The sequence below is a fragment of the Myxocyprinus asiaticus genome, chromosome 11 (genome assembly GCF_019703515.2).
Source record: "Myxocyprinus asiaticus isolate MX2 ecotype Aquarium Trade chromosome 11, UBuf_Myxa_2, whole genome shotgun sequence".
NCBI classification, from domain to species: domain Eukaryota; kingdom Metazoa; phylum Chordata; class Actinopteri; order Cypriniformes; family Catostomidae; genus Myxocyprinus; species Myxocyprinus asiaticus.
Genome location: NC_059354.1, coordinates 29679126 through 29823304, shown reverse-complemented (window position 1 = coordinate 29823304; position 144179 = coordinate 29679126). Strand labels below are relative to the sequence as shown.

The 144179-nt window shown below is 40.8% G+C and overlaps 1 protein-coding gene across 1 annotated transcript; it reads left to right on the top strand.

Moving 5' to 3' along the window:
- The first annotated feature begins 82225 nt into the window (after nucleotides 1-82225).
- Nucleotides 82226-143559, top strand: LOC127448104 (Krueppel-like factor 7). Its single transcript, XM_051710399.1, has 4 exons — nucleotides 82226-82780; nucleotides 116968-117577; nucleotides 130791-130914; nucleotides 139132-143559. The coding sequence occupies exons 1-4, from the start codon at nucleotides 82679-82681 to the stop codon at nucleotides 139181-139183; spliced, it is 888 nt and encodes a 295-aa protein (XP_051566359.1). The 5' UTR covers nucleotides 82226-82678; the 3' UTR covers nucleotides 139184-143559.
- The last annotated feature ends 620 nt before the right edge of the window (nucleotides 143560-144179 follow it).

Sequence of the window (144179 nt, the reverse complement as noted above, 5' to 3'; positions counted from 1 at the left end):
TTTCTTTTTTTTTTTTTTTACTTACGTCCTTTCTTTTGTTTTTGTCTCCAGACAAGTAACTTTTTACATTTAAGTGAATGACCAATTTACTTGTCTATAGGACAAGCACATGACAATGCTTTGTCAAGCACTGATTTCATATGTTTATCATATGATTAAAAAGAAAAGGCTCATGAGAGTTTGGGAATCAAACTACACTGGTCGCGCTGTGTGTTTTACGCTTTAGATTAGGTAGCGGCGCCGTGTAGCTACTGAGCTGCGCTGAAGGAAACACTGACAGAGTATATAGTATGGTGTTTTGTTTGCATCAGCAGAATATTGCATGTTCAAAAACCGCTAACAGAATCAAAAGTCATGAATATGCTGTGGCGCTGGTATTCTTTTTTTAAATGGAACTGGTTCTAGAAACAAGAACCGATTCTAGAAACAAGAACCGTTTGGAGCAAGTCTCAGACGAGTCAATTGCAACAGAGGAAATGTGTTGCAATTTTAATACCCATCAAACTTTCTTCACCAATTTTGTAAGATAATGAGCCTGAAAGGTAAAAATAAAAAGCCATGCACCACAGGAATGTTACAGTACATAGACAAAAAGTGTATCCATTATGCAATCACTGTATACTTAAGTTTTATCACCCCACCATTAAGAGGCCACCAAAAGCCAGCTTAAATGAAAGGCATGGTTAGTGCCAGCAATATGCCTTTGTTACTAACATCCTATACAGTAACAGTACACCCTTTGATCCTGACACCTCAATAGATTCCCAGCACTTCACAATCCTTGACCAAAACTCCCCACAGATATAAGGTACACGCATACACACAATTCAAGTTTCTGGCCAAAGAGCAAGACTGATGGTAATTGTGTTCAGTACAGTGATGTGCAAGGGAAGTAGCCAAACACAAACAAACACAACACAATAAAGTAAACTATTTAAACAGTAATGGCTACAGTAGAACCTACAGTTGAAGTCAGAAGTTTACATACACCTTAGCCAAATACATTTAAACTCAGTTTTTCACAATTCCAAACATTTAATCATAGAAAACTTTCCTTGTCTTAGGTCAGTTAGGATCACTACTTTATTTTAAGAATGTGAAATGTCAGAATAATAATAGAGAGAATGATTTATTTCAGCTTTTATTTCTTTCATTACATTCCCAGTGGGTCAGAAGTTTGCATACAGTTTAATAGTATTTGGTAGCATTGCCTTTAAATTGTTTAACTTGGGTCAAATATTTTGGGTAGCCTTCCACAAGCTTCTCAAAATAAGTTGCTGGAATTTTGGCCCATTCCTCCAGACAGAACTGGTGTAACTGAGTCAGGTTTGTAGGCATCCTTGCTTGCACATGCTTTTTCAGTTCTGCCCACACATCGGATTGAGGTCAGGGCTTAGTGATGGCCACTCCAATACCTTGACTTTGCTGTCCTTAAGCCAATTTGCCACAACTTTGGAGGTATGCTTTGGGTCATTGTCCATTTGGACAATGCTTTAAGTTCCTGGCTGATGTCTTGAGATGTTGCTTCAATATATCCACATAATTTTCTTTCCTCATGATGCAATCTATTTTGTGAAGTGCACCAGTCCCTCATGCAGCAAAGCACCCCCACAACATGATGCTGCCACACCCATGCTTCACGGTTGGGATGGTGTTCTTCGGCTTGCAAGCCTCACCCTTTTTCCTCCAAACATAGCGATGGTCATTATGGCCAAACAGGTCAATTTTGTTTCATTAGACCAGAGGACATTTCTCCAAAAAGTAAGATCTTTGTCCCTATGTGCACTTGCTAACTGTAGTCTGGCTTTTTTATGGTGGTTTTGGAGAAGTGGCTTCTTCCTTGCTGAGCGATATAGGACCTGTTTTACTGTGGATATAGATACTTTTCTGCCTGTTTCCTCCAGCATCTTAGGTCCTTAGACATAATGTGTCTCCTTCCTGAGCGGTATGATGGCTGCGTGGTCCCATGGTTTTTATACTTGCATGCTATTTTTTGTACAGATAAACTTGGTACCTTCAGGCATTTGGAAATTGCTCCCAAGGATAAACCAGACTTGTGGAGGTCCACAATTTTTTTTTTTCTGAGGTCTTGGCTGATTTATTTTGATTTCCCCATGATGTAAAGCAAAGAGGCACTGAGTTTGAAGGTAGGCCATAAAATACATCCACAGGTACACCTCCTATCAGAAGCTAATTGGCTAATTGTCTAAAGGCTTGACATCATTTTCTGGAATTTTCCAAGCTGCTTAGAGGCACAGTTAACTTAGTGTATGTAAACTTCTGACCCACTGGAATTGTGATATAGTCAATTAAATGTGAAACAATCTGTCTGTAAACAATTGATGGAAAAATTACTTGTGTCATGCACAAAGTATATGTCCTAAACGACTTGCCAAAACTATAGTTTGCTAATAATAAATCTGTGGAGTGGTTCAAATTGTTTGTTTTAATGACCTAAGTGTATGTAAATTTCTGACTTCAACTGTATACTGTAAAAAGCAGAATAATAAATATGTAGTGTATTATGTGACACTGAATAGTCCATTGTTGTCTACTAACAGTATTTACAGTCTTCCGGAAGACTCCAAATGCAGCACAGTATTGTAAAGTTATTCAGTAGAATGTCATTACCATGAACAGAGGAGATTAAAACTAGTAGCATACAGTGTGTGTATATATATATATATATATAATATATATATATTTATCAACATATATATCTTTATATACAGTGTAAGTATTTGCCCCTTCCTAATTTCTTCTATTTTTGTGTATTTTTCATACCAAATAGTTTTAGATCTTCAAACGAGATATAACACAAAACAAAGGACACCTGAGTAAACACAAAATACAGTTTTCATAATATATATATATATATATATATATATATATATATATATATATATATTATTGAAGCAAAAAAGTTATCCAACACCAGTATCACCCATGTGAAAAAACTGCCCCCTTAAACTTAATAGCTGGTTGTGCCACCTTTAGCAGCAACAACTGCAGGTCACTCCAAAACTTTCATTTTGCTTATTTTGAGCCATTCAGAGGTGGATTTACTCCTATGCTTTGGATCATTGTCTTGCTGCATAATCCAGTTGCGCTTGAGCTTCAACTCACGGACTGATGACCGGACGTTCTCCTTTAGGATCTCCTGGTAGAGAGCAGAATTCATGTTTCCCTCTATTATTGCAAGTCGCCCTGGCCCTGAAGCAGCAAAGCATTCCCACACCATCACACTACCACCACCATGCTTGACAGTAGGATAGATGTTCTTTTTGTGGAATTATGTGGTTGATTTACGCCAGATGTAACGGGACCCCTATCTTTCAAAACAGTTCCACTTTCGACTCATCAGTCCACAGAACATTCTCTCAAAAGGTTTTAGGATCATCAAGGTGTGTTTTGGCAAAATTTATGTTCTTCTGGGTTAGCAGTGGTTTTCACCTCGCCACTCTTACATGGATGGCATTCTTGGCTAATGTCTTTTTGATAGTGGAGTCATGAACAGTGACCTTTATTGATGCAAGAGAGGCCTGCACTTCCTTGGATGTTGTCCTTGGATTTTTGTGGCTTCCTGGATGAGTCGTCGCTGTACTTTTGGAGGAATTTTGGAAGGTCGGCCACTTCTGGGAAGGTTCAATACTGTGCCAAGTTTTCTCCATTTGGAGATAATGGCTCTCTCTGTGGTTCTGTGGAGTCCCAGAGCCTTTGAAATAGCTTTGTAACCCTTCCCAGACTGATGTATTTCACTCACCTTTTTTTCCCCCACTTCATTTCTGGAATTTCTTTCGACCTTGGCATAGTGTGCTACTGGGTGAGATCTTTTAGCCAACTTCATGCTGCTGAAAGAATTATATTTAGGTATTGATTTGACTGAACAGGACTGGCAGTAATCAGGCCTGGGTGTGTCTTGTCCAGCTGAACCCCATTATGAATGCAGTTTCATAGATTTGGGGATTTAATAACTAATGGGCAAATACTAATTCACACAGGCCCAGTTGGTATTGGATAACTTTTTTGCCTCAATAAATAACATTATCATTTAAAAACTGTATTTTGTGTTTACTCAGATTGCCATTGTTTTATGTTAGATTTTGTTAGAATTTTTGAAACAATTTAGTATGAGATATATACAAAAACAGAAGAAATCAGGATGGGGTGAATACTTTTTCAGAGCACTGTGTGTGTGTGTGTGTGTGTGTGTGTGTGTAATAAATGATATATACACTATATTGCCAAAAGTATTCGCTCATCTGCCTTTAGATGCATATGAACTTAAGTGACATCCCATTCTTAATCCATAGGGTTTAATATGACGTCGGCCCACCCTTTGCAGCTATAACAGCTTCAACTCTTCTGGGAAGGCTTTCCACAAGGTTTAGGAGTGTGTTTATGGGAATTTGTGACCATTCTTCCAGAAGCGCATTTGTGAGGTCAGACACTGATGTTGAACGAGAAGGCCTGGCTCGCAGTCTTCGCTCTAATTCATCCCAAAAGTGCTCTATCGGGTTGAGATCAGGAATCTGTGCAGGCCAGTCAAGTTCTTCCACACCAAACTCGCTCATCCATGTCTTTATGGACCTTGCTTTGTGCACTGGTGCGCAGTCATGTTGGAACAGGAAGGGGCCATCCCCAAACTGTTCCCACAAAGTTGGGAGCATGGAATTGTCCAAAATCTCTTGGTATGCTGAAGCATTCAGAGTTCCTTTCACTGGAACTAAGGGGCCAAGCCCAGCTCCTGAAAAACAACCCCACACCATAATCCCCCCTCCACCTTCACAGTTGGCACAATGCAGTCAGACAAGTACCGTTCTCCTGGCAACCGCCAAACCCAGACTCGTCCATCAGATTGCCAGATGGAGAAGCTTGATTCGTCACTCCAGAGAACGTGTCTCCACTGCTCTAGAGTCCAGTGGCGGCGTGCTTTACACCACTGCATCCGACGCTTTGCATTGCACTTGGTGATGTATAGCTTGGATGCAGCTGCTCGGCCATGGAAACCCATTCCATGAAGCTCTCTACACACTGTTCTTGAGCTAATCTGAAGGCCACATGAACTTTGGAGGTCTGTAGTGATTGACTCTGCAGAAAGTTGGCGACCTCTGCGCACTATGCGCCACAGCATCCGCTGACCCCGCTCTGTCATTTTACGTGGCCTACCACTTCGTGGCTGAGTTGCTGTCATTCCCAATCGCTTCCACTTTGTTATAATACTACTGACAGTTGACTGTGGAATATTTAGTAGCGAGGAAATTTCACGACTGGACTTGTTGCACAGGTGGCATCCTATCACAGTACCACGCTGGAATTCACTGAGCTCCTGAGAGTGGCCCATTCTTTCACAAATGTTTGTAGAAGCAGTCTGCATGCCTAGGTGCTTCATTTTATACACCTGTGGCCATGGAAGTGATTGGAACACCTGAATTCAATTATTTGGATGGGTGAGCGAATACTTTTGGCAATATAGTGTATATATACACTGTATATTTTATAGTGTGTTTGCAAATGAAAGTAAAATTATAATTAAAACTGCAAAATGAATGAACATAATGAAGAATTGACTTATTGAAAAAGTTTAGTTTTATGTGTTTTCAGTCAATGAAGGATGGTTTCATTTAAAGGGTTAGTTCACCCAAATATGAAAATTCTCATGATTTACTCACCCTCATGATATCCCAGGTGTGTATGATGTTCTTTCTTCAGCACAACACATTTGAAGAAAAATAGAAAAATATCTTAGCTCAGTAAGTAAAATGCAAGTGGATGGTGATCAGACTTTTGAAGCTCCAAAAAGAACAGATAGTCAGCATAAACATCATCCATACGACTCCAGTGGTTAAATTAATGTTTTCTAAAGTGACACAATTAATTTTGGTATGAACAAGATAAATATTTAAGTACTTTTTAACTCTAAATCATTGCTTCTGGTCGGCAGCGGTATGCACGTGTGACATCATTGCATTGGCAAGGGAGACACAAGAACTGACGAACGTGCAACACACCCGGAAGAGCAGCGCTGTTTACAACTGAGTAGGAGGAACACTGCACAGAAGCTAAGTTGGTTTTGGTTTAGATCTGTTTTTTCTATCTGTTTCTTTGCTCACAATGGTGCATTTGTGTGCTTATTCTGGATGTCTCAACCGAGAGAAAAACGTGAGATTACGTCGGTAACATGCCAACACGAATGCATCACATGAGAGGCTGTATGATCTCCGCCCTCTCGTGAAGCTTACTGGAAGCTATGGTTTATAGTTTAAAAGTATTTCAATATTTATCTTTTTCACACCAAAAGTGATCGTATTGCTTTAGAAGACATTCATTTAACCACTGGAATATTATGTATGACATTTATGCTGACTGTCTGTGATTTTTGGAGCTTTAAAAGTCTGATCACCATCCACTTACATTTTAAGGACCTACTGAGCTAAGATATGTTATTATCTTTCTTCAAATACATTCTGCTGAATAAATAAAGTCATAAACACCTGGGAAATCATGAGGGTGGGTAAATGAGGAGAGAATTTTAAATACATTTCGAAGCCAGATATTTGACTTTTGGTATGGTCTATTTTGGCTAGAACAAGGACCCACTTAAACAGGATTGGGCCATCTGAGTAACATCTAAAATGACACACCAAAGGCTTTTTCATGAACGTGATGTTAAAAAGTCAATCAATTGTGGTAGTTAATGCTACCATGAACCTCACAAACAAACAGCAACACCTGTTAAAGCAATTCCAGACACCTAAACAAACTGATGACAAAGGCAAGTTCTGTTCCACCTCATTGTACCATGAAACAACTTACAGTATTTCTGCTTACTGCTATCTTGTTTCTAAATATGGACTTTAATTCTGTCCGTTCCCTTTTGTCAAAGCTGATTTTCAGTCTCAAATGTAACAGTCTCAGTACATTTCACCTCCTGAAAACCATTGAGATATGACTACAAACTCTTATCTAAACTCTTCTGCCAAGATTACAGACCTTCTGACAACAAACGTGTTGCAGCTCAGGGCCCTGTGCTTCATATGTCACATGACATACACTACCAGTCAAAAGTTTTGAAACACTCATTCTTTATTATAATTGTTTTTCACATTTTAGAATAATAGTAAAGCCATTAAAACTATGGAATAACATAAATGGAACTATGGGAATTATGTTGTGACTAAACAAAATCCAAAATAAATCAAAACTGTGTTATATTTTAGCATCTTCAAATTAGTCACCCTTTGCCTAGAATTTTCAGAAATGTACTCTTGACATTTTCTCAACCAACTTCTTGAGGTATCACCCTGGGATGCTTTTTAAACAGTATTGAAGGAGTTCCCATCTATATTTGGCTGCTTATTCTTTATTATTTGGTCCAAGTCATCAATTTCAAAAACTTTTTTTATTTTTTTATTACATTTTAGATTTATAATGAAATAAATTAATATGATTGCACAATTATATTTTTGTCTACAAAACTAATTTCAAACATTTAAGCATACACCTTCAGATCAAAAGATTTTTAAGATCATGGGAAACATTTCAGCCAAGTGTTTCAAAACTTTTGACCAGTAGTATATACCAGATCTTAATTGTTCTAATTCTTCTCTGGCTAATTCAGTTCATCAAACGCATACATAGCAGTGGGTACGTGGTTTTATATGGGAGGTGCTGAAGGGACAGCAACCTTACAGTATGTTGATTGATACAAAGGTCTTTTTGAGCTCAGGATTGTCACTGATGTATTAAGTAGTCGATTAAGCATCGACAAATAAAAACTGTAATTTAATGCACAAATAAATGCAATTCTTTTGCATTTTTCAAAAAAATATGTACAAAAGCAAAATGGCATATATTGTCCTGAAAGAGTCCAAATGCAAAAAAAAATCAGGATTTATTTGTGCATTAAATTACATAAACAAAATTAAATGTATCTCATATATCTGTGAATCTCTGAATCTTTGTCTTACCAGTCGCTAAATAACTTTAAAGTCCATGACACTGAGTGTTATCCGTCCCTCTAGTTTGTGACAGACCCTGGCATAGGTCAGGTGACATAAGCATTTGCTTAGACTGCAGTACTCTAAAAGAATGTTTAAAGCAAGTTTTGATCACATGAGCTCTCCCATTTAAAACAAGAAGCATACCTCTGTAGCATGTTTCTTCTCGACACCACAAAGAAGTCACCGACACAACTGTCTTTGTTGGACCATGTCTGTAGTTTATTAAAGAACAGGAAAGGAATTAGACACACACACACCATCTTGAGCACTGTGTTGTGTGAAACAGAACTGCCTGTCTTATGTTATTTCAATCCTGCATTTGGATATTTACACAATTGCACACATTTGGAAAGACAAACCTGTCTCGCTCAAGTCTCAGGCCGTTCTCATTGACATTTATCATTAAAACAAGTTTCCCATAAACAGTGTCTCTTTTCAGTTATTTTATACAAAATGAATAATCACATATTTATACATTCATCCACACAAAGACAATATTATATATATATATATATATATACACACACACACACACACACACACACACACAGGGTTGGGAGGGTTACTTCTGAAATGTATTCCACTACAGATTACAGAATACATGCTGTAAAATGTCATTTGTAATGTATTTCGTTAGATTACTCAAGGTCAGTAACATATTCTAAATACTTTGGATTACTTCTTCAGCACTGGTAGATTTTTTCACTTGTTTTGACTATAAAAACTCTGCCAGTACAATAAGACAAAATACACATGTTAAAAATAAATTCTCTGAAAAACCTAAATATCTTATGCAGTGTTGTTTCTAAAACAAGATAAATCAAATTGATCTTGTTTTAAGGATTTTTAGATATTTTTGCAGGAAAACATTACAAAAATTATTATCAAGAATATGATTTTTGCCCTAATATCAAAGGTCTTACTATAAAAAAAGAAATTATGATCCAACGTAAATTTTCTTGATTAAAAAAAATATGATCGTATCTGGTAACTTATGTTGTAAAATGGGTAGAAATAGCATTTTAGCTTAGTGTAAAGCTGACAATTTACACAAGGTTTATTTCTATTTCTTCTGCTCCAAACTTACTTCAAACTTACTTCTCTGTCTGCTCGTATGAATGTAACACATCATAAGAAAGTGTTTCACCGCTGTTCAAATGCACTTTGGATCGCATCTTTTATATGTATAAATATTTTCCAACTGAAAGGACTAAATATTAATCAAATACTTTCTGAATGTAACTGTATTCTTATTACCAATTATTTAAATTGTAACTGTAGTGGAATACAGTTACTTATATTATGTATTTTAAATACATATTCCCATTATATGTATTCCGTTACACCCCAACCCTGTATGTGTGTGTGTGTGTGTATATATATATATATATATATATATATATATATATATATATATATATATATATATATATATACACACATATATACAGTTTGGGGAGTAATGGAATACATGTAACGGGATTACATTTTTAAAATACTAAATATTAGTAGCTGTATTCCACTACAGTTACAATTTAAATTGTTGGTAATCAGAATACAGTTACATACAAAAAGTATTTTTATTACTGAAGAGATTACTTTGTATTTTAATGTAATTTGTTTAATTTAATATTTAGCCTATTCAGTTGGAAAACATTTATTAATATAAATGATGTGATCCAAGGAATGTTTGAACAGCGGTGAAACACTTTCTTATGAGGTGTTTCATTCATAAAAGTTCACAATGTTGTGAGTGCAAAGGTGGATATTACGTCATTGAGGAACTTTCCCTTGGGAGCTTAATAGAGGAGCTACAACGTGTTTCTACAGCTTAACAAAAAACACTTAGAAACACTTTGACAATTTAATACACGATTACATGCCTTGTCAATGTTTTTAATGCAGTTAGGGTATTTTTACAAGAAATACTTATCAATGTAGCCTTTAACATCGTATAGAAAGCTACAAATAATATATTTTCTGCCTCATTCTCTGAACAGAATCCACATACGATCAGAAAAGGATGTGGTTATTTTCACTCTGTGGGGTTTTGAAGTTTGGAGCAGCAGAAATAGTTAATTTTGTGTAAAATGTCATGTGAACATTTAGCTTTATGCTAAGCTAAAATGCTATTTCTTGCCTTTACATGCATCTGTTACCAGATGTGATTATATTTTATAATGAATTCTATAAAGAAAATTCACGTTACAGCAAGTCCTCTTCTCTAGTAAGACCTTTGATATTAGAGCAAAAATATTATTCTTCATGAGAATTTAAATGTTGTTTTCCTGTAAAAATATCTAAAAATCCTTAAAACAAGATAAATTTACAAGTGCATAAAATATTTAGTTTTTTTTTTTTTTCAGAGAATGTATTTTTACAGTGAAGTGTATTTTCTTACTTTATTTACTTGTTTATAGTCAAAACAAGTGAAAAAATCTGCCAGTGCTGAAGAAGTAATCCAAAGTATTTAGATCACGTTACTGATCTTGAGTAATCTAACGGAATACGTTACAAATGATATTTTACAGCATGTATTCTGTAATCTGTAGCGGAAAACCTTCCCCACCCTGCATATATATATATACATACATACATATATATATATATATTTGTGTGTGTGTGTGTGTGTGTGTGTATATATATATATATTTAAGCAATATCACACGAGCAAGAGTGCGATATGGCCATACATCAGCACTGCTGTGATTCTGCCGCTGGCAAGTGGTATGCAAATACAACTCGCCAATTTTCATTGGCCTTTTATCAAAGACCAGAGGTGTTTCGGGCTCCAAAGAGTGACCCCTAGTGTCACTACATTGACACAATGTCGAATGAGTGACAGATAGGGAACTACTTATGCGACGGATCAGAATCTGCCTTTGCTGGTTCAAACCAAATGATGCGTCCAAGCCTTCGTTAGTAATTCAAAAATGTCAATTCAGAAATAGTATCATGGCTTGTGCTGTTTCTAATAAGTTATTGGATAAACAAGTGTGTGTGTGTGTGTGTGTGTGTGTGTGTGTGTGTCTTCTCCGCCATTTTGAACAGTACTTTCTCTCCAGTGTGGAAACTCCGGTAAGAGGTAAGTACCTTGAGTTCTGTAATTAATCAATCAATATCTGAATTAATCTGTAATTAATCAATCAATATCTGAATTAATCAATAATCATTCTGTTGTGTCTCTCAGCTGTGATGAGCCTTAATGCTGAAGTTGTTTGTTTAAAGCTATTTTCTAGCTTTAGTAGTGTAGTAGTAATACGAGTGATCATGAGCGCTGTTGTATGTAAACACTGGCTGACACGGATTCACTTCTCGTCATCTAACTGGCTCATATTACACACAAAAATGATCTTTTGCCACCACCTTCTGGCTAACATATGTAATGTAAAAAAATAAAAATAAAAATACATGTAAGAGACACACACAGTAGCTCTTAACACATATTCACTGCTCTTACACTTTAGTTTAGAACAGCACAAACACAAGCGGAGTGATACACACAGTGGAGCGTCCGAGTGCTGGTGGTGTGAGACCATCAGTGCTCATGGAACGTCTCTCGTCCAAACAGATTCGAGGACCGGAACTAACTGTTGTGTGTGTGTATATATATATATATAGGTGAATTTGTAGGCTATATTAACTGTGGAATATGTAATGGTTTCTCCTGGTATTTCAGATATTAATATCTGCATGAAACAGAATTTTCGTTTGTCTGCGCATGTATAACAACATTATTCTGGATGCAAGGGCTGTCAAGCAAAATGTGAAATGTCAAGCACACATTTTTGCATTGAATATTAAATACAAATTCAAACATTAAAATAAAATCAAGATAGCCTGCAAACACGTGAAAGTCCCATAAGTTTATCAGGATTTTTTTACGATAGGACACCATTATTTAGTTAAATAATAATAATAATGTTACATTTATATAGTGCCTTACCAGAGTTCAAGAACACTTACCATTTTCAAATTTAGCACAGTTTAAAGAAGAAGAAGAAAAACATGTTTCAGTTTCTTTGTTTTACATAAGGAGGAATATTCCAAATAGATGAATACTCTATGGAGCATTTAAACTTTTATGGAGCGTTTGAAGTGTTTTCGGAATAAAGTCATAACCAGTTAATAACCTTAATCGCTGATGTGAATATAAATGTGGTCAAATTTAAGAGACAGCTAGATGAGCTCCGACGTGAAATCATCACTTCAGGTCAGGAATTTAACATTGCAAGAAGTGGAAAGTATACATGATGTCGTATCTTAGTTAATGCTTCACTTGATAAGCTCCAGATGCACACAATTAACAGAGACCGCAAACAGAGTCGAGATCATTGCCATCCAATCTGAAATCACGATGTGTGCATTTTCAGTCATAAGGTTTACACTGTAGAAATATTGGCTGCACAGATTCATAAATCTGTTGTAATTTTGGATATGTTTATTTAAAATGTCACTTTATCCTTCTGCTTTTTGGATAATCAGTCAAACTAATATTTTTTATATTATTCGGATGAATCCGTTATTCATTTTGAAATCATTAGCCGTGCCTTCCGAATAAGGTATTCGGCTTTGGGCACATCACTACTTTCCATATCTGCTGCTGCCTAAGAAAAAAAGAAAAAAAGAATTAAAAATTCTTCTTAAAGGAATAGTTCACACCAAAATTATAATTCGCTCACTATTTACCCTTATGTCATCTCAAACTTGCATGGCTTTCCTCTGCAGAACACGACAATATTTTAATGGAGATATGATGTCTGTTTATCCATACTATGCAAGTGAATAGTGACCAAGTATTCAAGATCCAAAAAGGAAATAAAAGAAGCATAAAAGCAATCCATAGTAATCCAGTGGTTTAATCGAATAATGTCGTCTTAAGCAAAAATAATAAAAACATAGCCGCAAGTGGCAATTATTGGGATCCTGTGGAACCCTAAACCTAGCCCTACCCTAACCCTAACCCTAACCCTAACTGCCTTCAGAGGGTTGATGGCATATTCACTGTTCTCTTACAAAGTCATTCATATTTTATTGTAGGTCAATTTAATATTTAAACCACCTCAGCTACAAGTTTAAAGTTAATCCATAACTGAGATTTAAATCAGAGTTTAAAGTAATGGAGCAACAGGGTTAAATTTAATTCAGATTTAATGTGAAATTTAAACCAAAACGATGATTGATTAGTAACCCTGATTATTTTTAAACAAAGTTTAATGTTTGGTGCAACAGAATTATCAGATAAACCTTGATTTAATCTAAATTTAAGATTTATCCTGGTTGGTGCAACCCACCCTTAGTCTACCTTTAATTACTTTTTGAAGACCCTTTGAATGATTTATAGTTATGTGGCTCCCTCTGGTGGACAAACAGTACTACCTTTTATGCCTATTAAGGCCTTAAATACAGTTGAGAAATTAGGTATTTATAATGTTACAGCCATGCCAAATTGATGAAATGTTGCATGTTACCTCAGAATGTTCTTTTGTGCATGTACACTAAGTTTTGTTAAGTTTAGAATATGTGCTCACAAGATATGGGTCAATTAGTCATAATAGGCCATACCCAAAAACCTATCGGCTATTATCTTCTGAACAATTTACCATATCAAAATTCTTTTGATAACTTTTTGACAGGAATGTCTGTAGATAATGTATACAAAGTTTCATGCGTATCGGGCAAACAGCCTAGGACGAGTTTAAAAAAGTAGGTTTTTCAATAAAATCAAAATGGTAGAAAAGTTTTTTGCGGAAACGGAAATTAATGTGACCACATGATTTGGAGGCACTGATGGATTCACAGAAATAAAAAAATATATTTTTGTCCTGTATGGTTCTGGAGTTATTTAAACTGCTTTGAGCACAGTTGCACAATTAGGATTTTCTTAAGTTATAGCGCCCCTAGTATCAAAAATGAACAAAACTCGGCATGTTACCTCAGAGTGTTCTCTTGTCTATGTGTACAAAGTTTTGTTAAGTTTGAAAATTGCACTCACAAGATACAGGCTAATTAGTCATTATAGGCCATACCCCAAAACATATTTGCTTATATCTTCAGAATGATATGATGTATCAAAATTCTTTTGATAAATTTTTGTCAGGTGGGTCTGTAAATTATGTATTTCAAGTTTCATGAGAATCAGGCAAACGGCCTAGGACAAGTTAGAAAAAGTAGGTTTTTTGAATAAATCGAAATTTGTGGAAATGGAAATTCAAGTGACTATATGATTTGGTGGATTCAGAGAAGCTACACATTTTTATTGTAGCCTATATGGTTCTGGAGTTATTAGCAAAAACACAAATTAGCTAATAATAGCGCTACCGTGTGGCCGATTGTCACAAAATGTTATATGCGGCTCCGTGTAGATACCCTGCTTGTGTATAGTAATTTAAATAACCCTCGGACATTCCCAATACGAGTTATAAGGTGCTGAAATTTGACTGGCCGTTGGTGGCCATTTTGGTACATTTTTCAAATCGACTTTTTTGATCATGTTAGCATTTAAACCAAAGAAGATGCATATTTAATTTCAACTTTGTCACTCAAACGGCTGTAAAGTTATCACATTTTTTTTTTTTGTTTTAGCGCCCACTAGGGGTGGAATACTGCTACTGTGGAATTAGTGGAATTACTAATACTGTGGAGGGTGTAGTAAAGGACCCTCTGAAAAGACCACACATTGTGCTGAAACTGTGGATTTTTTTTTTTTTTTTTAAACAGAAATTTAAATATAATTGTTCAATAAGATGTTAAAAATTAAACAGATCCAACAATTTATGAATACTATTACTGAGTCATGAAGACAAGAAGTACAGGTGAAGGAAAAAAATTACAATGAAATAAAAAATCGTGAAAAAAAAACATCATGGATGTATACATAAATAAGATAAATAATCAAAGAAATAAAATAATTATATTTTTTATAAGTCATGGGTCAGGAAAGTTCTCAGCATATAAGAAAGGATATACACATTTTATTATTAATGACTTCAAAAAGCATTTATTGCTAGAACTGTGAAAGATGTGGTAAGGGACCATCTGAATACATATCTTGGTATTATTCATCATCAATGTAGTATTACCAGTACTGCCGCTCCCTATATGCATATTACACAGTCTGTGTAGTAGGGGGGCACCAGAAACTCTACCGGCTGCCGTTCCTCGCACATACAAACAATGTACCCATGCCCCCCCAAAATCACATAAAGGAAACATAAAAGTCATTTGTATGACTCCAGTTTTTAAATCCATATCTTCAGAAGCAATATAATAGGTGTGGGTGAGAAACAGAACAATATTTAAGTCCTTTTTTACTCTAAATCTCAGCTTTAACTTTAACTTTCAAATGTGAAAGTGAAACTAAACAGTTACCACATGTGACTTTCAGATGTAAAAGTGGAGATTTAGAGCAAAAAAAGGACTTAAATTTACGGATTTAACCACTGGAGTCTTATGGATTACGTTTATGTTTCCTTTATGTGATTTTTGGAGCTACAAAGGTCTGATCACCATTCACTTGCATTATATGGACCTACCTCAGTATGTCTGTGTATGTTCTAGCAGTAGCAAGTCTCCGTACTTGCTCTACAGCAGCTGCTGCGTAGCAGATCTAGTCTGCCAAGACAAAAACCTATCAATAGGTCATACCCTCATTAACATGCTAAATCTTTCTGTCATGACTGAACCAACCTTTCTGCAAATATACGCTCCTTTAAAGGTCAGTTTATAGTTTATAGTTGCATATATTTATATTTATATATATATATCCTTTTGTTTCTGTTTTCAGTTTTGCACATAGTTCTACCCTATTTGTTGTTTAAATATATAGTTTGCACTTAGCATTTTTATACTGTATATTTCATTTACAGTGACATAAGTGTCCTGCAGTATGACATGCTATACTTCATTTTATAATTTTATATATTATAAAATTATTTATAACTATTTTATAATTATTATACATTTAGTTTTTATAACCACATACTAATTTAGAGACTACATGGAATATTTGTACTTTAAAAAAAAAAAAAAAAAAAAAAATCAAAGGGGATTGAAAATAAATAAATAAATAGTGACCAGTTACAGAATCTTAAAACATAAACCTCTCCTTATACTGTACATACGTAACAAATTTTAACCTAACTTTATGTTTAAAAAAAACGAAGCAGCATGTGCAGGTATATATGAAATCTGACCACAAGTGGCCTCAGTATTGTGCATATGCTATGAAAAACAGGTGATGCTCGATGTGTATTGAATTCTGAAGTTGGAAGCAACACAAACAAGGTAGAGGTATCATGGCGAGCGCTAGGAACGTACATTTTTACTACCAATTTGTTCCAAAATAAAGCTGCAGAGTTTTCCATGCTGTGCTGGTTATGTGAGTCTAGAAAGCTGTCTTCTTTTGGTTTTGCACACTAATATGACACAAAACGTCAACTGGAAATCATCTGCGTCACTTCCTGAGCTGACATCCTTTCTTCAAATATTCGATTATGCATTGTGTCATGAATATTTGGGCAGACAGATTATGACTGTAGCACGACTATGCAAAAACCTGCTGTAGCTCGATTATAACTGAACATGTACTGTAAATGTACTGTGTGTGAACAGACCATGCACAGACACCAACAAATTAAACATACAGCTGTGTTTATCAGGGATTTCAGGGCTGCCAAGTTCATGATTTTTTATGCATTGCAGGCATTAATTTACGGCACAGTCATCAGAGGTAATCAGGCCTTATTACAGCTGGAAAGGGGTTTATCTTCTCAGCCCTTAATCCTGATTCACTTCAGCTGCTGTCACAATTCTTAGTTTTTATAATAAAGGAATTCATTTTACCCTATTTAAAAATCTTCCTCAAATTTCTATACACTCATATACCCTTTTTAGTGTTTTGAAGCTGCATCGCATGCTGTCACAGCCTTCAAAAAGGCCAGTGAAGAGGCCATTATGATGAAATGCAAGGGTGGATAGCCGAGTTGCTTGATTTGATTTTGGGAGCTGATACTACACCTAGGACATATACAGGGGTAGGGTTAAATCGATATGCATGTAGTAATTAGGCCACATTAAAAAAAAAGAACTTCAGAGAGAGGAAGTTTATAGAATCTTAATGAGACTTCAACCCCAGCTCTCTCCGAGCATGTGCATCTATGTATGTGCATAGCATCCGGGTCAGTCAAAATCTAGTAAGCAATGCATGTCACACCCTATAGATATGTACACAAGACTTACAAACGTACTGATCTTAGATTATTTCGGAAGCATTTTTAACACAACTTGATCTGAACTGGATTTTAGAGTTTCTGCAGCAGGTGAAATTGTTTAGTGTGCATGTATCATGTGGTGCTCTGATATACTGTTCTTGTGGCAGGCCCTGTTTGGTAATTTATTGGCAGTGATAGCTCCCTACAGACAGTCTACCTTCTTCAGGGGGCAGGCAGGGGCACTAATGGAGGCGGGTGCTGTCCCGATCAATATGAGAATGGCAAACAGCCCAGCTTCACAGCTGTTGCCAGGTGAAAAGACTCCAGTAATGGAACTCTGTTAGACAATGCAGATGGAAGGTATGGACTCATCTTCATATCCTGATGCTCTCAGCTGTCCCACTTCATGATCTAAAACCAAGGAATCTGGAACAACGAACAAAACAGCTCCGCACAGGCTTGCATCAAATGCCATTACACCCCGCTGCTTCTGCCATGAGTGTCTGCGTAAAGTGGGACACACACCGGATGAGAAGCGGGTTGTGTCACAGGTATGACAAAGCACAGGTTTTACACATAGAACATGTTGGTGCGGAACAATGGGGTCACAGTCCAGAACAATTGGACAAAGATGTCAATGAGTTTGCAGTTTGGTGTACAAAGAAAACAAAAAACAGTGCAACTGAAAAATTCGAAAGGGTGAGGTTTATTATGCAATTAATTTATATGTAGCCTAGGCTTTATTCAAGCTGTCAAAACATAAAAAGACAAACCTTTTACTAATTAATTACACAATGTATCTTCTAGCCTAGGCTAAAGTTAATAATGTATGACCCTTTATCTGCATCGGATTAAATATATTTGGATGGGAAAACTACAGTATGTAAGTGGCACAGAAGAATTTCTTGCAGCCTCCTTGTAGCAGGGCCCCAAAAACTATAGTTTCAAATTTTAGGATGCTATATGCAGTCAGTCTGCCACGTCCGGTGTACTACCCCCTTAAGTCCACCCAGGCCAAGGCAGCCTCATACTAATAACTCTAATGCTTCTCCTGTCTATAGTTCTGGAAAAGTTATGCCACAGTGTACTTATGTTATGACCTTTTGTACTTGAGGCCCGGTGCTCTCCATGATGGATCAGTATATATGTGTGTGTGTGTCTCTACAGAAGTAATCAGTGAAACAGGATGAGTAGTGGACTCTAGTGAGCCTGTCGTATGATCAAACCACCCCACCCTCCATCCGTGCAAATGAATGGCTGCCACACTCCACCAGAAATTGGATTATTTGGAGAGCTTTCTCCTCAGTGACTGCTTTGGTAATGCAATCTGCCCACACTGCCCACTGCAAAGATGAGCAGAGCGAGCGAAACGCTGTGGCACCGAGCATACACCTCTCAGCGAGGTGACTGATGACTTTGATAGCATAGTGCCTTTGGAGACAGGCACTCCCTCCCATGACAGCGGCGTAAGTGATATAGAATGGCATGTATATTTTCTCAAGCACTGACACGTCTTCTTACCACATTACGGTTTGAATTCTATAAACCCTAGAGATCTGTCTCTCGCCTGAAAACTGCCCATTTATTACGTTGCTGTATCGTTATGTTATGCAAGTGATTTATGGCTCCAATTTATCATGAATCTACATGGGCAAATAGGTAGTCAAAATGCTCTCAGGTATTTAACAAGAGATAAATTGGACCTTAGCAATGGGGGTAAATAGCCAATAAGTTTTCTTATAAAGTGTCTATCTCCTTACCTGAGAGTTGGGATTTGCCATCACATGCAACTGCCACCTCAAAGAGACTTTGCCGTTATCATGCTGAAGTTTCTAACTGTATTCTCTGCAAGAATTTACCCTGTCCAATATATTGTCCTGCATTATATTTTTTGTCACTTTAAAAAAACATTCAAAGCTTCAGTTCTTCTCTATACCTAATGCGGGTGGATATCGACTGTGTTCAGGATTTCCCTATATCCAGATGTAACAAGCACTTGCTATTTCAGAGACCTAGCTCTGACAACAAAGAGAAATAAACAGCTGCCCTCAAGGAATTTGTGGGCAAACTTTTAGACACAAGCCTGGCCATTTGTGGTCCTCACAAAACTCTTTAATTAAGGCATGATGCCATGAACCTCACAAACTTTAGCTATTTTATTTATTTATTTTTCTGCATCAGCACTCAATTTAACAGCCTGCTAACTTTTAAACAAAATGTAAAAAGTGTATCATATTTCAAAATTACAACAAAAGATGTTGTATTGACACATACACAGATGTCTGGGCTAAAACCCGGTTTTCCACTGACCCTAGAACTGCCCCTGGTTTTCTTTTCCTTTCCCTGCAACGGTCTGATGTGCAAAAATGATTATTGAGTCTGATTTACCAGGCCATTAAATAGTCAAACAGACACTGTCATTGGACCTCAAAGATGAGACGGGAGACAGGAGACAGATGTCTATAGTCATGACCTCAAGTTCCATACTTGTCCACGCTTCTCTCTGTGGCATTAGGACCAGCCTGCCCTCGCATGGCCATTTTCCCATTAATGTAGCAGACATCCTGACATCCTAGGTAGAATACAGAAAAACTGAAGGCTTTAGTGAATAAGCACTTATTCATTCTCCTTACAAACTCTGGCTCATCTCCTCTACGACAGCAGTAGATAATATGCCACATCTCATTTTGCATCAAATCCCTGTATGTCTCAAAACTACACTCATTAATGGATTCTCCTAGCAAATCATCATCTCTATAAGGTTTTTTTTCCCCATATCTCAAAATGAATATAATTTGAACATACAGATGTCTGACAGCATTGTTACAAGTCTTCTTCAAGGAAGAGAAGTAGAATGACGTGGCCTGATTACTATCTGCATCTGGCACCCAGCTGTGTGGTGGGAAGGTAGAGACCTTTTATCACCCAGTGGGAGGTCAAAGTTGACCTTGATTTCTCTGCAGAGTGACAGGAGGGTGCTGTGCAGCTTCAAGGATTGAAATAAATGCCTAATGGTTCTAGAATTTGTTTATATGCCCTATATTAAGGTACTGGTAGAAAGACATAACCAAAATACACAATATACTTTCTCAAACATCTACTTTGTGCCAATCCAGTGGGTTATTCTGTGTGGAATAGTTAGAAAGAAGCTGGTACTGCCCTAACTCTGTTGTCCTCTTTCTGCCTGGCTACACATTAGCAGCCATGCACAGAAATGGAATAAATTATTGTTTTCAAAAGTTCACACCTTTGCATGCAGGTCAGTAGGACAAATAAAGCTGGCGTCACACTAGCAGACTCAAAACAACTCGATTTTGGCCGAGGATGTCACACATGCAGACAAGTTTTGCTGAAATCTTACTCTCTTCAGTCAGAGGTATGACACACTTGCTGATTAAGAATGGTGGAGGGGTGACAGACATCCCGACTCACCGCCACTCTCTCACTCTCTGATTCCTTGTCCCGAGCTTGCTGAAATGGTAAAAGAATGATTTAAGATGTGATCCATGGAGTAACTTTACCTTGTGAGTGGTTGTGTATTTATCCCCTCGAGGCTTGCCGTAGAACATGTATGTTCATTTGCAGCTTTCAGTGAGTAAAAAAATTACGTTTAATATAAACAGACTGTTTTGCCTCTGCTTTTTATTTTATTAGTAATTTTAGTGTAGGAGGAAAATGTAGTAAAAACGCTTGGTGACAGAATCACAATGGATTACAATCAGCGTTTAAGATGATATGCAGCTGAGTGAAAACGTTCATTTTAGCTTGACATCTTGTTAGTTCTTCAGTAAAAGAAGTAGTTCATTGGTCACTTGACGAGAGCGCAAAGCCAGTCCCACCAACAGACATTTTTTTTCCGTCATGTTGGATCCTTTTCTTAACATTGCTGGAACCATTAACTCCGCAAGGAATCCTGGCAATCAAGGGATTAACGACATCCTGCTGGCAGACGCTAATGCGTGCTTCTTCTCCCTCCATCTGGCTGGCGATTATGTAAATTAAGCTCACACCTGAAAATCACTGGAAAAATCGGCTAGTGTGGTGCCGGCTTTAGAGGTTATTTGTGAAAAAACTTTTATGACCAGGGGCTTTTGACTGAGTTTGACTGCCATGCAAATAGGAAAAAATTTAGCTGGTCACAAAAAAATATGACTTTAAAAGGATAGTTAACCCAAAAATAAAAATTCTGCCATCATTTAATCCCCCTAATGTTGTTTTAAACCCATATGACTTACTTTCTTCTATGGAACAAAAAAGTAGACGTTTAGGCAAACCTCACTTTTTCATTGCCTCTTTTTTCAATACAATGAAAGTGAAAATTCTGCTTGATTTATCCATTTGTTTTACACATAAGAAAGAAAGTAATTCAGGTTTTAACAAAATAGGGTGAGTAAATTATGAAAGAATTGTCATTTTTGTGGGGGAACTATCCCTTTAAGACCAAACAGATATTCTGACAACCATTTGCTTTGACAGTGGATTGATCAAACTTGAATGGTAAGCAGTAATCTAATATAGCTAACACCTACTTACAGTAACTGCCTTTAAACAAAGGTCTACTGGGCAGAAGTTATATTCATGAGCCAAACTCATAAGATTTATAATTTGTCCCTAACTACTTTTCAGATTGTTTCTACTCTTCTGTTTATATTGATTCTTCTTCCTTTCTGCATCTCCCTCTACTTCTTTTTGTATTTGTCACCCCCTCACTTTTAACTCTGATTGTCCCTAGTGGGGCCTCTGTCACCAGAGAATCCCTATTATTTTGGTGTAAAATGTCCCCTTAAGTGAGATTTTGCAGACTGTCCCTGAGTATCGACAGCAGACTTCTTGCCCGAATGACACGCTGCAGGTAATCCTACAAATTTTCTAATCTGATCTAAAAGAACACGGATGCTTAAAAAAATAAAAAATAATAATAATAATAATATATATATATATATATATATATATATATATATATATATATATATAAAATAACAATAAAAACCTGAAGATTGTGCGCAATTAACGTATGTGATTTCCCCCATTTGTAAATTATAATCACCCTTTGCTAAAATGAAAGCTCTACAACTACACATTATATGATGTTATACCCTGTGAATTTAATTTAATTAAATTTTTTTAAATGTACTGTCATTTCAAATGATTGCAACACGCTCCAAAAAAGTTGGGACAGTCGAGTATTTACCACTGTGAAACATCACCATTTCTTCTAATAACACTTATTAAGAATTTGGGCACCGAAGACACAAGTTTAAGTTTAGAAAGTGGAATTTTTCCCCCATTCATCTATTATGTAGGTCTTTAGCTGCACAATTGCACGGGGTCTTCATTGCTGGATGGTGTGCTTAATAATGTGCCACACATTCTCAATTGGAGACAGGTCAGGACTGCAGGCAGGCCAATCTAGCACCCACACTCTCTGCTTACACAGCCATGCACTTGTAATCAGGACAGTATGTGGTTTGAAGCTGTCCTGCTGGAAAATGCAGGGACATCCCTGAAAAAAATGGTGCTGGATGGCAGTATATGTTGCTCCAAAATTTGTACATATCTGTGTGCATTCATGGTGTTCTCACAGATGTGTGAGTTACCCATGCCATGGGCACTGACACACCCCTGGCCCATACAGACACTGGCTTTTGGACCTGACGCTAATAACAGCTTGGATGGTCCTTTTCCTTTTTGGCCCGGATAACACGATGGCTGTGTTTTTCAAAAACGTTTTGAAATGTGGACTCTTCAGACCAAAAAACACAGTTCCACTGTTCTACTTTCCATCTAAGATGAGACCGAGCCCAGAGAAGTCGGCAGCACTTCTGGACAGTGTTGATGTACGGCTTGTGCTTTGCATAGTAATTCTTAACTTGCATCTGTGGATGCAGCGGCGAGTGGTGTTGACTAACAAAGGTTTACTAAAGTTATCCCAAGCCCATGTTCATGATATCCATTACAGATGAATTACATTTTTTAAGACAGTGACGTCTGAGGGATCAGAGATCATGCACATTCAGAAGTGGTTTTCGTCTTGCCCTTTACGCACCGAGATTTGACCAGATTCACAGAATCTTTTAACTATATTGTACACTGTAGAGGGTGAAATGCCCAAAATCCTTCCAATTTGTCTTTGGGGAACATTTTTCTCAAAGTTTTGGATTATTTGCTGAAGCATCTGTTGGCAAATTGACAAGTCTTGAACAATCCTTGCTCTTGAAGGACTAGGCTATTTTTGGAATCTCCTTATACAGTATATAGTATTGTGACGAGGAGGAGGGCATGGTCGGGCCGTAAGCATGCATGCCCTCCTCCTCATCACGAGTAATATGACACAATTGCCTCACCTGTTTAACATCTCCTGTTTCACATCGCCTTGTTATTTCAACTCGTCAAATTGTTATTAGTCTTAAATTGCCCATGTCTCAACATTTTTGGAGCGTGTTGCAATCATCTGATTTGAAATGACTGTACATTTTCAAAAAACAAAATCTACAAGGTAAAACATCATATTATTTGTAGTTGTGGTGCTTTCAATATAGCAAAGGATGAATATAATTTACAAATCACACCTATTTGTTTTTATTAGCATTTTTCATACTGTCCCAACTTTTTCGGAATTGGGGTTGTACATTAAAAAATAAAGGCTCATTTTTCTTCAGTACTATTGACATTAATATTTTGTTAACATCATATTCCTTGTCTTTTTGAAAAAGAGTCTCATAATTTAACCTTGAAAATTGCAATAAGAGTGTTCAAATAATCAGAGAGCTACAGAGTAAAGCAACAGTAGCATGTAACATACATAATGCCACCTCTATTTAAAGCTAGGAAAAAACATGCCTTTTAACATCTCATGGAAAACTATAAATTACTAATGGACAAATAGCTAATTGTTAAATGCTCGTCTAATACAAGTCGTAACAGTGTCGATTTGAGAGTGATAGCAAAAGTGAGATGGGTTGTTCTTCAGGTTTGATGGTCTTATCACATTGTCACTAGGCAGGTAAACACAGACAGGATGGTGGATTAGACCCTCCAACTCTGTGATAACACTTCTCATTCTCTGGTCCAGTCCCAGATCTAATTTTCCTTGACAGAACTAAGGTTCAGTCATTCACTCAAACAAGGCACACAGGAAGCGATAGAATCTGAGAGGCTTCACCTTCCTACCTGGATGTATATCACACTGAGGTGATAAGAGAAAATCCAGCTGAAAGATGTAGAAACTGGACTACATGTACAGACAGGAGACAGTCTTGGCTGGTGTGAATTGTGGGTTGCAGGGTAAAATATGTGATAGGAACATTTTGTGAGAGTCACAGGATTTCGTGAATGAGCAGGACAAGTAATCCCTCTGCCCTAACAAAACAGTACGGTGGTGGCACCTTGGTTAATCAACGGTATCGGATGGAAATATCATTGTACTCTTTTATTATCATATATATACTATGATATTTAAGCATGCTGTAAGGTACTTCAAAGGAAACCATGGGCTTACCATCATGGTATAGTCAAATAATGAAAAATTGCATGTTACTTTTGAAAGGGTGTAATATCAGTAGTGGTGCATGATAAACAATACAAAGAAACAGGCTGCTATCAAGGTGCAATGACTCAGAATTAAGTGTTTTGATGGTTGTAACAACATTGCTAATGATCAGTCTAATGTTATTTATTATCAACTTGTTTACTATGGATTCAATGTACACATAAAGTGACTGAATCTATTTGCCTCTGTTTCTGCTTAAAACACAGTCTTGCTCTAAAGTTGTGTATCCACTGATTGAATTTGACGGAGCTGTCTGCATAATAGCATTAGCATTATGTTCATCATCATAATGCAATTTGTAACATATTTTCTCCAACACTGCTGGATTTCCAGCGGGATCAATAGATAAGCTGCTCACAGCAGTAAACCTCTGCCACAACTTGAGTTAAGGGCACAGAAGTAGACAAGGTGACAGAGCCCAGGGGAGGTGAGGGATAAAAGGGCTGTGTAATACACAGAGAAACAATGAGTTTGCAGTAGCACAGATCTGGGCACTTTTACACAGTAAACTGGTGACACGGTACTACCGCGACAACAAATTTCAAAATACCAGCAGTAACCCAGTGTTTTTCAAATGGCATGACCATATTTGTGGTAATACCATATTCATCGTTTTATTTGCGGTAGTTAATTTTCCCACATAATGTAGTGGTATAAACTAGTGATGTTTTGTTCATGAATGAATTTTTCTTATTGAAAGTGAATGTCAGGTGTATTTTGTTGATTCATGTCTTTTATTTTGAAAAGTTTAGTTCCTGTTCCCTAGTCATGTGATGTCTTGTTTTCCCTCCATGTTCATGTGTCATGTTTTCATTGGTTTATTGTTTAATTATCTTGTTATCAGTTCTGTTTGTTCATTGGTTTATGTTCTCCCATGTCTTGTATTTAAGCCCTCATGTTTTCATTGTCTACTTGTCAAGTATTGGATGTGATTGTAGATGTTTAAGTCAAGCCATGTTTAAATCAAGTCAAGCCATGTTCAAGTTTATGTTTAGTTTAGTTCACGTGTAGTCAGGGTTATTGGTTCTCACTTTGTAAATAAACTGCACTTGGGTTCTTCATCTCATCATCGTCTTCATCATAGCCATCATTGTCAGCAGCCAACATCGTTACAGAATACTTGACCCAACCATGAACCCAGCAGTTCGGCTTCTGCACCTACGTCAGGGGAATCGTTCCCTGGAGGACTATGTGGAGGACTTTTGCGATCTGGCTTTCCAGGTGGACTTTAATGAGGTTGCCCTCAAAGACTGTTTTAGATTTGGACTGAATGAGTCCATTTATTTTTTGATGCCTGACGGTCACAGTTCCCTCAGCCTGGCTCAATATATTGACCTCGCCCTACGGTTCATTGGTTCCCCGTTCACTGTGGGGGAGGCGGATGCCGAGCCAGAGTGCCACGCCGTGGCCGCCGCCGAGCCAGAGTGCCACGCCGTGGCCGCCGCCGCCGAGCCAGAGTGCCACGCCGTGGCCGCCGCCGAGCCAGAGTGCCACGCCGTGGCCGCCGCCGCCGAGCCAGAGTGCCACGCCGTGGCCGCCGCCGCCGAGCCAGAGTGCCACGCCGTGGCCGCCGCCGCCGAGCCAGAGTGCCACGCCGTGGCCGCCGCCGCCGAGCCAGAGTGCCACGCCGTGGCCGCCGCCGCCGAGCCAGAGTGCCACGCCGTGGCCGCCGCCGCCGAGCCAGAGTGCCACGCCGTGGCCGCCGCCGCCGAGCCAGAGTGCCACGCCGTGGCCGCCGCCGAGCCAGAGGTCCACGCCGTGGCCGCCGCCGAGCCAGAGGTCCACGTCGTGGCCGCCGCCGAGCCAGAGGTCCACGACGTGGCCGCCGCCGAGCCAGAGGTCCACGACGTGGCCGCCAAGCCAGAGTTTCTAGTCATGGTCGCTGAGCTAGCGCCATCTTTTGCTCCATGCCACGTCACAGCAGCGCCTCAGCCTGCTCCATGCCACGTCACAGCAGCGCCTCAGCCTGCTCCATGCCACGTCACAGCAACGCCTCAGCCCGCTCCATGCCACGTCACAGCAACGCCTCAGCCCGCTCCATGCCACATCACAGCCACACCTGAGCAGTTGGACCTGGAGATGGTTCCCACCCTTATACCCACCCTTCGTTCTCCTGAGCAGGCAAGGGGAACTTTCGGCCCTCCGACCCCGCCTGGACCCTCGGAGCCCTGGACTTCGCCTTGGCCTGTCAGTCCCTCGACATTGCTTCAGCTTTGCGTTCCCTCAGCTCCACTGCGGTCCTTCAGCCTGTCGGCTTTGCCGGGGTCTCTCGTCCCTCCGGCTCCTACTTGGTCTGTTGGTCACCTGGCTCCGCTTTGGCTCTCCGATCCTCTGGCTGCGCCTCGTCCCTCCGATCTGTCAGCTTCACCGGGGACCTCCTTCCCTACGGCTCCACCGTGGTCCTCAGTCCCACCGGCTCCACCTCAGTCTTCCGATCCCCCAGCTCTGCCTTGCTCCTCCGAGCCTCCAGCACCGCCTTGGTCCTCCCTGCCATCGGCTCCACCCTGGCCCTTCGAGTCTTCGGCTACTCTCCGGGCACCAAGTTCCATGGCTCCGCCCCTCGAGCCTCTCACGGCTCCGCCTTCCATGGCTCCGCCCCTCGAAACTCTCATGGCTCCACCCCCCACGGACTTTGCCTTGGTCCCATGCCCCTCGCCCTTTCTCGCCATGCCACGCCCCACACCTCAAGACACCCCCCCCCAGCTCCCTACAGAACTTTGAATTTATGTCATGTTTTACGTGTTTTGTTTATGTGTTGGGGTGTCAGGAGCCACCCCTTAGTGGGGGGGATATGTCAGGTGTATTTTGTTGATTCATGTCTTTTATTTTGAAAAGTTTAGTTCCTGTTCCCTAGTCATGTGATGTCTTGTTTTCCCTCCATGTTCATGTGTCATGTTTTCATTGGTTTATTGTTTAATTATCTTGTTATCAGTTCTGTTTATTCATTGGTTTATGTTCTCCCATGTCTTGTATTTAAGCCCTCATGTTTTCATTGTCTACTTGTCAAGTATTGGATGTGATCGTAGATGTTTAAGTCAAGCCACGTTTATGTCAAGCCATGTTTAAATCAAGTCAAGCCATGTTCATATTTATGTTTAGTTTAGTTCACATGTAGTCAGGGTTATTGGTTCTCACTTTGTAAATAAACTGCACTTGGGTTCTTCATCTCATCATCGTCTTCGTCATTGCCATCATTGTCAGCAGCCAACACGTTACAGTGAACAAATCATTCTCGTTCACCTTCATACACTGACTCATATTTCTTGTTTACTGACGTCTCTCCCTTACTAAGCCAATGAGCACTAGTTTGAATCGTGAGACTGCTATAGTGGCTTTTCATGCCTGTAAAGACTGGCACGAGCCAATAGCATTTGAGTGAGGTCTGTGAAGGAGTATATCTTGGTTTGACCAACTGAATGAATACATCCCTTCACTGAACCAGTCGAGATGGTCGTTTGAGTCTAAATGAGATGAAAAGTCGGAATGGACTGAATGTACTGGTATACTAATTCACAAATGAAGTGAATGAATCACACCTTGTCTTGAATGAGGATCTGCTGACTGACTGAACAAGGCATGTTGTTCATTCAGATTGGCATGTGAGTCAATCATGTTCAACAAGGAGAGAAAGGGGTAAAATGCACTAAGACAAGTTTATAGGTATGCACACAATATGATCCACAAATTATGAATGTGTAAAAATGACTGAAAAACTTAACGTGAATTACGAATGGAAATATTTTAGGTAAGATGTAAGATATGTAGGCTTTTCTTGAACTTTTTCTATGTCTTGGTAAAAGTGAAGCCTAGCATTTCACAAAATAAAGGAAAAATATGACCTGCTTCCTTGTCCTTTGAGGCGAAAACAGTTGTGGTGGTAAAACTATTTTTAAAATGTATTTGTAATGGGGTTCAGGAAAGGAGGACGTGGTTACCGGATTAACACTCAACAAGACTTGAATTATAACATAACATCAGACTGGAACATAATAACAGACGTCGACCACGAACACACACACAGCTCCGTGTGTGTCTCTCTCTCTCTCACTGGCATCTTCAACTCCGTGTGTATCTCTCTCCCACTTATTGAGCCACTCAGCACCAGGCGTGCACCCTCATGGCCCAGTCATGCCCTCCTCCTCATCACAGTATTCTTACATTTGTAGACATGCAAATTCCATTGCGGGCCAATAGCATTCAAATGCGAGCTGTGAAGGTGTATATCATTGGTTTGACCCACTGTACGAATACACCCTTCACTGTCATTTGAATCTGAACGGAATGAGACATCTTGATCATGAACAAACTAAAGTTACTGGTGCACTTATTCACGAATGAAATGAATGAATCAGTCAGCTCGTTCATGAACAAGGATCTGCTGACTGGCTGAAAAAGAGGATCAGGTCGTTCATTAAATTCGGCAATCTTGTTCAATCTTGAAACTCTTTTTTTAGGCTAGTAATGCTGTCTTCTTTTGTATAGCTTGGTTAAATGTCTTACTCAGCAGTTCACAGCATGATAGATATGCTTTGTTGTCAGTTGTGGGGAAACGCTTATGATGCTTAAACACTCTGCGGTGCTGAAGTCTTTTAGTAGAATTGTGGAAACGCACATTTTAATAAAGGATAATTGGACTTGTTCTGGTTGTGAATGACTGTTTTGATTCCAAAAATTACTTGTTTAAAATGTAAAAGAAGGTCATTTGGTGCCATCAACTGGCGTAAAGTCGTAATTTGTAGAAATGGCCAATGAACAAATCAATAAACAAATCTTAACGAATCTTTCTGGTGAAAAGATTCTCGAGTCACTGGGATGAATCAAAATCCCCACTACTAGTATGAACTTGGTTGTGGAGTGGCATTTGTGGCTCTAAGTATAAACAGACTCTTCCTTACAGTGGAAATGGCTTCTATTTGAGCACAGTGCTCAATAGAGGCTGTTCGAGCATGATGCTAGATGGAGTGCAACAGAATGGAACAGAATGCAGGGATCTCGAGATGCACTTTCAAAACTGAACTCCTTTCAACATAAAACAGCATTTTAAGTTGAAAGGAGTTCAACTTAAAGGAGTTAAGCAATTCTTATGGTGCAAAATGCTGATACAAGGGCAAGACGCAAGGCCGACATCCACTATCCCACACATGTGAACATAGAGCAACAAAATTTCATGAAATGCTGCACGAAAGTGAATTAAGTCAGAGTTCAGAACATATGATCATAAATGTGTTATCTTTACATATTAATATTATAATATTTCAACCAAAATAATAATAGAAACAATGTTTTATGAAACTGTAAGTAATTCATATAACAACAGACTAGCTATGTCCTTAAGCATGTTATTTAAGCAAAATGTATTGTGATACTTTAGCTGGTATCTTACCATGAGACATTAAGGTATCGTCACAACACTCCTTCAAACTGATTGACAAGTAAGTCAGTATTTTCCTGCTTAGCTCAGACAGGGATGCAGATGTAGTGGAGTTTGAGCTCTCTCCTCTTTTCTTAGTGCGTAGTAAAACCGTTCCCTCTGGAGGCTGACTAACAAGAGCGTGAGAGTGGACGACACAAATTCATCCTATTCTTAGATGGATAACATGGCTATGACAGAGTTCTGTCGATTTTGTTCTGCCAGTCACTGAGGGCAAAACTATGCTTCTCTTCCACTCTTTTCCTGTCTCATTTGTTCTCTCCATTGCTCTTCACAACCCAGATCTCTCCTCCTCCTCCTCCTCCCTTGCCCAAAAATCCTCTGCCAGCCGTCCAGGGAGCAGCTGAGCCCCTCTCTATAGCTCCCTCAATCTCTGCCATCTCCCATCTCTACAGGCTTCAAAACAACTCTCAGCTCCCCTTTTATCTCTTCATTCTGCAAGGCCAATCGGGAGTTTTTTTTATAAATTCAAGCTCTCAGAAGACATGCGTGAAACATCAGCGCTGCACAGAGCTGGGTGGGAGATGGGGGTGGTGGGTTGGGGAGGTGTTAGGGATCATTGGAAGACCGGCAGTGCAAAAAGACATGAGCTGTGGAGGCGGAATGCAGTTTGGAAGCTTTCTGCTGATAATCAGTGAGTAAAGTTGCAGTGGCTGTGCGTAGTTTGCTGCATTTGTTTTCTCACTGAATGTGTGTGTGTGTGTGTGTGTGTGTGTGTGTTGCACGCATTCAGCTCTCAGCTATTTTAACTAACCAAACTACACCAATACTAAGTGAAATACAGTGAATTTATCTGACACATCGAGTCTGTTATTACACCTATAGCCCTTTCCCACCAAAATGGCGATGTTTCTCGTGCTGAGCCTGTGCGCCGCTGGTTCACGGCTGGGCAATCTGGAGCCTGGCTGCACTTTTCCATTGACTCCAGAACCGAACGGTGAAGAAACAGGTTCCCTATCTGTCACTCACTCGACGTTGTGTCGATGTAGTGAGACTAGGGGTCACCCTTGGGAGCCTGAGACACCTCTGGTCTTTGATAAAAGGCCAATGAAAATTGGCGAGTGGTATTTGCATACCACTCCCCCGGACATACGGTTATAAAAGGAGCTGGTATGCAACCAATTATTCAGATTTTCTCTTCGGAGCCGAACGGTCATGCTCACTGAGCTGAATTCCCACGACTGTTCATTCACCTCTGCTGGATCTGATGGCGCATTTCAGCGGCTTCTCCCCCCTCTGCACTGGTGCACTGCAGATAATGCCCCTGGGTGCTTTGGCAGAAATAAAAGAGTATATTTCTCTAAAAGAGTATATATCTCTAAAAGAGCGGCACACACGGAATGTCTTTTTAAAGATGCCTTTCCGTTTGTGTGTTATTCCTGGTTGCGCTCGTTATCTCTCGCTTCTGACGGTCGCGATCACTGTCTTTTATGTCTGGGCACTGCTCACGCAGAGACAGCGTTCGTGGATGGGTTATGTACTCATTGCGAGAACATGTCCATGGCAACAATGCGGTTGCGGCTTACGTTTGTAAGAAAGCAAACCACCCCAGAGGCTCCCCGCCTCGGTCCTTCTACCCACGGGTATGAGGCCAGCGTGGCTAGCACTGGAGACGATTTGGGGACCCCAATGGGACCACCTCCGCTGGGTATCCCCCCACGGACCTCCCATTCCCCAGCACGCTCATCTGCCCCAATCAGGCTTCCGGATGAGTCCGCCGGCTCATCTCACGGCGAGTTCGACCTCTTATGTGGAACCCGCGAAGGTGAAGAACTCTCAAGCGCAGCATCGGAGATCGGGCTCATCCAGTCGGACGCAGAAGCCTCAGCTGGGCTCCTCCCTTCGGGTGCGGTTGCTCAGTCACAGACTAACGCGGAGATGACGGACATGCTTTCGCGGGCAGCCACGAGCATCGGGCTAGAGTGGAACCCTCCGCTCTCCCCTGAACCCTCACGGCCCGATGATTAGTTCCTGGGCTCGCGGCGCCACTCAAAGCCATGCCTCGCCCCCGTTCCTTTCTTCCCGGAAGTGCATGAAGAGCTGACAAGGTCGTGGGAGGCACTATTTACTGCCCGGTCTCGATCTTTCAGCTTCCCCACCCTCACTACCCTTGATGGTGGGGCGGCCAAGGGCTATTCGGCAATCCCCCAGGTGGATAAAGGTGCTCGCGGTGCACCTATGCCCGCAGAGCGCCACCACCTGGCGCGGGTGCCCAAAGCTCCCGTCCATGGCCTGTAGGTTTACGTCGTCTCTGACGGCCGCTGGACAAGCCACCTCCGCCCTGCAAGTCCACCAAGCCAATGCGCTAAAGGAACTGCACGAGGGTAGTTCCTTGGTGGTCCAGGAGCGCCACCTTTGGCTCAACCTGGTCAAGATGGGAGAGGCAGACAAGGCACAGTTCCTTCCTGCCCCCATTTCCCAAGTTGGCCAGTCTGGCGACACCAAGGACTTTGCCTAACAGTTCTCAGCGGTGAAGCAGCAGACGGAGGTTATCCGGCACATCCTGCCCCGGCGTGGCTCAAGATCCCGCACCCCATCTGTTCGTCACCAAGGGTGTCCCCCTGCGGTGACTGCACCGGCTCCGCCGCAGCCCGCCCCTGCGACCCGCAGGAAGGAGATGCCACCTGTCTCACGGCCGCCAATAAACCGCGAAAGGCTTCGAAGCACCCCTGAGATGGGCGACCCAGGGTAAACGAAACCCGCTGCTCTGGAGCTGGTAAGCAGACCACTTCATCCCCCGGTCGAGGGCCGGGAGGAGAATCTTTTGTTACTTTTGCATTTAATTGTGCTGCATGCACAAGTTGCTGCAGTACCCAAGAGTTCAGCATGAGTGGTTTCCTTGTTCCCTGGATCACATACCCGGTGTGCACGGCCGTCATCACGACCGCCGTCCACCGCTCCATTTTGGCAGGTTTGGCGCTCCAGCGGCAGTCTCCCCGCCCCTGAGCACCCAGCTGTGGCACAAATCCGCCCCCGATGTGACAGTCTCCACGGGTCACAAGGAGAGGCCTCTTCCTTCCCCGTTCCAGGCTGTTCCGGGGGTGGTCACAAGGAGCCAGGTAAGTACTTCGATGTCCCTGAACTCAGCATGGTCACGACACGGTGTGGCACCTCAGGCTCCGCCCTGCCACGAGGCCCCACCCGCCGGTACGTCTGACGAGATTGTCCCTCTGGCCAAGATGAAGAAGGGGTTTTACAGCCCCTTCTTCATTGTACCGAAAAAAGGTAGTGGGTTGCGGCCAATCTTGGACCTGTGAGTACTGAACCGGGCTTTACACAGACTCCCATCCTAGATGCTGATGCAAAGACGCACTCTAGCGAGCATCCGGCATCAATATTGGTTTGCGGCAGTAGACCTGATGGATGCGTACTTCCACGTCTCGATTCTACCTCGACACAGACCCTTCCTACGGTTTTTTATTCAAGGGTCGGCGTATCAGTACAAGGTCCTCCCTTTTGGTTTGTCCTTGTTCCCTCGCATCTTCACGAAGGTCGCAGAGGCAGCCCTTGCCCCGCTAAGGGAAGTGAGCAGTCGCATCCCCAACTATCCCGATGGTTGGCTAATCCTAGCTCACTCTCGGGATGTGTCGTGTGCACACAGGGACTTGGTGCTCTCGCACCTCAGCTGACTAGGGCTTTGGGTCAACTGGGAAAAGAGCAAGCTCCTCCCAGTTCAGAGCATCTCTTTTCTCGGTTTGGAGTTGGACTCAAGTCTCGTTGACGGCGCACCTCACGAACGAGCGTGCACAGTCGGTGCTGACCTGTTTGAAGGCATTCAAACAGAAAACAGCGGTTCCACTGAAATTTTTTTCAGAGGCTCCTGGGACATATGTCAGCGGTGGCCACTCTGCTCGGGTTGATGCATATGAGACCGCTTCAGCACTTGCTTCAGACTCAAGTCCCGAGATGGGCATGGCCCCACGGGAAACATCGCGTGGTCACCATCTATTCAGCCCTTGGACCGACCTCACATTTCTACGGGCAGGCGTTCCCCTAGAGCAGGTCTCCAGGAGCGTCGTGGTCATGACAGACACCTCCAAAATGGGCTGGGGCGCTGTTTGCAATGGGCATGCGGCCGCTGGCTTATGGACGGGCCCGCAGCTGCATTGGCACATCAACTGCCTCGAGTTGCTGGCAATTCTGCTCGCCCTGCAGAGGTTCTGGCTATTGATTAGTTCGGACAGACAACACGGCAATGGTAGCATATGTCAACCGTCAAGGCAGTCTGCGCTCCCGTTGTATGTCACATCTCGCACGCCGTCTCCTCCTCTGGAGTTAGCAGCACCTCAAGTCGCTGTGAGCCACTCACATCCCGGGCGACCTCAACACTGCAGCAGACACGCTATCACGGCAGGTTACCCTCAGGGGAGAGTGGAGACTCCACCCTCAGGTGGTCCAGCTGATCTGGAGTCGATTCGGACAGGCAGAGGTAGACCTGTTCACCTCCCAGGAATCCTCCCACTGCCCATTCTGGTACGCCCTGACCGAGGCACCTCTCGGTATAGTTGCGCTGGCACACAGCTGGCCCCCTGGACTGCGCAAATATGCGTTTCCCCCAGTAAGCCTACAGACCCTGTGCAAGGTCAGGGAGGACGAGGAGCAGGTCATACTGGTAGCACCCTACTGGCCCACCCAGACGTGGTTCTTGGACCTCACGCTCCTCGCGACAGACCCCCCCCCCCCGGCGAATTCCCATGAGGAAGGATCTTCTTTCTCAGGGATGGGGCACCATCTGGCACCCATGACCAGACCACTGGAATCTCCATGTCTGGCCCATGGACGGGACGTGGAAGACCTAAGCGGTCTAACACGATCACTCAGGCTAGGGCCCCCTCTACGAGGCACCTGTATGCCTTTAAGTGGCGTCTGTTCGCTAAGTGGTGTTGTTTCCGACGGGAAGACCCCCAGAGATGCGCAGTTGGATCGGTGCTTTCCTTCCTGCAGGAGAGGTGGGAAGGGCGGCTGTCCCCTTCCACGTTGAAGGTGTATGTAACCGCTATAGTGACACACCGTGGACGGTAAGTCCTTAGGGAAGCACGACCTGATCATCAGGTTCCTGAGAGGCACCAGGAGGCTGAATCCCTCCAGACCGCGCCTCGTTTCCTCATGGGACCTCTCTGTAGTTCTTCAGGGTCTACAGAGAGCCCCCTTTGAGCCTTTGCAGTCAGCTGAGCTTAAGGCACTCTCCTTGAAGACTGCCCTCCTGACTGCGCTCACTTCCTTCAAGAGGGTAGGAGAACTGCAAGAGTTCTCTGTCAGCGAAACATGCCTGGAGTTCGGTCCAGGCTACTCTCATGTGATCCTGAGACCCTGACCGGGCTATGTGCCAGGACCAGGTGGTGAACCTCCAAACGCTGCCCCAAGAGGAGGCAGACCCAGCCCTGATGTTGCTGTGTCCGGTGCGCGCTTTATGCATCTATTTGGATCACACGCAGTGCTTTAGAGTCTCTGAGCAGCTCTTTGTCTGCTTTGGTGCACAGCGGAAAGGAAGCGCTGTCTCCAAGCAGAGGATCACCCACTGGCTCATTGACGCGATTATTATAGCATATCACGCCCAGGACGTGCCGCCCCGGTAGGGCTACGAGCCTATTCTACCAGGGGTGTAGCGGCCTCCTGGGCCTTGGCCAGGGGCGCCTCTCTAACAGACATTTGCAGAGTAGCGGGCTGGGCAACACCCAACACCTTTACAAGGTTCTACAACCTCCGGGTGGAACCGGTTTCGTCCCGTGTAGTGGCACGCACAAGCAGATAAGTCCGGGACAGCCGGCCGGGTGTATCACTTGCACATAGCACCTTTCACCTCCCCTGAGCTGAAGACATGCGCCGTTAACTCCCAGTAGTTTTCAGAAACTGTGCTCCCTGGTTGACTTCCTCCGAGCCCTGTGGCAGTCGAGTGTTCGGAGAGACTCGCTGCCAGCCCAGTACACATGCTAACTAAAGCCCTGTACTGGGGTAGGTGCTCCGCATGTGGCGGTTCCCCGTAGGTAACCCCATGCGACGAATATCTTCCGCTAATTCGTTTCCCTGTTGGAAAACTGCATCTTCCTTGGGCAGAGGCCCCTCTGCCCCAGTCTCCATGCTTGTAGTAACTCTGTAACGTCTGTGTAAGATCAGTGATGGTTAATTACACTTTGTTTAAAAAAACCCTTTTAGCCTTTTGACATTTGCATATAAATTACTGACCTGGCCTCCGCGTTTACATTTATATGGGTGCTAAATTGCAGATGGTCTTTATCACTATCAAAAGGATGCTAAAACAGGTCGCCTCTGGAGTGTCTCCATCAAGCTTCAAACACATTCCACAGAAAGGGGGGTGACCCCCGTGCCAGGCACCAGAGCAGTTGTCTGTCTCCAGTAATTCCAATACACGTCACACACACACCTAAAGACATTTTCTCTATTTAGGCCATAGTAAGCAGTTATAAATGTATCTGCTATATGCATGTGTTGTATGTATATTCCCCTATTATATTAACTTAGTTAAAACCCTTTACTTGTATTAGTTAGACGTTAAACGCCTATATTCAAGTGTATGAGTGTATCTCTGCTTTAATATCGTCTGGAGGTTACCTTCTTGGTATCAAAATGATCTTCTCTTTATTTCTCACACCATAATGTACACCATGTGATTGTGAAATGCATCGAACAATTCTTACTATGTTTTGAATTAAAAGCTGCACTAGCGGTCCAGATCAGCAATAAAATGCGAATGGACCATAAACGGAGACAAAGGATGTCTCTCCCGCTCAAAATGCATGCCTCTGATTGGCCACTCCACCCACAAAATGGGTGCGGCAATGAACTAGTAAAACTCCAGAACGCAGACTAATCATCGCTCAAAAACTCTTCTTCTTGAGACCAACACACTCCAAAACTCTCCTCTTGAGTTTAACCTTCTGGCAGTGTTTACCTTCAAGTAACTTTGTGGATTTGCTGTGGACTTCTTCAACTCACTCCTAAAGAAATCGTCGAGAACCTCGTCTACCGCATCAAGACTCTTATTCAGCAACAAACCAATGCAAGTAACCATTTACAACTGATTAGATGCGCGTTTAAGTTTGAACCCCTTTTAAGGTGAATTGTGCCTCTGATGATTCTCATTTAGGTTGTGGTTAATTGATGTGAAATACTGCCTTCTTTGCTCTCTCTCTCTCTCTCTCTCCTTACTTTCCTTCATTCTATATATGTATGTTTTGCTTAGTTTGTTTGTATGTTAGTTATAGTTTCATTTATTAAATCCCTTATATTCACAATTGATTGTCTCTGTGTTCCGCTCACAATTCAAAGTCACTGAATGTTGCTCCTTGCTACATGCTAAACTACTGCTAGCACTGTATAAGTAGGAGGGCTATTGTTCCTTGGCCAGGAAAGTAATCTTCCTAGAATTGATAAATAATTATATTGTCTGCTCGGTGGACGGACAGATCAAGTAATTGTAATATCGATTCTGCTACAGTTAATTCTAAGATCTAATCTAAATATTTATTATTAATTATAACCAGTTATAATTAATTATAAATAATTCCCTTTTTAAACTAATTTGCTACACTCCTCCTCCGTAGGGTAGGACCTACCATGGGACTTCTCCACATGGCATACTTCCGACATAGCTCGGCAAAACCATGTGACATATTTCCATTTAAATACGCCCCCTCTCTCTGGGCGAGGTGTGGTCTCCGTGGTGTCCTCCCCTTGGGAGGGACACCCCCGACTACACCTGGTCAGCCCAGTCGGATAATCCCCCTTTTTTTTAGGGAGTGGAAAAAAGAAGGGGAAAAGAGGCCACGACTGGGCTAGCCTGTTTCTATCTTTTGGGTAGTCGACTTGTCCCAAAGGGCCGTTCGACACTCATAACAGTGTTGGGGGAGGTTACGTGTCAGCCTGGTGCACTGGCTACGAGGCACACGGTGGTCTGCCCGTCACACACCGCCAGTTCACATAACACAGTTCAGTCAGTTGCGGCGTTTTGTATAGGGACCCCTAGTGTCACTACATCAACACAGTGTCGAGTGAGCGACAGATAGGGAACATCCTGGTTACTTGCGTAACCTCTGTTCTCTGATGGAGGGAACGAGACATTGTGTCCCTCCTGCCACAACGCTGAACTACCTGCTGAAATGGCCGGGACCTTGTCTCGGCTCCTCAGCATAAAACCTGAATGAGTGGTTGCATACCAGCTCCTTTTATACCCATATGTCCAGGGGAGTGGTATGCAAATACCACTAGCCAATTTTCATTGGCCTTTTATCAAAGACCAGAGGTGTCTCGGGCTCCCAAGAGTGACCCCTAGTTTCACTACATTGACACAACGTCTCGTTCCCTCCATCAGGGAACGGAGGTTACGCAAGTAACCAGGACGTTATGTGACTACTGTACTTCACCTGCCCATAAACAAACATGGATTGTCACAGCAGTGTTTGTGTACAGCTTTTACTTCTGTTTTTGAGGACATATTTAAACATACAGAGAAATGTAATCCAACAGTATTACATTTCTCAACAAGATTGCCAGAGACTACAAGTAATTACATTATTTTGTATGAACTATGGCTTAACTTTCTAAGTAATTTCTAATTGTATTTAAAACCCCAGTGAGCAAGCCGAAGGTGACTGTGGCAAGGAATGCAAAACTCCATAAGATGTTGGTTAATGGAGAAAAATAACCTTGGAAGAAACCAGGCTCACAGTAGGGGTCAGTTCACCTCTGGCTAAACAGCATGAATATTATGCTAATATTAGTTATTTATGTGCAGTTCAAGTCATGTTTTAAAATTAGTAAACTAAGTAAATGTTAAGGGCCAGTGTTTAAACAAAGATTTTGTATGAACTGTAAGATTAGTGAATTATGTCTTTGAAGTTCATCCTGGATTAACTGCAGAGGTTCATAGATGCATTGCCCTTTGTTAGTTGTCTGATGAAGGCTTTTGTTGGGAATTAATTGACAGTCTATGCATTCAATTTTAAGAGTGTAGTTCACCATTAGACCAAGGTGATGCAGGCAAAGATCAATGAGGTGCATCACAGTTCAACCGGCAGGTCATTTCGGTGAGGTCAATCCTAAATCCAAGGTTCAGGCAGTGGCATATGAAGTATCACATGTCTAATGGTTGGATATGAATCCCGAGGTTGAGATAAATATAATAATATTAATGTAGATGCCATTAAATGTTTTTATTTTATTTTATTTTTATTTATTTTTTTGCAGAGTTATAGAGCATGAGACATGTTTCTGGTTCCAGCAGACCTAACTAAATCAACCTAATTGTGAGATGATGGATAATTTAGGTGTATGCCTGGCTAAATAGATGAGACTTTAGTCTAGACTTAAACTGAGTGAGTGTGTCTGCATCCCAAACAATGTTAGGGAGACTATTCCATAGTTTAGGAGCCAAATAGGAAAATGATCTACTTCCTTTTGTGGATTTTGATATTCTAGTGATTATGAACAGGCCAGAATTTTGCTATCATAATGAACGTGATGGAATATAGTGCAATAGTAGGTCACTTAAGCACTGTGGAGCTAAACCATTCAAAGCTTTGTACATAGTTAACAAAATTTTAAACTTAATGTGAAATTTAAAAGGTAGCCAATGTAATGATGATAAAATGGGGCTAATATGATTATATTTCTTGGTTCTAGTCAGGACTCTGGCTGCTGCATTTTGAACCAATTGATGTTTATTTATTGAACTTGCTGGACATCCAATAATCTAGTCTTGAGGTCATGAACGCATTAATTAGTTTTTCAGCATCAGCAACAGAAAGCATGTGTCTTAACTTAGCAATATTTCTGAGGTGGAAGAATGCTGTTCTACAAACATTGGAAATTTGATTTTCAAAGGACAAATTGGTATAAAATATAACACCTAATTTCTTTGCTGTAGAAGACGATGTAACAGTACATCCATCGAGAGTGAAATTATATTTTAGCGGCTTATTTTTTAGAGGTTTTTGGTCTAATAATTAGTACCTCTGTTTTGTTGGAATTGAGTTGAAGGAAATTTCTGGCCATCCAATCTTTGATTTCATTGATACACTGCTAATTTGAAGAATTGTGAAATTTCATTGGGTTTCAAAAAAATATAAAGTTGGGTATTATTGGCATAACAGTGGAAACTTATTCCACAATTCCTGATAATATCTCCAAGGGGAAGCATATATAAGGAGAAAAGCAGAGGCCCTAAATCTGATCCCTGTGGCACTGCATACTTTTGTTTGATTTGACAATTCCTCGTTTACACAGACAAAGTGGTAGTTGTCTGGTAAATAGGACCTAAACCATTCTAATGCAAGTCCATAAATGCCAACATAATTCTCTATTCAAGAGAATTTCATGATCTATGGTGTCGAATGCAGCGCTAAGATCTAAAAGGACTAGAAGAGAAATGCAGCCGTGATCAGATGATAAGAGCAAGTCATTTGTAACTCTGATAAGTGCAGTCTCTGTACTGTGATGGGGCCTAAATCCTGACTGAAATAGTTCATATATACTATTTCTCTGTAGAAATGAACATAGTTGGGAGGATACAACATTTTCTAGTATTTTTGACATAAACGGGAGATTTGAAATTGGTCTAAAATTAGCCAATTCTCCAGGATCAAGCTGTGGCTTCTTAATCAAGCAGTTTGATAACTGCCATTTTAAAGTGTCTTGGGATATGTCCTAAGGATAGTGAGGAGTTAATAATATTAAGAAGAGGTTCTGAGATTAAAAGGAATACCTCTTTTAAGAGCTTTGTTGGTATTAGTTTCTGTAAGTTTTTTAGCTCTTCATGATCTATGACAGCAAAGGATTGAAGTTGCTCATGAGAAAAATTATGAGACACTGTTTTCTGAGGTACCTTGACAGACAATTGCATAATTCCATTATATTTCTGATTATTTCAATTTTATCAGTAAATAAATTCATGAAGCCATTACTATTGTGCTGCAACATTATATCTGGTTCAGTCGAGGCTTTATTCCTAACTAATTTAGCCACAGTACTGAATAAACACCTAGGATTGTTGTGGTTATTTTCTCTGAGTTTGCTAAAATATGCTGACCTGGGAGCTTTTAGTGCCTGTCTATACCTACAGACACTATTCATTCCATGCACCACGAAATACCTCTAATTTTGTATTCTTCCACTTTCGCTCCATTTTCCGAGCTGCTCTCTTGAGAGCACGAATGTTATCATTGTACCATTGTGCTGGGCTTTTTTCTTTAATTTTCTTTTATCGAAGGGGGGTGACGCTATCAAGAGTGCTAAAGAAGACTGAATTTATATTTTCTGTTATTACTTCAAGTTATTCTAGACTTTTTGACTTACTCAGTATATGAGATAAATCTGGAAGATTATTAGTGAAGCTATCTTTTGTGGTCAAAAGAAAAGATCTGAATGATAGCATGGTGTAGATTGAGTAATATTAGCTGATCGCAGCATACAAGAGACAAGGTAATGATCTGAGATGTCATCGCTCTGTGGCAGATTTTCTATAGTATCAACATAAAATCCATATGACAGAATTAAATCTAGCATATGATTATGGCGATGAGTTGGTCCTGTCACATTTTGTCTGACTCAAGAGACAGTTGAGAATACTGATAAATGCTGATCGCAATGTGTCATTTTCATTATCTATGTGAATGTTGAAGTCACCAACAATTAAAGCTCTATCCACAGTAACTACGAGATCTGATAGAAAATTTGCAAATTCACCAAGGAAATCAGAATACAGCCAGGGTGATCTTTATACTGTAGCAAGGGCAAAATATGACAGATAATTTTTATTTGTATCTGACGGTGTCACATTAAGCATTATTAGTTCAAAAGACTTAAACTTATATCCTGTCCTCTGAGTAACACCAAAAACTTAACTGTAAATTTAAGCAACACCTCCTCCTCGACCCTTCAGATGAGGCTCATGTTTATAACAATAACCTGGGGGAGTAGATTCATTTAAACTAATATATTCATCTGGTTTAAGATAGGTTTCCATCAAACTGAGCACATCCAAATTATGATCTGTAATAATTTAATTTACAATTATTTCTTTGGTTGAAAGAGTTCTAATGTTTAGTAGCCCTACCTTTATATGATGTTTATCTTAATTTTTTTTTTCAAGTTGTACCTTAATCAGTTTTTTCCTAAATGATTTAGAGAGGGGTTTGTGTTTGGTAGTTTATGGAACAGACACAGCCTCTATGTGATATCTAGGTGATACAGTCTCTATGTGTTGTAGTTTATGTGACCTGTGTGACGTCTCAATGCAAATGTGCGGATTAACCAGTTTGTCTGCTTTCTACTTGGGCCCCAGTTAGTCAAATACTATCACTATTAAGATTATAAGCCAAATTACTAGAGAGGAGAGCAGCACCTTCCCAGGAGGAATGGAGTCCATCTCTGTTTAGCAGGTCAGGTCTACCTCAAAAACTCTTCCACTTGTCCATAAATCCCATGCTATTCTTTGGACACCACTCAGACATCCAGCTATTCAGTGACACTAATATACTATAAACCTCATCACCACGATGAGCAGGGAGGGGGCCAGAGCATTTTAAAATGTCTGACATCACTTTTGCAAGATCACACTCCTCTTTTACATTATCTCTAGTGATCTCCGACTGGCATGCCGGACATCGTTAGTGCTGACATAAATATAAATTTTAGAAAATCTACGTTTAGCATTAGCCAGCACTTGTAAATTTGATCTGATGTCAGATGCTCAAGCCCCCAAAATGCATTTAACAATAGTGGCTGGAGTCTCTATTTCCTCATTCCTTACAATACAATCTCCTATAACAAGAGCGCTTTCAACATGATTATCATTGGGTGCATCACCTAGTGGAGAGAATCAATTGGAAACCCTAACAGGAATGGGAGAGTGGTGTCGCTTTGCTGAGCGAGTATGCCACCAAGATGTCACCCAAATGCCCTGCTGTGGGGACTCTACAGCCGGAAACAAAGTGCGTGTGTTGCTACTGTATCTACTGGCTTTTCTTTCTCATTGAACTCCTCTAGCGTTCGGATGTGTGTCTCTAACTTATTAACCTTCTCTGTCAGCCTGACTGATTCCTTACATTTATCACATGTAAATCCCTCACTGCTGACGGAAGAGGCTATAGTAAGCATGTGGCATACAATGCAGGACTTACCGCAGTTGTTTGTTGTTGTTGTTGTTATGGTTGTTCTTGAGCGGCGAGGGTTTGAGATCGATGTGAATCCCTCACGCATTTGTTTGCTGTTGTTGTGGAGGACCCTGATCAGCAGATGTTTGAGATTTGTGTAAGAATCTGCGTAAAACACTGAGAACACGAATGCACACAGTCAAAATGCGAGATGTAGACAAGCAGAAAAAAGAAAAGAAAAAGGAAAAGAAAACAGGTGCACGCGGTAATATACACACTGTTGAAACAGTACAAAAGCAGGAATCAAAATGAAGCACGCGGTAAAATGGCAAAGGATGAAACGATGAACATAGAGGAATACGCAATGCTAAGCAGGCTAGCAAGCTACAAACAAACAGACTTATGCAGCGTGCCGGCAGCAACTGGAACAGGAAGCAGCTGAGACCATTACAAACACTCTAGCAGACTCACAACAACTCGATTTGGGTGGGGGTGTCACACTTATGTAGCTGGTAGGTTGTTAATAATTACACAGGATACAAAACTCATTTTTGGGGGATTTATCTGACAGACGTTTTTTTTTTTTTTTTTAAGAAAAAAAACAGCGGTATATATATGTATATAAAAAAATATAAAGCTCAGCACAGTGAAATACAGTAGAAAGAAATATTGTACAATAAAATACGAAAATGAAATACAAAACAATTACATATGGTAATGAAATACAAAAATGACATACGGAAATTAATTACGGTAGAGGCTAATGTTAAATGAAAATACAAACATGGCATTACCCTACCCATATGCTTCAGCATACATCACCTTAATACATGCTTATATCACTCAAAGCATGTTATGCATTTAACAAATGCTTAAATCACTCAAAGCATTTTGCTTATTTTTTAACCAGGCTTAAAGGATACATATAACAATTACAAACAATAAAATTCTCATTACACATGTTCACTTAATTGGAAAACACTCTGGGCTATAAATCATTAAATGAGAAATGGTTAATTAAAAATATACATACCCAGTTCTCACATGTGCACAAAACGTTGTCAAACTCCACACATGCAATCCACATGCATCCTTTAAAATAAAAACATAACAAACACTCAATTTAAACAAACAACTCTTCTGAACACATTTTTAATGCAATTTATCAGCATTTAGTGAAATTTGATGTTTACCCAAAGAATTCTCAACCTAAAAACAAGACTAGGAGCTCTCTTGCACAATGTCTGTTCTCACATCTCTAACACGAGAGAGTGCTGAAAAGCAGGTGTCGCAAAACTCTGGTTCTCAAAAGGGTCATGTCCAATTTATGACTAGAGTTTAATTACATGAAATTTCTCCACTTGGTTACATTCTCCCCTGCTAAAAGTCATTCTCCTCGATGACTTAATACATATTTGTCACTTTTTTAACAGCTTCTCTAAAGAACACACTACCCAGGCTTGTTAACACCTGAGAGAAGACTTCAGGACTGAGTGAAACAGCATTGCATGCTAATTTTGGCTCATTAAATGGGTTTGAGTGTATGGCTCTTTTTGTTCTTTTTGGTGCTGGTACAGGCTTTTTCATCTCTGGTTGTGACACTCTAGGAACCGTGCCAATGTCAGGCTCAACACTCTCTGGACCAGACACCCTAGGAGCTGTGTCATTGTGCCATTGGGCTTCAGCGGCTGACACAGGGTTTTCAGGGTTCACATTCAGGTTTCACTCAGTCCTGAAGTCTTCTCTCAGGCGTTAATAAGCCTGGGTAGTGTGTTCTTTAGAGAAGCTGTTAAAAAACGTGAAAAATATGTATTAAGTCATCGGGGAGAATGACTTTTAGCAGGGGAGAATGTAGCCAAGCGGAGACTAAGATACAGGACATTTTCTAACACAACAAAATCAGGATCAGAATGCACAACCTCAACCTGCTCAGAAACAGATTACCCCCTCAATTGTGGTGTTGTGGGAGAATGGGTTTCAGTCACCTCTGGCTCAGGAACAGAGTAAACACAAGGGTGCAAGTCAAGTCTATGGACTCTCTTTATAGGACCACCCTCAAGGGGCTCAATAGTATGTGTGTTACCCTGCACATCTATGACCCTGTATACAGTAGGACCCCATGAATCCTATATTTTGTTCCTACCCAAATGTCTGAAACTCAGCAATTACCTCGCTTTCAATATTTCTGCCCTGATCAGAATGCAATCGTTCAGGCTCACCATATTTCATGAACCACTCATGACGGATCTTGGCAGTGGTATCAGCCCTCTGATCCTTGGTTCGAAACGCCTGTGTGAATTTTGTGAAAACATCAGTCACAGTTAACACATTCTCATGGCCATCAGAGGCAGGTTCAAGCACAGTAAAATCTACTGCAATGCTCAATGCCCTGATGTCCCATACTGTCATAAACACTTTCAAGGACCTATTCTTTTAGACATGAGGGTAAGAGCAGCTCTTGACATTCACCATGATGTTGGTCATTCACAATGTGATAAAGCAAGCCATCCAGCTCTCTAACTCACTTCCACTACTTTGTCAGTGACAGTACAGACTTTGATAGACCAGATCTCGCACAAGTGGTGGGCTTTTTTATGTTCCCAAAAGGTTCTGAAAGAACTGAAAGTGGGATCTTTCAATTGAAAATCCTTCAGTTCAGCTGTTGTATAACCCGGCAGAGTAGGCATACTTCCTTGAGGTTTACTGCCTTCCTCTACACCACACTCCAAAGCACCAATCTGTCTAACGCTACAGCACTTTTCACCAGCCATTACTAAGTCAGGCTCTAAGGCTGTTCCTTTGTTTATTATATTTCAGATAGCAATACAGTCATCATATTCTGAATCCTCAGGAGTGGCAGGCTCCCCTGCTGATGGCTGCCTAGAGAGGGAGTCAGCAACTGCATTATGCCATCTGGGGCAGTATTTCACCTCAAAATCAAAGACAGCTAACTAAGCGATCCATCTTTGCTCAGTTGCACCGAGCTTGGCCATTTTTAGATGGCACAGAGGGTTGTTATCTGTGATGACCACAGATAACCCAGCAAATAACCACAGAATATTTCAAAGATAGCCCAATTGAGGGCCAGTATCTCAAGCTTCATGCTACTGTAATTTCTGTCATTCCTTTCATCTTTACAAAGTCTCCTACTGGCACAAGCCATGACTCTCCTTCACTCACCCTGCTGCTGGTATAAGACAACACCCAGGCCTTCACTGCCAGCATCAGTCTCCAATGTGAAGGGGAGATTGAAATCTGCATACCCTCTGCTGCCGAGTATGGTAGGCTATGTTTGAATGAAATTGATTGGTACAGAGGTGCAGGCTTATGGTGAAATGTTTAGGGAAGTCCTGAAACGGCCGATTATGTAGATCACTGGGTGGGTAATGGTACGTTTGGTATGAGTGGCACGATGTAGGTTACAGGGCCGTGGATACTTAGACGCATGGCTTGAAAGACGTGCCGTGAACAGCACATTGCGCTGTTTTGCAGTGTAGTAGGAGTTTGTCGCATGGCCCGAAGACACCACAGTTGTGGCGCTTGGACAGCGCATTTGCGTATGAAATCATTTGGAGTTTGTGCCTGGGAGTTGGATTTAAAAGATACTCTATGGGCACCGTTGCAATGGTGAGATGAATAAAATGTCTTGTTTATATTGATGACCTGTAATAAATTCTACAGAAAAACTGAAATATTGTGAGTATGAAGCAAAGTGCAAAGCCGAATCATGCAGTGTCGATTTAAACCCATTATTTTTAAACTTGGGTGGAGCGTAAGATTGACAGATTGTTGAACACTTTTAAAATCTTGCAGCAATAAGGTTCTATAGTCAAAGTTGATAAGGGTTTGTAATCCAATGATTCAAGCAAAAGTAGAGAAGACTTGTCTGTAAGAATAAAAATAATGAATTGGTTTTACCTGTGTGAAGCATTTATCCAGGGCGAGAGGAAAGACGTCCAACTCTGATGCTGTGAGGAGGCGAGACATGTTTGCAGAATGATTATGGATAAGTTGTGACGCGGCACGCGGTCTGCCTCTTGCATTCGGCTCGTGTCTGTTCAGACAAAATCTGTATATAGCTGTAGTGAGCTGTAGCATAGTCAGAGCAGGTGCTGTTGCGGCAGCGTGCTCGTGCTAAAATGTCTGCGTTGATTTGAAAATATGTTGTATTAGAGAAGCGGTCGTTTGGGGGGAAGTTTGCTTGTTGCATGATTGCCCCTGTGTTCGAATGGAATAAATTGCACTCTGAAGGGCACTTTGGAGGGAGAAAAATCATGATAGTCATGTTGGAAGAAACGAAATCACTAAATAGAGCACGCCCTAAACGAGCTGCATGGCGAAGTAATGAGGCTGACAGGAATCACCTGTATGGTAGAACCAGACTAAAACGATGAGGGGGTTGAAATTATGGTTGAATTAATTTAAGAATCTTTGTTTCTCTCGCATTCGAATAAAGCTGTAATAGAGCTCGAATGGCATGAAGCCGGAGCAGCGCAGGTTCGCGGATGCAGCTTGCGTAATGGACCACTCCAGGAGGAAAGTTTAGATAAGAGAACATATATGTTTAGGGAAGTCCTGAAACATGTATACAGTGCCGAAACAGTCGCTTGCGGAGGCGTGCTCACGCAACGGGTTTACAAAGTTTAGATAAGAGAACATATGAGCAGTCATAGGGAGCTGTTTCATATGTATTCAGCACCGAAGCGGTCACATGCAGGGTTAGGCTCACACAATGGGCCACTCCGGGGGGAAAGTTTAGATAAGAGAACATATGAGCAGTCGAAGGGAGCTGTTTCACATGTATACAGCACCAAAGTGGTCGGCCTGCGGAGGTGGGCTCACACAACAGGCCGCTCCGGGTGGGAAATTTAGGAAAGAGAACATATGAGCCGTCGTAGAGAGCTGTTTCACATGAATACAGTACAGAAACAACCAGTTTGCAGAAGCAGCTTCACACAATAATCTGCTTCGGCGAATAGAGATTAGGAAGAAAGACAGAGTAAAAGTAACACTTAAAGTGGTAGACGTCAATGCTGTAAAATGAATGAGCTGTTGCGGCAGCTTCTGTTGAAAAACGAGATGATTTAGTCGGAAGAGCTGTTCTGATGAAGGCGAATGCTTTGCAGCGAAGTTGCATCCGATGATCCGAGACACTTGCATGGGTCAGATCGTGGACAATGGGCGGAGCCAAATTCCGGAAGACTCGACGCCATGTAGAGGTAAGCAGCTGTTTATATATGCTTACTCTGGCAATGTGATTGGTTGGTTTAAATGAACTTGCTCCTCCCGAACCTAGTTAATGAAAACTAATTTTTTCAGCTCATCGCAATGCATTCTGGGAGTGCCTTCACTGAGAACATGATGCATCCACAGGCAGCTCACTTAGTTTTGGAATAGAGCTATCATTAGTGTTGGGATAAGATGTTACAAGTTATGTGCATTACATCATCACATTCCTTTTGATTATGTAACAAGTAACTTGTTAATTAAATTTGCACCTGAATTGCTTTATCAAAGTACTTTTCCATTTATTAATTTATTTACTGACAAATGTATTTAAAAGCTCCCCCCCCCCATTATCCTATGCATGTGTGTGACTCAGTGTCTACCTTGAAAATAGAAACTACCACAGCAAAAAAAATAGATATACAGTTGTGGAGGCGAGGGCATGGCCAAGCATTTGTCTGGAAAGAGAGTAAGCGGTAAGGGTTCTCACCTGAGATGAATTGCTGGTAATTGCTTGTTTCTGGGTTCACAGTGAGAGACAGGGGAAATAAAAGGGCCAGTCCTCAGAGTGTGAGAGAGAGAGAGCCCAGCTGACAAGCTGTGTGTGTTGGCCGATGCCATTTTGAAGATTTATGTTATATGAAGCTATATTTTTGCACATTGAAGCGTACGTATTATTTTGTCAATAAAAGTGACATTCCTGAGTTTGAATCACCGTCTCCCGCTTCCTCATTCCTTTGAACTTGTTACACTGGTGCCAAAACCTGGGAAAACGAGGAAGAGGATAAGCTGCCATGGAGTCGTTGCCGCTGGAGAGTGTCTTCAGGTCCCTGGCCAGCATTCACCAGGCCCAACACCAAGCCCTCCTGGACTTATGCATAGAGCAGCAGCAGTGTTTCAAGACACTCCTTCGAGCCCAGGAGGATAACCAGCAGGTGCTGCGGAGGCTAGTGCCCCAGGAGTGAGTGGCTTCCGCCTTTTACTCAGCAGCAGCAAGCCCTCACATGTTGCTCACAAAGATGGGCCCTCAAGATGTTCCGGAGGCCTACCTCGAGCTCTTTGAGCACACGGCCAAAGCCATGAGATGGCCGCAGGAAAAATGGGTGGTATATCTTCTGCCGCTGCTCTCTGGGGAAGCCCAGATTGTGGCACAGCAACTTCCAGTCACCAACCTCCTGGACTGCGAGTTGTTGAAGAAGTCCATCCTGCAACGGGTCGGCCGCAGCCCAGAAAAACACCACCTACGTTTCCGCTCCTTGACACTGAGTGAGTTCGGCCACCTGTTAGCCTTTGCTCAGCAGCTCCGTGCTGCCTGCTGGCAGTAAGGAGAACAGTGATGTGGATGATGTGATCAACTTGGTGGTGCTGGAGCAGTTTGGCTGAGTGGGTCCAGTGCCACAGGCCGGCATCGCTGGATGAAGCGGTTCAGCTGGCGGAAGACCATCTGGCGGCATATCTGGGGGCCAGCGTGCCCCACACCATTTCCCCCTCAGTTTTCTCATCCCCAGCTTCCCCCCCACCCCCTGCTCTTTTCTGTTCCTCCGGAAACGGTGGAACATTCCCCTGAAACCGGCTCCCCGATCTTAGTACTGGTGATTGTACCAAGCCTTGGTGGATTCAGGTTGTAATCAAACCTCCATTCATCAATGCTTGGTTCAAAATGGGGCATTGGATGGAAATAATCGGGTGAGGTGTGTGCACGGAGATATTCAGGATTATCCCATAGTGACTGTCACGATAATGTTCCAGGGACAAAAGCATAATGTCGAGGTGGTGGTTAGTCCTCGCCTCACCCATCCACTAATTTTGGGAACTAATTGGCCGGCTTTCTGATTATTATTATTGAAGGGGTTGTGTGCGGATGGGTCCCGTAAGAAAGTTAGTCGGTGTGAAATGGGTGAAGCGATGGCTGGGGAAGCGTGGCCTGGGCCGTCTGCGTCTGCTCTGTGTCAGGCTGACGCCGGGGAAAGGGAGGTGTCATCCTCCCCTGCCCTTAGGGAATTCTGATAGAGGATTTCCATTTAAGCAGTCGTGAGACGAAACCCTGAAGCACGCATTTGACCAAGTGATAGTGATTGATGGTCAACATCTTCAGCCAGGCATCACCCTCGCATATCCATATTTTTCAATTATACAAATCAGTTGTATAGAGTAACACAGGATGCTCGGACAAAAGAAAATACAACCCAGTTGTTGGTACCAAAGAGCCGTCGGGAAATGTTATTCTAGGCAACTCATTATAATCCGATGGCAGGTCACTAGGGACAGGGGAAAACACTAAGCTGTCTCATGGCCTATTTCTATTGGCCGGGCATTCACGGGGACGATTGGCGGTGGTGTGCAGCATGCCGTGAATGTCTGCTGGTGAATCCGCCGGCCACTCCAAAAGCGCCAATGTACCCCCTCACATTGATTGAGGTCCCCTTTGAACGATTTGGAATGGACCTCATCGGGCCATTAGAATGGACAGCTAGCAGGCATCGCTTTGCGTTAGTCCTGGTGGATTACGTAACGCGATATCCAGAAGCAGTGCCTCTGTGCAACATCTCCGCACGTAGTGTTGTGAAGGCACTCTTCAGAATTATCTTCTGAGTGAGGATTCTGAAAGAAATCCCCACTGATCAGGGCACTGCATTTATGTCATATACACTACATGATCTGTACAAATTATTGGGTATTAAATCGATTCGGACAAGCGTGTACCATCCACAAATGGATGGCTTGGTCAAATGATTTAATAAGACCTTAAAGAATATGATTCGGAAGTTGGTGCACAAAGATGCTCAGAACTGGGTTAAGTGCCTCGAACTCCTGTTATTTGCAGTGCGAGAGATTATTAGCTTCCATGGGGGTTTTCCCGTTTTAATTGTTATATGGGCATTATCCCTGTGGCGTGTTAGACGTCATGAAGGAAAATTGGGAGGAGGGACCTTCAGAGAGCAAAAATGAAATTCAATACATTCTTAACCTGAGAGAAAAAACTCCACACACTGGGACGACTATCACAGGAGAATTTGCCACAGGTGCAAGAACGTCAGTCCTGGCTGCATAACAGGGGAACTCGGCTACGGGAGTTTGCACAGGGAGATAAAGTACTTGTACTGCTCTCCACATCAAGCTCGAAAATTACTTGCTAAGTGGCAAGGGCACTTTGAGGCCACACGCGGAAGTTGACTATGAGGTAGTGTGTACGGATAGGGGCGGGGCATGTCAGATTTACCACCTCAACCTACTAAAACCGTGGAAAGAGGCAGTCACCATATCATTGGCAACAGTAGTTCTGGAGAGAGAGGAGCTCGGATCGGAGGTGAATCTAAAAGCCAATCAGTTCACCCTGGTCCTTATGGAGACCACCTCTCGCTGTCACAGCTTACAGAGGTTGCCAGGTTGCAAAAGGATTGTTCTCACATTACCCCGGCTGTACTAATCTCATAGAACACCACATCAAGACAACCCCCGGGGTAGTGGTACATAGTCGTCCCTACTTCCTACCCGAACACAAGAAACAGGTAGTATGGGAAGAATTAAAGGCCATGCTCAATATGGGGGTAATAGAAGAATCCCACAGTGATTAGGCCAGCCCGAGCGATGGCTCGGTCCATTTCTGTGCGGATTATAGGAAGGTCAATGGGGTGTAAAAATTTGATGCATATCCAATGCCTCGTATTAACGAACTGCTCGTTCGGTTGGGCACAGCTCACTTTTATTCGACACTGGATTTAACAAAGGGTTATAGGCAGATCCCCTTAACGCCGATGTCCCGTGAAAGAAACGGCCTTCTCCGCACCGTTTGGTTTGCACCAATTTGTGACCCTTCTCTTCGGTTTGTTTGGGGCACCGGCTATGTTTCAGCGTCTTATGAACAGGGTCCTCAGACCGCATACTGCTTATGTCGCTGCCTATTTGGATGACATCATTATTTACATTTATGATTGGCAGTGGCACATGCAGCATCTGGGGGCCGTTCTGAGGTTGCTGCGATGAGTGGAGATCACGGCAAACCCAAAGAAGTGTGCAATTGGGCGGTTGGAAGTACGGTATCTGGGGTTCCACTTGGGTCACGGGCCAAAAATTGCATGCCCGCAAAATTGTGGCCCCAAATTAATAAAACCGCGGTGATTGCGACCTGCCTAAGACCCAAGACCAAAAAGGAGGTGAGACAGTTCCTGGGGCTGGCTGGCTATTATCGAAGGTTTGTGCTAAATTATTCGGATGTCACCAGCCCGCTGACTGATCTCACTAGAAAGGGAGCTCCAGACCCTGTCCAGTGGATGGAGCCGTGCCAACAAGCATTCACACAAGTAAAAGCCGCACTTTGTGGCGGGCCACTTCTGCATTCCCCTGACTTCTCTCTCCCTTTTGTTTTGTAGACGGACGCAGTGGACAGGGGGCTGGGTGCTGTACTGTCCCAGGTGGTGAGGGGGAGGAGCACTCAGTGCTGAACATTAGTTGGAAGCTGTCTGTGAGAAAGTCTAAGTAGACTAAGTCGTTTAAGTTTGAGGTGGTCCACATGCCAGGGGCCCTGATGGCTGTTGCAGACTTCTTTTCCAGAAAGGGGTCAGCAGTCCAGACGGTTCCCGGAGTCAGATGGTGGGGGTATGTGGAGGCAAGGGCATGGTCAAGCTGGAAAGAGAGTAAGCCGTAAGGGTTCTCACCTGAGATTAATTGCTTGTTTCTGTGTTCATATTGAGAAACAGGGGAAATAAAAGGGCCAGTCCTCAGAGTGAGAGAGGGAGAGAGCCCAGCTGACAAGCAGTTTGTGTGTGCTAGCCGATGCCATTTTGATGATTTAAGTTATATGAAGCTATATTGTTGTGCATTGCAGCAAACGTATTATTTTGTGAATAAAATTGACATTCCTGAGTTGGAATTGCCATCTCCTGCTTCCTCATTCCTTTAAACTTGTTACAACAGTATATCATTTTGAATTAAAAAAAAAAACCTACAGACCAAGCCTCGTAACGTAATGTTTTGTTCTCCTATTTCCCCATCCTGTACTTTAGACAGACGTTGTCAGATCTACTATGAGACACAGCTTAAAACTGTGAGATCAGTACAGATACAAAATTCCAACCTTATGATCCCAGAAGGTATGTGACACCATCACGACAAAAATGGAGCAATGATGGCCATTATGTATCTGGCCAAATAACATGCTCCAGCAATTTGAGATCAATATGTTGTTAATATGAAAACACAGTCGAGCAATTGGAAAGGCACAGATGAAAAGCCCATCTCCATAATTGTTGTGTGGAAAAAAGTAATGTACACTGTAAAACATAGTTGCATTAGTTGCCTCTACTACTGTAGATCACTCTGACCAGGCTTGGCATCTTCACAGCACTACAACTAGGGATAGATTATTGCAATTGTGGATTTACATAGCAGTTTTATACAGGCTATGACAATTAGTTCATAGCATTGAAAATATGTTAAATAATGAAATTAGTTCTTTCTATCCATATGACATAGACCCCACTGTTGGAGAATTCAGACTGAAGACTTTATTGAGACTATAGGTCAGATTTGCCATAGCACTATTATGTCAGACTAAGACTGTGTACAGTATTCCCAGGATGTTGTGTGCCCTTATAGCTGTTGGATATCTCTGCTTCAATGTTCTAATTGTGCATGAGTGGTTTAAATATGCACTCATTAGCTAACATCGGCCGATGCTCCATGCAGACTTTCAGAGAAATGGCCTCTCAAGACTGGTCTTTAAGCACCAGACAGGGGTCAGATTAAACCAGTGAAGAACCCTTGACTCTCTCCTCATTAGGATGTCTTTCCAAAGCCTCGGCATGCATTGATAGGACACTGACATTTTCTAACATAGGTTTGAGGCAAAAAGGAATCTGACTGTGGCTAGGCTTTTGACGATATTGCTGAGGATATTATCTGATCACTTAGAATTGTTTTTCTAATCCCCTTCACAGGTCATTAAATGCATATTTTTACAAGGAAGCCTCAAAGCAAAGCAGACCATTTAACCACAGAAACATTATTTTAACCATGCCCTGAAACTCTCTGCACAAGTAGGTGGACATCCATAGATAGATAAGAATCTGACATTTTGAGAACACAGAGCAAGACCAAAGGCTTGCTCATTGTCAGAGGTAATGCTTAAAATCTTGGCATCGCTTTGATTTCATACATGAATTAGTGTCTAGAAATCGACAGGGTGATTGGGCTGAACCAGTGACTGGTGTTGTTACAATGTGCTCCATAACAGACCTTTGAAGATAGATACAACTTAACCTGTGCACATACATGCACATGCTCTCATTCTTTGCTGCCAACACAAAGGGCAGTTTGTGAGAGATGTGACATTTAAAACTAACAGTGCAAGGCTGAGTCTGGATCGTTAACCTCCACATCAATAAAACATCTTATTGTTCAGTTGACTTATTTTATTTTTTTCATCAGGCAATCAGTGTAGAATGTCTTTGTTTTTTGTTTTTTTACACAAAACAGATATGAATGACAGTGTAATTATCACTACCCCGAAACCCAAACTATTTTCTAAAAACTTTAGTACTAAAATTTCCTGAAAACTTCCCTCGTGCAAGGCCAAAAAAAAAAAAAGCAAAGCCCAAAATTGAGTTAGAGATTATTTCACATTCACCTGTTATCCGGATTTGAGCGATCGCTCATCTCTCTGCAATAATTTAAGCGTCCAGCATATGCAGTGTTCACCGTCTGGAGATGATGCTTATTCTTATTCTCGTCCCATCCCTTAAGTATGCCTGGAGCAGGAAGTCATCGGATCTATCAACCCAACATTAATTACTGCTGCCCCACCACCCAACTCCCAATAGAACAGCAGCAAAATAATTACCACAGGGACCACGAGTCCTCTAGTCCATCACATTAAAGGGATACCTGAGACTTCATTGGTCTTCATGCCATCCAATCATTCCTCTCCAAAAGCTTCTCTTTGGCCAGAGTATGGAGGGTGGGGCTTGGCATTGCCTCAAGTGACGTTACCAATGCTTGTGCCAAATGCTCATGTAATTCAATTTCCCATTTTGCTCAAATAGCAAGGACAGCCTCCTCCTAGCCCCATTTAATGCTCTTATGTATCTTTTGCACTTACAATTCGGAATATACATCCCTGGCCCATTATTTTTGATGGCCACACATTCCCTTTGTTCTCTAAGTGGCTGTAGTCACGTTGAGGCCTCTTTTATCAGCAGTGATTGCCATTTGATATCTGCATGATGGATAGGAAACATTACCATACATCCACACCCTCCCTTTTAGCATGGGCATGGGACATGAAGGTATGAATGCAATCAGAGACACATTTCATGGATCCAGAACATTTAGTGATAAGCAGTCTCCATTTTGGAAAAGACAGGGGCTCCTTAGAGAGGTTCATGGAGCCAGTACCTGCATGAAGTTCATATGTGAAAGGAGTTACAGTGGAACACTTGCTTTTCGTTCTAATCCCTCTTTGGCTGAGCAGCATTTTACACTCATTGTTTCCATTTTACCCTGTTCACAGAGGCTGTCAACTTTATTGGGTTTCATCATTTGAATCGGGCAGATAACAGGGAACAGCAATTCTGTGGCACACTTGAAAAGGATTATGGGTTGAGGAGCATGTGGTAGAGGGCTCTGACGGCTCCTTGGATTCGGTGGAATTTGCTAATCCTTTTAAATCATCTCTGTTAATCCCTCTTCCACTTTCCTAGCCACTGCTTCTTCCTTCAATACACACAAGAACATACAACCCTGCCTTGCTTTCTACCCCCCAGTGGTTGTCTAAGTGCAGCATTATTTAGTTCACTTAATTATCTCTTTTTAGCATCCTCAATTAGCACTACACTAGGGCAGTTTTTCCCAATCCCTGTGCCATGGCACACTAGTGTGCAGTGAAAGATTGTCAGGTGTGTCGTGGAAAATTATCAGGTTCCACAAAATGAATAAATAATTTTTTTCTGGAATATAAGTCACAGATTTTTTCACATCTGAAAGGTCCTACGACAGTCCGAAGCAATTTATATACCTAATTTATATGTAACTGATGCGGCTGGTCAAACACATGCAACAAAACAGATGAAAATATAGTGAAGGCATAGAGAAGGCATAGCGACTGTCGCTCATGTGAGTGAGCACCCATTTGCCTCTGATTTCGGGCTATTGTCAGTGATCTCCATTAACTGCCAGTGAGAGGAAAATCAGGGCTAAAATCGGGTAGTATAAACTCGGCATTAAGTGTTTTGTTTTTTTCTCTCAACAAAGCAATTTTGACTTGGTGCGACTTATATTTCCGGAAAAAAATGTAAATTATTTGCTGTGGCATTGCAAGAAATAATTTGCAAGAACAAATCTACAAATTGGAAAAGATGCAAATTTGTTGGTTTTTCATTACCCAATTAGCACACTTGTCACCTGTGACCTCATTATGCAGCTTACCTATGTTACTTGCGTTTTTTGCATAGCCGAATTTCAAACATTATGAGTAAACACGCTACTAAGACAGACAGAAAGCATGGACAAGTACTTGAAAAGGAAAACTATCGACGATGGTTATGTGGGATAGTGGGATAGTGGTGTGCCTTGGGGAACCACCACCAAACCTCAACAACAAGTGTTGACAGCGTAGACATGGCATCAGATTTGAACTCATCAGTATATGCAATATATGGTGGGACCCTCATGGACATTAAACAGGGGAAAACATTATGAATTAGTTAGATTAACTTGCTATTTTACTGTCAGATTTTCCTCTATTGCAATCTCACTGTGCAGTATCTATTCTTTCAATTGATATTATGACATATTTTCTTCCCTATTTCAGGTTTTCTAACTTAAGGTTAGACATACAGTATTTTTCTTTGTGTTCCATAGCCAATTAAATGCCCCAGATAATTATTAATTCAAGCAAACACAGGCCTTCAATAGTACACTGCTGGTGCGTGACCGCTTCTGTGTCCTCTGTGTATGGTAAGATGGTGTATCCCTGTTTAGACTGAGCTGCGAGTCTATGATGGCTGTCTAAATATGTTTTCAGACACCTGATAGAAAGGCTGCTGCTCATCACATAATGAATCCTATTGCCAATTAAATGTTTATTTAGGACTCCCTGGTCACACAACATTTACTGTATTATCAGGTGTAATTTGGTTTTGATGGCAGTTTTTATGAAGGTCATAGACAAGAAGTCTGATGACACTCAATCCAACAAACCAGAGGCTTGCATTTCTGCATGACTTTGTATATGGCAGCATTAACCTTATGCAGCAGGACAACTTGATGAATACACAAGAAAACATCTGTTTACCAAGCTGTAAACAAAAAAGTTCCAGTGGCCACACCATTTTCCTACTAATGGAATCCTTTGGCCCAGCAGGCAGACTCAGTGGAACTCTTCCCACTCATTACACTGGTGGACTGAAGATAAACTGTGTAAATGGCTGCAGATCATTAGGCCTCAGATGGCTTCTTATGATGTTAGAGGAGAATCACCAATACTCCAAAATCAAGATCAAAATGAATGCAAAATGGTCACATATGTTTTTGTATGCATCAGCATCATGTAAAAACAGTACATGAGCTAAGTTTTGGACTGAGTGAACAACGTTACTCAATAAGAACAGTGCTGTTGAGCAGCAGATCACCGGCTGCATCAGCCGCACTTAATATTCACCTTTTTGTCTGTTACGGGCTGGGTTTCTAAAAAGCATCATAGCCTAAGTAGATTGTCAGGAATGATTGCTACAATCTACTTAGGCTTACGATGCTTTTGGGAAACCCAGCCAATGTCAGTTGTGATTAACCTCTGTCAAATAGGTCTAATTATAAAAGATTTCCATGGGTACACAGTGACGGTTTTAATTTAAGACCAGGTCAGATGGGGCATTAAAGTGGCTCAACATGCTCTCATGGGCTGGCTTCAACTAGGATGACCGACCATATTGTGGATGTCCAAAAAGAGGACAATATGGTGGTGTTTGGGGGTTAGATAGTCTACCTTTAGTTTTTAAAGAATGGCCATAGAATAAAATATAATAACATAAAATAACAACATATAAGGTCAGATGCCATAAAAAATAAAAATAACATCACTACACTTCATACTTTTCAATCCTCCTGTTGTGCCCAGGTGCACTTCCATTTCTATGAAAAACTCTCTCCTTTGGCTGATGTTTTGTGCTTATCACATGATATTTAGTATGGATATTATGTGAATTGAGACTCATGGGCTTGTTTCTCCCAACATAATCACATGGGAAGTCGACATGTTTTTTTCTGAGAGTTCCGATACCCTAGGATCGGCCACATTACACTGACTCACTGACAAGCACCATCTCCTATCAGACATTTTTGCATTGCCTCTAGAATGTTTAACTTTCAGTGTGGCACAACCAGAAGCACATTGCATCAGCAGCATGGGAAACCTAGGTTTGGATCCCATGCTGAAACCAGGCAGGAAGTAATTGCGATTGTATAATCAATGACAAGCATGATTTGAAGGTTGTATTTTTCCCTCTTACATAACATTTTACTTCACTGATTTTTAGGTTTAGGTTGGGGGTATGGTTTATAAAATATGCATTCCTCTTCACTGTATTACAGCCTGTACAGATGAAAACAACTACCAACTTCTTTTTGGCACCGCTCTGTGGACATATCACCCAGAAAATGGAGCTCATACATGTCCATATGCCCAACAACACTTACCACTTTGGCCACTGGGGCAGTGTTTCGTATTTCAGTAAGCACAGAGCGATTTTAGCTAAAGAAAAGTCAACATACTGTTTCCGATTTCACTGTAAGATCAATCAGTTTCGCCTCTAAAATGCCCTGTGTTCTAGTTCATTGTATTTTCTGATTTTTATTGTCAGAGTGCTCTGGCAATCTCTCACCCATGCACACATACAGTGTGCATGCACACACAGAGAGAGAGTGGTCTGCAGCTTTCAGCCAGAAAATCATGTAAGGACATGTTAAGATGGTTAAAATTAAAACTGATACACAGTATCAAATACACAGAATGTATAATAGTACTAACTGTAGAGAGCACATTAAAGACAAAGCCAATGAAGACAAAGCCAAATCCCAGACATTTTAGACATATTTTGAATTCCCGGCCAGATGCCTTTTTCTGGTCCAAATAAGAGGACATTTTTGGGAAAAAGAGGACACATGGTCACTCTACTTTGATGCTAGTGGTAGAGCCTCACAATATTAATCTAAATCATGATGCCACATTTCCGCCCTATTTAGCAGCATAAATCTAGCAAACTTTTTAACTTACCACCTCATACTTTATGTAAAACCAAGTTGCAAAAAAATAGTCATCACTGTTGTGATGAGGTTTCTAATACAGCTGCTGGGGGAGTGACCATAAATTTGGCATCTTTCTTTAATATTATTGTTGTAATCCATCCCTCTCTCTGTTGTGGATACATAATAGTTGATTTTTCTTTTTCTGTCGGAGCAAATGGGAACGCAAAAAACTAAATTGGCCATGGTCTCCCATTCAGTGCTATAGAAGTTTACCCCGTTATCGTTTACCTCTGCATTCCAAAAACAGAAATGGGGAAAAGGTCTGTTATTTGTGGAACCCATTTCATTTGTTTATAGTTTTCTCTACTTTTTACTGACAAATTCGATTTTGCATTCTTTGATGACATATTTTGTCTTTGGGAGCAAATTGTGGGAGAGGAAATGCAGAGATTAAGCCTATAAATAATTCACTGCAAATACAGTGTATGGAAATCAGGGAGGCCACTTTATTAACTCTAAAATTCTATAATATTAGAGCCACAGCTCATGCCCCCACAGAGACACACACAAACATACATTCTCAGTACCTTTCTCAAAAGCATGCATATAGACCCATAAATTACAGTCATTTCTTTCTCACACACCGCTTGTCAGATATGACCCGATGTTCCCACTGCATCTCTATGGATTTCAAGCAATTTAAGCAGCATGGAACCAGATTGGGACTCTTAATAGAAAACAAAGGCCCAGATGTACCAAAATGGATAGAACATCAGTAGGGGCTTTATCTAAATGAATAAACTCTCTGCTGGGGGGAGAGTGTGTAAAGGGGTGAATGCAGAGCAACAAACCACTAAATGAACAGAACGCGTGGCAACCCTTCCACGCTGGAACTATGATGATCTTCTCCCTTTATTCTCTCTCTCTCTCTCTTTCCAGGGGATCTGTTTATCCAGGCAGGGTAGCTTTGAACCCTGGAGCCTTTGTAGTTCTGAGGCTTGTGGTGGCATCTGCTAATGTCAATGCTAATGAAATGAACCAGGGGGGCACACAAGGAGCACGGTTTTATTTTGGGTAGGATCTCTGCATTTATTTATGAATGCATTCATGCACGAGAGAAAAAAAGCCCCAAATAAAGTCACAAAAGTACTACAAGAGGTGCCAAGTCTGAGACTGGTGCGGAAACCACTTCAATTGGTGGCGCCACATTAGCGAAGAAGCTATAAGATAAGCGTTCCTTGGGAGAGTATTGGAAAGCCTTTCTTCCTGAACATGGCTGCAAGGAACAAAATGATGAAATGAAGAATTAAAGAAATAAGCCTGGCTTTTGCTTTCATCCAGGAGCAGCTCAGAAGAGGGCCCGACGTGACACACACTTGCTGGGCCCCAGGCACTAAGGTGCAGTCCACTAAACGATTTTGTGGCATGGTGAGGACAAAGGTACAAAAGAGTCATGCAATGTCAGCAATGCACGCCAGATGATCTCCTGCTGAAAGAAGAGAAAATGTGCAGGTCTTGCCATCCCCACTTGAGAATCAATATTTTTGTCATGCATTTGAAGTACTTTTCTTTGGGTTTGAAATAAGCAAATGCCTGCTGAATGCAACACTAATCTCTCCACCCCCAGTTGGAAGAAGCCTTTTGTTTAAGCCTCTTTCCTCTCAGTCACACCTAGTTTCAGTTCTCAAGCGCATCCCTCATGATCTCACCATTGCATTCTATTTGCTTATTTGATCTGTGTTGCTCTGAATAAGTAGCTGGTGCTAACTGGCTCCATTTAGCAATTAGCACCAGTTTGCACAATGAAAGTAACTACAGATCTCCCTCCCTAAAATATAAACACATCAAAAGCGATTCAATTAGCTTGCCCACAAAACACAAATGGGAGATCAGAGCATTAGGCAAATTAGAACGCGATGAAGGAGCAAAACAACACGCCGGAACATGTTAATTAGAAACTTTCAGGCATTACAGATACGAAGGGAGATGGAATTGACCTGATAGGAGAGGATAATACCAGGCGATTAGATGGTATCTCTAATGCAAACACCAATAACTCTAATGCTACAAGCCATTCTAGTGACTTAGTGAGGTTTGATTGATTGATTGGACTCATTTCATGTGATGTGTATGTGATAATCATTGAAAGACAAGTGAATTTGGTTTTGATGTCTGCAAATAAAATTAACCTGACATTGTCCTATATTCCTACAATGTTGCTCAACCTTTTCCCTCAATATTACTGCCCAATTTACATTACATTCACATTCATGCATTTTGGCAGACCAGTCCAAAGCAACTTACAATGCATCCAAGGCAAGCATTTTATCAGTATGCAGGTTCCATGTCCTTGGTGTTGCTAGCACCATGCTCTACAAGTTGAGCTACAAGAGCAAGTTATTTTAGGTTAACATGAAATGTATTTGGAATGTTTGCAGCAGCCTGTCTTGCAGCAATGTAATGAATCGGCTTTACTTAATCTTGTTTAAAAACAACAAATCAAGACTGTAAATGATACTTTAGAAATATCCATTTAACACTTTCTATCACAATGCGAGATTGATGTTCCTGAGAACAGTGATGGGCTTCGCTACAAATTAGCTTAACTACATTTCTGAGTAGCGAGGTGGTAGCTTCGCTATTTTTTAAATCAAGTAGCTTTTCAAGTTATATTTTTGATTAGGTAGCGGCGTAGCTTTGAAAAAGCTACACTGCTACATCATACATCACTCTGATGTTTACTCTCGCCAGTTTTGAATCAGAACTAAAGATGTCAGACAAATGAATCGCTCATCTGAGTCAGTTCTTTACAATGAATTGGGCACACTGTCATGAGCGATAGTGTGACATACAGACCGAAGAGCAGAGGAAAAGTTCAAAGGATTTATTAACAGTAATAATGAGCAGTAACTGGGTTGAGGAATGTAGAATATCCCGACACGGCTGCAGCAGCAGGAAGCGATATTCGCGCAAGGGGCAATCCGTGAAGAGTGTGTACGTAGAATGAGTGTGTGTGTTGTGGAAGTCAGGAAAAGATTCGTAGAATCCTCTGTTGAAGCTTAGTGAGATGCAGAACAACGCCCAGCAAAGAAGAGCGAATTTAACTCCCGACATGTGGGCAGAGATGAGGTATTCTCTGTGGAAGACCAGCTGACACACAGCAATACTGGAAGGCAACCACACACCCACACGGACAACCAACAGAAACATGAGACAGGACAAACAAGGCAGAGAGAGTGAGGTTAGTACTCAACATCAAACAACAATCTAGCAAAGATACTTAGAACACGACGGGCTTAAGAAGGGAGTGAATTGGGTAGAACACGTGTTGCTCGGCATGCTAATCAGTGGCATGATCAGCGTTTCAATCAGTGTTCCCATGGACACGGTGATCATGCAAGCCGGCTGCGCCTGCGAGACATGAGGGAGAGAAAATGACAAAACATACAAAACAAACCGACAAACTCACCGGAGCCGTGACACACACGTGATAGCAAAGCGGTCTGAATCAGTTTGCGATTCAATCTGAATGTCTCAGAAAGCTCACGCATGCCCTGCTGTCTCATTTGGTGCATGTCCTCACTTGCAAATACACTCACAGATTATTTTTAAAAAATGGAAAATAAAGATAACGCTGGTTGCAGTGAATCTACAATGGAAACGAAACCTGCAAATGCATCCTATCATTTGCCAGTGATGAAGAAGGTCTTTATTTATTTATTTATTTTTATTTTCTCCCATTTTCTCCCCAATTTGGAATGCCCAATTCCCAATGGGTTCTAAGTCCTTGTGGTGACGTAGTGACTCGCCTCAATCCAGGTGGCGGAAGACGAATCTCAGTTGCCAGATGTGCTCACACACACACACACACACACACACACACACACACACACACACACACACACACACACACACACACACACACACACACACACACACACACACACACACACACACAGACACACACAAAGAATTTAGCCTCTGATCAGAAGCATCTTCTAGTACATACAGAAATATAACAGCTAGATGCAGAATAATATCTGTGTCTAGCACAGGATAAATTTAATAGTATATGTATGAGTTTTTATACAGGAATGTGCAAAGGAAATTATGTTCAAATGGTCATGGATTTGTAGAAGTAATAGTATAAATATGAAAATAAAATGTATAAATTTTGATTTTTCATTTTGACCACATGGGTTTGTACAGGTAGCATGTATAAATGTACATGTTTTTTTTTTTTTACATGCACATACGTTTCATATTGCACCATACTGTATACTTGTATACTGTATTGCATTATACTGTACCATGGCTTAGATAAACATCATGTGATTAGTATTTTAGATGCTTTGTCTATGACAGTATGCTCGGTGCATCTGGTTGAGGGAAAAAAAACCCGAAGTAGCTTAAATGTAGCAAGCTACTTTTGGCATGTAGCTTGTAGTGTAACTTGCTACTTTCTCTGAAGTGTAGCTTTTAGCTTAGTCTAACAAATTTTTTTTTTGTTGTTATTGTTGAGTAGTTGGTAGCTTAGCTAGCTACATTTTTTGAGTAGCTTGCCCAACACTGCCTGAGAAACAGCAGTGATATGTGAAAACTGTTGGAAAGGAAACAAGCTCAGATAAGCTTGGATGAGCAAAAGCATCTCTTTATCTGCTTCATTTGTGCTGCTCCAGAGACACGGCTGGACTGCAGTGGTTATTGATGTGGGCAGCAGTGTTTGGTCAATACCTGCAGAAGCGCTCTGGCTGAGATCTCCACCGACTCGTGTAACAACAATGTGGCGGGTGGGTTGCAGGTCAAAGTGGTGATTAAACAAAAAGAGACTTAAATTTAGTCATGACTATTTCATTTGAACTGACCTTTAACTTTACATTTAACTTTCCACACTTCTCAACCCTTTAAATGACAGCGAAAACTTCATTAGTTGAAACTAGCATTATCTGACCTGTGAAAATGTGAACAAGTCCAATCATTTTCTTGTTCTTAGGTTTTCCATAACTTGACTCCTTCTCAATTGCTTTGGTACATCCAACTCTACAAAGTATCGCAGTGCTCTAGGGTAAAAATAAGGGTGCAATATAAAATTAAATTGGATTCAGATTTGATCTGACAATGGTTTTGTCTCTGATCAGCGGGTGAGTTTGAGTGTGATGGTGAAGAGTTACCTGTGGGCTGACAGTCAAGATGATATTGATGGACTGCTCCTTTGATCTCGGCCGCTCCTGGGCCAGGGCTCTGGCAGCTTTTTAAGGCGCTCCAATGGTTATTGAGGTCGATACCTGGCAGCTAACATTCTGGGTGTTGTTGCCATGGCTCCCTTGTTGAAAGACCAATCCCTAAGCTACTGACCCCTGGTAACCTCAGTACAGATCCCAAATGTGCCCACATAAGAATGAGAAAATGTTATATTTCACAGTTCGATGGACCGATAGGAAAGAAAAAAAATCACAAATTAAATCTCTTTAATATCACATTAAAGAGAGCAATTTAAGACTTTTGCTTCACAGATTTTTCTCTTAAGAAACAGTCCCAAGTTATTTCATGTTTTGTCTTGAAAGAGATCTCAGTGTCATAAACTGTACAATATACCAAAGTCTGCAATCAAAATTCAGAAAATATGAATGCAAACACATCTCATTGAATACTTTCAAGACCAAATCTTCTGAGCTATGCTATCCAGAATTATTTTAAAGGTCTGTAATCTTACTGTATGTCAAGAATTGTATGGAATTATAGGAGAAATGTCTCATACAAAGTTGATACTTGACAGAAACATAACTGAGACCTCTATTAATTCACCTAAGTTATGAAAGACCAACCTCTGGGCAATACAATTTTCTGGGAAATAAAGTCAAAATATGTGAGAGATGACAAGACACTTCATATTATATTTGCCTTAAAGAAAACAATCACTCGGCTGTACAACTGACAAATTATTATTATTATTTTTATTTACTTTTTTAATGTCATTCCTCATTTATTATTGCACAGGTGTTTTCTATTTAATATCAAGCAGTACCGGAAATGATCCCTCTTACAAGACAGGTCACATTAGCATCAAATTAACCTACAAGTGACAATCTGAGGTTAGATGAGAAATGGTCAAACTCACAGTTTTGTCTTGTACTGACTTTCTCTATCTGTCCTTCCCCTCCTTCCATGCCTGTTTAATTCACTGTAAGTGCATGGCCTTCTTGGCCCCCTGTGTAATCCATAGCTGTTTTTCCCATGTTGTTTCCTCTCTGTTTCTGCTGTTTATTTTTTTTCTTGGCACAAGAAGCACCAACATACCACTATTGCTTACCCTGCTGAGAATGCACTTTCTGACTGTCTCTCTTTCTCTCACATTCTCTTTCTGTTTCTCTCTTCTCTTCTCCTCTCAACTTCACCCTTAAACCAGGCAGCCTTTTGATATCTTGTCCAGGCTATAGCCTGTGACCTTCCCTCTTACCACTGGGGAGCCGTGAAAATGACTGGTTCCCAAATCCCTCCAGCTGAGAATCAGTGAGTGTATCTATAATGCTCTGATGAACTCCTCCTATGAATGATTTGCAGCCCTCTCTCCATCAGTAAATATAGGCCTTATCGACCCACGCACACCCTGTCTATGCTGCTATTTGTTCAAAGTCTTGCCCCATCCACTCACATTAGAAACACATTTGAGTTTCCATTTTCCGATGAAGAGAGATCAGAATGGCTACAACCATGACAACGGTCTTTGTTCCAGCAAAAACAGTATTACAACTACACAGGTGCCCCATATATTACCTGACAGGCCTTAGGGGTAATGCACTGAATCAATTTTATTCCACTCAAAGATGGATGTGGGATATTCCTACTTAATATCTCTGGCTTCTAACCCTGTAGTTTTCTGTTATTCAATGCTTGTAAAATGACATGAAACAAAGTGAAACAAAATGGCAATGCTAGCATTTATTTTGCCAGTATATGAATTGCAACAGAAAAGATAACTTACCATATTTAACACACCTGTCTTGACAAATTTTGTAGAAAACGGGTTTCATTATCATGCAGGGCTCAAAAGTAAAGATGGTCAGCTGGTACTGGGCAAGTGTGAGAGAGTTTCGGACCAGATGACAATACTGTCTCTTGCCCCATTGGGTCACTGCTGCATTGTCAATATACTGGATCTCACTATATTTTACCTGTTGATCTTGTAGATATGTTTTTATGCCTTGCAAACTGAAACAATTGGATTTCTGTGAAGTATTGAACAGTGCTGTTGCAAAAATCTTCTGATTTAAACCAAGGTAACATTATCTAGTTGACATAGATGAGGTTTTGTAGAAATTGCGAGAATGTCTTAAATGAGTAAGAATGGGTTGAAAATTACTAATCAATCAGTAATGTTTACCATCATCTGCCATTATTAAAAAAATAATAATAATTTTGCTAAATGTATTATTCAAATCTATAATTTTTTTGCTTTGGGACAAGTGAAAATGTTGGTAGGGCAAGTAAAAATTGGAACTACTGGCCGACCAGTCTATCAGAAAAAAAAAAAAAAAAAAAAAAAAAGATTCTAACTTCAAGTGGCCTTCTAGTGCACTTTTCCAAACAGGAAGATGGAAATTCAGACTCCCCAAGTAAAATGGAATGCAGTATAAGGGTAGGGTTAGAGGTACATTTAGAGGCAATTGGCAGGACACCTTTCTCCAATGGGCATTTTATTTTTTTATTTTTTTATTATTATTTTTATCGGGCATCAGTAAGCTACAGTTAGAATAAGTGGTATTTAGGAAGAAAAGAGCACACCACTGTGGACTGTCTCTATCACTGAAGCTTAAATACAGTCCATGATCCCTCCAAAAACCCTGCAAGGAAGCCTTCCAGTGCCCCCAGACATACCAGACATCACCCCTGCTGTTACACACAAAACACACACAAAAAATACTAGAGCCAAAAATACAGCCTAGATCAAACCACGTCTCACTAATGAGAGACAAGTGTGCTAAAGATACATGCTATGATTTCCCTAGGCATGTGGGACTTCCTACTGCAATCCAGCATCTTACTTCAGCATCCCCCCAACAAACACTGACACAGTACGGCATCACCAAGTGACAAACCCATAAAACCCAATTTAATCATTTGTGCAGGGCTTGTTTCTCAGCATGAGCCCTACGTCCAATTATGAATTCATTTATTTGCAATTTATTTTATGACAAACATGCACAGCACTCCAAACGTAATGGTGCACAAGTCTGTCATGTGGTGAGCATCTTGCTGAGTGACTGAAAAGAAGCAAAGTGTGATGAGATTGCTCCAACCTGTAATGGGAGTTTGGGGATGCTGGGTGAGTTAATTCTGCAGGCTAATCCTGGAAAAATCACACACAAAAAAAAAGTCAAAGAAAAGACAAGAAACAAAAATGGCTTTACTGAAATGAGATTTCAAGGCGTAAAATAGACTGAATAATCATGACTAATAAGGGTCTGGTTAATGCTTCATATAATCTCACCAAATTAATACGTTAGACACAATTGGTACGTAATTAATTCCTGTGAGTACACTCAACAAGATTTATTTTAAAATGTCAATCACACTGTAAAACCCAGCCCACCAGAGGGATTACACTACACTGTCGCATAATTCTAATTATATGGTTATGAGGAAATACATGGTTATATTGACCATATTGGGTTGGTGCTGTTTTGGCAGCACAAGGTGGACCTACACAATATTAGGCAGGTGGTTGTAATGTTGTGGCTGATTGTTGTATACCATGTATGTATAAACAGCTATTACCTGGGCAGTAAAAATCACAGCTCACAAGGGGTGATCATCAAAAGGAAGGTCATTCTAATAAATGAACAGTCTGCCCATAGCTTCTGCTTTTATGACTTAATAAAGAATGTCTCAATGGGATCATCAGTATTCGGTCTGTCTCACAATACAGTCTCTCACCCTTGTTTTTTTGGAAGTGCCAGGCCACATGGTGGTGCAGCGGCCCAGTGTCCATGCATCTGGCTTGGAGTCAAGAGTCAAGGTTGGGGAGAGGAGAGAGGCAAGGCGGAGGAAGACTGGCCAACTCAGAGGGGGGATGGCTTTGATCAGGGAAGATTTAAGCTGGAGTGACAGTCCACCAGTGCACAGCTTTGTCCTGGCCCCAGCTCAAACGCCATCCAACTGCAAGCAAAGGGCACCAAAGCAGGGTGTTTGTTTGTGTGTGTATGTGTGTGTGTGTGTGTGTGTGTGTGTGTGTGTGTCAGTGCCCCCAGATGACATGCTCCCACAGACTAACACTTACCCACGTACTCAAACATTTGTTGATTAACAGGCACAAACACATACACAGGCAAACACATGCAAACAGAAACATGTGTTTTATTTAGTTTTGAGTCACTTCCTGTTTAAGCCCCACCCACCTCCGGTTACATCAAAATACAGATACAGATCATTATGCCAGAGCATCAGATACAGATACAGATAATGGCTTCACTGCACACCCCTACTTTCAAGAAACAAAACGGAAATAGCGGCAGCATAAATGTAATCCTTATGACTCAATTGTGGTTTAATCCATGTCTTCTGAAGCTCTACGTTGTACGCGCTGTACATGTACTCTGTGCATGCGTCAACTGCTAAGAAATGTAATTGGGTTCTCTCATGAACACGCCAAGGAGACTGCAGATGTCAAGATTTATGGTGAAAAGGAGTTACTTTTTGGTCTGTTTCTCACCTAAAACTGATCGTATCGCTTCAGAAGACATGGATTAAACCACTGGAGTTGTATGAATTACCTTAATGCTGCCATTATGTCCTTTTTGGAGCTTGATGGTTTTGGACCCCACTGACAAACAGTCATCATGTATCCTTCAAAATATCTTTGTTTGTGTTCCTCAGAAGAAAGTAATACAAATTTGAAATAGCATAAGGCTGTGTAAATCATGAGAGAATTATCATTTTGGGATAAATTATTCCTTTAAATGCTTGCATGTACTTTAGCCATCCATTATAATTCTACGTAAATATCAGAAGAAACAGACACCATTGTCTCGTGCTGTTTGCACTGCAGTGCATCATTGACACTGGCTTATGTAGCTTTTCTTTATTAAATTCTCAATGTAGAATTAGCGAGAGAATATGCTTAAACTCAGATACCTTCCACAGCAGAAGGATATATTTCTCCTTCATTATTAATAAAATAACAAGCACAGGGGGGCTTGGGGTTTAATATCAGTAGCTGGATGACTGTTATATTGCTTTAAAGAATGTATGTGTGCATTTGTGTATTGAGTGTCAGCACTCATATCTTGAGGCTCAGTGTGGTCCTCTCTATGGTAATAGCAAAACTCTGTATGGTAGGTGAAGGGGGTGCAGTTACAACTGCTTTGAACAGCCTAAATCCCACCCTATTCGTTCTACCCATTTCACACATGATGATTATGGCAATACTGGAGTTCTCCCTTGGTTGAAACTATTTGGGGGTTTGGAAGGGTTCTTATTAAAGGTTTACCCAATTGTTTTATTTTTTTATTCTGTCATCATTTACTCACCCTCATGTTGTTCAAATTGATATTACTTTCTTCCATGGAATACAACAGGAACCAGTCACCATAAAATGTTATTGCATATTTTTCCATACATTAAAAGTGAGTAGTGATTGAGGCTAACATTATGCCTAACATCTAATTTTACAAATTATGTTTAAATGATGACAGAGTTTTCATTTTGAGTGAACTACCCCTACACAAAGTCAAAACAACATACATTTAAATATATACACATTTCAAAAAGGTTTTTAAACCTTTAAATAAACACAAAAGTTCAACAGACAAACATAAAATATTGAAGCTAGCAAACACAAAATTGTGTTCATCCTGAGGTGGTAATAAAAGCAACAGTAGGATGCTTAAGCACTTTTTGTTAGGATTATTACTGGAACACTCACAAAACATAAATACTGTCATTATTTATCACATTATAACAGATTCATATAGCACAATGTTTTCACAAAATACTAGTGTTTTGTTTAAAACATCTTTAAAAGGTGCACTCAGTAATATTGTCCTCATAAAAAAAAAAAAAAAAACTTTACTCCTAAAGAAATTAATTGCAATTTTAAAACATATTTATAAATTCATGACCACTTCATCTGTTTTATTCTACATATAAAGGGTTCCCTCACGGAGGTGGCCATGTTAGAATCACATGACCAGCTGTATACTACTTGCTTAATATCAGTAGCCACCCTGACACTTTCAGTCATGGATTAAATTCATCATGGCTTACTGTGAATAGTGAATGTCTACATTGGCATCTGTAACTGAAAACTATTGCGTTTGAATTATGCTGCATCCACACCCCTAGGTGTCAGTGTAAAGGCCCAGGTATACTTTGCTTTTGCATGTTCCGGATCACCTCGCACCTGGTTGACCACGTTGCCTTTGTGTGTATACTTTTCTGACCGCGAACGGATAGGAACGCGTTCAAGGCATGCACACTACAACTGTTTTGTGACACTCTTTTAGTACAGTCAATGACCAGCGCATGTACAGATGACGCGCACAACCGAGGACTGCGTGCGCGAGTCAAGAAAATCTAGGTGGCGCGGTCAAGCCGTGTGGCTGTGCTGATGACTCAATTTGCGTCACACATACTGTGTGTGGATCATTCTGCAACACGAACACCCGAAGTATCCTTTGGCCTTAAGTTCAAGATGACATAAACAGAAACTTATTAAGTACATCTTTAAGATAGCTGCTGTTTAGCTCATTCTACTAGGGATGCCAAAATCCAAAAAACAAAATGGGTAATGCTGGATGAACCTCAACAGGCACAGAATAGAAAATCCTTTTAAGAAGTTAAACCTCGTGAAAGTCATTGTTTAATTTGCATGCTGGATTCTCCATCATATTGCCTATGGATAGTGTGGGCAGTTAGGATGTAAGTTGGGATGTGGTTACACGTAACTGTACCAACACGAATATTCTTATTACTGCTTTACATGCCTCTGATCACTACTTTGTTCAATACAACATGACTCTCCCATCTATATTAAAACAGACTCCGCCTTTGGTTTCCTTTCACCATAACCTCCATTCTCTTTCACCCACATGCCTTTCCACTGCTGTCTCTACCTTGCTTTCCTCACAAAAGTTATTTTCTGCCCAGGATGTAAACACTGCCACAGACACGCTAGGCTCTACTTTAACAAACTGTCTAGACAGCATCTGTCCTCTCTCCTCTAGGCCAGCACGTATGACACCGCCCAGCCCCTGGCTCTCTGACATTCTTCGTGAACATCGGACTGACCTCAGGGTGGCTGAAAGGAGATGGCGGAAATCTAAAGATCCAGCAGATCTGAGTAAGTATATGTCTCTGCTTGGATCTTTTTCAGATAACGTTACATTTGCAAAAACGACCTATTATTAGAACAAGATCAACAGCACCACAGACACTTGCAGATTATTTAGAACATTCAACACACTCCTCTGTCCTCCCCCTCCACTGCCTAACACCTCACTGACAACAGAAGTCTTCACCACATTTTTACTAAGATTACAGCCATCAGCAATACATTCTCAGAACCACACCCTCTCAAACACCCGCTTCCTGTATGCAGCTCTTCAATCTCTATGTTCTCTCCTCTGTCTGACACTGAGGTCTCTAAATTCCTCCACTCCAACCACCCCACCACCTGTCCCCTTGACCCCACTCCTTCCCACCTTCTCAGAGCCATTTCTCCATCCATCCTACCTGTACTCACACACATAATTAACACATCTCTACTTACAGGCATTTTTCCCACTACATTTAAGCAGGCTCGAATAATCCCGCTGCTTAAAATACCTGCACTTAACCCAACACAAGTAGAACACTACAGACCAGTCTCTCTCTTTCCATTCATGGCAAAAACACTTGAAAGGGCAGTTTTCAATCAGATCTCTGCCTATCTCTCCCAGAACAAGCCGCTGGATGACAATCAGTCAGGCTTCAAAAGTGGACATTCCACTGAGACTGCCCTGCTGTCTGTCACTGAGACGCTGAGGTCCTTCAAGGTTGCCTGGAGAGGTGAGGTGTCCAAGTCACATCAGCTGCTTACTGGTGTATCTCAGATCTCAGTGCTTGGGCCACTTCTCTTCTCTATATACACAACATCACTAGGACCCATCATTCAAGCACATGGATTCTCTTCCCACTGCTAAGCTGATGACACACAGCTCTGCTTGTTTTTCCAGCCCAACAACACCATAGTGACTGCTGGAATCTCAGCCTGTGTGGCAGAGAGCTCGGCCTGGATGACAGAACACCACCTGCAACTTAACCCAGCGAAGACTGAGCTCCTCATCTTTCCAGCCAACCCTGCTGTTGAACACAACATCACTGTTCAGCTGGGTTCAACTACAATAATGCCTTCCAAAATGGTCAGAAATCTAGGGGTAACCATCGATAACCAACTCCATTTTACAGACCACATCTCAAAGACAGCACAATCATGTAGATTTACACTCTACAAAATAAGGAAAATAAGACTCTTCCTCTCTGAACATGCCACACAACTTCTTGTTCAGTCACTTGTCATAACTAGAGTGGACTACTGAAACGTTCTAATTGCAGACCTCCCTGTATGTGCAGTTGGGCCCCTGCAAATGATCCAGAATGCAGCAGCATGTCTGGTCTTTAATGAACCAAAGAGAGCACACGTTACACCACATCTTCACTGGCTGCCAGTTGACATATCAAATTCAAGACTCTGATGCTGGCATACAGAACTGTCACTGGGTCTGCTCCAGCACACCTAAAATAATTTCTGCAGCGCTACGTTCCCACCAGAAGCCTGCAGTTGGCTAATGAGCGGCACCTTGTTGTACCAAACCAAAACACTTTCCTGGACTTTCGGTTTTACTCTACCATGTTGGTGGAATGACCTTCCTAACTCCATCCATGAAGCAGACTCACTCTCTGTCTTCATAAAATGGCAATTCATTGTCAGTGTGTTGCTGTGTGTGTTTTATCTTGAGATTCCCACATGGAAACATCAAGTTAGTGAGACATTTCAAGATAAAACGTGTGAGATAGAAACAGCGAGAAAGAGAAAAGGTGAGAGACAGAGAGATAGAGAACACACCAAATGTTCACAGACACTTTGAGTGACAAAGATGATGTACACTAAAATGGGGGATAAAAGAGGGAGAGATAAAAATGAGAATACATGCAAAAAAATTATAAAGAAGTGCGATGAAAAAACACGAAAGAAACATAATATATGCTTTGAAACAGAAAAGAATCTAACAGTCTGAAAATGTGATTAAAGGCTTGATATAAAAGAAAAGAAGAGAAGAGTGTTTGGGGGGCAATGTGAGGGAGTTCTAAATGTGTCAGATGGATGGAAGTGATGCTTGGCTGTGAGGCCCACTCTTTTCTCCCCCATAATGCCATTAGCATGACGAGCACTGCCCGGTCAGCCTCACTGAGCATAGGCTATTAATGAGATTACAGCCCAGTGTGCTATATCAATGGAGCTGTACTGAAAGCCCCTGACGCCGTACATGCTAAACCAGAAAGAAGCATTATACTCCAGCTCTCTGTCTAAGCATAGCAGAAACGTAAAACATATTCAAACTGCACATGCCTCCTCAGATTTTTGAGTACATTCGATTTTGAAAAAAACTTCCTAAACAAATAATAATAAAATTTAAGTATATTTTATAACAATTATTGAGGTTAAAAAAGTGTTTGTCCTAAATGCTATGGCAGAAATTACTCATTCACATTTCTAAATTTGGTAAGTCTAATCGAGTTTCATGGTCCAGATCATACAGCATAAACTGAAAATTCATCATCTACGTATATACCCTCATGTCACTCGAAACTAAATTAAATCACAAGTTCAGTTGCAATTTTGCATTATATATTTATATATACAGGGTTTGAGAGGGTTACTTTTCAAATGTATTCCACTACAGATGACAGAATACATGCTCTGTTGGATTACTCAAGGTCAGTAACATATTCTAAATACTTTGGATTACTTCTTCAGCACTGGTAGAGTTTTTCACTTGTTTTGACTATAAAAACTCTGCCAGTACAGTAAGACAAAATACACATGTTAAAAATACATTCTTTGAAAAACCTAAATATCTTATGCAGTGTTGTTTATAAAACAAGATAAATCAAATTGTAAGGATTTTTAGATATTTTACAGGAAAACAATATAAAAATTATTATCAAGAATGCGATCTTTGCCCTAATATCAAAGGTCTTACTAGAAAAAAGAAATTATGATCCAACGTGAATTTTCTTGGTAAAAAATATGATCGTGCCTGGTAACATGTGCATGTAAAATGGCTAGAAATAGCATTTTAGCTTAGCATAAAGCTTACAATTTACACAAGGTTTATTTCTATTTCTTTTGCTCCAGACTTACTTCAAACTTACTTCTCTGTCTGCTCGTATGAATGTAATACATCATAAGAAAGTGTTTCACTGCTTTTCAAATGCACTTTGGATCGCATCATTTATATGTATAAATGTTTTCCATCTGAAAGGACTAAATATTAAATGAAACAAATGACAATAAAATGCAAAGTAATCTCAGTAATCAAAATACTTTTTGAATGTAACTGTATTCTGATTACCAATTATTTAAATTGTAACTGTAGTGGAATACAGTTACTTATATTTAGCATTTTAAATATGTAATCCCGTTACATGTATTCCGTTACTCCCCAACCCTGTATATATATATATATATATATACACACATTGTATATACACTACCGGTCAAAAGTTTTGAAACACTATTATAATTCTTTTTTTTTTTTTTTTTTTTTTCATTTTAGAATAATAGTAAAGTCATCAAAACTATGGAATAACATAAATGGAACTATGGGAATTATGTTGTGACTAAACAAAATCCAAAATAAATCAAAACCGTGTTATATTTTAGCATCTTCAAAGTAGTCACCCTTTGCCTAGAATTTGCAGACATGTACTCTTGACATTTTCTCAACCAGCTTCTTGAGGTATCACCCTGGGATGCTTTTTAAACAGTATTGAAGGAGTTCCCATCTATGTTGGGTACTTATTGGCTGCTTTTCTTTATTATTTGCTCCAAGTCATCAATTTCAAAAACTTTTTTTTTTATTACATTTTAGTTTTATAATGAAATAAATTAATATGGTGGCACAATTATATTTTTGTCTACAAAACTAATTTCAAACATTTAAGCATACGCCTTCAGATCAAAAGATTTTTAAGATCACGAGTAACATTTCAGTCGTGTTTCAAAACTTTTGACCAGTAGTGTATATCTGTGTGGTGCAGTGCATAATCCGGGAAACCTTTCAATCCTTAACAGTTGCCTATTATTCTGTTCATCTGAAGAAAATTATGTAATTCGGACTCTTCACTGTAAATCATCCACAGATTTAAGATTGCTTACTCTTACTGTTGCTGGATATGTGCAACTGTTCATCGTAGCCTCAGGTGGAGATGGAAACATGACATGCAGGAAGGGAAACTTTCCTGACTTGCATTCAAAGCATAGATTGCAGGAAGGTGCAGATTGCTGACACCCGACCCCCAAGGTGAAAATAATACATTTGATTGGTCATATTTTCTGTCACTCTGTTAATACAAATGAATTACAGAACCCTTCAGAATCTCCTGTGAAGGGGGGATGAAGTAACATATAGCTACATTGCCATAATGAGCAGTTTTGATTGGCTGCCACAGAACGCTTACACTCTAACAGAAACTATTTGTTTTTGAAGTTATAGTACATACAGTATATATATATATATATATATATATATATATATATATATATATATATATATATATATATATATATATAAAAGAATGTTTTTTGATCTTGGGTTGCCTTGAATGCTAAAGTAAAGATTTACCATTGGACTATCAGTGCTCACGTATACAAAATGAAACTACTAACTTTTAAAACAGTTGTTTGTCTGTGTGCATGTCTAATCTCTAAAAAGGCGGTGCATGACACCCTGGCTGTAAAGTTCTAAAAACTTAGAGAAATTGCAGACTACATTTGTGCTATTCTGTTCTGGTTAATTTAAGTAAAGAAAACAAAGCTACTACTGAATAACAAAACTGGAATATTTAGCTCACAAATCATGTAAGGGAAGAAAGGCATGTAGGCGAAGGTATGTAACGGTCTCAGCAGGAGTTTCTGGAAGAGATGTAGATGAGCAAGGCGCTCTGATTGTAATTGCGACTGAATTTACGCGATTCTCCGTAACTCAAGGTTCCTGGGCTCTCCTGCACACAGTCAGATGGACAGGATGAAAGAGAGGAGATAAATGTATTCCCTTTATCATCCAACGTATTATTCCTTGTGCTAAATTAATCATTGTGTTCTCAAGGGTTTCAAATAAGAAAAACTTATTTTAAAAGAGGACCCCCCCCCCCCAAAAAGATGGTAATGGTGCGTGCTGGGGGGTGGGGTCCTTTTCATTGTCTTCTATGTCCTTTGATCTAAAGCCTCATAAAAGGTGTTCTCTTATGCAAGAGCAAAGGGTGCTAGAGGTCAGGGTCACGTAGTACACAAGCATAGACGGTAAGAGAGAGAGAGAGTAAAGAAAAATTAATCTGGATGAGACAGGACAGAGCAACACAGACACTGAGAACTAGAAAGAGAGAAATGGAAATCAAGAGAGGTACAGCATGAAAAGCGAGAGAGAGAGAGAGGAGGGAAATCTCACTGCACGTTTACAAGAGGGGCAGTCTAATGCGAGTGGATGTTTTCATCTCTGTGGCAGTGCTCCAGTCCAACCTAATTGGGACAATTCCCACTAGTGATATAATTTCATTCCTACCTCAGCGTGACTCTTATGATCTCATGCTGCATCCTTTTACTTCTCCTCTGATTCCACTTCCCACACTCTGCCACGTAGGCGACAACTGCACTGCCAACAAGGGCTTGATCTATAACCAAACGAAAGTCCAGCATCAAGCCTGAGATCAGCGATGACGAATTAATATGACTGTAAAACACTGCGTAGTGCATTACATAAAATTTTCGGTATCGCTTTATCATAGCAAGCTTGTGTTTGCAAACTCAGCTAGCAGAATTCATCATCACTAAAAATAAGTCTGTCTTTGGCTTCCCTTTTCATCTCACCAATATTAATGTTCTGCTCGCTGCGAGCGACTCCACTCTCCTGTATTGTGAGCTTGCAGCCGTAAGCTCCCACTGTGCAAGAACACTTAAAAGGATGTCAGAGAGTCTAGTGTGATCACAGGTCTCAGATGAGAGGGTGGACGGCTGTGATATAAGCGCTGGAGTCTGGAGGGATATGTTTGGTGAAGAGCGCCCCAGTGTCGGCGGGTAGGGGTTGCTCAGGGAGTTGGACCTGGTGAGCAGACAGGGGTGGCGCCATGCTCTCCCCTGTGTGTGTGGAGCAGCAGGGTGAAGTAATGGTACAACTGTATCTGTAGCTGCTAGGAGTTGTGAGAATCCCAGTAACTCAAGGGACCGCAGGGGAGAAGAGTCAGCCCCCATGTGTTTACGCAAACAAATCAGTTGCCATGACTATCCAAGCAGCAGCAGATTCACATGATATCACCTTGGCACCAAAACGGGAAAAAAATAATTGTAAGCATGACTAATTAAGGTCGAAACAGAGCAGGATTATATACAGTACATGACACCTAAAAACTGAAGACACTGGTGATGTCTAGATTGAACATCCTGTTTAAAAGAATAGTTTACCCCAAAATTTAAATTATGTCATAATTTACTCACCCTTATTTTAAACCTGTATGACTTACCTTTTATGGAATTTTTGAAGAATGCTGCTCTTTTCCATACAACAAAAACATGCCATAATTATATGGCAGACCTATCCCATGTGTGGCATTAAAAGCGAGTTAAATGTTCTCCCGAACAGATGAGGTTTTTAAGGTTAATGCTCTAATGAGTCAACCAAAAATCAATGCTATAAATAAAAAAAATTAAAACTCCCTACCCTAAACCTTAAATCTAAACCTAATCAATAGTGTCATAAAAAAGCAAATGTAACATGAAAAATGCAATCACTGATGCAACCACGTCATTATGTGGTACTTCTATTTCCACCTCAGGTGTCGACTCACATGCTCTTCAGGACTCGTACCCCAGCACTTTGCATCGCAAGTGCATGCTCTATCACCTCGCACTTTGACAACACTCAAACAAGCTTGTAAATGTAGTTGTTTATGTAATTCAAACGTTGAAATGTATCGCCTTACAAGTCATGTGAAAGATATTAGATGTCATAAGATAGCACTGTGTGAGGAACAGGGTGAAAAGTAAGTGTTTATGAACTGATGGTCTGCCTTTTACTCATGATTTGTGTTAAAGTGAATAAAAGTAATTGTTGTTGTAGCGCCTCTAGTGTTAATTTCGACAGGAAACTTCCGCAATACGTGCAACAAAGCATTTAAGAATTTTAGGTATAGCAATGTAACTCCAGGTCCAGGTTGGTAATTAGGCCAGATTTGCTGCAAAGCGGACAAAAAAGCACCATAAAGGTTGTTCATATGACAAGTGCACTATATTCCAAGTCTTCTGATGCCATATGAGAGCTTTGTGTAAGAAATAATTTAAGTTATAATTCCCTGAAAAACTTGCCCAGGACAGTAGCTCTAAAATCTTAATTGTGTCTACATTGTATTCGCTTGCGAAACATAAGAGAACCAGTGGCGTTTTGGTCTCACTGACATGGCACGATATGTTGTGAATATGCGCATGCAGAAATGAGATTTGAGAGATATGAAAAGGAGACAATTTTCAAAAAATAACAACTTAAAAGGGCAGTGTGAAAATTGTGCCTAACATTTCTTTTTGTTTTCCACAGAAGAAAGAAAATCAAACGAATCTGGAACGACATGAGGATCAGTAAATGATTACCTTTTTCTTCTTTAAGTGTCTGTGTGTACATCTTAATGCAGTTTCTTTAAAATGTAACTATTCAGCCTCAAAGGTAAACCTGTGAGGCAGGAACTGCAGGGCATCCGGTGAGTATTGTGTTCTAGTCCATGGCCCAGTTTGTAAGGTGTTTGTTTTGCCCAGTCAGGGCTAGGCTCTGTAAGAACCAGCTGTTTCAGACTTGGTGGGACAGAGGGTTAGCCACAGGAGGGAGTTATGAGCCAGTCATCAGGGCTTACACTGCCCAGCTGTGCCACTGAGCCTGGCAGACTCGCACCTGCCCTTAACCCACTGCGCAATAACACAAAAGCACACACCTGCTTCTGCTTTCCAGCATCCTCAGTCCCTAAGCAGAGTTCTCTGGCCAATGAGCATGAGGCAGGACTCAGTTGTGTCTCCCAGCATCTGACCCTCTTTGCTGCGTGAGTCTGCAACACAGGAAACCACATACACTTTCATGTTTATTTGCAAACACCTCGTATACCTTCTAGTGTACATTTTCGTTGGAGACAGAGAGGCTAGTGAGTCTTGCAGAACAGCCTCCAGCACTCCATCCATCCATCCACCCCTTTACCCCCACTCCAGCTAATTCTCTCTGGCAGGGAGACCTGTAAAAATCAATAGGGAAAATGTCCTGAAACAGCCAATCTAGCAACCATCTGCCCTGGTACTCCATGAGACAAAGACCAATGTCCCCCTGGGAAAGTGACGGAAGAGACAGAAAGCACAACGCACAAACTCAATTACTCACTGCAACTAAAACACTCTTTCACATTGCACAGTCAGGCTTACACTTTTCTACTGCCTGTCACGTTTACATGTACATAAACATTTCATTTTGTGTGTTTTTGGTGTCATTTCAGTAGCTAATGTGAATTTCAATCAAAACAACAAGGTCAGTGTAATTCTGGATGCAAAGATGACTTTCAACTAACTATCTACTGTAACAACATGTCAGAATTAAGTTTATACAGTACTCATAAATTGAAAAACATCAATTAACCTGTGTTGACTGCAGTTATGCTATGAGAAATTACAACAAAAAAAGATGATTGAATCAATGATTGAATATAACATGTCCTTTCCTTTTTGTTCTGCTTTTTAAATTACATCAAACATGTATTTTAATTATTTTTTAATGGTATTTTTTTCCACACGTAGTATATTCATTGAATTGCCATGTGGAACGAGTTAATTTTAAAGAGAACCTTACCAAACTAATAATGGAGGCTTCCTAGTAAAACGAACGGCAAAGAAAACAAATCTTATAAGTCAGCACTGTATAATTATTACCTTGAGAACATGCATATAAAAACATACAATATTTAGAGGTTTTCTGAAAGAAAATTAGTTTAAGTGTCTTTATCTGGTAGTTTAAAGTGTATTTTTAGTGGGACACAGAGCATTTGTCTATGTAGTATACATGCAGAGCACGAAAAAACTACTTGATAATAGATTTGAAAATAATTTTTCATCTGTGAAGCTCATCTCACATACTTGTATTGTGACAGAATATAACATCACAGGTCTGTTTATGTAATTAATCATTTGTCATTGTTTTTGTTCTTATTGTTTCTTGGCTTGATTGCTTGCAGGGTTTTACAATGAACCACATAATCTCATAATCAAGGGTTCACCTGTTTAAAACAGAGATTTAAATGAAATTAGACTGACAAACATTACAACAAAACAAGAACAGCAGGAACAAACTCCATAGCCTTGTGATGTTTATTTAAACTAGTGTATCCATAGTTAACTATTCCTATAGCTTAGAATACCACCTATACAAGTTCTACTAATAATATGAAAACATTAACCTAGATTATTTTATTTTGGCTATGATATGGATTTCAGATATTATCTGTTTTAAACTGTTTCTGGCTGGTGTGAAAAACATGCCAATATGTCAATTATCCATTACACAACAACTAGATCAGAACAGTAAATCAATGCCAACAGTTGCAGAAACAGTTGCAATTATAGATGTTCCTTTTGTGGCAACGCCATCAAAAGTGCTGAAGCCTCTTATTTCAAAATTACAATATTCAAAGTAGCCCTGATCTCATACTGTCTGTGAACCCCTTAATCATAGTGTTTTTGGAACATTTGGGATCTTCGCAGACTTTTTTATTTTCAGCATTCGCATGTGCCTGATGACATCACATCTCAAAACCAGTCTCATTTTCTGAACAGCTGTTCACTGCAACTTTATCCACAATTCTGCTATGACTTCAAACAGACCCAGAATTACCCCACATTACAAACTGCAACACTATTTTAACTTTTACTTCTGTTTGTTGCGTTTTCTCAGGCTGTAAGAGAGCTGCCGCTGCTATATAGCTCTCTAAAAATAGCTCCCCTTTCACTGCTGTCTACGGCCCGATTGACAACAGTCACGAGCCAATCGCACTATAATATTCAAATATGGATCCTCCTTTTTGGCCATTTTAGCGCCGCCTTCCTTGGACTCCAGTGAGATCATCAACCCTATTTACCATACATGGTCACGCACGAAATTGATTGACAACAAGCGACTCCCCCCTCAGCTCACTTGGCTTCCTCTCGCTCGCGAGACAGCGCGAGCCCAGCAACTTGCTTTGATGATACGCGACATTCAAGAGAAAAGCTACCTGGAATTTACAGCTGGAAAGAGCCAGAGCAATCCGGCAATGCGGAAATAGGTGGACTGTCCGTGTCACCGAGTTTGCATCCCTCTCCCAGGCTGAGGTTCTGAGAGCTCGCGGGGATTGCAATTAAGTGACAACAATTCTTTTTCTTTTTTCCTTCCTTTTTATTATTGCGCTCTTGTATTCCTAAAATTACGTACTGTAAAATACACTACACGGAGGATTTGTAGTATTGTTTTGCTTTCTCTGATTTTGGCTGTGGGCTAAGAAGAAGAAGAAGAAAAAAAAAACGAAAAAAAAAAAACACTTGGGGATCAAAGCAACTTGCTGTCTCTCTTTTTTTTTCTTTTCTTTTTTTCTTGAGCATCAAAATGGACGTGTTGGCGAATTACAGCATTTTTCAGGAACTTCAGCTGGTACATGACACGGGCTACTTCTCGGCGATACCGTCGTTGGAGGAGAACTGTCAGCAGGTGAGAGAGACAGCTTGTGCGTGCTAGTGAGTTGCACTGTAGATTTCGTAAATAATGCGTGTTTGTGCGGATATGGATCTTATGGAGACATTCACAACTTCACTGACAGTGTGCGCTTTTTCTTCTGCAAATTATTCCGCTAATTGGCTCTTACAACCCTCGCAGTGATGCAAGTTTTTTTCTGCTTTTATATGTCATACAAAATGAGCGTGGCTAAAACTATTTTTATTATTATTATTATTATTATTATTATTATTTAGCAGTAGAGCGAAGTGATTTTGTGTTCTATAATGTAAGGAATTGTTTATAATATTCCTTTAAAAAAATGAAAAGAGTGCACTTAAGGTAAGATAGATGTCACTGACAGAATCAGATGCGTTTATTTACATTGCACGAGATGATTCATGTGCCTTACACGTAATTGATTGAATGGCGATTTGTTGAGGCGCACATAATTTGGTCGGAGAAAATGCGCTTGAATAACAAAAAGCGACTTGTCATTAAATAATGCATTCGCATCTGTCAGATTGCTTCATGTTTTTTAAGCCAGACGAAATCAGGAGCAGTTCCCGATCGTCATGTATTATTTATTACCTCCACCGCGAGGGTGCGCGTGAGGACGGAGAGGAGAAGGTTGCTTTCCAAAAAAATAAAATAAATAAATATAAATAAAAATCACTTTGGCAATGTAATGTATGACAATTTGCTGTGATTAAAAAAAAAACATAAAAAAATATATGTTTTACATGTTTATGATTTTAGCCCATTATCTGCGGTACTTAACTCCTAAGCGAGATTTACTTGTTAATTAAACAGACATACGTTGACACATCCCTGTGCCAGGGTAACATTTTTAAGGTATGTTTTTTTTTTTTTTTTAAACCAATGTAAACCAGGAGATTGCAATCATAGTGTTGTTGGACAGGCTGGTTTCTAGTAGCAGATTACAGTAATAGGGATTTGGAAATGCTGCATATTATTGCCTAGATTTATGATTCAGAAGCTATTATAAGAAGGACTTGTGGAAATCGATGTGGCGATGCACGCCTCTGCGCGCATGCACCGGCTGTCTTCAGCTCATTGCAATTCCATGTGCTCAACTGCATGGAAATGCAGGGTTTTTTTCGCTGGTGTGTGAACTTGAAACAGACCAGTACTTCAAACGACACTTCTAAACCAACACAGAGATTATCTGGTCAAAAAGCAAATGCAGGCAAATTGGCACGAGTATAAAAGGAAAATGCAGGTCTGGTGATCTCATATCAATGCTCAGAACATTAATATGTCCTGCTGGAATATAGACAGGTCTGGTTCATCTGCTAATTATGGTTTTAATTTACTTATAGCATCATGTTCATATCAAACAATGGGTGTGCTGATGTTCATTCCCCACAGTGTGGTGAACTGGCAGTCCAGCACAGATTGGATCACAATTTTGCCTGCTGTTTTACATTTATTTGGTCATGTGTATGAGAGAAAGTGAGAGAGCTCTATTTGGTTATTTTTCATTATTATTTTACTCTTGATTGATTACTGCTCTGTTATGTGAAACTGAGAGAGAGAGAGAGAGAGAGAGAGAGAGAGAGAGAGAGAGAGAGGTAAGATTGGTTTACTGGCCTTGGAATGATTGGAAAGAAAACAAGCTCATTTTGTGAGCGTGTGCAACTGCAGATGTGTTCTTACGCCTCTGGCAAAGACAACAGAGAGAGTCTAAGCTAGCGTCAGAGTAGGAGGACAACCACACTGAATGGGAAACATAGAAGTCAGATTTAATGGTAAGTGAGTACAGATAAAAAAGCCTTTCTCAGTAGACCGGTGAATATAATTAAAATGAGTCAATACAAATAAACATTTCTGTCAATTTTTTTTGTGACATCACAGTTAAAGTTGGTTGCTTTTACCATACTGGGATGGTTTGAAAGAGTAGCCCTCGATCTGCCAGTGGAAGGTAAACAGCATCCTTTGAGCAGGGGACAAGATGGATAGCTGTGTTCGGCCCCTTGTGACTGGAGTATGAATCAGCCCTTAATGGATGCAATATTGGTCAATTGAGTTTCAGAGCTTAGGCTAAGACCAGGGATGGGGCAAAGGGGCCATGAAGGGGAGGGTGAACAAGGTGATGTGCTTGGGAATGACGAGAGGTTGTCTGCCAACTGTGATGAAATCTTATCAGGGGCCGACGTGCACCGCATCCACTCCTTACAAGGGACGCCAGCCACTGGCACCGTCTCTCCCAACTTGAACAAAGACGCTATCTCTCACTGTCAAGAAGAGCCAGAGAAGAGAACATAGAGGAACATTGAGGAAAACAGCTCATCAACCTTTCTTGCGGCAGAGGAGAGAGGGATTATTTTGCCAGTGACCCGCAAGTGTGGTTAATTCAAAGAGCGGCTGTTTGTGCAACAAGAGAGCCCCTGTTGCCCCCTCCCCCCTGAGCAGTGCCACCCATTACGACTCTCAGAGCTCCTCATTGGAGGCTGGAAGAGCAGGTGGAGTGTTCTGGGGAATGAGACAGAGGCAGTAAACAACACCATTAGAGGCAGTCAAGGCAGCCTGGCCAATTAGCAAGGATCAGCTAAGAAATGGGTTGGGGGGCTGAGTCTGTTTGTCCCATCTATCCATCTGTCCTTTATCAAACAGTATGCCACGTGGGCCTTTGTTGGTGTGTAGTCCTCAGACAGGCAGGCCTTTTTTTTTGGCCACAGTGAAAATGGGTTACTCTCTGTCTCTTTGTCAACCAAATCAGGCAGAACTGTCCTTACAGTGCTCTTCTCTTTGTCGTTGAATGTTTTTTGAAAGTTTGCAATCAGTATTTGAAGCTGCGCCTTAAATGTTTTTGTTTTTTTTAGATATGGCAAGTAAAGAATCAGGCTCTGATTTTTTAGACCAATCCTGAACCATATGTAGGACTACTTAGATATTTATTTATTTTTACTTTTTTAAGTTGTTCTATCAATAGCTTTTGTTGCATTTCATTAAGGGTTGAGAAACAGAATGTGAGATGTAGTGAACTTATACTCTCAAGGCTCACTGGCAGCTGGAGGGCAGACGACTGACCCACAGAAACACATCACAGTCAGTAGAACTGGAACACGTCTGAGCAGGGTTGCGTAAGCCCCAGAGAGATCTGAGGCGAAGGCAGTGCAGCTCTCAATTGTTAAGCCCGGTCTGTCCCAGAGAAGCCCAGTTTGACAAGATAATGAATCACACTGCTTGCATATCCTGTGCTGTAAATTTTCACAAAGGCGTGGGTAGTTGGGTCAATGGGAGGGGGCTGGAGTTGAGGCAGTATATGTACATGATACCATTAAAAATACATTTCCATTGAGTCTGCCTAGTTTTACAAAGGCCCATAGAGGCTCAACACCTGATGGCTGGAGTCCACCACCCTCACTAGCCAACCCTTTCACTTTCATTCTAATGTCCCCCATGCAACCCTTGGACCAGGCAGCTGGCCTGCTTTTGCTTTCTTTATCCTTTATTGCGTTTCTTCACTGTCTACACTGAACTCGCTCCAGCTGAAAGCAATCAAGCTTTCTCTTGGCCGCAAACACTGAAATGTGCATTATGTAATACTCTGAGGAGCACAGCTGTTTTCTCACAGTATATCTTCTGACAGCTCAGAGAATTCCCAAGCCCCTTCTCTGGTCACTTTCTGCAATTGAGGAAGCTCCAGGAAACACAGGTGATGGGCAAACTTCATTACCAAGTTCCAACACAGAGTTGATAGCACCAAATGGCTTTATAGACCAAGATACTATACTAAGGTACATAGCTTATACGGGAAAACATATGTGTGGGTTTGGGCAAATATGATTCCTTGTATTGCCTCAAAGCCTGCGTTTTAGATTCAACAAATTAACTTTTTTCCAGTGGTGGTTCATTTCAGCTTTTATTTCTTTCATCACATTACAAGTGGGTCAGAAGTTTACATACACTTTGTTAGTATTGTTAGGTAGAATTGCCTTTAAATTGTTTAACTTGGGTCAAACGTTTTGGGTAGCCTTCCACAAGTTTCTCACAATAAGTTGCTGGAATTTTGTCCCATTCCTCCAGACAGAACTGGTGTAACTGAGTCAGGTTTGTAGGCCTCCTTGCTCGCACACGCTTTTTCAGTTCTGCTCACAAATTTTCTATTGGATTGAGGTAAGGGCTTTGTGATGACCACTCCAATACCTTGACTTTGTTGTCCTTATGCCATTTTGCCACAAATTTGGAGGTATGCTTGTGGTCATTGTCCATTTGGAAGACCCATTTGAGACCGAGCTTTAACTTCCTGGCTGATGTCTTGAAATGTTGCTTCAATATATCCACATAATTTTCCTTCCTCATGATGCCGTATATTTTGTGAAGTGCACCAGTCCCTCATGCAGCAAAGCACCCCCACAACATGATGCTGCCACCCCCATGCTTCATGGTTGGGATGGTGTTCTTCGGCTTGCAAGCCTCACCCTTTTTCCTCCAAACATAACAATGGTCATTATGGCCAAACAGTTCAAGTTTTGTTTAATTAGACCAGAGGACATTTCTTCAAAAAGTAAGATCTTTGTCCCCATGTCCACTTGCAAACTGTAGTCTGGCTTTTTTATGGCAGTTTTGGAGCAGTGGCTTCTTCCTTGATGATCAGCCTTTCAGGCTATATCGATATAGGGCTCGTTTTACAGTGGATATAGCTACTTGTCTACCTGTTTCCTCCAGCATCTTCACAAGGTCCTTTGCTGTTGTTCTGGGTTTGATTTGCACTTTTCGCATCAAACTACGTTCATCTCTAGGAGACAGAATGCGTCTCCTTCCTGAGCGTTATGATGGCTGCATGGTCACATGGTGTTTATACTTGTATACTATTGTTTGTACAGATGAACATGGTACCTTCAGGCATTTGGAAATTGCTCCCAAGGATGAACCACAATTTTTTTCTGAGGTCTTGGCTGATTTTTTAATCTTCCCATGATGTCAAGCAAAGAGGCACTGAGTTTGAAGGTAGGCCTTAAAATACATCCACAGGTACACCTCCAATTCAGTACACCTTCTATCAGAAGCAAATTGGCTAATTGTCTAAAGGCTTGACATCATTTTCCGGAATTTTCTAAGCTGCTTAAAGGCACAGTTAACTTAGTGAATGTAAACTTCTGACCCACTGGAATTGTGATATTAAAAGTAAAACAATCTGTCTGTAAACAATTGTTGGAAAAATTACTCATGTCATGCACAAAGTAGATGTCCTAAATTACTTGCCAAAACTATAGTCTTCTAATATTAAATATGTGGAGTGGTTAAAAATGAATTTTAATGACTTCAACCTGTGTATGTAAACTTCTGACTTCAAATGTATATAACTGTAAAACAAGACAAAAAGTATTTTTTTTTTTCCAGTGACTGGACAGGTCAAAATTAAGCACTGTCTGGATTTAGTGGACACTTTGAATCATTGTGAAGTTATTGTCTGAGATTACAAAAGAAGTGTATTTTATTATCTCCCCACCTATCTATTCCCTTCTTTTGATTTAGATTGTATGTGGGTGTGCAGTGGTTCAGCGCTAGTAACTGCAGCATAAGCAAGGCTAGGTTCCTTTACGGAGCCCCAGACATGGCGGATCAGTCAGCCACCAGGCAGCTGACAATAATTAGGCAGTAGTGAGGTGCAGCAGGGTCTTTCATGTGTAGGGTTGAACCAGGTCTCTCTTTGAAGTGGGGACCTTTCAGTCACACTCTGCTGTTACGTTTGAGTAAGGCTCAGACTATAGCGCTTGCACAGGCTGCTTCTGATGCAACCCAGCAATTTTAAATTGACATAGAATTCCATCTCTTCATTTAAAACAGCTGTAAACACAAGCTTACACAACAGGTCGGGGCAACCTGATAAACAGCTAGCTGTGAAAAATATAGAGGAAAAAAAAGGTAATTTTCATCTCAATTATTATTCAGAGATTTTACTTATTATCTGTGTTTAGTTACTACATAAAGTGAAACGGCTTTTATAAGATCATTAGCATTCAAATCAAAATCAAATCAAATCACTTTAGCTCACCCTCATATACACTATTTGCTGTGTTTACCAAATATCTTTCACATGTAATTTGGCAATTGCACTATAATTTATTCTGTGCGCAATATGTAGATCAAAGAGGGCATCAAAACGGGCAGTTGGTAGGTTTTTGAACAGTCAAACATAGGTTTGGTGAAATGAGAAACTCTGAGGATAATTAGCATCTCTAGAGAAAACAGCATACAACAAAGTGCTGAAAAATCTTTAAAAATGCATTTTCGTATGTAATGTCATATTTAAAAAAAAAAACACTTAGTGCCTTTTAGATGTTTTTTTAATTAATGGTAGTATAGGATTTTTTTGTGTTAAAATGTCTCACTTTAGAAGAAACCGGCAGAATTTTTGCAAACAATCTGTGGTATAAAACACAGAAGTGTTAGGCTAGAAGACAGCCAGATACATAAAAGAGGTGAGGGTAACGAGGGTGCAAAACTGAAAAATATCCATGTAAAGGAAACTTATAAGATATTTATAAGATGGAGTAGTTGAATATTAAGCCTGTGTGACTGCAATTCAAGAAATCACTGTAGTTTCTGTAAAGCTCCTGACAATGAATGACATCATGAATGAAAATTAATGTTATAAATAAGTAATGATGGGACGAGAAACACTGATTTGCTGAGGCTTTTGCATAAATATTCACCAAAAATGTTGAACTGTCTGTTCATTTCCAGTAAGGCAAAAGGGGCCAGTCCTAATTCTGAATTCAGAGTTCATATCATCTGCACTGAAAGTGATCTCGTTCTTGATCGGAAGTTCCAACAGGCCACTCAAGCACTAATGGGCCATGCTTATCTTCACTAAGATTGTTTATTGTTAGCCTGAAAATGTTACCTACAATACATAGCTGTGGGCACAAGGAAACACTTGGTCACATATGCAGCCTAAAGAACTGCAGATGATTCACTGTGTGCATTTGATTCACAGAATGCCACTGATACAGCATACATTCCGGAAATCTCAGAAATGTTATTATAGGAATATTTCCTATTGTTTTTTTAGGTAAAAGGTTATGTTTCTTTGACACTAAGGTCAAACAAGCAAAACTGAATAGACCTACAGTACCCTCATCCACCCTTTCAGTTTGCATACAGGGAGCGACATGCTAATTATCCCCACGCCTGCCAGTGATTGCTGATGGAGGTGGTCTTATTATTTAGGGATCAAGAGCTTTTCTGGGGCCATGATTGAGGAGTTGGTGGATGGTGGGGATGGTGAGGGTCATCTGTCTGCCTGCTTCTTAAGAGTCTATCAGCCCATGGAGATGAGAAGCTGCACAGGGATGGAGAGAGAGAGTTAAAGTCAAGAGAAAAATGAGTGTTTTGAATGCATCTTTATGCATGAGCCCTGTCCTCCCCTCTCTGTCTCGATAGAGAGGCAGTTTAGCCACTCAAGGATTTGATTAACAGGCCAAGAGGAACAAGCCATTTTTCTCTAAGTGCAAGTGCACACATGCGCATACAAACCCAGACTAACAGCTTGATGATATCTTTCAGACCACCCTGAAAACACAGAAGATTGGAAATCAATACTTCCTCATTGCAAATGTTACCTCGACATTGTCAGAATACTCAGTATTCTGTAAAAGTATGTTACATAAAACAGGAGGGCATATGAATAATAAATAAAGGTATTTTGTGTATACCTAACCAGCTATAAGTAGCCCTGCATACTGCCAAGGCAGATATAAAGAAATGACAGAGGAAAGGCAGAAGAGGGATTCGTGTGAAGAAGTGAGAGATGTCCCTCATGTTTATTCAAGTGCTCCTGAGGTGGGGAGGGGTGCTGATGGTTCCACACTCTCTCTAGCCTCTGTTTGGCCTTCTGGAAATTCCATTTTCGGACACAGTCCAGATGGGAATGTGAATAAGGCATATCCAAGGCTGCTGTCAGATTGTCTGAATGTTCATATTTTGTAGATAGCCTACGACTGAGAAATTCATGCCATGTCGCCTTGTTTGAAATCAAAGCACTTAAAATATTCGACCTTCTCTTGCATGTAGGCTATACATCAGGGTAACTGATTGTTAACATTATTAAATCTATTAGGAATCATCAGCTAACAATAAAGTGCCCTTCCCCGCGTCCGGGTGGTCGGGCTACTCCGTCCCCCGTCGGATGGCAGCGGCGCTCCCCTGGGTGGACAGCAGTGTCGAGGACTCTGCGACGGGAATCCCTCCTCCTTCCCGGGTTTCGGCACCAGTATAAAGGGGTTCAGTGGAAAGGAGGAGGCGAGAACCAGCTTAATAATATAAATAATAATTTAATAAACAATCCAAACAAAACACACAACCAAAAACACACAGCACAGCTGCCTGCAATTCTCTCTCTCTCGAGCTGTCGTCCCCGGCCGTCTTTAACCCTCATGAGGCTGATTGGGGACCGGGTGTGTCTCATTCCAGCCCGGCCCCGCCCTCCTCGGCTCTACACTGGGTTCATGTTAATTCATGAAAATACTATTAATTGTTAGTTCTGTAATGCATTAAGTAATGTTAACATATATGACTTTTAATAAAAAAAATGTTAGTATATGTTGAAATTGACATTAATTAAGATTAATAAATGCTGTAAAAGTATTGTTTATTCTTCATGTTAACTAACATAGTTAACTAATGTTAACAAATACAACATTATTGTAAAGTGCTACCAAAAAACAATATCTTTCCATCGCTATCAAACTGTCAAGACATGCATTGTAGCAACAAATCTTGTATATGCTATCTAATTCCTCTAGAGGAATCTGAAGTCTTTTGTCTAGTGGAGAATGTGATTTCAGATTGTACTTCAGGGTGGTAGGCAGCTCAAGTCTGGATCACCCAACGCATGTTGTCAAGCTGCCAAACAGGAGTGGTGAGCTTATTGTTTGTTTTGGTGGTAGGGACATACAATGAATAAGAACTGGTCACAAGACTCATTCAAATACAATGACCTACAACAGGTACTTTTACACCAAGTATAACTTGTCTTTAGAGCATGTTTTGTGACCTAAAGAAAACTTTGAAACAACTTGATGCAAAATGAGGGATTAAATGCGCATTGACTAATTTAGAATGGGATGTTCGTGTTTACTTAACTGTGACTGTTTACTAAAATAGTGATTTTTTTTGTTGGAGTGTCACAGAGCGATGGAAGTCGCATATGCAGTGATGGATTTGGACTAAACTGTATCCTTTTGGATGGTTTTAAAGTGTAGAATTGTGTGTGTGTGTGTGTGTGTGTGTCATCTGTGGTCTGTCTCTCTCTCTTTCTCTTGAGGCAACATGACCTGGTGTCGCTCAAGGTGTACCAGACCAGATTCACTATGCTTGCTCATTTCCAGTAGTTTATTCTTTACCTCCTCTCTCTCTCTCATTATCTCTCATACTCTAAAGGCTTTTTCACATGGCATAACTCACATTTTTCCCCTATGGACTGAACTCTATGGTGTGAAGTTTGCTGCTACAGAGTTACTTAAAGTTTAAACAATTTGAACTTTGGCCCTCTTTGCTGCTGAGTTTTTGAAGTTTGATTTATCAATTAAAATCAAAAGAGTTTGTGCAAATTAAGATGCATCGTGAGGCATATCCATTGTTTCCCCTAGGTTGTGCACACATCCACCAGGCCGCAAAGCCGGACCCATATTTATGCACGTCAGTGGAGGAACAGCTTAAAACAAACTTCATCATTATAGTTGGGTTGTTCATGTTCGTCCTGTCGTGTGTGTGCTTATTATTTACTAGGAGCTTTTGAGACTTAAAGGGCTCTGAAAAAAAGACTCAAAAAGCATGTTGTTAAAAACTTTTTTTTTTTTTAGAGTACACAAACATTCACACTCTCAAATTGAAGAAATAAAGAACAAAAAATCTGTTGAAACTGATAAAATCAATTGCATCCAGTTTGAACTTGAAAGAATCATATTTTTAACCCCTACAAACATGAACCATGGCAACCATAGTTCTGCCAAAAACACAATAATGACTACAACTATTGTTAATAAAATAGAAAATAAATATGTATATATAAAAATACTGCTGGCAACTTAGTTTGGAAAAGATAGAAAGATTCTGAAAGCTTTTAACACAGGTAATACCGTATGAATTTCAGTAATTGCAATAACTATGATATTTTGGCATAAAACTATGGTTACCATGGTAAAAAGTTCATACATTTGTGAGTATCAGTTTCAACAGAAAAGATAAGATTAATAAATTAGTTGTCAAGCTGACCATTATTCGTCATACGGATGTCTTTCTATGTAGGATTGAACTATGAAAAATTACAACTGCATGACACACACAACAGTACAGAGGGATTGTTTTTAAGCAACTGGCCTATCCCACTTTGACAGTCAATACTCACGTATTTCTGCTTATCTTTAACCTTCAATAAATTAGTAACTATATCCTGACTTACTTGAGGAGCTGCTTTTTATCTTATTCTGAATTTTCCCTGATTATTTTTCGAGCTGCGGGTGCTGCTACATGGGGAGACATTGTCTAATACTGTTATAAAAAAAGACTCGTTAATTTGAACTTGCCCACATAACACATTGTGGGCGCTCCTCGCTCTTTCTGATACTTGCAAAAACTGACACAAACAAATTAATCGAGGAATTTGTCATCTTTCTGTTTGGTGAGTGTACATGGAAACCGCAGTGTCGTGTGGTTGAGTGACAGCGTATCCGCCTCGCTTGATCTTGCCGAGAGAGACATATTGGGGAAACACTGCATATCATTAAATTCAGAAAACAATCATTAGTTTATACACATTAGATATTCTATGCAAATTAAAGGGATAGTTTACTCGAGGATTAGTAATCATTTACTCACACTTGTGTTGTTCCAAACCCGTATTACTTTCTGTCTTCCATGGAACACTGAAGGCAGAATGCTAGGGACTGACAATGAAAGTGAATGGTGACTGAGGCTGTCCGTCCCTAACATTCTGCTAGGAATATATAAAACTCTATTTGAGGGTGAGTAAATGACAGAATTTTCATTTTTGGTTTAAATATCCTTGTGGAGGTCAAAGTGGTGTGTAATTCTTGTGCTGAGAGATGCATTGAAGTCTCGACGCGAGTCATCTGAAAAGACTTTAAAACTACAGGCAGGATTGGCAAACATCACCCTCGCAAAGCCCTCCGCCTAACAAATAGCTCTGCCCTGTAATTGCATGGGGAGAAAATAAAAAGGGCAGATGCCCCCCTGGCACCCAGACACAGGACCAGTGTATGTACAACCTGGCGGTGTGGAAGAGTGTACAAGCCTGGCTCTTTGCTCCAGTGAGCATAGAGGCTTCACGCAAACACACTAGAGAGTTGATGTTGTGCACAGTTCAGAAGGCAGTACCACCCCATCAAGTGCACACTGCAGGCTAGTAAAACACTGTCAGAAAACATTTGCGGTTTTGCTCCTCAAAAGCGAGTTTCTAAGTGTGCCGTTAAAAGGTGTCCTCGTGGCTTCCGGCACTTACCACTCCCTCCCCATCTGTTACCAACTCAGTGGAGAAAACCAAGCCCATGTTTACAGACGGGGTTCTCCACTACTCCCCCCTGCAGACTCGCCTTTGCTTCCTCTCTGCCCCAAACGTCACTCCTGCCACATGGACAACTGCCAACATCCTCCTTATTTATCAACTAAACAGCCTTACTGTTACAGTTACTCTGGTTACAGCCCCTGGTGATGGCTGCTAAGCTGGTGCAGGTGCCACATTGATATGTTTTAACCTTTATTTTAAGCCTTTTATTTTAGGCAGACCAGACCCTCTGTAAATTGTGCCAGGTGCCATACCGTATGCCTGATATAGCTTTGGCAAAGAATGCAGGCACTGCTGTCCCTCCTCGTGGCGACTATGATCTGCTCTGCTGTGAGACCCACCTGTTTACCATTGCTGGCATGCTCCACTTTTCCACCAAACACATATGAAGTCCAATTCGTATCGCTGAATTTCACTGAATATTCCTTAAATTCACTATATCATTGATTTCTTAAAAAATAAATAAATCAATGTGCTTACAAAAATCTCAAAATCTGCAAATAACTGACTGCAATTATACTTTTGGAAAGTTGAAAAAAAATTAAGCTTAAAAAGTAAGATGCTCAGTTGATTTTTATTTTCTCTTGTATTTGAAAATAATCTCTATCTTTAAAAAGAGTGATACTGAGATCTTACATTTATGTTCCAGCAGAATCTAGATCTACCCTACCAACATAATAACCTCCCCAATACATCCAACCTAAACTCTAAAATACGCTTTTGTCCTGAAGGTTGTGTGCTGAGAGTCCTGCTGAGTGCTTTTGGGAAGGAGACAGAACAAGCGTGCTGCTCTTAGTCCTTCCAGTTAGTTATGGCTCTGTTAAATGGGTCATCTGCTGAGGATTGGTGACCTTGGAGTACTTGTCCTGCTCACTGAGACATTCAGCTTTCTCTCTTTCTTTTGCGCAGAGACACAGAGACCCACTTTCCACTATTTGTGCCCAACTCTCAAGACTTTATCATCTTGCCATAATTTAAACAACAGTGGTCATAGACATAACACTGTTATTCATTTTCTTGGTGTTTCTGCCATTACAGAGTTCTTTTGCACCATTTTCTAAAAGCACCTGCCTGGTATTACAACACTCTCACCATCCAGAGCGAATGCTATGCAATCAGGGTGCAGAAATTATAGCATTTGCAAGGTGTTTGCAGTCAAGATAGCAAAGACTTTGGGAACGCAAGTCTGCCTTCTCTGAAGGGGAGGGTGAGCCAGTGTTCAGCTATGTGGGCCGGCTGCTATTTTAATCTGTGATGTTGCCGGGAATACCTGGGGGAATAGCCAGGCTCTGTTGGAATGGGGGCTTGTCTGTGTTCAAGTGCCAGTTTGTGTGTGTATGTGCTAAAATGTAAATGCATAGGTAAGCACACAGATCAGAAATGTTGTTTAAAGATTTGTGTTAGTATTTGTGTGTCTACACAGCATCCCTGCACTTAAAGACATGCCTACTGGGTACCTCTCTTACCCTCTTAGATTCAGTGGAGCAAGCACTGTATGTGTGTGCTTTTAAGCATGGGCCGCTGCGCTGTGCAAACCCAACAGAGACTAGCCAACTCACTGCACCCCCTCAACAAGGCTTCTCTGCACTCGTGTGCGCATCACACTGACACTGCCACTCTTTCACCTCCCTCCCCCTCAGGCTATCCTCAGACAGGCCAACAGCTCAATTCTACATTTTGCCTGTGACTCATCTCGTGCTCTACAATATTCAGGATGAGATCACCTACTTTGTCAAATGCAAAGTGCTAAATGTGCCCGACTGCACTGTAGATTCCAGTAAAATTATGAGATAATGCCTGCGATCCATCACAGAATCGCTACCTCTTCCTATCAACTATGCTGTCATTGCGTTTGTGACCTTGTGATAATCAGGGGAAATGAGAGAGGGCTGAGGAATTTTTGGCAAGGTGTGTTGCCAAAGCTCCCGCACGGGGCCCCCTGTGGTGCAAACAGGTGTGACGGCGGCAGGGGCACCTGCCATTCAGCCATCCCACCCCATCTGTGAGCATGGTGGCTTCAAAAAGCCAAACTCATGGGTGAGCACGGAAGCCTCAGAGAGGGAAAACTTGCATCAGAGTTCAACACAGTCAAGCGCAACACTGGATGCCCACATTCAGCTTGTACACTTGGCAAAGATCTCTCTCTACGCAGCTTCCATTGTAGTTAGGAATTAATAGACTGCAAAGGCATTCATCAAGTCCCAGTTAGGTTTCCTTTTATGTCACTGTAGCAGCCTTGTCAGATGCTGGTAATTGGGTTCAAAGTGCCATCACAGTAAAAGGCTGTGTGGGAGTGAGTCAGATGGGGCGGGCCCTCGCCGTCTCAGGTGACCTCACTCTTGGCCCAGCTGCTCCAGAGTACATGGAGGAGGGAGGAGGTAGTGGATGAGGTCATTCTTTCGCTGGGAGTGTGTGGGCAGGATTTGCGTAGGTGTCTTTGTGTGCGTGTCTGCATGCATGAATGATAGACGCTTGAAGAGATAATGGGCGGAGATTTTTGAGTCTATGTTTTTTAGGGTGACACTGATATAACAAGTAATGAGAATCTTTGCAGAGATTATTTGATATATATTGGTACCAAGACCTCTATTGTTTAATAAAACTTACGACACTAGTCCCACTCACAGGGACAGGAATTTCACCCAGACATAGTCTCATCATCGTTAAGAATCACCTGCTAGTGGTCTGTGGTTTGATGCAACAAAAAAAAGGTTTTATGTATTAGTTCATGTTCAAATGCTCCCTCCCACTTCACCCACCTCACTCCATTTATGGCTGACTGGTAGAGTGGCAGGGCTTTGTGTCTGTTGTTAGAGAGATGAGCTGGGCTGATAGCCACGTGGAGAAAACAGGATAGCCCGGAAGAATTGAGACGTCACAACACAGCAGCGGCTCCTGATTACATTTTCTAAGCATGCACAGAAGCAGTATCAGATCATTGGAGGTATCGGTGAAACAGACATCTGATTTGAGGTGTCTATGATACACTTACGCTTTTAGCCAGTGTTTTAAAAGCTATTTGAGGGTATTGCTTGATTATAGAGTCTCCTGTTCACATCAGTAATGAGTAATCATTGTAGTTCCAGACATCTAGATCAACAAAGGCTGAGAGATGGATTTTTCAATTTTGTTATAGCAGTAGTCATAGCCCTAAATCTCTACTCGTGATAGACAACATCCTCATCACTCCAGCTTATATTCTTGTGAAGCATTCAGTAAATAGCAATACTGTGATTTCTGTAAATTGGCCCAGACTTTCAAAGACAGAATTTGTGTTCACATGTCAGCGGAAGGGAATGAAGACTAGAAAAGAGCAAAGAAGTTTGTTGTCCCATTAAATACCAGTTGTGCATGTCTGTGTAATTACCACACTGCAGGATAATTATAAAGAGGACAGATGCACGGATGAAAAAGCTATTTACATGCACTTAAGTGAGCGATGGCAATTAACTGGGAAGCCTATCCCGGCACTGAGATATTGGGCTGGAAATCCTTGCAGTCAGTTATCATCCAAACCAGAAATGGCCTGCCTTCTCCTATCTTTTGGAGTTGAGCCTTACGAACAGGCTCGAGCAAGTTGTTTAATTTTTTAAGCGGCTTTGCTAATCTGCATTCTTCATTTTGTTTTGGAGCCTTTCGTGCGTGAAAAATCCCTGCAGCACAAAGACTGGTGGGGCAGCTGCCGGATTGGGAGGGGGTCTTGAATTCTTGTTATCATAACTGCCTTTGTCCAGCAGTGCAGCCTAATCCAGCAGCTAAGTTGGAGATTGGACAGGTTACCATATCCATGCCCCTAAGGGTAGCGTGCCTGCACTAGTCCATGCTTACTCTGGCCAGAAAATGTGTCTGGGCCGATCTTTTTATGCGTGCTCATCAGCAGGATTGCAGCCGAGCATGGAGGCCTAGCAGGGTTACATAACTTCTCTCTGCTTCAAGTCAAGGCACTATCATAGCGTCTGCAGCAAAGCATGGACCCCTGCATCCCAACTATGCAATTTCCTTTTCCATTTCCTTTCAGCCGGCTGGCCGAGCCATCGTGCATGCTACTCGCATGGGACAGGAAGCTCAGATATGTGTAGCGTGTTTCCTCTCTGTCAGGGCTCCTTGTCAATGCTGTCTCATTCTCCCTGTTGCTCACATCCTGTGGTTTAGTACAAAGAATCACCCAGGGTTATATATAGCATGAGGAAACACTGTTGTCCAAGCAGTGGTCACACCGGTTTTAAGGTTTCAAGCTTGGAATTAGAGATGTTAAAAGTACACTGTACTTTGGAACCAAGTCCATACATTTAAAACATATATAACGATACCAGTCTTTCTACAGCACTGGTATTACAGGGTACCGACTCAAATCTAACTGCAGGTGTGGCTACTTTTAAATGCTGTTATGTGTGCTAGTACTCTGTGAAGAGCAATCAATTTACTTTAAGTAACAAAATATCAAATAACAATAAAAAGAGAAAACTACTCACTCCTATTGTCTGTAATATTAATATATTATAATATATTTTAATGTTGTGTATATTGATATTGACGTATTATATCTAATAGTTGTGCAGTGAAGAAGACTATGCCAGTAATTTAAGTAGTAATTTTATTTTACATTTGATTACTCTTTTCAGTTTCTGAATGTTTAATTGAAATAATTGAATAATGTTGTTATATACCTAAAAGAACTTAAATAAATGCATCCTATTGTTTATTTATTAATATTTCCATTAATATTAGACTTTTAAACAAAGGAGTGTGTTCCAATATACTGTTGCTAAAACAAATATAAAATATTTGTTTTTTGCTATGCTATTGAAATAAGTATCAAGGATCGTGAAATTTCATTGGTACACTCAAGTCTATTTTAAAAAAGAACGCATTTCAATATTATAACAACATTTATTCAAATTGAATTGTGTAAATTTTAACTAAATTAAATTAATAAAACTTAAAATATGATGTTTTTTTTATTTTGTTAAAAATGTAATGAAATTGTTATGAAATTGAAATGTATAAATAAATAAAAATAAAAATAAAATAAAAGAGTATTGGTATCAAGTACTGAAAAGTTGGTATTGTGACAACCCTACTTTAAATACATTGAGGTCACTGCAATGAAGTGCAATATCAAATGAACCTGTACTGTATTTAGCAGCACTGGTATTGCATCTTATTTAGCAAAGAAGAACGGTCCATTTATCAGAGTCACTATGACTCTAAGACCATTGAATAAGATTGGCCTCTTCACTTCTCCCCTGCTGTTCCTTGTCTAGATGTGCAGTTCCCATGGTTTTAATACTGCACAGTAGAGAAGAGAAAGAAGGGAAGCCTGACAGATAGTCCCCACAGTGGGATAGGGGTACTGAGCACACCTGCTGAGTCCTTGGCTGGGGCTCCATACTGCAGAGTGAGGCAGACAATGTAAAGAGGGCTAACACAGTGAACCTGAAGTCCTTGGTATATGAAGCCAATGCAGTGACATAACTGAGAAAAAGAGAACACTACCCTTTCACACCAGTGCTAGAGTCATCACACCAGGGTGCTTTTAGTTTCTCTCCATGTAGCTTCCCGCTCGTAATGCATAGTGCACAAGTGCTGAAGGAGGCCCAGAAATACAGGGAAATAAGCAGCTCTCAAGTACTCCAACACTGAGCATTATTCTACTAGTCTGCTTAATAGTTATGACAAATACATAGATCAAGATTAAGACAAGACAGTCCATTAATATCCACAACTGAAATTTAAACTTCCCTTGAGAACTCTTGCTTTTAATATGAGGTTGGTGGGACCGTGTTTGCAAGGATTTGGGTGATATGTCATCAAGTTATTTAACAAGAAGAATCTTTGACAGAACATTGCTGTGTTTTAGCTGGGCACAGACAACCAAGTGGAGATACTACTTTACCATTCCACAATTCCAACTTGAAATAAAGACCCCTCTTTACGTCTCTTAGGGGTATGGACCTTTATATAATGGGACTGCAGCTGAAATTGACTCCCTCTGAGAACTTGGCCTATTAGTCATGTCTCTTGCCTGTTACAGTATGATAACAGGAACCCTATACAATACCCAGAGGTCCATGCATCTTATGAAAAAAAACCCTCCAGCTCAGCCCCTCATTTCCAGCTCGCTACTTGACAGCCAGTCAGAGGCGGCACTAGGGAGAAGCTAGCTTGTGCTTTAGCCTCCCCAAGAAAGTCCATGGCACCCCCAGCAAATGTTTGTAACAGCCAGCAGATAATCCTCTTTATGAAGACTGTATGAAGAAACATTTTTGCTGACAATATTTTAGCCCCGTGTCCCTTATTTCTGTCGCCCGTTTACCAGAATGGTCCGAATCGTTCAGACAGCTCACGCACTGTATCATTTGGAGCGTTTCTCACTCCGTAAAAACAGAAATGTATAAATGGAACAGAAAACAATCAAGTGGAATATTTTGTAACAATGCTGCTGGTGCTGGCAGTGACAAAGACGATGACGATGGAGTGAAGAACCCAAGTGCAATTTTATTAACAAAAGTGAAATCCAATAACCCTAACTATAAACATGAACTAAACAAAACATAAACATGAACTTGACTTAACTTAACTTTGACTTGACTTGACTCGACTTGACTTAACAAGATAACAAGACAATGTACCAATGAAAACAAGACACATGAACATGGAGGGAAACAGGAATCACATGACTAGGGAACACATGACATGAAACAGGAACTAAACTTTTCAAAATAAAAGACATGAAAAACATGAATCAACAAAATACACATGACATATTTACTGTCATGATACACAGAGCAGATGAGGAGGTAAACATAACTGTTGAAACTTTATTAAGCGCAATCCACTACAACTCTCTCTCAGTAATGGTGGAGCAGCCCCCGTAACCTAGCAACCACAGACCCTGCTTTGTAACAACTAGAACCCTTCTACCAAGAGAGCCTGCAAAGTTAGCACAAAAAGCATAACGCAGCGGTCCCATAGACATTCTTATGGCAGTCCTCTGGCGAGGAGACAAGATACAAGAATATATAAACTGCTTTTGTGAGGAAACAGTGCATAACTTAATGAATTTGCCACCTGTCCACTAATCTTCAACATGTTTTACACTCAACAATCCCATTGGAGTGAACAATTTGTGGAGTTTATTATGATGAAAATGGCCTGTTTTTTAAGAGAAGTCACAGACAGTTTTGCGACATTTAGGTGTCAGTTTACGTCTCTCCCCATTCAAATGGTGACGGAGATGTTTTGAATCAAAACCTTAAAGTGCATCCTTCGTTTGACAGCGATGAATAATGTCTTTATTAAGTTCAACGCCTGCATGTGCAGCTTTTGAACAACTCAAGGTAAAGCCATTTTTCCAACCAAACAGGAATCAAAAAGTATCATTGTATGTTTTTTTACATGTACATTGGAGTACTATGTAAATACCATGGTGTACATCAATGTACCACAGTATTACCATCTGATACCTTCACTGTACCATGGTCCTGCCACAGCAGGCTATTTATTTTTTTAAAGGTAGCTGATTTTGAGAAACTTTAACTAGTGCTGGATGTGCTGTGTGAATAAGTCTTTCATCGATGCTTTGTAGCCCATAGTTACATTTATTCCTACACAAGATATATATACTTGTGAAAATTTAAAAATCCTAAAGTCACCAGAATTAAATGCTTTAGTGCCATTCTCCCGGGGGAGCATGTCCCCTAGACCCTCAATAAGGGTACACTGTTTTGCTGTGCCTGTACTTCAGACAGTACAGTAAAAAGCTAAAAACAACACTGAAAGTGTGTTGCCTCTTTTATTGAGGCTGCAGCATAGAGATTTCACTTCTGTTATCACCACGTGCAAACGGCTATTAATAAAATTGCTTGGCATGCCGGGTTTTGCAGATATTTATTGACCAAAGCTCAGCTCCCCCTGTCAACGATTTAGCACCTCTTCAGCTCCAACAATCAAAATTCACTGATGCCGCCCCTGCAGCCAGCTCCCTTTTGTTTCTTCGTGTTCTTCCTCTTGTTCTCTTTTGTCTCCTTGTGTTGTATCCCCCCACCCATGTGGCATAATATTTGCATTGAGTAATGAAGATTAGCCTGCCGTCCAGCACATTACAATCCCCCCCATCACTAGTATCCCTTTCTTAGGCTCTCCAATCTTATAACAAGCTGTTAACCCCATTTAAAAATGTCCCCTTTCAATCGGCTTGTGACGGGGAATAATCCCGCCCGAGCGATTTAATGAAAATCACTGTATCCTGATTAGATTACCCCAGTGCCGCCAGCAAGTGGCCATTAGCCGACCCCGTACACAGATAAACAGCAGCCTCGCTCTGCAAATCCAGTTAAAGGAAGAAGAAGAGCGGTTTTCTGAGGCTCAGCTTGCCTCTTACCAGCCTGCAGTCTAACTGCCTTTGTCAGTGGGATTATCCCCCATTTGGCACATCTATGGTGAGGACTCATTCACATCTTGCTTTTCCCACTCTTTCCATTATTGTGCTTGTCTCATTGCTGTATCATATCACAGAGCGTGTTTTTCTTTGTCATATTTGGAAGGAATATGTAAGATGTGATTTGTAAAGAGCATTAAAGGGATAGTACACCCAAAAATACCAAATAAAAATCTGTCATTATTTGCTAACCAGTGTCAGAAATTAACTTTTCCATTAAGGGTCAGTAATTGCCCCCTGATTTTGATTTTCGGGCACATTTGCACTTTTATGAGGGCTTATTTTATTCTAAACAAAAAAGATATTCTGTGTGTCATGTCTTCCTTTCATTTTTTTAATACTTAAATTTAATTCATTAATTTACAATTCATTTTTCATCTGAATAATTAGAGTGAGAATACTGTATATTATTTCTTACCCATTAAATTAAATCAGCATTAACTCAATATTTTATTCTATATTATGTATAACTAGGCCTAGAATAGACTATAAAGAACTACATCATATGTTACAAATATAAAGCAGAGGAACTATTATGGGGAAATTTTTTGCCCCCACATTTTGGGTTTTGGAAGAATTTTTGCCAAGACCCCCCTTAATTTCTGGCCCTATTGCTCACCCTCATGTTTTTCCAAACTCGCATGAATTTCTTTTTTCTCGGGAACACAAAAGGAGATGTTCGAAAAAATGACAGCCTCAGTCACCATTCACTTTCACTGTATGGAAATAGAACCAATAAAAGTGAATGGTGGTTAACATTCTGCCTAACATCTCCTATTGTGTTCCTCTGTAGAAAGAAAGTCAGATGAGTTTGGAACAACATGAGGGTGAGTAAATGATGACAGAATTTTCATTTTAGGGTGAACTATCCCTATAATTCACATTGCTAAATCAGTCACTTTCACAGACTTTCCCCTAGTATATCTGACCAGGCAATCAAAGGTATCATAACGTGAATGCTACTCATATTTAACACAATATTTAAAAAAAAAAGCAATAAAAATGTGTCTCGTCTACCCAATCTTGTTTAAGCAAATTGGAATTAGCCATCACACAGACTTCACTTCGTTCAGTCAAATCACAACTGCACTAGTTCTCTTTTCTCCTCTCAAAACAAGTTCATCTGTGCTCCCTCTGAAAATTCATCAGGTGTTCTAGATTGAGTTTAAGCAGTGTTAATAGTGACTGTGGTCATGTGGAAACAGGATCAATGCTGCATTATTTCTTTCACAAACATTTGCTTATGAAGTTATTGAGAGACACCATAGTGCCTTTTCTGTTCTTTCACATCTTCTTTGTCCCTTTTTGTGAAAAAAGTTGCACAATACTTTAAAAAGTATTTAAAATACTTTAAAAAGAGTTAAAGCAGTGTTTGTGTTCACAGAAATAGCTCTCATCAGCCCCATACAAGCACACCCAAAGGCTGATTGGCACCCAAGCCGCCGCCTCCATATTTAAATGGAGGTATTCATTAGCTGCAGCTGCACTATGTCAGACTTAAAGTCTCTTTGTGCGGCTTGATGCAGATGGAGAAATCTGGAGACACTGTCTTTCACTGGAAATCCTAAATTATTGAAGGTGTCCCTCGCATCTCTTGAAGTCACCATTTACTCTCTCATTAGCTTTGATGAAACATGGAACTGATACCGTGCCAGGCCTGTATGAGAAGGGTCTGGCCTATAAGGCTTACAGAACAACTAAAAATAAAAAAATACAAAATCTCAGATATATAACAGTTCAGTTGAGAGGATAGTTCACCCAAAAAATTACAATTATGTTTTGTACTCCCCATCATGTTGTTTCAAACTCATTTGTAACCCATTTCCTCTGTGGAACACTAAAGTTGAGCCTTAGTCACCATTCACTATTATTGTTTGGAAAAAAGAATATGCAATGAACGCGATTGGTGACTGAAGCAAACATTCTGCCTAAAATGTCCTATTGTGTTCCACAGTAGAAAGAAAGTCAAAGAGTTTGTGTTCCATAGATCAAAGAAAGTCAACATGAAGGTGAGTGAATGATGACGAATTTCCATTTTTTGGTGAACTGTCCCTTTAATGGTAGCCCTGCTGTCCATATTCTGCTAACCCCTAACTGAAGTGCAGTTTCATATGTAATTATTTACTAATGATGAACAGTGGGTTTGCAGTGGATAACACTTAGCTGTTAAATGAATGCATACTCCACAACTCTGTATATTTGTATTATTACATATTTCATACATTAAGTCTATGCTGGCTTGGTGATCTTTGGTGCCAGGTTTGTCAGTGTTCTCAGTTAGATTTAATTGCTTGTTATTAACTTGCTGTTACATCCATCTTTTAAGTAATCCTGCCTGTAAGGGTAGTGTACAGATAAAGTTTGGTTATCATCTTGCATGATTAGCAATGCTCTTTGTTCCGCATTACATGCAAACTCACTCTGTATATTGTAGAAAAATGGGACATGTGTCCATAGATAAATGGCTTATTAATATTTTAAGTGTCTTGATGGAGTGGATGGCCACGGTCCATATTTCCTTTTTCATTAGGAGGCATACTTAAGCTGACCTCACAAATATTCTTGTCATAATAAACCTCTCAGTTATGTAATAAACCCGAATGGCGCCCTAATGTTCCACCAACATTATATCTGTGCCATATAAAGCATATAAACTTTCACACCTATGGCTAATGAATGCTTTCCAACCCCTGCACTCCCCCACTGGGTGACGAATCTGCCAGATATTTTCATTAGCTTTTATTTTCTCACCAAAAATGGTTAGATGACTTCCATTGGCTATATTAGATGACTAAAACCTTTCTATTCAGTGCAAAGAAATGCAACAAAATATTTGAACAGTTATGTGGACATTTTCAAACTTAAAGGGATTGTTCAGCCAAAAAATGAAAATTCTCTCATCATTTCCTCACCCTCATGCCATCCCAAATGTGTGTGATTTTCTTCTGCTGAACTCAAACAAAGATTTTTAAAAGAATATCTCAGCTCTTGTGGTCCATTCAATGCAAGTAAGTGGTTGCCAGAATTTCAAAGCTCCAAAAAGGACATAAAGGCAGCATAAAAGTAATCCATACTACTCCAGTCGTTTAATCCACATCTTCTGAAGCGATATGATAGGTGTGGGTGAGAAAGTGTTTAAGTCCTTTTTTCTATTAATTCTCCATACCCAGTAGGTGGCAATATGCACAAAGAATGTGAGTCAACAAAAAGAAAAAAAGAAAGGGAAAGTGTAGATTTATAGTAAAAAATAAAACTTAAATATTGATCTGTTTCTCAGCCACACCTATCATATCGCTTCTGAAGATGTGGATTTAATCAGTGGAGTCGAATGGATTACTTTTATGCTGCCTTCATGTGCTTTTTGGACCTTCAATGTCTGGCCACCATCACCTGCATTGTATGGACCTACAGAGCTGAGATATTCTTCTAAAAAATGTCTTTTGTGTTCTGCAGAAGAAAGAAACGCATCCACATGGCATGGCATGAGGGTGAGTAAAGATGAGATAATTAAAATTTTTAGGTGAACTATTCCTTTAAACACTTCCACAGACTCTGGTCTCAGTGCTCTGGTGCTCACTTGATAATGAAACAGGAAAACATGTCTTTCTGATACAGGGAATACACAATAACATCCCAAGCCCGTTGTCTTTTCAAAATTCGAAACCCAACAGTGTGGCTGCCATGGAAACAGCTGCCAAGCCTGTTGTGCTCATCTCTGGCCGGGTTCCTGTCTGTCTGTTTCCTCTCATTTCCCAGTGGAGCTGGTCTGTGTTTACCAGCCAAAGAGAGACACAGGAACAGGAATTGCACTGTGGAGGCCCTCTCTCACAAGGCGCAGCTGGAAAAAGCAAGAAGCAAGACTAGGAAAGAAAATGGAGGGCAGGGAAAGGATAAGGATTTCAAAACAAATTTGCAAATCGCATTACACGGTTAACATGTAATTAGCTTTGTGTGAGAGTGTAAATATTGACACACGGTAATGGATACATGGAGTTTACACTAATCTGAAACCCAAAGCTAAGCTTAGTTTATCTAGAGAGTGCGCTGTACCAGAGTTGGAGAATAACTAACAAGAAATATCGGTGCGACTAGTAGCATGACCTTTAGTGCTTTTCCAGCAACAAGCTTCTTTTTAGCTTGTAAACCAGCTTTTGTATTGCGCATGCAGCTTTATTACTGAGCGAGATGGGGCAATAGTCAAGCACACCCTTCTGAATGGTCCTCTCTCATTCTAGTGAATCTGTTCATCCTCATCGTCCCTCTCTCATACTTAGCATCATTTTTATAGCAGAATATCTATTTAAATGCTGTTCCTTATTATGTTTTTGTTTTATAATTGTTTGGTCATATTTAGTACAGATTTATCTGTTCAAATATGATCTTGTCACTCATTTTTTTGAAACCTCATTGATTTTGTGCCAGAAAAACAGGGCTCTTATTAAATTAGAAATTGTAATTAATAAATATTTATATATTTAAGAATTAATATTTGCATGGTCTATTGCATTATATTTGCATGGTGCTTTTCATGGCCAACTAGAAGAAGAGGGCATTTCAAGCACTTAGAAGCTGTCTTGTGTTAAGCATCTTATTCCACAATGGAGTTACATAAAATTTATTCTGAACAGATGTGAACAAAGCTGGGATGAGAAGAAAATAAAAATCACTCAACGGGAGTTACGAACAGAAGCCACATCAGGAGAATGACTCCAGGCATTACCCTCATCAATATATAATACTCCAAGATTAGAAACATGATAGATATCAGGCAGACAGATGACTTGCTCCTGATGAAAAGAGCATTAAGTAGCAAGATACCACATTTTTTGTTCTGGGCCAGACAACTATAATGAGAGGTAAAATGAAAATCTCATCCTCATTACTCTTGGGTGGCCCATTCTTTTGTTTTCAGATCCACAGTTCCAGAAGACACTATTAGCAAAAGCATATTTGACTTTCTAAAATATGACTTTGTCTTGACTGCCCCTGTTAGATTTGTTGGGTCTAAAGGATTGGTGAATAAAAAAATAGATCCTTCTCTTGGCATTGGTACTGGGCCAGTGATTCCATTATTCTATATTTGAGCAAGGTCAAGTTTAGTACACAGATATCCAAGACATTATGGTTTAAACTGCTGTCAATGTCTTCATATTAGGCATGGCAGTCATTACGTAACAGTGCACTCAGACTTCCTTATTCACAGGTTTGGCAGGCAGACAGGCCACTAAACATAAAAAAACCTCAAGCATCTCTCATAGTAGAGGACCTGCGGCTTTGCTCCAGGGGCTAATACACTGATATCACAGAAAAATATGAGCTTTGCTCAACATAACATGCAAAAGTTTGGACACCCCTGGCCAAAATTTCTGTTGCTGTGAATAGTTAAGTGAGTAGAAGATGAACTGATCTCCAAAAGGCATAAAGTTAAAGATGAAACATTCTTTTCGACATTTTAAGCAATATTCGTGTATTATTTTTATTTTGTACAATTTAAAAAAACAGTGGAAAAAAAGGAAAGGAGCACCATGCAAAAGTTTGGGCACCCAAGAGATTTGAGCTCTCAGATAACTTTTACCAAGGTCTCAGACCTTAATTAGCTTGTTAGGGCTATGGCTTGTTCACAATCATCGTTTGGAAAGGCCAGGTGATGCAAATATCCTCAAATCTTTTCCCAACAATCAGCAGCCATGGGCTCCTCTAAGCAGCTGCCTAGCACTCTGAAAATTTAAATAATTGATGCCCACAAAGCTGGAGAAGGCTATAAGAAGATAGCAAAGCGTTTTCAGGTAGCCATTTCCTCAGTTCATAATGTAATTAAGAAATGGCAGTTAATAGGAATGGTGGAGTTCAAGTTGAGGTCTGGAAGACCAAGAAAACTTTCAGAGAGAACTCCTTGTAGGATTGCTAGAAAGGCAAATCAAAACCCCTGTTTAATTGCAAAAGACCTTATGGAAGATTTAGCAGACTCTGGAGTAGTGGTGCACTGTTCAGCAACACCTGCACAAATATGACCTTCTTGGAAGAGTCATGAGAAGAAATCCTTTCCTGCATCCTTACCACAAATTTCAGTGTCAGAAGTTTGCAAATGAACATCTAAACAAGCCTGATGCATTTTGGAAACAAGTCCTGCGGACTGATGAAGTTAAAATATAACTTTTTGCCGCAATGAGCAAAGGTATGTTTGGAGAAAAAAGGGTGCAGAATTTCATGAAAAGAACACCTCTCCAACTGTTAAGCACGGGGGTGGATCGATCATGCTTTGGGCTTGTGTTGATGCCAGTGGCACAGGGGAACATTTCACTGGTAGAGGAAAGAATGGATTAAATTAAATACCAGCAAATTCTGGAAGCAAACATCACACCATCTGTAAAAAAGCTGAAGATGAAAAGAGGATTGCTTCACAACAGGATAATGATCCTAAATACACCTCAAAATCCACAATGGACTACCTCAAGAGGCGCAAGCTGAAGGTTTTGCCATGGCCCTCACAGTCTCCTGACCTAAACATCATTGAAAATCTGTGGATAGACCTCAAAAGAGCAGTGCATGCAAGACGGCCCAAGAATCTCACAGAACTAGAAGCCTTTTGCAAGGAAGAATGGGCGAAAATCCCCCAAACAAAAATTGAAAGACACTTAGCTGGCTACAAAAAGCTTTATAAGCTGTGATACTTGCCAGGGGGTGTTACTAATTACTGACCATGCAGGGTGCCCAAACTTTTGCTTCGGGCCCTTTTCCTTTTTTGTTATTTTGAAACTGTAAAAGATGAATGTAAAAAAGTAAAATTGCTTAAAATATTAAAGAAATGTGTTATCTTTAACTTTAAGCCTTTTGGAAATCAGGCCAACTTTTGCTCGCTTAGCTATTCACAGCAACAGAAATTTTGATCAGGGGTGCCCAAACTTTTGCATGCCACTCTATGCAGAACTTAAATGTAGAATATTTTCATTGTGAAGCTTAATCTATATACAGTGGACAAAGCCATTGAACTTTTTTCTTCTAAAGGAGCTAAAATGCTGTAGGCGAACAAAGCCTGCGTTTACACTACATGCAGTGTTTACATGCAAAATTAGTTTGTTGAGGAAAATACATAATGTGACACCTAAACCACATCCAAAGTCATGTCCATTAGTTTTAACACTCATCAACACTCTTTGACTTGTCAAGTTAGTAAAGGTCAAGTTTTTCAGGAATTTGCACGAACAGGAGAAATATCACCACATGAATGTCTTAGTAGAACAGAAACATCAGTGCATTTCGTCCTCATTTTTAGGTTAACTAAAAGAAGCATGTTTGCCCAGTATGTATAAATTAGCCAGAATAATTTATTTCCAATTATGATGAACAATTTGAGATGCCACAATAAAGTAGTAGTACTTCACACTGCTGTTCATGATATAAAATGTGACTTTTTTGCGATCGAGTTGTGTTGTTTCCAGAAGAATGACCCTTTGGAATGCAGATGTGATTTTGAACTTGATGACAAGCCGGTGACTACATCTGAAGTGTAAGCCTGCTGAATCAGAGCTTGTGCCTCCCTTACAAGCCATGCGAATTACATTTGCAGATGTACATGAGGGATTTAAATATCATCTGGTTCCCAGGCAACCACAACAATAATGAAACCTATATGTAAATGCAGGACACAAAACCAATTCTTGTATTCTCTACAGAGAAATCTGGGGCAAAGGTTTCTTCCGCTAAAAAGCCGCTCAGTAAATCTGGCCATGAGAACGTTTAGGCAGTCGAGCTGCCAGAGCCTCAGGCTTATTTGCAATGGCCCATTCGTCACTGAGTGTCCAGTTTTTCCAGTTCGCTAATAGGACACCATCCTCAGTGAGTAATTGGCCTTTTTTAGTTTTCAGTCATTGTACTGCAGCCCTGGCGAGGCACATTTTAATTTCACCATGCAACACATGGCAAACTCTGCATTGTTTTCCTATGGGACTTTGGTGTCTGTTTTGGCAGAGGCCGGATATTACAGAGATCTTTAAATTGATAATTTTGAAAGTGTTGCCAAGGCTCTCCTAATGACTGATATTCAGCTCATATCCATATAACCCATCTCTTCGTCTTCCACGGCAATGCAGCAAAAGCAGCAGCAAAGAATTCGATGACAGGTGGTCATTAGCGTGTCACCGAAGAATGTCAAATGGCGTTTCAGGCTTCGAGCATCATATTTTTTACTAAAATTACAAACAATTTTGGATCGATCTCCGCTGCTCAAACACAAAGATAAGTTGAAAGCATCTGATCTTAAATGTGTAAGTACACCCTGTAACTACATGCTCACTAACAAGACATTTGATTCTCAGCCTACAAAGTAAAACGTTTTCCTCATGTCCTTTGACTTCAGCATACCAGATTGCCTGTAGCATCTTTTACATCTTAGTTGGTATAGCTACTGTATACTGACAAGGTTTCATTTTCCTTAGCAAAACAAATGCTGCATCTTGGAAGACGGGGCCCCTGAATTAACAAATTACCTGCAATGAGCTGCCAACCACTCTGTTCATCCACTGCACCAGTGGCCAAGGGCCAAGGGAAACAGGATTAAATTATCCACCCATATTAAAAGAGCATATCTGTCTTGTCCCTGCTAACAGCTGTCAGCATTTTTATCTCCCACATGTGTTTGTGCCAATAATTCATTTTATAATCTGTGTTTATCAGAATGGCTGGCCTGAAGTGGGACAGAGGGGACCAAGGAGTGGTGCCCAGGTGCTAATTGCCTTGCCATCCTAAAGAGTGTGTGTTTGTGTGTGTTTTCCGGAGAAGCACATTGTTTTGGCAAAAAGGGGGAGGTTGAAGTGTAGGAGGGTGTCGGAGGGATGACACAGGTGTGGAAATAGGGAAAGAAGAGGGCTATTACACAGCAGGAGAGTCTGAAAAAAGTCACTCCATCACAGACCACTGATTAGGAGGGGGCTGGGGGCAAGTCTGCTGTAGGTAGTGGTACAAACACAAGAAGTGTATGAAGGGATCGGGGAGGCCAGTGGAAGCAGTGGGATTCTTTTATTTGTCTTGGGTTATCCCAGTGTTTCCTCACCTTGTTTGCACTTTGTGGTGAGCAGCACACAAATACTTTCGCAGTGATCGTTTGTTGTTTAAATGTTGCAGTTAAGAGAGACTGATGGGTTGTGGGAAGGACTGGGTAGCATTTTCAGATGCGTGTCTCTATAGACTCTATACAAGTTGCTGATATCTCTTTTGTGAGACGGAGATTGTGATGAAAGTGGTCGTTTATTGACTAGGCTCGCTTTGAGGTGGAGCACTACAAGCGAGATCAAAGGGACATGTAGTAGCCGCTCAGTATTGTATCACAATATTGTTTATTTTTCACATAAGAGCTTTTCTATTGGCTATTAACTGTTTTATTGGGACTCTTCTTCATGCTTTGTTGGGGCATTTGTTAGGAAGTAAGCTTGTAAGCGATTGTAGTTCATTGGTTTTATGGCCACTAATCAATTGGCCAACTACATAACAAGCAAGCCCTTGCAAAAACAGACACACATGCACTGGTCCACAGAAAATAACAAGCTGTGCACTGCTCCTTGCTGTAACTGTATTGTCTAAATGTCAGCAATCCAAGCGCGGTGGTGCAGGGGGATGGGACGATGACAGTAGATGAAGTGAAGAGACTCAGGCTTCGGTGTGTGTGTGACAGCTGTTTTCTTACACACTCACTTACCCCTCCCAGGACCCCTGTCACAGCCTCCCCACCATCACTCACCCCCACACTCCAGCACCAGAACAGCAGCGACAGCTCCCCTCCTTGAGCTAAGCCAGTGAGGTGCAGGGACCAAACAGAGAGATGGTTGAAAAGCTGTGCAAGATCCGTGAAAGCCTATCCAAGACAGTGTGGGCCTCAGATGAATCTGATGTCAACCCTGCTGTGATGATGGCTAACATGTCATTGGGACAGATAGGATATGCCTCTGACTGTAAAATTGTAGGCAGCTCGGTCTCGATGTCTACACATCTCTGTGTATGGACAAACAGATCCTGGAGGGAGGTCCTTATGGGCAATAGAATTTTGCAACACTTCCTGAGGTTGATGGCGAGAGCATGTCACTTGGCGCAAGAAGTCTCCAAGGGTTTCTTGGTAATTGTTGTGTCATTACCGAGGTAATATATATAAATGAATGTTCTGGTGTGCAGACAGGGCAAAAAGCCCTTCAACAAATGAAAAAGAATGCCAATCTTGCAGGAGGATGGTTATGGTCTGGGGGACATATTAGAGTTAATGCAGCACCCTGGGATATTGTTACAAACATTGCAGGGGAGGTAATAATAGCACATTATAGACAGATTTCACTGCCAGATCATTGACGATGCTTGTGTTCTATTCAGTGTAACAATGCCAGAACTTGGGGCAGGTTTACGGGATAGGACTTTATTTTTGTTCTCACATGCACTCATAAAATGTTTTGTTTAATGTGTTTGAAGAAAGATTCATTAATGGTTCTTTGCAGCACCTTCGGTTCATCAAAGAATCCTCTACTTGTCAAAAAACATTTTCACTATAAAGGGTTCTTGAGCTGGGCATGATTCTTTTCGAGAGTAAAAACAATCTTGACGTTACACATTGTAGGTTTATCAGATCAAAATATGGGTTCTGGTTAGCCCCCAAAAAATTTGATAACATGCTGACTTACATGAAAAATACCTTGGTCCTAAGAACACAGTTAAGCATTTCGGTAAAAAAATCTGCCAGTGTGGTTTGATTACATTCGCTTGTCGTCAAGAGCTACAGCAAAAATATGATGTGTGAAAATTTGCTTTGGGTAGAATTCATAAAAATTATCCTAATTTAAGAAGATTTTTAACTAGGTGTTTGAAACCAACATGCAAAACCTCTGCTAGAAAAAACACATATTTGTGCAATTTGACTTTTGACTCCAAATCTTAGCGTTACTGAGATATAGCCCATGGGACAACTAGCCACGGTCTCCTCTATACATACTACACTTTAACTCAATACTCTTGCTCTTAGTCACAAAATCTTACATACAAATAAACAGATGCACACACACGCATCCCATCAGCAAATTAACTGAATAAAGAGCCTCTCTTTGCTGGGTCGTTCGAGTGGCTAATTAGTCATCAGCGCATGCTGTGTAGGGAGAGAGTGAGAGAAGTGCAGGTGAGAGATTGGTTTTGCATCAAGAGGTAGAACTTCAAACAACATCTGATGAAAGCCAAAATGCTTTAATTAAAATCTATTTGTATGAGCGAAAAACCATCATAATTTCAACCCCAAAAATAGAGAGGGTGAGGGAGAAATGCTGCTTTGTTAGATGCGGGTGGAGATATAAACACATTAGTTTAGATAATGTGCCGACTTTATTATCCAAGCAAGGAGCAGAGACAGGGAGAGGAACTGACTCGGAGATTGCCGATAATTTCCCCTTTGTGTCTAGCTTGGACTGCAGCCACATTTGCTAATAACAGTTTTGCGATTCTCCCCCTCGCCTCTCTCTCTGCCCGCTCTTTGTCTGACATTGCCTCGTAGCGCTGCCTGTGAACCCCTGGCACCGCATTTATAATAGATGGAAGTGCAGTGAGCAGGATACGAAGGGGCTCTCGACAGCAGCTAGTCCAAAGATCAGTGAATGCTAGATCAGAATGGAGTTGATCCACCTTGTCTCCATTTTCGTTTCTGTGTTACAGCAATGCACCTATATCATGTGGTTGCTCAGAGAATTGTGAAAATACTGCTCTGAGATTTGTCTTAAAAGAACGTATGCCAAAAATGTCTTTAATCCTTCTGTTTTTCTCTCACCATCTCTCTTTGGCATGTTGCTTTAAAGGGATAAATCATCAAAAAATGAAAACTCATTTACTCACCCTCATGTTAGTCCCAACCTGTATGACTTTCTTCTGTAGAAGACAAAATGTGCTGTCAGGCAAAGTGTTAGTTTTAAACAGCATTCACTTTTATTGTATGAAAAAAAATATTCAATGAAAGTGAATGGTGACTGAGGCAAATATTATGCTTAACATATTTTTTGTTCCATGGAAGAACGAGGGTCATACAGGTTTAAAACAACATAAGGGAGAGTAAATGATTGCAGAATTCAAATTTTTTGGGGTGAGCTAACCCTTGCATGAAATGAATTGAGTATGTCCTTAGAGCATCTATTAAAGTAATAAGGCCTACAAAATGCACCAGAATTGAATAATTCTAGTATAGCAGCTAGGATCTGTCTAACACATGGATAAAAGCCTCAGTCTGTATGGATAATTCATGTGCTTTGCAGGTACCGAGCAGAATCATAAATGGACAAACAGCTCACAGGGAGAGGTTGCAGGGATAAATTATAGCTGGTGCAGTGGACTTTTTGCTGTTATTTTGTTATTTTATAATACGATGATGGCTCTACTGTGTTGCATAACATGAGTCCAATTGTAGCAACAGTATTAGCAGTATCATTCTTTCAGTGTCACCAGCAAGGTCAGGGAAAGTGCAGAGCAACCTTCAGGTTAATTAAATGGTCAATATTTGACTGAAGCAGTAGCTGGAACTGTGTTGCATGATAAATGCACCTGAAAGGCCTTTTTGGTGTTTCCTTTGATAAAGTAACCTTGAAGAATGCCTTCTGATTTATGTTCCAAATCGGTATGCCTTTCGTTCTTCTGTGGAACGCAAAAGGAGATGTTAGTGACAGTAAGTTAGGCTCAGTCACCATTCATTTTCAATCTTTTTTAACTTTTTTCTATACAATGAAAGTGAATGGTGACTGAGACTGTCATTCTGCCTAAAATCTCCTTTTGTTTTCCACTGAAGACAGAAAGTCATATAATTTGGAGACAAATGAGGTTGTGTAAATGTTGACATAATTTTCCTTTTTTTAAGGTTTAACTATCCCTAGTAGTGCATTTGTGGCAACTGTATTGTACAGCTGACAAGAAGGAAAGCACTTGAAGGTTTAGTCTACTGCCATTTGACTGCAGAATTGCTTCTACTGCAACGCACCAAAAGGAAATCTCTTATATCCAAACTGGCCACTGTGACTGGGGAACAGTATTGTTAAACCACTGCACACATTTCTTTTCTTTTTCTTTTTCTTTTTTTTTTCTTCTTTTTATCCCCTTTTCTCCCCAATTTGGAATGCCCAATTCCCACTACTTAGTATGTCCTCGTGGTGGCCCGGTTACTTACCACAATCCGGGTGGCAGAGGACAAGTCTCAGTTGCCTCCGCTTCTGAGACAGTCAATCCATGCATCTTATCACGTGGCTCGCTGTGCATGACACCGTGGAGACTCCCAGCATGTTGAGGCTCATGCTACACTCCGCGATCCATGCACAACTTACCACACACCCCAAAGAGAGCGAGAACCACTAATCGCAACTACGAGGAGGTTACCCCATGTGACTCTACCCTCCCTAGCAACCAGGCCAATTTGGTTGCTTAGGAGTCCCAGCTGGAGTCACTTGGCACACCCTGGATTCGAACTGGATTCAATAGAAAAGCTCTTATGTGAAAAATAAACAATATTGTGATACAATACTGAGCGGCTACTACATGTCCCTTTGATCTCGCTTGTAGTGCTCCACCTCAAAGCGAGCCTAGTCAATAAACGACCCCCAGAACTGATCATTTCTAATTTAATTTAAATAAGGGTTTCTTGCATAAATAAATAAATATGGTTTTCTTGAGTTGATTTTTGAGTGTTATCAGCGCATTGTTGTGCATGTAAACACACTCACTGAAAGTGAGGGAAATAGCTTCAAAGTTTTTTGTTTGTCCAGCCAAATGCGGACAAATCTTAGCATAGTTCAGGCACACTTGTATGTTATAGCAGAGAGCATAGTCTAAGGCCACATCCACACTAATCCATTTTCGTTTGAAGCCTCCGTCTCTCAGTTTCCTAACGCTTTCATTTTCATCGTTGGTTATGGAGAGTGTTTTCTAAAGTCTCCGTTTTCAGTTGAAGAAAAGCAGTACCATTGTGCATGAGAGGTGTAAACATAGCAAAAATCAATGCATTTCAAAAGAAAATGGATTAATGTGGACGTGGCCTAAGAGACCCAACTTCAGTCATAACTCCGTTTTAACAAAATGTATAGTTATAGTGTTTTGGAAACTTTTTCCAAACTAAACATCAGTTAACATCAATGGACTTCTGAGTATTCTAAGGTTTACGGTCTCATGTTTATGAATTTCCCTTTCTCTTTGCAGACATGTTTGGAGCTGGAAAGGTACCTGCAGACTGAGCCCAAAAGGCTTTCAGAACTCTTTGACGAGGAGCTCGACTGCCTCCTCACACCAGCCTTAATGAAGGGAGACAGTGATGAGGACCTGATGGACCCTTTGCTGCCCAGCTTATCTGACGAGTCCAGCCCGCCACCTCAGCTTGTGTCCCTTCCAAAGAATCTCCACACCCCAGCCAGTATCAAGAGTACTGAGGCAGGGGTGAAAGAGACCACTGGAGGGGTGAATCCTGCCCAGCTAAATGCTGTCACATCCCTCACACCACCTTCTTCACCTGAGTTGGGACGTCACCTTGTCAAGCCCACACAGACTCTTACTGCCACAGCCGATGGCACACTAACACTCAAACTGGTGGCCAAGAAAGTGGGTCTTGGGGCAGCAAAGCTTGTGGCAACACATTCGCTACCTTCACCATCAAACCACGGAGCACAGAGTGATGGAGAGGGAGGACCGGGAACAGTAGGGAGAGGGGACATCCCTGAGAACAAAAAGAGGGTCCATCGGTGCCAGTTTAATGGCTGTAGGAAGGTTTACACAAAAAGTTCCCACCTAAAGGCACACCAGAGGACACATACAGGTGACTTGAACTGCACCAAAGATACCGTATCATATATGTTTTTCCATGTCTCTTAGTATTTAGTAGCTTTTCTGGAGAAACCAAACTAAATGTTTCTGGTATACCAAACCTTACTTATTGCTGTTTACTTTGTAGCAATGTTGCATGTAGGTTCTGATACTATGGAACGGTCACAAGAGATCTTGTGAAGCTAACGCAATTTTTGCAGCACTGCCCTAAAGCAAGATTTCTTTTTTCTCTCTTCCTACACCTTAATCTCAAACTAAAATGAGCCCAGCCACACCATTCAAAACCTGCCAGTGCAGCCAGTAATTGCAAGATGATTGATAGACAGACTGGGCTAAATCTAGTTTCCCAGCTAATTCAGGCTTTCATGCTCTGGTGCTGCAATTGCTGCCCTCTTTCTGAACCTGAGAGTGTGTTGCACTCTGCAGCGGCCCCGAAACCCACTGTGACGGTAGCCTCAATGCAGCGTATCTGGCCCCTGTTGACTCGGCAGGTTCCAGTGAGCGCTAGTGATGCTAATCTCTTTAGGATGATTCTGGCATATAGTTGGTACTCTTGCTTTGGATGAGGATGGGGGAAAATAAGATACAGCAAGAAAAAGGGGTAAATAAAACAAAACCCTGAAGAGACATTTTGGATTGCTGGCTCATCACATAATGTGTGATTTAATTTCTTAATCCTCTTTTTTTATTATTATTATTATTTCCATAGATTAGTAAAACAGGGAGATTAAGATTGGAACAGGATTTAAGAGAATCCTACATGATACAGAACACTAGGGTAACATTTTTGTTTAGGAGCACTTGTGCCCCTTTGGGCACAGTTGAAGTTCAGCTTTTTAATGTCTGTAACATAATGTGTCGCAATACAAAATAAAGTACTTTATTTAGTACAAAACTGAATTAAGAATTAATATAGACTTATAGATATATTTGATATTGGTAACACTTCATAAAAACCTTAATTAGTCATTAACAAACATTGTAAAATGCAGATCATAATAACAGATCACTAGTTATTACATTAAAAATGTTTGCATTACATTAAAAAAGTATTTTATACATAAAATATATATGTATTAAAAATATATTAATCAGAATGTCATAACTATAACTTTTGCAAAAAAATGTATATATGATCTCTTATCCTGAAATTTTTGTTAATGTTTTAATGTTACAAGTTATTAAAAGTTTAAACAATATATCTTCTCTAAGGCACACATAAACTATCTCATATTTTTAGATGTCTGTATAATCAGAATCAGAATTCTCTTTTGGCCAGGTAAGTAGCTTACTAGGAATTTGACTTGGTGTTTTGCTCCAAGGACAATTAAACATGCCACATCAAGTACTCACATATACACAATATAGAAAATATACAGGTACATAGAATGTACAGTTACGACATACAATATACAATACATAACATACAAAACAATATAACAAATATCAATATACATTAGAATACAATGCAAATACAATACCCATGGGTGTGTAAGCGACGAGTGCAACTGTAGTGTGAAGAATAAATAAATAAATGGAGGCTAGCAACAATCATTTATGAACAATTAACAAAATGAGGTTTTTATGGCTGCACCAGGACACCAGGTGATCCACCTCCTTTCTGTAAGCAGATTTGTTGCCATCACTTCTAAGGCCAATCAGCATTGTGTCATCTGCAAATTTGAGGAGCTTTACTGTTAAGGTACATTCATTTGTGTAGAGAAGTGGAGACAGCACACAGCCCTGTGGAGCTCCAGTACTGACAGTCAATGGGCCTGTCATGCACTTTCCAAGCCACGCCTGTTGTTTCCTGTTGGTGAGGAAGTCAGTTATCCACCTACAGGCGGCATCAGGAACAATCAGTCGAGAGAGCTTGGCCTGTAGAAACTCTGGAATTATGGTGTTAAACACAGAGCTAAAGTCTACAAAAATGATCCTGATGTAGATTCCTGGGCTGTCATGGTGTTGGAGCATGAAGTGTAGACCCAAGTTCACTGCACCATCTACAGACCTGTTGGCTCTGTATGCAGTCTGCAGTGGATCCAGCAGTGGGTCAGTAATTGCTTTGAGATGAGCCATCACAAATCTTTCGAATGTTTTCATGACTACTGATGTCAAAGCAACCAGTCTGTAGTCATTCAGGCTTGTTATCCTTTGTTTTTTGGAGAATGGAACAATGGTTGAGGTTTTAAAGCATGCAGGAACTGTGCAAAGGTCCAGTGACTGGCTAAAAATCTCTGTAAACATAGGTGAAAGTTGAGTAGCACAGTGTTTCAGGGTAGATGGCGAGACAGAGTCAGGACCGGGTGCTTTTCCTGTTCTCTGCTTCCAGAATAGCTTGTTAATGTCCTGCTCTTTGATTGTGAGTGGGAGATGGGAGGCAGTAAGATTTGAATGCTGTGAGATGATGGCTGATTGCTGGTCTGATGGGGGTTGCATGGGTGTGGTGTGATGTGAAAAATCTATAGTATATTCATGATATTCAATTCTACAGTAGTTCTGTCGTTTGACCTTGACATCATCTTTCCCTGTCTGTCTTGTGTTTCATGTGTGTTCTTTGTGCACTAAAGTGCACGGGTCCGGTTGTGAGTTACCGCCGTACGCTCTTTGGTCAGTCTTGTTCATGTCTGGATCCTGACTTCCTGTCTGGTTCAGTTCTGGTCTGTGTCGGGATCCGGACACTTATGCTCCATGTTCTGTTTGTTTTGTTCCAAGTTTGTTGACGTTTTCTCCCTCATGTGTTTCAGGTGCCGCTGGCACACAGAATCAGCATTTCCATGGGAACCCTGATAGTTTCCATGTCAACGCTGATCATGCCAACTTTCAGCTGGCGAGCAGCACCTGTCCCTTGTTTGTTCCTGCCTATTTTGATCCCCTTGTGTGTCATGTCCTTTGCTGGATTGTTGAATGTAGTTTAATGTAGTCTGTAGTATGTTGTGTGTTATCATTATAGAAAGCTGTTTGATGTGAAGTAACTTACCTCACTCTCTTTGCCTAGTTGGTCCTGTCTCATGTATCTGTTTGTTTGCCCGTCTCTGCCTGCATGTTGTGTGTGTGGTTGCCTTCCAGTTTGCTGCGTGTCAGCTGATCTTCAATGGAGAATACTTAGTCTCTGCCTGCATGTCGGGAGAAAGATTGCCTATGTCTGCTGGGCGTTGTTCTCTGCACCTCACTAAGTTTCAACAGAGGATTCCTACGAATCTATTCCTGACTTCCACAATGCACACACTCGTCTATGTACACACTCTTCACGGGTTGCCCCTTGTGCGGCCATGGCGTGTACGCATCTCCAAAACCCCTTCCCGCTACTGCAGCCAGTGCCGGGATACTCGGCCATCACCAACACAGTGATAATTAATGTTTATTGTGAATAAATCCTTTGAACTGTTCCTCTACTCTTGGGTCTCATTGTCTCGCTCTCACTCTCTGACAAGTACTTGTTCAGGTAATTTGCAAGTAAGGGGTTTTTCTCTTTTTGTAGTCTGTACATTCCTGGAGACATTTCCATGCTGAAGATGGGCTAGTGGCTGAAAGCTGTTTCTTTATCCTCTCAGAGTATTTTATTCTTTCTTTATTCTCTGCTTGGCAGCTCTGATTCCCTTCTCCAGTTTGTACTTTGCCACTTTGTATAGGTTTTATCCCCATTCCTGTAGGCTTTCTGCCTCCGACACTGTTTAAGTTATTTTGTAAACCAAGGCTTGTCATTGTTAAATGTAATCCAAGTCTTGGTGAGAATGCAGCTGTCTTCACAAAAACTGATATATGACGTCACTCTTTCTGTGTACTCGTCTAGACTATTCATCGTGTCCTTAAAAATATTCCAATCTGTGGAGTCAAAACAGCTCTGTAGTGATTCTATGGCTCCGCTGGTCCATCTCTTAACTTTAGTGATTACTGGTTTGGAAGAATTAAAATTTCTGCCTGTATGTTGGGATGAGATGAACAGTGTTATGATCAGAACTTCCCAGTGCAGCACATGACGTAAAGCGATATAGATATATATCTAGCGTTCTCCCTTCTCTCTTGTTGCATGTGATATGCTTCCTGTATTTAGGGAGTTCTAGATTCAGTTTTGCATTGTTGAAATTGCCCATAATTATGAGTTGGGAGTCCAGGTGTTGTCTCTCTATCGCCTCTCACATGCCGGCTTGCGGTGGAATGTAGACACTGACCAAAATAAACAATGTAAATTCCTGTAAAATGGTCTGCATTTTCTAGAAAGAGTTTCCAGTTTGGGAGAACATGATTTTAACAGGACTGTCACATTATTGCACCAGCCTTCTTTAATGTAAAAACAGATTTCTCCACTTCGTGATTTCCCCGATGACTGTAAGGAGTTTCACAAAAATGAAATGAATTCACAAATAAAAAGAATGATATTCACAAATATATGTTAGGAGTTTCACAAAAATAAAGTGAATTCACAAATAAATAAAATGAGATTTGCAAATAAAAAAAATATTTACAAATATATTTTTTAACTCACAAACTCAACTCTGTCCAGCATTCATTTGTGAATCGCTCGTATTTATTTGTGGATCGCTTGCTGTGCATTTGGATTGCAGTTTACATTTGTGAATTCTGAAACATTTCTTGCGTGACAGCTGCGGGCAATCCACAAGCAGGTGGACTCCACCCATTGTCTACTCAAGCCAATCAGATAGCGGCCACATTACTCAGACCAATAGACCTTTTTAACACTCCGGGTTTTGGAACGCAGAAGTAAACGTTTTCAGGGTAAACTTCGACAGCAGTGAATGGGAGTGAATTGTAGATCAAAGCAAATATTGTTTCCATTTACTAAGGCCAAAAGAAAAAATTCACTATTATGTATGAATAACTTTACAGAAGAGGAAAAAAATAGAGAGTGGTGGATTAAGACAGTAAAATGGGAGAAGATGTCAAATTTACTGTCACTCTTCGCAGCTGTGGTAATTTGTTTTTTAAAACTAATTCCAGGGTAACATAACACAAAGCATAATGTTTTACATTTACACTCAATATTTAAAATGTTTATAATATTGTTTTATTTTTTTAGATTTTTGCTGATATATAAGGTGGAAACAGGTCATCATAGTCTGTGAAAAAGGTCTGTCGTAGCACGTTCTATCTTCAACCAATCATGCTTCGTTTTACTATCAGGGCAGGACCAGAGTCACAGCACTCTCATGAGCATGGAATCAAGCACTTACAGATATGCTCCAAGGCCGCAAACTTTTAAAGAAGGTCAAAACTCTTAATGTTACATGGCAGATCCAAACAGACATACTACTAGACACTGCAAAAGATCAGTAGTACAGATAGTGCCTTTATAAAACATGAATCATATTAGATGATCTTAGGAGCACAAACCATAAATTAATACCCTATATTACACAGTGTACAAGATCTGCTATGCCAATAATTTGGTTTCACATTATGTTAATGTATATATATATATATATATATATATATATATATATATATATATATATATATATATATATATACGGTATAAAAAAAATTAATTGAAGTAATATTTCAAAGGATTTATATTTTTAGCACTTAGTGTTATGGCAGACCAGTCCAATGTTACTCACAATAAATAATTATGTTAACCCTGTAAAACAATGTGTATTTCACTTATTTACTCAGGAAGGATATGGGCTGTGAGATACAGGAGGACAATAATAATAATAATCATATTAATAATAATAATAATAAAAGAGTTGCGAGGATACTGGAGAAACGGTGCTCTCTGCTTCACATCACAAAAAGATGGAAACAGTTGTGGGACTTTTGTGCTACTGGTGGAAAGCTCCATGGCCCAATCTTGTTTGTGTAACATGTTCTTTTCTATACTGTAATGGACTTGTTTTTAACGTGTAACTGTTATTTTTTCCAATCATTTGTGCAGAATGCTCTTACCCTGACTAGGAGTATCCGTCCCAGACAACTGATACAACAACATGACGTGGCAATGAGGATGTTCATGTACAACAAACTCAAGCAAAATGCAAGCACTCCAGCTGGAATGTTCAATTCCAGTGTTTGTGTGTGTAAATACATGTACTCAAATGTGTTGTCTCTTGTAGTTACATGCATGACAACCTGTAATTTGTAACCAAAAAATCATACCTTTTAGCCAACAGACTTGCTTTAAAGTGTTAAAAAAACAGACACTCTTTCAAACCTATTTATCTTGGGCCTGGGTAGCTCAGCAAGTGTTGACGCTGACTACCACCCCTGGAGTCACAAGTTCGAATCCAGGGTGTGCTGAGTGACTCCAGCCAGGTCTCCTAAGCAACCAAATTGGCCCAGTTGCTAGGGAGGGTAGAGTCACATGGGGTAACCTCCTCGTGGTCGCGATTGGTGGTTCTCGCTCTCAATGGGGCGCGTGGTAATTTGTGTGTGGATCGTGGAGAGTAGCATGAGTCTCCACATGCTGGGAGTCTCCACAGTGTCATGCACAATAAGCCACGTGATAAGATGCACGGATTGACTGTCTCAGAAGCGGAGGCAACTGAGACTTGTCCTCTGCCACCCGGATTGAGGTGAGTAACCATGCCACCATGAGGACTAAGTAGTGGGAATGGCATTCCAAATTGGGAGAAAAGGGGATAAAAATAAAAAAAATAAACAAAAATGTTTACAAATTAAAAAAGATATTTACCTTAAAATACCTTGATAGAACTCAATAAAAGATTTGTCAACTAAATGACAAAAAATATTTTGTCAAATGAGTCATCATTTATACTCATATTCATGTAGTTCCAAACCCAAACGACTGACTTTCTTCTGTGGGAGGAACTCAAAAGGAGATATCAGGAATAATGATAGGGACTGACAGCCTCGCTTTCATTTCAGCCTCATTAGCAGCATCTACATTTTACAATGTATTCTCATATTCCACAGAAGAAACTAAACAGTACAGGTTTTAAAAAAGTGTGTCTGTTTGGATCTGCCATGTTACATTAAAAGTAAAGGTTTTAATGACACATTTCAGTCAAGAAACTTGGTTCAAATAAAAATAGCAGACTCATACAGTCAGCCAGGTTAGCTATAAAGCTAATGATCAGGACACGTTTCAAATGGGCAATTTTCAGCTGTCAACATTTAACAAGACACTACACGTTTATAAGAAAATGATACAAACTTAAGTCACAGTTTCCTTATCTGTCACTCACTCGATGTTGTGTCGATGTAGTGACACTAGGGGTCACTCTTGGGAGCCCGAAACACATCTGGTCTTTGAAAAAAGGCCAATGGGAATTGGCGAGTGGTATTTGCATACCACTCCCCCGAACATACGGGTATAAAAGGAGCTGGTATGCAACCACTCATTCAGATTTTCTCTTTGGAGGCGATCGGTCGATGCTCACTGAGCTGAATTCTCATGGCTGTTCATTCACCTCTGCTGGATCTGACGGTGCATTTCAACGGCTTCTCCCCCTCTGTGCTGGTGCACTGCAGAGAACGCCCCTGGGCGCTTCGGCAGAAATAAAAGAGTATATAAAAAAAAAAAAAGAGTATATTTCTCTAAAAGAGCGGCACACATGGAGCGTCTTTTTAAAGATGCCCTTCCGTTTGTGTGTTATTCCTGGTTGCGGTCGTTATCTCTCGCCTTCTGATGGTCACGATCGCTGTCTTTCATGTCTGGGCACTACCCACGCGGAGACAGCTTTCGTGGATGGGTCATGTACTCATTGCGAGAACATGACCATGGCAAGGTTGCGGTCGCGGCTTGCCTTCGTAAGAAAGCAAGCCACCCCAGCGGCTCCCCGCCTCGGTCCTTCTACGGGTACGAGGCCAGCGCGGCTAGCACTGGGGGTGATTTGGGGACCTCAATGGGACCACCTCCGCCGGGTATCCCCCACAGACCTCCCATTCCCCAGCACGCTCGTCTGCCCCGATCGGGCTTGATGATGAGTCCGCCGGCTTGTCTCACGGCGAGTTCGACCTCTTGTTCGGAGCCCGCGAAGGTGATGAGCTCTCGAGCTCAGCATCGGAGAGCTGGCTCATCCAGTCGGACGCGGAAGCCTCAGCTGGGCTTCCCCCCTCGGGTACAGTCGCCCAGTCACAGGCTGACGCGGAGATGGCAGACATGCTTTCCCGGGCAGCTGCGAGCGTCAGGCAAGAGTGGAACCCTCCGCTCTCCCCTGAACCCTCACAGCTCGATGATTGGTTCCTGGGCCCGCGGCGCCGCTCACAGCCATGCCCCGCCCCAGTTCCTTTCTTCCCGGAAGTGCACGAGGAGCTGACAAGGTCGTGGGAGGCACCTTTACAGCCCCTACTTCATTGTACCGAAGAAAGGCGGTGGGTTGCGGCCATCTTGGACCTGCGAGTACTGAACCGGGCTTTACACGGACTCCCATTCAAGATGCTGATGCAAAAACGCATTCTAGCTAGCATCCGGCATCAAGAATGGTTCGCAGCTGTAGACCTGAAGGACACATACTTCCACATCTCAATTCCACCTCGACACAGACCCTTCCTGCGGTTTGCATTTGAGGGTCGGGCGTATCAGTACAAGGTCCTCCCTTTCGGCCTGTCCTTGTCCCCTTGTGTCTTCACGAAGGTCGCAGAGGCAGCCTTTGCCCCATTAAGGGAAGCGGGCATTCGCATCCTCAACTAACTCGATGACTGGCTAATCCTAGCTCACTCTAGGGATGTGTTGTGTGCGCACAGGGACCTGGTGCTCTCGCACCTCAGCCGACTAGGGCTTTGGGTCGACTGGGAAAAGAGCAAGCTCCTCCCGGTTCAGAGCATCTCTTTTCTCGGCTTGGAGTTGGACTCAGTCTCGATGACGTTGCTCCTCACGAACGAGAGCGCACAGTCAGTGCTGACCTGTTTGAAGGCATTCAGACAGAAGACAGCGGTTCCACTGAAACTGTTTCAGAGGCTCCTTGGGCATATGGCATCCTCAGCGGTGGCCACTCCGCTCGGGTTGATGCCTATGAGACCTCTTCAGCACTGGCTCCAGACTCGAGTCCCAAAATGGGCATGGCGCCACGGGACACATCGCATGGCCATCATGCCGGTCTGTCGCTGCCTCTTCAGCCCTTGGACTGACCTCACATTTCTACGGGCAGGCGTTCCCCTAGAGCAGGTCTCCAGGCACGTTGTGGTTACGACAGACGCCTCCAAAACGGGCTGGGGCGCTGTATGCAACGGGCACGCAGCCGCTGGCTCCTGAACGGGCCCGCGGCTACATTGGCACATCAACTGCCTCGAGTTGTTGGCAATTCTACTCACCCTGCGGAGGTTTCGGCTGTTGATCCAGGGCAAGCATGTGTTAGTTCGGACAGACAACACGGTAAACACTGGTGAATTCCCCTGAGGAAGGAACTTCTTTCTCAGGGATGGGGCACCATCTGGCACCCGCGACCAGACCTCTGGAATCTCCATGTCTGTTCCCTGGACGGGACGCGGAAGACTTAAGTGGCCTACCACCCTGGTGGTAGACACGATCACTCAGGCTAGGATCCCTCTACGAGGCGCCTGTATGCCTTGAAGTGGCGTCTGTTCGCTAAGTGGTGTTCTTCCCAACGCAAAGACGAGCCCACTCTACCAGGAGTGTGGCAGCCTCCTGGGCCTTAACCAGTGGTGCCTCTCTAACCTTCATTTGCAGAGCAGCGGGCTGGGCAACATCCAACACCTTTGCGAGGTTCTACAATCTCCGGGTTGAGCCAGTTTCGTCCCATGTAGTGGCACGCACAAGCAGGTAAGTCCGGGACAGCTGGCCGGGTGTATCGCTTGCGCATAGAGCCTTTCACCTCCCCTGAGCTGAAGACGTGCGCTGTTGACTCCCAGTGTGTTCCCTGGATGAATTCCTCCGAGCCCTGTGGCAGACGTGTTTGCAGAGAAACTCGCTGCTGGTTCAGTACATGTGCTAACTAAGCCCTGTACTGGGGTAGGTGCTCCGCATGTGTTGGTTCCCCATAGGTGACCCCATGCGACGTATATCTTCCGCTAATTCGTTTCCCTGTTGGTAAACTGCGTCTTCCTTGAGCAGAGGCCCCTCTGCCCCAGTCACCATGTTTGTAGAAACTCCTCCCCCATTGGGTAGGACCTACCATGGGACTTCTCCACATGACATACTTCCAACATGGCTCGGCAAGACCATGTGACGTATTTCCACTCAAAATACCCCCCCCCCTCTCTGGGTGGGGTGTGGTCTCTGCGGTGTCTTCCCCTTGGGAGTGACCCCCCCCCCCCCGGCTCCAGTCGGTTAACAAATATCACTCTTTTTTGGGGAGAGAAAAAAGAGGATAAGAGGCCACGACTGGGCTAGCCTGTTCCTATCTTTTGGACAGTCGACTTGTCCCCGAAGTGCCGTTCGACGCTCATAACAGCGTTGGGGAGGTTACATGTCAGCCTGGTGCACTGGCTACGAGGCACACGGTGGTCTGCCATCTCGCACCCCCAGTTTACATAACACAGTTCAGCTAGTTGTGGAGTTTCGTATAGGGACCCCTTGTGTCACTACATCGACACAACATCGAGTGAGTGACAGATAGGGAACGTCCTGGTTACTTTCATAACCTCATGTGTCCCTCCTGCCACAACGCTGGACTACCCGCTGAAATGGCCGGGACCTTGTCTCGGCTCCTCAGCACAAAACCTGAATGAGTGGTTGCATACCAGCTCCTTTTATACCCGTATGTTCGGGGGAGTGGTATGCAAATACCACTCGCCAATTCCCATTGGCCTTTTTTCAAAGACCAGGGGTGTTTCGGGCTCCCAAGAGTGACCCCTAGTGTCACTACATCGACATAACGTCTCGTTCCCTCCATCAGGGAACAGAGGTTACGAAAGTAACCAGGACGATTCCTCTGATGGCATCCGTTTCTTTAAAAGTTTGCGGACTTGGAGCTTATATGTATGTGCTTGATTCCATGCTCATGAGAGCTCTGTGACTATGATCCCACCCTGATAGTAAAAAAGTGTGATTGGTTGAAGATAGAATGTGCTACGATTGGTCCGAGTAATGTGGCCATTATCTGATTGGCTTGAGTAGACAATGGGTGGAGTCCACCTATTTGTAGATTTGTGTGCACATCTTGACGCTAGATTTGTTTCAAAATCAACAAATGCGTGTAGCAATCCGCAAATGCACAGCAAGCGATTCACAAATGAATGCTGGACAGAGTTGTGTTTGTGAGTTAAAAAATATATTTGTAAATATTTTTTTATTTGTAAATCTAATTTTATTTATTTGTGAATTTATTTCATTTTTGTGAAACTCCTTACATTTATTTGTGGATCTCATTCAATTTATTTGTGAACCAACTTTCTATTTGTGAATCTCTTTCCATTTGTCTCTGAATTAGAAATAAAATTTGTCATATTTTACCTTCCCTCATCTTTTTCCAACCCTGTATGACATTCTGTAGACTGTGAAACACAAGTAGAGACAGAATGTTAGTCTCAGTCACCAATAACTCATTGTATGGAACAAAGATGCTGTGAAAGTAAATGGTGAATAAAGCTAACATATCTTTTGTTCAGCAGAACACAGTTTGGAACAACATGAGAGAAGGTGAACTATCCCTTTAAAAAGCCTGATGGAGGCAACAGCACATACTGGGGATGAATACCTACAACACAGCATGTGCTGGTGAGCAGCTATGCTCGTCTTTCAGCAGGGATATTCCATGAACTTTACTTTCACACACCATTCCTTTACAGTGCAGTCGGTATATATTTAGTAAACAACTATTTCCAATTGAGCAGCTTTCCTTTTAATGGAGCTTTACTCTGGTTAGGAAGATTGGTGTACACATTGTTTGCTTGAGAAACTGGCAGCTCTTGTGCTGTGAATATGGCATTGTTTCCCATTAAGCGTTATTAAGACCCCAATTATCGTTACCTCCTCCAGATCTGAATCCATGCCATTGACACCCTCCCAGTTCCCACCCAGGCCCCAGGCTGTAGCCCGTTCTATTCCCCAGGAACAGTACCACTGTGCCGGGACTCTCTCTGTGGGTACTGAGTTCCCCCTTCCTCCCACACTCAAGGCCTTATTTAAATATGAGGCATAAAAATACAGCATGTGGAACAATTGCCATCTCCTTCCCCATCTGTTTAACTTAATTTGAATTTCAGAGCTCATCGGGAAGGTAGAGGACATTTAGTGGAAATGGTTTCATTCTGGATACTTGACTTTGGGTGAGGAATTAGTTCTGTTATGGTGACTGAGCACATTTAGCCAGCCCCTCTTCAAATTAAAAAAAGCTAGAAAATGACCCTTGGACTAAATCATTGGCTGTCGGAAACCAATGGCACTGCTTTGCTGCCCTGATAGTCAGTGACATAACAGGCAGTGTTTTTGTATGAAGGTACCTCATAAAGAAACCAGTTTCAGACCAGTAACCAAGGCAACATTATGTCACATATAATGTTCAAAAACAAATTTGTGACCTTTAAAAATAACTAAGCAAATATTCAGTGACTACAATGCTTTTTTCTTAAAACAAAAAGAAAAAGAAATTGAATTATTCGTTAAAATAAATAAATAAATAAAGACATTTATGAATTTACTAACTTCTTTTAATCACTCCATCAAATATTTTTCTTCAACCAACCACCGTACTGCACACACAAAACCAGCAGTGGAGGAAACGTCTATGCTGCCTTCAAAAACTGACCACATTGAGGCATCTTAGGCCACATCTGCCAAGTTTGAAACCTCAGTTTTCACTCTCCTAATGTAATTTTTTTAGTTAAAGTAAAAGTATGTGGATCACGGAGAGCATTTTTGAAAAGCCTCCATTTTCAGTGGAGGAAAATACCATTCCTGTGTGGATGTAAAAGTAGTGAAATCAATGAGTTTTCAAACTAAAACAGACTAAAACATTGAACGTGGCCTTAGTTCACTGGAAGTTACGTAAACATTCAATTCAGGCATGCCTTAATGCCTTCCCATCTCTGTAAATTGACTAAGAAGACAGTATTTTACAGGTATCAGACATATCCATTGAGATCCCAGGAGATTTGGATGGCAGGGATTGGTCGCATGGTAGAGAAAGAGAAATAACTGATTGGTTGGCTGAGTAACAGGGATGCATGATTGAGAGAAACAGTAATGAATGATGTGTATAATGGAAATGCTGACGGTACGTACGGTGGCACAGTGGCTGCCTCGCTCCAGAGGTGCACCATCTGCGTACAGGTGTGTGTGAATTGTGGAGCAGGGATTAAATGATGTGTGTTTGTGCGTGCAGGTGAGAAGCCTTACAAATGTTCCTGGGAGGGCTGTGAATGGCGTTTCGCCCGAAGCGACGAACTGACGAGGCACTACCGCAAACACACCGGTGCCAAACCTTTCAAGTGCAACCACTGTGACAGGTAAGAGACACACTGCCAAAGCCTCAAAGCAAGCCCACTCTATATTTATGCACAGATTTTACTGTTTAATTCTTTTTCAAATTCCCTAACACTCCTACACACTTTAAAACACTAGTAGCCCATAAACAAATTCCTCCAGTTATGAGACCAGAAGACTAAACCCTCTCCCTCAAAAACATCACCACCCCCCCCCCCCCCCCCACTCTTTTACTCTCTCTCTCTTGTTTTCCTTTCTCTCTGATGGCATGCACATAGCAGCACTGGATTGGGCTCAACGGAAGTTAACACAGGCCTAATTCCCTGCTGAATAACTCGTTCACAGTCTGGTCCTGTGATACCCATTACCGAATTACTGCAAATATCTTATTCTCACATTCTGTTCCACTTTCCTCCATCCTCCCATTGGTGCAGTGTGTGCCCGTATTCTGGCTTGAGTGCAGGGAGAAATAGGAGTTAAAATAATGGGTGTGCATTCCAAGGTAAGAGAGTTACATAACAGTAATATAAAAGACTTAAGGGAGAGACACAAGATGAAATGGATGCACAAAGAGATCTGAGAAAAGACACAGCATTAGTTACTTTGACTGAATACAGAAAGATCTGCTAGTAAGTTAGTTTTGTAGGAAGTTATGCAGAGTTACAGTAATCCCAATTTGTAGACTATCCATCCTAAATAGTTTGCGAGATTATGATTAGTATGTCCCAAATCATTGTGTTGATTATGTTGATATGTTGTTATGTTGATATGTTGATAAGTATTCCAAATGTCCCTGGATGGTGTACTCTTTGTGTGGGTGTCTGTGCTTGCTTTTTGGGCTAATATTGCACACACCTTTCATCTATTCCAGCCTAACATGCCGACAAGTAATCCATTCATAGGTTAATTCCCGTCAAAATTGTAAATACCGTGGCACTAACAAATTGCCCTTTTGGGGTGTCCTGGACAGCCCAATACACCAACATTGGCTCAATCAATGGTGTTTGGAGTTTGGGATAGGACTATCAGTTTGTCCAACCAATGGCAGATGGGGGAGTTTTCAGGAAACCTGTTTGAAAACCCATTATAAAAGTCCTCATTTTTGAATTTTTTATTTAGTGAAGCTAGTGGCACAGAAATTCACCTTTAATAATAATAATGAACCTTAAAATAATGGACACTAGATGCTAATGCTTGTATGCCAGTGCAAACAGTAATCGAAAAAGGGGTCTGTGGACTTTGCATAATGTCCCAATTTTGGTGTACTGTCTTGCTACTGTACATATTCAAAAAGTATGGAATTTCCAGTCACTAGTGAAGTACATACTTTTACTGCATAGAAGTGTGCAAATTGGTATACAGCCTTCTCACCTCCCCAAGATGTTTAAATTGAAAGGCCCATACTTCAGGGAACACAAAAACGTGTGTGTGAGACGAGGAGGAGGGTGGGGCCTGACCGTGAGTGCGCACGCCCGGGCCCCCAGTCGGGCTAATCAGCCGAGAAGAGGTATAAAGACAAGCCAGATACGGCAGTTCAGGAGAGAGAGAGCCACACACAGCTGCCGTGTGTGTGTTTATGTTTGTGTCTTTTGTTCAAGTTTTCATTAAATGGGGGGCCTGGGTAGCTCCCCTGGAGTCACGAGTTCGAATCCAGGTCAGGCCAGGTCAATTGGCCAATTGGTCCGGTTGCTAGGGTGGGTAGAGACACGTTGGGGTAACCTCCTTGTGGTCGCTATAATGTGTGGTGCTCTTTCTCGGTGGGGCACGTGGTGAGTTGTACGTGGATGCCGCGGAGAATAGCGTGGGCCTCCACGTGCTATGTCTCCGTGGTAACACGCTCAACAAGCCACGTGATAAGATGCACGGGTTGACGGTCTCAGACGTGGAGGCAACTGAGATTCGTCCTCCACCACCCAGATTGAGATGAGTCACTATGCCACCACGAGGACTTAGAGTGCATTGGGAATTGGGCATTCCAAATTGGGGAGAAAAGGGGAGAAAAAAAAAACGTTTTCATTAAATTTGATGGTTCGTCCAGTTCCCGCCTCCTCCTTTCCCCTTTTAACCCCCCCCCCGTTACAGTGTGATGTGAATTGCAAGGCAGCATGGTGAATGTGTTTGTGTGCATGTTTGTGATAAAAAGGTGCAGAGAGAGAGACTGCAAAGAAAAAGAGAAATTTGCATTAGCATGGGGAGGAAGAGTGATAGCCTGTCAGGTGAAAGTATTAGGAAGCTGTCACTCGGGCCTGGCATGCAGGCAGCAATTACACAGTGGAGGCCGCGTGCCCACTGAGCCAGCTCCAGGTGGAAGCACAATTAGACACGGCTCCCTGTCTTGCCGTCGGCATCAAACCAACCTTGCCACAGCCTTTTGAAAGTTGTCCATTGAAGTTTTCTCTGCTACTCCATCAAAATGAATCTCCACCGATCCCAGTGGACGAGTCGCTGCTGGGACAGCCTCTGTTCTGTAGACTGTTGCTAACACCTGAATGGCATCGTTTTCCCTTGAGCGCAGCTGAGCAAGTGAAATCTTTGGGGGAAGGCATGGGGAAATCTGTGTCCCTACACTCATTACTCAGTGTTTGGCAGCTATTGCATGACAAAAGGAGGAGGAACAGGCTTGGATACAGAAAGCTGCATTGGCAGTTCACCCTCCCTGATGCCAGGTTTAAACGAGGGCATCTTCCAAATTTGGATTCTAGCCTAAACAATTTAGCTCTGTAGCAGAATCCCACATGTAGACCCCAGAAAGCCTTTATGAATTCAACCCTCCTGGTACTCACTTTTAGTATGGATTTAATACTAAACCTTGGGTGAGAACATACATTTTCAGTTCTGCGTTGCATTTTGGGTGAATGTCACTGTAAAGTGCAATAGTATTACACAGCAGAAGTAGTATTACAAGAGTGAATGGCAATGTTGTAGGGATGCGAAAGTGTCCTTGTGCAGTGTTCTAATTATTCTTCACAGGAGTAACGGCCAAGAGTAATGTATTGGCAAGTTGGAAGGAGACAGTATTGTACTGTCTGGTGGCAGGAAGGATGTCCAATAGCACTTCTTCCATTGGCTTCAGGTACTTCAAAGTCCTTAATGTTGAAAATGTGTGCAGAATTGTCCATTACCTTGAAATGACCAAGTAAGATGTGTTTCTGGATCAACATCTTTGTTAGTCCTGGAACATCATTCATATGAACCAATAAGATTTCCAATTAGAAAAGGATAGGTTTTGGGTTTATTGAATCTATAATTGCCCTCTGATTTTAGGGGTTGTTCGAGGCAACTCTTTAAGAAATATTTCACGCAGAAATGAAAATTCTGTCATTATTTACTCACCCTCATGTCATTACAAACCCACATGGCTTTCTTCTGCAGAACACTAAAGGAAATATAAAAAATAAAAATGTGGCCATCACTGATTTCCATAGAATAGCAGTTGATAATGACTCACTTTAAAGCTTATAACACCCCAAAGTGTCATAAAAGTAGTCAATGAGACTTGTGCATTATATGCCAAGTCTTTTGGAGGCATATGATCAATCTGGATCCGAATTTTATAGTAATTCAGTCGTTATTAACTGTCAAATCAAACCATTGATCAACTCATGTAAACAGAGCCCAAATCAAATATGGCGACGCATCGAGAACATCAAACCTCATTGTTTCTTATACGTCTCATGACCAAACTTGACTCAAGAACCAATTAGGTTTGATGATATTGACATTCTTGAAAATATCCTTTTGTGTTCCACTGAAAAAAAGGTCAAATGGGTTTGGAATGACATGAGGGAGAGTAAATGATGACAAGTTTTAATTTCCAGGTGAACTATTCCATTAATAGCATTATGTTGATGTGCAAGCAAAGTTCTCTGTCTCCAACCTCCATACTGTTTCTAGCTTCTCAGCAGGGGTGGAAAGAGTACTGAAAAATCATACTCACGTAAAGTACTGTTACTTCCGAAAAAATGTAGTGTGAGTAGAGTAGAAGTACCTGTCCTAAAAACTACTCAAGTAAGAGTAAAAGAGTAGCTCATTTAAAAGTACTCACGAGTAGTGAGTAGTGAGTATTGGTTGTGAATGCAATGTTCCCTTAAACACTGTATGCTGTAATTTTAAAATGTAGCACACATACCGTAATTTACATTCCTTTATATGGTTGTTTGCCAGAAAGAATAAAAAATATAGGTATTTTATAGGCTTTAATTATTAAAATTAATTATTTAATTGAATTATTATTTTTGACTGCCAACTTTTAAAATACATCTCTTATCTAAGTTAAACACTAAAATAAAAATAGAGGGAGACATAATTACAAAAATGAAAAGATGAAAGTTATTTTCAATACACTGATCACTATTTTAAATCGTAATGTATGAAACAATTACATTAAAATCAGTTTATGCGTATGGTCTAAAATGCCCTTAATGCCGACAGAGTGAGTTATTGTTGTGCATAAAACATTATGTTCAAAACAATGCAAGGAATGCAAAAAAAAAAAAAAAACACTAAAAAAGCATGCTCACTTGGCGTGTCATGTCCCGCACAATAGAGGACGTAGTGCAGGGGTGGGAAAAGTTGTTTAGTACAGGAGCCACATTGGGCTTTACATGAGTAATTCCCCAAAAAATTTTACTCACCCTTATGCCATCCCGGATGTGTATGATTTTCTTTTTTCAGCAGAACACAAATGAAAATGTTTTGAATAATTTCTCAGCTCTGTAGGTCCATACAATGAAAGTGGGTGCCAAAATTTTGAAGTTTCAGAAATCACAGATAGTCAGCATAAAAGTAATCCATGAGACTCCAGTGTTTAAATTCATGTCTTCTGAAGTGATATGATAGGTGTGGGTGAAAAACAGATCAATATTTAAGTCCATTTTTACTATAAAATCTCCTCCCTACTCAGTCAATCTCCACATTAACTTTCACTTTCTTCGTCTTGTGTTTTTGATGATTCACATTCTTCATGCATATCACCACCTACTGGCAGGGAGAAGAATTTCTAGAAAAAATTGACTTAAATATTGATCTGTTTCTCACCCACACCTATTACTTCTGAAGTCATGGATTTAACCAATGGAGTTAATTTTATGCTGCCTTTATGTGCTTTTTTGAGTGTCAAAATTTTGGCACCCATTCACTTGCATTGTATGGACCTACAGGGCTGAAATATTCTTTTAAAAATCTTAATTTGTGTTCTGCTGAAGAAAGAAAATCATACACATCTGGAATGGTATGAAGGCGAGTAAATGATGAGAGAATTTTAAGTTTTGGGTGAACTATTCCTTCAAGTAGAACATGGGGGCCACAATGTTCCGCATTGGTTTAGTTCTTGTATCTTTTAAGCCCAGAATTAGTTCTAATGCATGATGCACAATTTTCTGAAGTGTTGTGATGATGGGAATATTTTGCCTGAAGTATTGCTCTACAAAGGTTGATACTTTTCTATCAGGCATTAGAAAAAACTTATTAAAGGCTGAGCATAATTCTAAATTATTTTATCATCTCTAGTTTCCTGGTAATTTATTACTCAAATTAACACAATCTCTACATTAGGTTTTGGTATTATAAAAAAAACTAACTATGTTATTTAAAAATATTATTATTAAAAATGTCACTGTTTTATTATATTACATTTCTTAAAGCTACTAAAGGTATTAAACCAAAAGCAGTTAGGGGTTTTCTCGTTTTCTTGTTATTGTTGTTTGATTAATAGCCTTTTAATGACACACTAGACGAGACAGTGGTCTGTTCGGTTACATGTACACTTCAAGTCCGACATTTTGATACAAATATGTTTTTTTTGTCCCACTGTTTACATTCACTTTAGACATGACTGACTGTGTTTACATTAATGCCTCACCAAGATGGGCATTAGCGGAATTATAAAGTGTATTTGATCGTTTAGGCGCATACCATCATTAGCACTCTCGGAACACACGCACATGTAAAGCACAACGCACAAACATTAGCCACCTGTCAGTCAAACAGAGCTACAGACGTGAGGAAATAAAACGTCAATCTTTTATATTTTATCTAGATCAACCAACCAGTAGTTGTTTTGCTATCACTATCGATGAAATGAACACCCCTGGTCTAGATGAAGAACACAGGCTAAATTTAGAAAATTACTCAAAAGTTTATCATTGATATCGATCTCTTTTTTCTTCCTGATAAACATCAAGATTGTTTAATCACCCAGCCCTATTGCTAACATTGCATCAATCTCTCACAGCAACCCAATACTCTCAGTGATAGATAGTTAAATTACAGGCTACGCTAGAGATACATAGAATCTAGTAAGCAGAAATATGAAATTTACCTCGATATGTTTCTTCAAATTAGAGGCAGAATTAATGCTGATATCTCGACTGGCTTGAGCAAGCTAAATTCACATGACACGATCAAGCAACTGGCCTTCTTCACTGCAAAAAGCCCTTTCAGGTGTGGCCATGGATGTTCAGGTGTTGAACTGCTGTGAATTGAGGCATGCTCCACATCCATAACAGTTACACGAGACAGAGTCACGAGACACACGATCACATTGATGAATAAAAATAAAATCAGGAGAGGAAAGTAGCGAACACAGACGAAGGGAAAATAGCGCAGTAAAAGTACAGCTACAACACTTAAAATGTACTCAATTAAAAGTAAAAGTATAAAAAATTTAAGCTACTTAAAATACAGTTCCTTGGAAAAACTAATTAATTACATTAACGTGAGTATTTGTTATTTGTTACTTTATGCTCCTGATTCTCAGTGTTATTACTGATTGCATGTGTGTTTGCATTGCTATCACAATAGGTTATAAGTTGCAGAAGTCACGAACAGTAAATACAGTCAAGGCCAAAGTATACTTCGGGTGTGCGTGTTGTGGAATGATCTGCGCACAGTATGTGTGATGCAAATCAAAGGCAATGTAACACTTACAGAAACATTTGAGCTATTTTGGATTTTAAAGCATTATTTAGTAGGTATATTAAGCTGTTTTTCTCATGATTTTGGGGTGAAATATGACCTAGACATGCTCTTGACAGGTTTTGTAAGATTAGCCCATTTAGAGGTTTGTTGCAGCAAATATTTTAACTCTCTGTGAATTACTTAAGTTTAAAAGATTTTCTTTGAATGGCCATACTTCAAAGAACCTTCAAGATGACTAATTTTCAAACCAAAGTCTGTTCCGTCTACCTGTGTGTGTGTGTGTGTGTGTGTGTATATATATATATATATATATATATATATATATATATATATATATATACCCTCCTCCCACCCCAATTTCCATCTTGGCTGCTTCCCATCCAAAAGCAACAGAGGAGTTAACACGCTGGCTCTTGACTAATTAATAATGGATACAGCCAGAGGCAAATTTAAATTATAATTCTCCACGCCTTCACTCTCAGTTTTTGCAGAGTTTTTATTAATTCCAGTTAAGACTCACATTCAAATCTATGAATGTAATATAGTAATCCTCGTAGGCCTATAAATGTTAAGCAGACATGGCATCACAACTCCATTTTTTCTAAACGCTGTTATGTATTGCGCCTACCAGCGGCAGTTGTGCGTGAGCTTAATTGATTATGACACAAAAAAGCCCACGGCCCACTACGAGAAACCAACCGTCATGACTCAAGTGCTACATAACTAATGCAGCCGCACAGTTTAAACAATACCATTTCACCTCCAGCTTTGAAATTATTTCCTAATGCAAACAGGCTCGCCATGATTTGTGCTTGCGCTCCCCAAAATGATTTCTCTCACTAGCAAAGGCTAGGCACAGACTTTCTTTCTAACTGCATTGGCAAGAAATGGGTTTGAAACGATCTGTCACCAGTTTTAGAGCAAGAAGCGGGCTTTGCTTAAAAAAATTTTCCTAAACGCCAAATGTTGTTTTCTCTGTTCCATCTGCAAAGCCTGTGCCTGCTGCCACACATCTTCCCAAGAAATTCTTCAGTGCTCTTTAGTGCACTGATAACTGTTTTCTACCCTGTGGTGGGGGGGAGATGAAAAAAATCAGTTTAGGCTGGTTTGCTGGTTTTTCAGGCTGGTCTTTGGACCAGGTTTTGGAGACCAGCTGTCCAACCCATGAACACCTGCTTGGCTACACGGGGAGACCAGCTAAGTGTCTCATTACCATCTTAGACTGGTTTAAGCTGTGTGTCTTTCCATCAGGGTATACTATGTACATAAATGAATTGAAACTAACAGTTCTTTTTACTCTCTCTTTCTCTCTATCTGTACAGATGTTTCTCCAGGTCTGACCACTTGGCTCTGCACATGAAGCGACATATCTAAGACCGAGGGAGAAGGGAGAGAGAGAAAGAGTGAGAGGAGGAGAACACTAAAAGAGCGAGATCAAAGAGAAGAACAGGTGTGCACCGCCCAGATGAAAAAATTCACAACAGACATTGGGTGCACACAAGGGGTCTGGCCACAAACTTCACCACAAGGAATATGCGAGGCAGCGTAGGCAAATGTTGTTGGATTCTACACAGTCCAGCCTTTTCATCAGTGATTAACCATGCCTTACCAAGCCCTAGCTTGGAGGTCAGACACTGCCAAACACCTATTTTTTCTTTTGTACAGTAACTCACCACAAGCATGGGACAAAAAACATGTGAACGCCACACCATGTACAAAATCCAAACGCACATCTATCATCAGTTCTACTAGAGAATTACGCTCATTGTACATTCTGGAACTTCCTTCTTTTCCTTTTCAAACCAAGGACACATCACATTAACAAACCTGCAGCCATGTCGTATACAGCAAGCAACCAAACTCGGAAAACAACATTGCCAATACATTTTGAGGAGTGACCAGTGGAACTAGCAGCCAAATGTAATGCCTGGTTCCCAAAAGCAGGCTCTGCGTAAAAAAAATAAAATAAAAATAACAACGCAGCATCGGCAATGCTCAGGATGTGTGCTGATTTCTTGTACTCTTCGCTCAGGAGCGAACTCTTCTCTGCTCTTCACGTCTGTCACCTCACAGGTGACTGAAACGTGCAGCGACACTTTCTTGCCTTTATTATTTTTTAAAGACGTGTTAAAAAATGTTTTTCCTTCTGAGCTGAAATGTCTTAAACTTCTGAAAAGTAAAAAAAAAAAATTGCTTTGCATACACAAGCATAAATGTGCACATATGGGCAATGGGGGGGAATTGTAAGCCCTTCTCAGTATGCACAAGGTTCGACTCAGTGGCTGCTATCTGGCAGTGAAAGCAAAAAGTTTGAAAAAGACAGAAACAGAAACCCCAAAAAGATTGGGATTGTTGGCTTGGTTTGAAAGGACAGACATCTTCTGTTTTTCATTTTGCTTTGCTCTGATTTGATCTGGGAAAAGCAAACCGAGCGCAACATGGTGTCAGCACAGATCTTGTGTGACGCTCTTGACACTGGAAAAGCTCTTTGGCTTTGTGTTGATACTGGCACCTGTGTGAAAATGTAGTCCTCTGTTGAACCAGGGCTATGGGGGACGGATGGCAGGATGTTTGACTCTCAAGATTGTGGAGCACCTGCTGGGATCAGGATCCAAAAGAACTTGGTGGCATCAGCCCAGACAAACTTTGTCTGTTTCATATCCATTGTCTGTGCTGATTTTTTCAATGTTCTCTGTGCTTTATTTTTTCATACAGTCAAAAAATAAAATAAAAAAAATAAATAAAATAAAACAAAAAACAACTTGGAGGGAAAAAATCAGAAAACAAAAAAAATACTGAAAACACACACACACACACACACACACACACACACACACAATACACAGAATGGTGTGTTTGCTCTTGGCTTTTCCTGAGAAAAAAAATAAAAACTCTGAAAAAGAAAAATGCAGAACAATAATTACCAAGATAATGAACAGCGTTAAACACTGCATGGCAGCCTCTTTCAGACAGATACGCACACTCGTCATTCGCACACATACATGCACAGCTTGCCTCTCAGCATTATTTGTTTTTCACCCAAATCTTCACAGCAGTGTTTTAGCAATTGTTGTTTTGTAGGATTGCATTCCATACAGATGTCAGACTTTAAAACGAAAGATTGTTGATACATTCTGGTAAATTATGTTAAACCATTATGCTAAACTGGGCCTAGGTCTAGCTCTGTGTTAACAATCAGCTTCTAAATCATGGGGACAAAATATATATCATTGTTCCCAAGGTTGTGAAGCCTGCCGTGGCATCGCAATCAGGGCGTTTCCCCACCAACCCTCCTCTTCTGCATTGATTTAATGGCTGCTGAGGGTGGAGGGGAAATTGAAAGCCATTATGGAGTTCTCGCAGACTCTACTAAACGATCCCAGAGTATCCCCTCAGGGGACCGGATACAAAAACTCTCAGTGCAGAACTGCCTCGGAGTGAAGGGTTGGTGCCTTTCTCTTGGTTTGAAGCCTGCTGAAAGCAGCACTTCGGTCACATTTACAAACACATACTGTACACGTGCCGTCACTACATTTTACTCTGAAACATCCAATTGATTTGAACATTTTTATTTTTTATAACCTGGGTTTGGTTAGTTTTTCCAAGCTAATTGCCATTTTGTCTAGTGAAATGCAAAGTCATGCCAAACTTTTGATGAAATAGGGGATGCATTGGTTCATCTTCATTAATGTTCAATCAATTGTGATTCGTGGCACTTTCAGCGAGGAGCAGAACATGTATGTGATGATTGTATGTATGAGTTTCTGTAAAGCCAGTGAGTAGGACATATTGCTACAGTGTCATAATAGAATTATCAATAACTTGCCACATTTATGGAATTTCTGGGACATTGTACAGCATTCTCAATGGGTCAAACCAATTAGAAAGACTGATATTTAGAAAAACAGCTTTGAAATTTTGCAAAAGGGTTAAAGATCAATTTTACACACTGATCACAGTGATGAAAAGCAACATTTATTTCTCACTGATCTGGTCTCCCATGACTGAGTTTTTTTTCCCTGTGAAAATCAAGATTCTGCTTCTTCCTTCAGTCACCATATGGGATACAACAGCAGGAAAGCAGATACCAAAAAATAGTGTCATATCATTTTTCTGACACTGATGAACAATGAAGCCACTGAACACAGTCTTCAAACCAACATTTAAAATATACATATAAATAAAATTTATTTAAATACAGCTCAAAACCATGTTGAATTCAAAATTAGAAAAGAAGATCTCTTTTTTTTTTTTTTTTTTGGCCATGATGTTCCACACGTAACCAAATGAATATGGAATAGGCCAATCAAATTCATTAGCAGGCAGCATGCCGTGCATATCCCTTCACATATCAAGTGCCATTTGAAACCCCCATTCTCTCACTCTCAGAACAACAGCAGTGGTCTACACACTGTCAATCGCACAGGCATCCAATGCATACTTCGACTTTGCCCAAAGATTTACGCATTTGCAAATAAACTGCTGGGTGTTGAAAGAGAGAAAGAGCAATTGTACTTTAAATTCTATTCTAAACTCACAGTATAGTATATCCCCAATTCTGCCCTACACCAGCCTTGTTTTAATTTGTTCTTGAACGTCTGTTTGACCATTGGATTGTCTCTAGTATGTGTGCTTGTAAAATATGGTCATGTTGGTCTGAATGCTAAGTCAAAGAACCCTAGCCGTGAAGTTGCAAACAGCAAATTAGTCGCATCGGTTCTAGTTTATTGCATAGAGTCAGTGCAGGATGTCTTAAGAAATACTTTTGAGGTCATGCATGCCTTTAGAAACAACATTCTGAACATTGCCGAAACACTGGTTCAAATGTTGATTGTCTTAAAGCGATAACTTACATAATTCTCAATTCCTAACACAATTCTGAATTTCGAGTGTTTTACATGACAGTTAAGAATGTTTGGAAACATTCTTAGGGAACAATTTTGTGAACTAGTGATTTGGGCACTCTTCCAGTGAATCTCCCTTCCCAAGCTCTTTGCTTTATAGCTTCAAAGAGGCTTATGGCAGCTTTTTCAATTTTATACAAAAAGATGCTTGAAACATCACAAGGGGATTTTATGAAAAGGGTCAGAGGTGACTAAGACAACTTTTCTGTTCTTAATGTCCTTTTTTGGAATACCATTTCACTCCATAACTAACACTGGTCATAGTTACCGCTAGCATAGTCTGTTTAATGACACAGCTGTTGATTGTCTACATAACATTTTGTAGCATTTCAAGATGCACTTATCAGAAGAACATGTGAACAACTACATTTTCAGCCTGTTCAATATACAGTATAGGCTTCAAGGCGCAACAATGTAACAGGTCATTGAGCCGCATTCAGGAATGGATTTGTGTAAATCATTCGCAAAACCATTCTTACGTAAACTGTTGCATTTAATTCAGTGTGACAATTAAATAAGAATGGTTTATTGAACATTTTTACTCAGAAATTCACACTGCTTGTTTCATGAATGAGGTCCATTGCTTTCAAACACACTCAGTGTATCAAAATAAAGTCTACTATTCTGTGTACCTTGCCAAAAACTCACTGAAATACGGATTACACTCACTCAGTCAACGAGAGGTGAGAACTGTAAAGGTGGGTTTGTTTGGCCTCATATTTCTTGAGATATGCTGCATCTTGAAGTGCATCTGTATCTGTGTTTGTCCAAATTTGATGTGTCAGCAAGCAGGGGATTCAACAGGACTTTCCCTTCGGCTTTTTACATTCCTGACTTCCCACCCCATCTATCCCACCCTGCATGTGCAGAACCACAGTCAGCTATTCATAGATCAGTTCTTCAAAACAGTCTTGCTTCTCTGCTTCAGTTCCATTCTGCAGTTGTAGAGGGCGTGTGTGTTACCAGCTGTCAAGGAGTGATCTCTTATCTATGAATGTCCCTGACATCACTATCCAGGGAGAAACTGGCCAACAACAGACCTCAGTGACTCTATGCTTCATACATGGCTCTTAAAGACAACTGCAACCAGTTGGTAGAGCAGGTACAGTTCTGGGGGGAAGAAAAAGAACAGTTATGTGCCATCTTGATTTATATATATAGAAGTTGTACAACATTTTGCCATATACAGGCTGAAGCGTGTAGTTTCTTGCTAGAGCAGGGACCCTCATATCCACTGTCATCTCTTTCCCTTGCCACATCACTAACACTCCACCCCCTCGCTTCCTGTAATCTTCACACTCTTCTTCTCTGTTTTTCTATTCAGTTCTTTCCTTGTGTGTTTTGCTTTTTTGGTTCTTTTGCTGTACAAAGTGCTTAAAATATTATTATTTGTATGATATAATGTTAGTATGGTAATGTTCTTTATTAAGGAAGAAGATGAAATTTATTTTTGTTACTGGTCTGTT

Coding starts and splice junctions, on each gene's coding strand:
- LOC127448104 (XM_051710399.1), top strand. CDS start 82,679: ATGGACGTGTTGGCGAATTACAGCATTTTTCAGGAACTTCAGCTGGTA. Junction 82,781..116,967: donor TGGAGGAGAACTGTCAGCAG/GTGAGAGAGACA, acceptor TTCTCTTTGCAG/ACATGTTTGGAGCTGGAAAG. Junction 117,578..130,790: donor ACACCAGAGGACACATACAG/GTGACTTGAACT, acceptor TTGTGCGTGCAG/GTGAGAAGCCTTACAAATGT.